General features: G+C 33.7%; 1 protein-coding gene across 1 annotated transcript; it reads left to right on the top strand.

Annotated features, from left to right (window-relative positions):
- The first annotated feature begins 26,730 nt into the window (after window positions 1-26,730).
- LOC126879650 (E3 ubiquitin-protein ligase MARCHF6) lies at window positions 26,731-101,692 on the top strand. Its single transcript, XM_050642838.1, has 4 exons — window positions 26,731-27,041; window positions 74,840-75,781; window positions 86,031-86,222; window positions 98,651-101,692. Exons 1-4 carry the CDS (start codon window positions 26,807-26,809, stop codon window positions 99,547-99,549), a joined length of 2,268 nt encoding a protein of 755 aa, XP_050498795.1. The 5' UTR covers window positions 26,731-26,806; the 3' UTR covers window positions 99,550-101,692.
- The last annotated feature ends 42,487 nt before the right edge of the window (window positions 101,693-144,179 follow it).

Here is a 144,179-nt window from a genome sequence, read left to right as displayed (position 1 = left end):
AAAGGATCCATCATGACTAGTCAATACGAAACTTATACCTGTTATATATGAATGTATGTATCAAATCCTTTTCTGTACCTTCCTGAAGACATATTACAATCTTTATCGATAACAAAAAAATCATATTTATTTTTCCAACAGGATGATGCCATTTCCTTAAACGAATGAAAATCCATGTCAATGTTTGCATGGTCATCATAAATGTGTTTTAAATTAGTAGTGTCTTGGGGAAAAATAATTAACAAATTCGCATTGTCGCGAATAAGTTGTTTTGGCACAGCAGAATATGTCTGACAAATATAAAATGTCTATGTCGACCAAAAGAAAAGTACTCTTTTATTATATTTTGATCACATGATGCAACATCATCAAATATGATCACATAATTAGTGTCAATATTTTCAGGATGGGGTACATCTTCACTATTACTATATTCATGGTATGCAATTTCTGTGAGTGGTTTAAGCAAAACTCTAAGGATTTGGGTTGATTTAATGATTTCGCATATAAGTGAATATTTTCAAATCGTAACCCATTTGGATGTTCTAACAATGATAACATGACATTGGTTTTACCACTTCCGCTGGAACCTACAATCAAACCCCTTTTAGAATTACCACCAAACAATACTCCATGCTTTCTAACCAACTGTACATTATCAAAATCATAATTGTTTACCGGCAATGAAACCTTTTGTTTTTGCATCTTCATGTTGACTAACGTAGGTATATAAACGCAGGTGTGTTTATATTACCAACTAGAATGGTTAAAACCAGAAAAGTTAAAGCACGTCAAAACAAAGAAGGAAGAGGTCTGGTCAATACATTAATAAATAAGTTACCTTTTGAGCTACATATTCCAAAGTATAGCTTTTGTGGTCGTAAGTTTAAGTAATTTACTATTATAGTAACTTTCTCTAACAACTGGTGTTCTTTCAGCGGGAACCAAGTTACAGGAACGTTTGGCACGTGGAGACAAGGTAATTAACCCGTTGGATAGTGCTTGTAAAGAGCACGATATTGCATACTCTCAGAGTAAAGATCTTGCCGACAGACATCGAGCTGACGAAATATTAGAAAACAGAGCTTGGCAAAGAGTAAAGGCAAAAGACGCTAAATTAGGAGAGAAAGTAGCCGCTTGGTTTGTAACTACTACCATGAAAGGAAAACGTAAACTACGAATGGGTCTAAAAAGTAATAAAAAAGGTGGAACATTGAAGAAAAAACGAAAATCGCGAATTATTCCGTCTCCTAAAAAGGGAGGATTTTTACCCTTCTTATTACCCTTGTTGGGAGCACTTGGGGCAGTGGCAGGTAGGGGAGCGGGCATTGCAAAAGCGGTCAATGACGCAAAGAACAATAGAGAGCAATTCGAAGAACAACATCGGCATAATATGGCTATGGAACAAAAAACTGGCAAAGGATATTATTTAAGGCCATACAAAGGATATGGGTTTAAAAAGAAGAAGAAAACAAGTTCCAAAAAAGGAAAATGTCACAAGGGAAAGGGTTTTTTTTAAAACCATATTCAAAAAACTCCCGATAAAATTACCACGACGTATCATGACTGATGATGATCTGAACAAATATGCAAAAATATTAAAAATTCCACATTTTCGTGGCGTGTTTATGCGTGATTCTTTACCACAATTTATAAGGAAAACTAATGAATCTGGTATTATCAATCTAGACACACAAAAGGGGTATGGCACTCATTGGACAGCATATTGTAAACATAATGAAAATATTACCTATTGCGATAGTTTTGGAAACTTATCCCCTCCAGTTGAAGTAATAAAGTATTTTAAAAGTAACGGAAAAGTTAAAATCAAATATAATTACGATGCAATGCAAAAATTTAATTCATATCAGTGTGGACAGTTTTGTTTAAAATTTTTATATAACCTCTGCAATTAATCTATAAAGCACCATTTCTATATGAACTTTTAATCATGTCATTCACGTTTATACTTAGTGGAGAATCTTCAGTTTTAAGTGACACTTTTAACCCACCCATTTATTTGGAAGGCGAAGAACAGTATGAAATTGGTTTAGCCAACTTTGACACATTCAATAGTATTCCAAATGTTGACGAAACAAACAATGTGTTGGTATGGGGTAATCATGATAACTTTAGATTTGAGGTGCCAGTGGGTGCGTATGAAATTAATGAAATAATAGAAATTCTAGAAAGGAAAATGTTGGAATCAGGAGTTATTACTCGCATTATATCAGATGTAAAAACAACTACTGTCACAATTAAATGTAGTGAATGGATTAATTTCAGTGTTGATAATTCTATTGGTGGTTTATTAGGATTTAGTAATAAGGTGAAACTTGAGCCAAACCAACACCACACTTCTACACACAAAATTAATATCTTAAAAATTAATACCATATGTATTGATTGCAATATAGCTGCAGGATCATTTCTAAATGGAAAACCCGTTCATCTCATTCATCAATTTTTTCCTTAAGTTCCAAACGGGTATAAAATAGTCGAGCAACCACTAACTATATTGTATTTTCCTGTCAGCGTTAAAACCATCAACAATATAACTGTAAGGGTTCTCGATCAGGCAGGAAATTTGGTGAATTTCCGCAACGAAACTATTACAATTCGATTGCATCTTAGGAAAGTTGAATAGAAATGGTGTTACAATTTCATCGGTTTGGACATCCTTATAAGAATACAAACAACATCAACAGTCGGTATAAAAAGCAACATCACAAACCAAGACCAACCAGTTCTTCAACAACAACGGATAACTGTATAACAAGAGAAAATCGTGAATTTTTAAAACAACTCGGTTTTCGTGTATGTACTAGTATAATGGAATTATTAAATGTACAGGGTGAACCTTTTGCTGACGTAACGATTGAAGATTATCAGTACCACACCTACCAACCCTACAATTCAACATCTTTTAATTACAACGATGAATTAAGAATTTCTGTGCAAGAATTGGATTCCTTCACATTACCTTGTAACTCTGTACTGTATATTGAAGGAGTTTTTCAAACTGAAGCAGAAAACTTACCAACAAAATTACATTTAATTAATAATGGAATTGCATATTTGTTCAGAGAGCTCAGGTATGAACTCAATGGAGTGGTGATAGATGCTGTGCGAAATGTAGGTTTAGTTTCCACGTTGAAAGACTATTTGTCTTTAAATGAAAATGAAAGTAAGTTGATGCAAAACGGAGGATGGTTTCCAAAAGCTGGTAACGATAAATTGTTAATAGACGACAAAGGGAATTTTAATGTATCTATACCTTAAAAAGCTTGTCGGGTTTCTTTGAGGATTTTAATAGAATTGTAATGCATATGAGGCAAGAATTGCTATTAATTAGAGAAAAGGATGACAATGATGTTGTAATTGCAACCGACAATATAGAAAAACCGAAAATTAAAATAACCAAATTATATTGGAATGTACCTCACGTAACGCCAAGTATTAAGGAACAGTTACGGTTAAATAAAATAATTCGCACTAACACCGAACTACCTATTAAATTTAGAAGTTGGGAACTAATAGAATATCCTACTTTGAATCATACCTGGCAAGACTTAAATTTAGACTTTGAAAGTAACCGCTTTGCGACCCTATACGAAATGTATGCTAATTTTCAAGAAAGTTACTACCACATAAAAACAAATCAACCAGTATTTAAACCCAAGGAGTTCAAAGAATCAGCTGAATCAGCTCCACTCATTCATATTGATTGTTCACATCAAAAAGAAATTATTCAAAGTGGATCTGTTGTTTTGAGAATAGAATTTGAAACCTCTAAAAGTACAGGTAATGATGTGTCAGCCTATTGTCTTATTTTAAATGAAAAAGAATTCTATTATAACCCCTTAACCAAAATTGTCAGACAATAAACAGTTCTTCGTTAATGTTGGAAGAGTACAGACGTAAATTACATCTGTTTATCTGGAAATTATTAAAACTCAAAGCAGAGATTGAATATTTTGAAAAGAAAAAATTGGTTTTGAAATAGAAAATCTCACAATATGAAGTTAATTATAGACATTCAAGGTTTTAAAAAAGGAACATAACAAATTTATAGTCAAGGAATTAGCATGTTTTGATGGTCAACGTGTTAGTCATTATTTATTCAAACCTCCATTTCCTTTTCATTGCCTTCCTTCTGATTTACAACATCAAGCAAAATGGTTAATTAAAAATTATCATTGTATTGAATGGGATACTGGTTTTACACACCTATATCACCTTGGAAATATTATAAAATATCTAACCAAAAATGCAGACATGGTTTTCGTTAAAGGAAAAGAAAAAGTTGATGTCATCATGAAATACTGAACTTCTCAAATGTATGAACTTGACGAACAACCAAAATTGGAACTAGCACAACCAATGTGTTTTTATCATAATAATAATAATAATAACCTGTGGGACTTTTTTGTCAGTTCTTCTATCAGGCGCGGCCCCCTGCGAATGGGGGATACTTTCTGGGTATTCGTAGCGCCAGTACCCAGAGAGTAGCAGGGATACTTGCCGTGGAACAAAAACTGACACCTGGCAGTAGGTATAAAATGCACACCCATTGATATGGAGAATTATGGTTTATGTTTAGGATCGCTGCCTGGGGATCGCCAGGGCACGTCTGGAGCCGGCGCTGGACGTGACAGCATGCGGGACGTCGGTGGCAGGGTGTTGAGGAGGCGGGCCCCTGTCACACAAACAGCTACAGCCCAACAACAAGAACAACAACCACAAGCGAGCCAAACAACAGCAAGAGCTCCACTCGCTGAAGGTGCTGCGCTGGAACATCAGCCGGCGCTCACTCAAGCGGGACGACCGAGGCAGCGCATGAAATGGACTGTGTCCATCAACGAAAGCATTTTGCGCTTCTATTATAAGGTGACAAACCTCGGTCAAGAAACGATCGGCTACAGACAACAGCTGTATGCCGAATTTTGCAGGGAGTACCCATGTAATAAATAGTGTGATGTTACTGCCTTCTAGGTCGTAATTAATTAAAACTCTCTTAGTTCAAATACATTATATTATTTACTTTTAACTCCGTCTACAATTAACCATAACAATGGGTTTACATATCACAGTAACGACCTACCGTCACATTGCTCAATTACTAATTACTATAAATAATTATAACGATAACGATGATCCGTATCATCGGGCGTTCACTTATATACATGATGAACTCCCGCAACCTCACGCTCGGCCTTGGTCAAGGGCGAACGATGAATGATATATGTTTTTCTTTGAATAACACATCTTTTGTACAGGGTGATATTATAATACCACACCTCCCCGTTTTGTTAAAATTACATATTTTTAAAATGTGATGCTCCTCTTTCCCTTTTACAAAAATGTTTATGGTTACCTAATACTATTTTGAAAAATTAAATTTCCTAACTATGCTAACTAACTGTAACATGGTACATTTCAGATCAATCAATTTTTCCCTAAACATGTATATTTTTTTCCTATTTTACACAAAAGTTCATATTTTCCCTATACTAAAACTGGTATTTTATAACCTATTACTAGTTCACGTACTTTCACGTCGTATCTTTTCGTCCTTTTTTTTTCCGTTCACTAATTCACTTCATCAAAACAGTGTCCACAGTGAATGAAATTGATCCTAACTTTTAAATAGTCTTTTAGTGCCTATAAGCCGTAACTAATCTAATTGTAATAAAATCTCGACTTTAATACTTCCTAAGCTAAGCTAAATATTACCTAAACTTCTATTAAATGGTATATAAAAAAAGAATTTAACGTTACTTTACTATTTCATCTTATTATTTCAGTCTTATTTTGATTTATTTATATACGCCTTACTAACTTTAAAATATTGTACCTATAATAGAAATGTAATCTCTCTAAAACTTTTAATATGTGTCTCTAAAAAAAACTTCTAATAACTCTCTTGTACCTATAATAAAGATTTAATCTCTCTAAGAACTTCACTTTTTGTGTCCCTTTGCTTACTATCTACTAACACTATTGTAAGATATTGTCTATCCTTAATTCAAACACTTCCATTTTCCACGAAAATTTAACCTGAATTCATTATATACATTTAAAAATAAATTATTTATAGTTTACGTTACTTTAGAGAAAAAAATTTCAACTTTAATTCTTAGACAAAAATTCAATGATTAGCTACTTATTTGCTTAGTATCTTCTTAATTTTGCTTGTTTATTTTGGCATTTTTTATGTTTCTTCTTTCATTTTTCCCACATATTTTATTAAAAAATTCTCTTTTTTTCTCTTCTTCTTCTTGTCTGGTACTATAACTATATTTCTTCATTTTTCTCCACATAATAACACTTCTACAGTGTACATAATTCATCTTCATATACATCTTTCATATAACAATCATATATCATTTATCTCATATATCATTTCATATAACATCATAATCATCACTTCATATACTAGCTCCGATACCTTCGTTTTACCTTAATAAAAGAGGTTTCACTCGGATGTCTTAGTTCTCCGCCAATATTAACCCGAATTTTCGCCCTGATCTGTACGCACCATTAAGGTGGTATAGTTAACTCAAAACACGAAATAGGTATTTTATGCGGTTCAAATTCTTCTAAAAATATCAACCTCAATCCCTTGCTTTGAGGCCGTTGTTTATTCACGAATAATCATGAATAAAATAGGTACCCTTCAAAACACAGAGTGGGTCTCTAATAAGCTTTCAAGCTTCTATAAATCACTTAGTACCTTCCTAATTTGACAAGAGCAGTGGGTTTCTTATTGTCTCTAGTTGCCTCATAATATTTAGCTTATAATATTGTTAGTTCTTCTTCTTATCTATATAGTTCTCCAGATTCCTTATCTCGACTCTTCAGGTCGGTTTGTTAAAAATATATCTCTTGCTTATAGCAATGTTTGTCTTAAAGCTCTTATATCAACGTATGTCATCACTAATCATTATTCAAAAAAAATATCATTTATATATCATTTATCACACAAAAATTATTATTAATTCAGGTTCATATCATACAAAATTTAACACAAAATCAATGAAAATGTACTAAATATACTTAATAAATATCAATAACAAAACAACTGGCTAATAAAAATTCAATAATAGTATACATATTCGACAAAAATTCAATAAAAATTCAAAAACAGCATATGCAAAAGTTAGATAAAAATATTCAAGTAAGTTTATATCTCAAAATTCGATAGAAATTTTTGAAAAAATTCGATATTCCATAAAATATTCAAAAATAACCGTACTAAAAAAATCGAAATCGGATAGAGATTTTCAAATAGATTCAATAAAAATTCAAATTCAATAAAAATTCAATAATAGCAGATATAATAAACTTCTATAAAAATATTCAATTCAAAAATCACTTCATGTTTCAAAATTCATAGATATTCTTAAAAAAAAATCGATACTTCATAAATTGTTCTAAAATCAGCAAAGATAAATGTTCAATGTTCAATAATAATATAAAACGAGGGAAGCATTTTTAATAAAGATAGACATTCTTACTTACATTTTATCACTTTGTCTTTGTTCCCTGGGTTCTCTGCATCTTCGTCCTGGTCCATCTTCGCCGTCTCCGTTTCCAATTTTTGTCGCCCCTTGTCAGAAGATTCTCCCAATTAATTTACAGGAGCGCCATGTAAGGAATGTTGAAGGGTTGGTATACAATTAACCCTTATAGTCCTTATTTAAATAATTACTGCTTCATCTGCTACAACATACTTTATTTACAAGTCTTTGAAGTGTATTATAAACAATAACATTGTATCAGCCAAACCATGTCCAACTCTACGTACAGTAATATAATTCTAACGATAACGATGATCCGTATCATCGGGCGTTCACTTATATACATGATGAACTCCCGCAACCTCACGCTCGGCCTTGGTCAAGGGCGAACGATGAATGATATATGTTTTTCTTTGAATAACACATCTTTTGTACAGGGTGATATTATAATACCACACCCAGATATTCAAGTATCGGAGCAAAGAGTATCAGATCAATACCGGGTAATCATAAGAAACAACCTTATCCCAGAGACTAGACGCAATACGATCAAAAGCGAAGTCGAACGGGAGATTAATAACCAAGAGCTAGTTTTAGATCAAGTCCCTAATGAAATCCTTGATGAGCAGATTCCTGAGATTCCCATACCAGAAACTCAACCTGACAATACACAGCAGGAAAACAACGAGTTGCGCGATAGTCTAGAAAGCGAAATGGCTCGTGCCGTACAAGAGTTTAATGGAACAAATCCACTTAGCAGACCACCGCTACCACGAATAAACTCTTGTAAGAAACTAGGTGCGCTGTTACAAATTGTGAATACTGAAGTTCTACCCAATTGTCGTAGAAGCCCACACATTGGAATATCTGCATATGCTAATCTACTGTGCAGCAACAGCAATTGCCAATGTAATGGGCGTTAAGATCAGAACACGACAGGGTACTAATAACGGAAGGACTGGTAACAGAATTGCACCCTGGGAAAAAAGACTTCTCGGAAAAATTGAATTACTGCGTAGGGATATTGGTCAAGTCACAGAATATATAAGAGGTGTAACAAGTAGAAAAGTCGTTAAGAGAGCTGAAGAAATAATGCGGAGCACTGCAAGACACTCGAGATACGATCCAGAAAATAACACAGCTCAACAGTGTCTGGATACATTAAAACAAAAACTCTCCGTCTATTCAGGACGATTAAGAAGGTATAAAGTTAGTAACAACCGAAAATGTGACAATGCACTTTTTGAGAACTCTGAGAAGGCGTTTTACCGAAAACTCAATTCCACCGTCGAAAGTGTCGACAAGTCTTACCCAAGCCAAGAAGAAATTCATGAGTTTTGGGGAAATCAACTTTCCACACCAGCTGCTTTTAACAACAATGCTGGATGGATAGAAGATACGGCACAGAACTGCCAACACTACACTATTACTCTCTACGAACCCTTTACCACTGAAGAAGGCTCAAATATCATCAAAGAGCTTCATAACTGGAAATCTCCTGGACCAGACGGAGTTCAAAACTTTTGGCTCAAGAAGTTTTGGAGTACTCATGAATGCTTATCAACACTAATTAATCATGTTATTTCTAATCCGCAGGATATACCATCATTCCTAACACAGGGAACCACTTATTTAATACCGAAGGATCAGAATAACACCCAAGATCCAGCAAAATATCGCCCAATTACTTGTCTTCCAACTTTGTATAAATTGGTCACATCCTGTGTAGCCCGGCGTATCTACCAACACTGTGCTCTGAACAATATCATAGAGCCTCAACAGAAAGGATGCGCTAAGGGTTCCATGGGATGCAAAGAACAACTTATCATCGACTCAGTCATTTCTAATCAAGCATATTCCAAAAAGAGGAACCTATTTACTGCTTTTATTGATTACAAGAAGGCCTTTGATTCAGTGCCGTTTGAATGGCTTATAGATATATTGAGAATATATAAAGTCGATGATAATATAGTGACCTTTTTACAACATATAATGACAGAGTGGAAAACTAGAATTCACCTTCACATACCTGGTGAAAGTAACATCGAAACTGAAAATATCGCAATCAGCCGGGGCCTGTTTCAAGGAGATTCGTTGAGTCCTCTGTGGTTCTGTCTAGCTATGAACCCACTATCTCAGCTATTGAACTCAACAGATGCAGGTGTTAGCATCAAAAATAACAACAATGTGGTGGCGAAGCTTAATCATTTATTGTACATGAATGATTTGAAATTAATGGCTTCCACTCGAAACCAACTCGACGAGATGCTAAAAACTGTAGAAACTTTTTCTAATGATATTAGTATGCACTTTGGACTAGACAAGTGCCGTATTTTAAATATAGTCAGAGGAAAAGTACAGCCCGGAGGATTCGATATGCAAAATGGCCAGAACATCGAGCCCATGGGTGAAAACGATATGTATAAATATCTTGGAGTAAAGCAGGCGCGGAAAATTGACCATAAACAAATGAAAACAGAGATAACTACTGAGTTTATACGAAGGGTAAAACAGCTGCTTCGCTCACACCTTAACAGTAGAAATTTGTTTAAGGCACTAAACCCCTACGCATGTTCCGCGCTTAGCTACTCATTTGGTATTGTTAAGTGGACAAAAACAGATATAGATGCTCTTCAGCGAAAAGTGCGAACACACCTCACAAAGGCACAAAAACACCATCCTAAAAGTGCAGTAGAAAGAACAACATTACCACGGAATCTAAGAGGAAGAGGACTTATGGATATAGGTGAGCAATTAGATAAACAAATTGCTAATTTAAGAACTTATTTTCAGATGCAGGCTGAGACATCTACTCTTCATCGCGCTATCTGCGCAGTAGGTGACACAACACCGATCAAACTGAGGGAACCAGAAATGCGCATAAACCACCTTACTAAGGACGAAAAAGTGCGCGCCTGGATGGGTAAACCTCTGCACGGGCGACATCCCAATGAGGTCAGCCAAGATTACGTCGACAATATAGCGTCGAACTACTGGTTGACATCAGGAAAGATGTTCCCTGAAACGGAAGGTTTATTACTGGCCATTCAGGATCAGGTTATACCAACGAGAAATTACCTGAAATATATCATCAAAGACCCTCAGGTTCAAAACGACAGATGCCGATATGGATGTCAAGCCCAAGAAACCATCCAACATCTTACAGGGGGCTGCCAGGCATTTGCTGCAACTGAATACAAGGAACGGCATGACGCAGTGGGAAAAATCCTTCATCAAGAGATAGCTATCAAGCTGGGACTTCTCCAAACGGACCATCTCCCGTATTATCAATACGTTCCTGAGAGTATGCTTGAGGATGGCAACTACAAGCTATACTGGGACCGCACTGTGCTCACAGACCAAACAGTGGCACATAATAGACCAGATCTCGTACTAGTTAATAAATTAACAAGACAAACAACACTAATTGATGTGGCGATACCTAACAACAATAATCTACGTAGTAAATTCACTGAAAAGATCGCCAGGTACAGAGATCTAGAAATTCAAATACGAAGGCAATGGAGAATGCAAAGTGCCCAGACGATACCGATTATCATGTCTACTACTGGAGTCATTCCGAAGACCCTCCTCGAAAGCATAAAAAAGCTGGGTCTGAATGAACATCTTTATAAGACCATACAGAAAGCAGTACTACTCGCAACAGCCAGATGTGTACGAAAATTTTTGGGAGATACACCTGCATACCAAGTCACCTAGGGCTCGATAACACGGAAAGGGTCCCACCAGAGCTCCATCCTTTTGATACCGTAGGTATCTGGGATGAGTCAATTTTCCCCTTAGAGGGAGTGTGAGCCGTATGGCTAAATCTGGATAGTAATAAATGTATGTGTGCTTTATCAAATGTTTTTTTTTATATAAAAATTGTATAATGGATGAGCAATAAATATATAATGTATATTACAATGTTTTTTTTAACCACACCTTAAAACACGACAAGTCATAACTTGTTGTAAATAATATAAACAAAGAACCTAATCTTTGCTTTACCCCTCCACAGTATGTTATAAAAAGAAAAGACAAAGATAAATTCCATTCAGTGTACACATTTTATTCGTGTAGCATTGTTTTCATTGTTAGTGCTATATTTTGAAGATTTGTAATGTCACAAGAAAATTGTTTTTGTGTTTATCCACTACGAGAGCATTGGCACTACAAACGAAGATTATATCAATTTTCAGAAGAGGATCTAGCCAAAATTTCCTTTGGACTATTTAATTCACGCAGCTTCACCTATTGAACTTTTGCATGTGTGGACCAAGCTTCCACAAGATTACCAAACCAATTTTGCACTGCAAGTTCAGTTACCTTGCTTTGTTCATTATAATCGTCCTGAATGGGAGTCTCACATAGATAGTCCCCCAACATCACAGTCAAGATGTCATTTGTGTAAAATAGGCTTGGGACAATTGTAATTAGAATTTAATAAAATAATAAACATTTTAAATTTATAAAAAATAACAATAAAAAAAATAATAAAAAAACAAATTAACAATATAAAAAAATGCAACAAAAATACAAAAAAAAATAAAAATTTACAAAAAAAAATGAACAACCAAAACAGAGTATTATTTAGATAATAATTGTAGATAATAATGTTAGTTTGTTATGTGTTTAGAGTTAGAAATACAGAAAAAATTCCTCTGATTGAAAAATCAAATTTGTTTGTTTTTAAAATAACAAAATGTCTGGCTAATTGTCTCGGCTAAGGCCATCAAATTCACTCAAAAAAAAAATAAACATTTTACCAATTGTGTTTTTTTTTATTTGACCCAAAACCATTTACAATAATGTTATATAACAATAGTAATAATATCAAAGCTAATAATTATACAGTTAATTATGATTAAGTTACATTTTTAATTACAGTAAAAATTTAAAAAATAACATTTTGTAATTTATCAAAGTGAATAAAAATGAGAAGGCAGAGTCAGCTGAGAATATACTGATGTAAAGCAACAAAGACCACAATTACATAAGTATTCGCAATTAAAAGTAAACAAAAAATGATTAAATTCATTTTGACAGATTAATTTCTCGTTACACATATTAACTTTTAATTCATTTATATACAAGGTTTCTTTTGAAATAATTTGTGTGTATTTACAATCTTTATTCTTAGATTTTAGTCCTTGATAAAATATTTTGAAACAATTGAAACATAAATTTAGATTATAATCTAAAACTTGAAAATAATTGGATGAAACACACCACAACTGACATTCATGATTTCTATTTTTATGTCTTAATGAACTACAAAATAGTGAATAAGATAGTTTACGATCTTTACTTAATTTTTCAATTCTATATTTAGCATACTTTTTAAAAATTTCAAAAGTTAGTTTCCACGGCAGTAGCGACACATTTGCAAATTCACTAATGCTTTTAATGTTCTGACAAATGTTTTTAAGACAAAGTTCTTGTAACAGTATATTTTTTCAATACAGCTACAATTGAAAAGTGTAGAAACGGTAAATATGTCATGTTTAAAAGAATCTTGACATAGAGAATTAATACTATAGTAAAAATCAGATAAATTGGATTCAGTATATCTTTTAGTTGATTTAATCTTTTCAAATGTACAAAATATATCACTGTTTCTTAGGGCTTTTTCAAAATCACGTGCACAGCCATAACAAAAATTTAGACTATATTCATTAAAATTAACAAACGTTGAAGTTACTAAATATTCACAACTTTTAGTTAAACAATCTTTACATGACTCCGCACGATGTAAAGCAAGCTGAAAACGAGCTTCAGATGGTATTACATCATCTCTTACTAATTTTTGAAATTTGTACATAGCATACTTTTGACAAATTTCTTTAACCAAATGTGGTTCAAAACCATAAATGTAGAAAAATTCACTTAAACTGTTGACACTCTCACAAATAGTTTTAATGCAAAGCTCTTGTAAAGACATTGGTTCTGAAACCAAAATATAATTGTTATTCACTATAGTGCCCCCACGGCATTGTGTCAAATGAACCAGGAATTAACTGACGTTTATCATCAAAAGGACTTAATGCAATGTTTGTTTGTTCTATACTAAAAACCTTATGTGCATAAGAACATATACTGTGTTGGGTAACAATTTTTTCTTTAAAATCTTTAAGACAATTAACGTAATCTTCAAATGTAATTTTATTTTTCACAACATTCTTTTTAATACCTTTCGATTTTTTTCCAATGCCTATATTTTTTATTTCAATATCAATACGTTTTTTGTTAAAGCCTTTCTTTTCTAACTTTTTTCTTAATAGTTCTATCTCTTCCTTAGTTACCTGTATTTTGTAGGTATAGTTCTTTGAGCGAAGCCCGGCAAAATGTGTTATTATTTTATTATTAGCTTCATCCTTCATTAAACCAGGTATTTTTTTATTGACAAATGGAATTTTGAAGACATTATTTCCATCATAGTCTGATGTGTCAAATTTACTTAAGTTTTTGTAAATGATGTCCTTGTATACATCATCACAAACCAATTCGTAAATAAAACTGTCGGTATCAGTGTACATTAGTTTACAATTTTCAGCTCCTACCGTAGGTAACATAAAATTATAATGAAATTCATACATACAAGTTTTTGAAATATCTAAAATAGACATTCCTATGTACAAAGGTTTAATAAAAATTAGCTCAGTTTTCTTTAATTCAATCGCCATGAAATTTTCATCAAAAATTCTCCTGTTAAGGAATCTTGGGCTAGCAATCAAGTTTTTCGCTCCAAAACGACCATGCCAACTCCAATTAATTTAACCACTCTGTGTAGTCTAATGTTCTCCATTGTCTTCCCAAACACGCAATTATTTGCATTTTTGAACTGATTCTTTTGAAAGTTTGTAGTAGCTTTGGCTCTTAAATCAGTATTAAGCTGAATGTAAGGTTTCAACCAGGCTGATTGATTAAATTGTAAAACCTTATGTATTTTTGTTAAAACCAAACCGTGTGCTATAGCTTGTTTTAAATTTCTATAGTGTAATATGTACCCTTTTTTATTATGTAAAGTACACATTAATTTTGGTAATTTTGATAATAATGGAATACAATGTTTAGCACAAAATGGAAAATCTTTATGAAGATCATGTAACTCTTTAGGATATTCTAAATCAATTTCCAGAATATATCCCACGGGAGATTCGTCCGATAATGTAATTACATCAATGTTGGTTGATGCCCATTTAAACCCACCATAGGGTAAAGGTTGTGCCATGGCCCATCCATACAAATTATTAACATCTAAATATAATAAAGACTTTTTGGGTTTTGTTGGGTCATATTCAACCATATGTTTATTGTTCGCTTCCGACAATCTGTTACAACAAACAGAAATTCCACCTCGAATTGCTTTTTCTACAAACATTATCATGTCAACATCTTTTAAGATTTGTAATTTGCACTTTGTATACTTAAGCATAGCATCCCATGTGTATCCAGGCATAGTAAAATACCATGCAGGATCTAAACCATAGGTATTTAGGGCTGTTTTCCTAAAATTTTCCATAACATCTGCAAGTAGCAGTATATCAGTTTTCATGTATAAATTGCTGTATTCACCTATCGTCTGTATATCAAATGAGTGCCATATATTTTGTGCATGAGTATAATCTTCGGTACAAAGATCTATATCATTCAATTTGTTATAAAAATTTTCAATGGTAGGCAGTTGCTTTTCATTTAATTTGTCTATATTATCCATATAGTCGTAGGGAAAGACACCTTTTTTAGTTAAAAGTTTAAATTTATTTGTGTCCAAATCTTTAAATTCATGCTTTAAATTTTCAAAATTATCCACAGATAATGTAGTAACAAGTTCATCAAGACTAGCACTCATAAATTTAAAAGAATCTATAAATCTAAATTTAATATTAGTTTCATTATCGAAAAGTGTAAATGATATATATTTTTCTTTGTTCAAGGGAAGTACACTTATACGACCAAGTTTTGCAATATCTTTTATTATAAAGTGACTGTCGTAATGTGTTAAATTATGAAAAATTATTGGAATTATGAATAATTTTTTGAAAAAAAGATTACAGTCTTGGTGTATAAAGTTCCTAAACTGTCCCGTAAAATGATCATGATCACGTACAATAATGTCATTTGTCTTAAATGTTTTTTCACAAATATGACATTCAGATACATTAATAGTATTTGGTTGTTCCACAATTGGAATTATATTTAACATTTTACTCTCTACAAATTTTGCAATTTTTGAAATTTCATTTGCAAACCACTTCATACAATCTAGACTTTGATAGCTATTGAAATAAGAAATAGAATTATTGTAAGAACATTTTAGATAATAACCAGCTGAAAAAGCTTTATGTTCTTGATACTTTCTTGTCGTTTTAGATAATTTTGTGTTACATGGTTCTAAAATTGATTCAAAATCAGCATAAATTATAAAGGGTGCCTTTTGCTTATATACAAAATTTTTAAATTCCACAAAATCGTAGCTTGGAAATGATATTTTACAATCGTTAACATTTTCACAGACAACGGTATGCTCCTTTAACGTATCTTCGCTTGAAAAATAATTTAAACAACGATCACAAAAATATTTTTTTCCATGGTGTTTACTAAGTTGCTGACTGAAAAGTCTAGAAAGATCCTTAATCCAACAGTAATTAAACCTGATTTCAGTATTGTCATTATCTATTACAGCTGCCTCATAATCATTTAATTTAGGAAAATATTGATTTTGAATTAATAACAAATTGACATGACGATTTAGTTTCTTTTTTGTTAATTTAGCAGGCACTACAACGTAAAATGATTTGTTTGCTGTTTCGTTTAGTTCTAAGGCATACACATTTACAGAAATATTATTTAATTTTTCAAATTTATTAATTTGATTTAATTTAACGGGTATTTCAAGACCTACTGTATTTAAAACATGACCATAAAATGGATATGAACTTGTGAGCCTATAATTTCCTCTGTGAGGATACAGAGCACTTACTATAGCCCAGAAAAAGCAAGCTTCATCATTATTTTGTATGTTTACACATGCCTTTTTATTGGCTATCTGCACTAGTACTTTAATAAAACTAGAACCATTACCAATTTCATATTTATTTATGGCTACTTCTAACATTAAAATTTTCTGTAAAGCCCAACCGCTCCCTTCATCTGAAAACTCTGTAACTTTATTTAATATATAATCTGATATATTTTCCTGAAACCACACTTTTAAATCAGTAAATTCGTCTAGAATTTCATTAGGGGTAACAAAATGTTTTTGGTCAATTATTTCCTGGTTATCTGACTGTCTAACAAATTCTCCCCAAAAAGTAGTATTAACCTTTATAAGAGACATTTGTTTAAAAATATTTTTAATCTTTTTTTGGAACAAATTAAATGCATCAGATAAAAGTTCATTGATATCTTTATGTCTCAAATTAATAATCACTCCTGTTTGGATTCTGCAGTTAAAACATGCATTAATATTTTCCCAACAAATCTTCCTAGGAGACTTTAGACCTTCTTTCCTATTTTCAAATTTTAATAAAGTTCTCATTCTTTTTAGTTGACCTATTTTGGTTAAAAATTTTTTTTCTGTGCCAAAGAAAATTTAAATTTTTTAAAAGCTTCATTACATTTTTTTATATGTCGATTTATTAATTTTATCGATAATTTTTCAGTTTTATTAGCTTTAATTAATTTAATAGTTTCATCCACTTTAGATAAAGTACATTGATCACTTTGTATATTTTCTATTTTTTTACTACTCATATTAAAAAATGTAACTTACCAAATTTATAACTGAACAATTTCAAAAGATATTGCAGGGTGGGGTTTTTTACGATCTACCAGTCCACGGAACACCACCCCGTATTTGGATGCTTAAAAAAATTCAACAAATTTCTTATATTCTGTTGTTACTCTTTGTGGTAAAAACGTTACATGTGTATCTAATTCCAGGAGTATCACCTCTCCATATACACTAGATGTAGTTTTGGCAGATAAAATGGCGTTTGTTTTTCCAAGTTCCAGATCTTGCAGTTTTATAACCGGCTTCTTGTATTTGTCTACAATAGACACAGAATTTAATAGGGTTAGATCCATCTAAAATAAAAATAATCATGTATAAAAGACACATCTGTCAAAAACAGCAACATAAAAATAGATAACACAACAATTAGACTTCTAATAATTTATGCAACAGAAACAATGTGCTTAACTGACCAAAAAGGAAAAGAAGATTAAAATAATAGAGAAAAAATCCTTAAAAGAATTCTTAGACACTTAGAAAAGTAGAGAAAATGTAGTGAGATATATTAAGCTTCAAAAGGCTAAAATGGCTCAGGCATGTACTATGACTAGAATAAGATGTGCTAATAAAAATTTTACAGTGGAAACTTTAATATAACAAGAACTAGAAGGAGACCAGAGTAAAGATAAAAAGATCAGGTTAGAAATAATATTAAAAGAATGAGGCTTACTTAACAATCAAGCGAAATCACACAACATATGAAAAGAGTAAAAGAGAGGACAAGAAAACAGACAAACTGAGTGGTCCTTGCGAAAACGTGGCGAGGAGAGCTCCTATAAATAATCAGCTTAAACTCTCCTACCCAGGAGTGACAAGCCTGCACTTAAAACAAAGTATTAACAAAGAAATAACAGCATAATATAATCATAATAAGTAAAATTGTTTAGGTACGTACTAAGATGAAAATTAGATCCACTAATAAAGAAAAAACAAAGTGGAAACCTACAAATAAACAACAAGGGGAGACCACAGTGTAGATGGAAAGAATTAGGAGAGATATTTAACAAGTGATAATAGAAATTCTCATTTAAGGTATAATCTGAGAAGGAAAATGATAGGTGAGAAAACAATAAGAGCCAAGTGTCTATATAAAAAGAAATATGCGTTGAAAATTAGTAAATTAATATTTAACATGTGATAATGGACCTTATTTAAGGTATAATGTAATTATAATATACAACAAAATATTTAACAAAATATATAAATAATAATAACAGTTTAACTTACTTTTGTTTATTCAGATATTTTCACTCACTAGATAACTACTTCGTTTGATGCTTGGCTTGTATCTATTTTCGTTCTGAGATTAAACGGCTTAAATACCCTGAGATTCCTACCTATCTACCTACATTCACATTTTAATTTAAAAAAATGAACAACCTCGTTCAAATTGCAGTATACGTATTTATGTAACTAAGTGCATTTCTAGAAAAAATGTAGTCAACCTCGATTTCATACTTGTAATTATATAATTGCTACGCAGGTACTACATTCGAAATGTGTTGTTTGCTAGAAATTGTAGGAATAAAACATTTTCCGTGTTAGAAATATATTGATAAAATTTTAAAATTATAACCAGTTTTTACTGGACTTTGGTCTGATATTATAGCTAAACATTACGTGTATCCTGAATGCAGGTCACGAAATATGTAAATAAGGAATAAGAAATGTTAAATAATTATTGTCCTATTGTAAAAATTATTAAATGTACAATGAATAATTTACTACATACGTAATTGGGGTAGTTTTTTAATTAATAATATATTAAACTTTAGATGTTTAATTAGTAGACTAATGAAAATTAAAAGTGAGTACAAAGTTGTGAAATATGATTGTGTAAGTGCATGCGGTTTGGAATCTAGTATAATTGCATATACGGGTGAGGTTAAAAATGTTGAATAATATTAGAATGTTGTATATGAGAATAAAGATGCAGAAAAATGTTACGGGTGGATATGATAATTCAAATATTGAGATAGAAAAAATAACTTACAAATCTCTTAATTTAACTACTCAACTCCACAGAGTTGCAGTTTGTATCATTACATCAATTTTGTTTAGCCAGGATATATGTCAGCATCCTAAGCTTCTTCTGTCCAGTATCTTTTCCTATATAACGATCTACATAAACACATCTCATTTCTCATAACATGTTTCCAAATAATGTAAATTTCTTATTTTAATTGTATTTGATATCTCATTTTTCTTTATTTCATTCGGTTACAAAACGTGGTTGTCTCTTAATCTTTTCAACCAATGTTATTTTTAAAAATCTTCTATATGCCCACATCTCAAATACTCTGTTCTATTATAATGTTCTATCATTAAAGAATATCCTTGTTTTAGCGTTCAAGCCTCTGTTCCATATAAAATACAAAAAACTACGCACCTCAGTATTCATATTTCGAGTTACATACTCAGATCATAACTGCAAAATATCTTGCTCCCATTATTGAAAGTTAAACATTAGTCAGATTTATTTCTTTCGTATATTATGTAACTTGATCTCCTGTATATTATCGTTTTGGTTTTACGACCACCATCCAAAACCGTTGTGAAGTGCTTTTACCATATGCCCAATGCCCATGCCTGGCATTCTCTCATAACATCTTAGAGAAACACGATGTGCATTTTTTTAAATTTTCAAAATATTACGTGTATTGTATATAAAATATGTTTGTTAACAGTGTAATGTTTAATAATTAAAGGTGCTTATTGAAAATGGCAAACAGCCGAAACGTCTAAGCAAAATCAAGTGTTTTATTTATAACAGACCGCAAACCCAGGAATTAAAAACCAACTATTTAAAAATTCACGGTCAGGAAATAAGCAATATATATATATATATATATATATATATATATATATATATATATATATTTGTACAAATATTTTCGACCGTACTGTGTTATAGTGGTTTGAAGTTTCAGCAATTCGGTCATGTGAAATAAAAGTCTATTTGTTATTTTAGTTATTATTTATTTCTAATCTTAATAAATTTACAGTTTTCTCCTGAAGAAGTCACAAAAGTGTGACGAAATATTGAGAAATAACAAATAGACTTTTATTTCACATGACCGAATTGCTGAAACTTCAAACCACTATATATATATATATATATATATATATATATATATATATATATATATATATATATATATATATATTCTTAACAAAAAGGTCGGTCAGACTTAGATAGCCTTTACTTAGATTACCATTTAGATAATTTGGATAAGATATACAGTACAACCTGCCATATCCGGACCTGTCATATCCGGACCTCCCCATATCCGGACGGTTCTGCGCCGTCCGGATCTACCGAAATCTACCGAGAAAGGCAGTCCAGTCCTGCTGTTGGACAACGCACTAAAAGAAGAACTAAAAGATGGCGAAATAATGTAGAATCTATAAAACGTGTCTAAGTTATTGACGGCCTTGATTACTGGAATGTATGAAGCAGCTTTACTTTACGGAGCAGAAACTTGGAGAATAACCGAGAACAACAGGAAAAAATTAGAAGCTGTAGAAATGGATGTGTTTAGAAGATCGTTAGGTATATCCCGTAGGGAAAGAGTTCGAAATGAGGAAGTAAGACGACGAATTGGAATAGATGGTTACTTAACAACAGACATTGAGAGGAAACAGTTGATTTGGTATGGTCATGTTCAAAGAATGGAAGACACAAGATTGACACATTGATCCGGATATGGCAGGTTTGACTGTAGTGGTCTTGATATCCGGATTTTTTCACATCCGGATCGGTATGTCGCCACATTGATCCGGATTTGGCAGGTTTGACTGTATTATGTTTATTTATAGACCGGACAGTATCGTCGCCCCCGCTAGCGAAATTATTCCGATTCGATTTTTTTGCAGAAACTTACTCAAAAAGAGGTCCTTATAACATATCCATAGGGTGCTGGGCGGTGCCGTGGTCGAAAAATTGTTTAAACAATTTTTTTTAGATAAATTGGCTTATTCTGAGCAAAAAAGGTCTCTTGTCATTTTTTTCTAAAATTGATTGTTGTCGAGTTATATGCGATTAAACATTTGAAAAATGCGAAAATAGCCATTTTCAAGGCTTAATAACTCGAATAAACATTATTATTATGAAATTCAAAAAGTGACCAAATCAAGTTTCAAACCCCTTCTTCAAGGTCCTGAAAAGATCTTCGTCATTATTTTATTACAAAGCTGTTATTTTTAATTATTAACAATTAGCGCTATAGTCCAGGATGTATCCGTCGCCCCCGTTAGTGAAATTATTCCGATTCCATTTTTTTGCAGAAACTTACTCAAAACGAGGTCCTTATAACATATCCACAGGGTGCCGGGCGGTGCCGTGGTCGAAAAATTGTTTAAACAATTTTTTTAAACAAATTCACAAAAATATTTTTTTTTAGTGCGAACGATTTTTTTTTAGATAATTTGGGTTATTCTGAGCAAAAAGATCTATTGTGATTTTTCTCTAAAATTGATTGTTGTCGAGTTATATGGCTATTTTCGCATTTTTCAAATTATAAATCGCGTATAATTCGACAACAATCAATTTTAGGAAAAAATCACAAGAGACATTTTTTGCTCAGAATGTCCCAAATTATCTAAACAAAATTTGTTCGAAGTGAAAAAATTATTTTTGTGAATTTGTTTAAAAAAAATTGTTTAAACAATTTTTCGACCACGTCACCGCCTGGCACCCTGTGGATATGTTATAAGGACCTGGTTTTGAGTAAGTTTCTGCATAAAAATCGAATCGGAATAATTTAACTAACGGGGGCGATGATACATCCTGGACTGTAGCGCTAATTGTTAATAATTAAAAATAACAGCTTTCTAATAAATAGTGACAAAAATCTCTTCAGGACCTTGAAGACGGGATTTGAAACTTGATTTGGTGACTTTTTGAATTTCATAATAATAATGTTTAATCGAGTTATTAAGCCTTGAAAATAGCCATTTTCGCATTTTTTAAATATTTAATCGCATATAACTCGACAACAATCAATTTTAGAAAAAATTACAAGATACCTTTTTTGCTCAGAATAAGCCAATTTATCTAAAAAAAAATTGTTCGAAATGAAAAAATTATTTTTGTGAATTTGTTTAAAAAAATTGTTTAAATAATTTTTCGACCACGGCACCGCCCGGCACCCTGTGGATATGTTATAAGGACCTCTTTTTGAGTAAGTTTGTGCAAAAAAATCGAATCGGAATCATTTCGCTAGCGGGGGCGACGATACTGCCCGGTCTATTATGTTTTGTTTATATTTATGTATAATTTTTTATTTGTATTATGTTTATATTATGTACTACTTACTTTGTTTCTGGCCGAATGGTCTTATCCTAAAGCCAAAAAAAAAAAAAGCAAATTATCAGTCATCAAAACAATTATCCTTTAATTAATCTTCTTCTTCTACGGCACTACAGCCCAAATTGAGCCTTGGCCTCCTTTATTTTTTGCCTCCGCCCTTGCTTGTCTGTGGCTGCTCTCCTGCATACACGGACTCCTAAAAGGGCTTGTGCGTCGCTGTTTACTGTGTCTTCCCAGTGCTTTCTTGGCTTTCCAACCGGTCTCTTTCCCTGCATTCTAGTATTCAGTACTCTTTTTGGTAGCCTATCCTCTCCCATTCTTATCACATGTTCGGCCCACTGCAATCTTTGTATTCTAACGAAGTCTGACAGGGGTGTTTCCTTATAGAGTTGATAAAGCTCGTTGTTGTATCGACTTCTGAAGATTCTGTTTTCCCTCACAGGTCCTAGTATTCTCCTCAGTTCTTTCCTTTCGAATGTGTCGAGTTTGTTTTTGGATGTTTCTTTCAGGACCCAGGCTTCACTGCCATAGCATGTTATTGGTCGAATTAAGGTTTTATAGATTCTCATCTTTGTATTTAGGTGGACACTTTTAGACCGAAATATATGGGAGAGGGCAAAATAAGCTCTGTTTGCCTGCGTTATTCTATTTCGTATTTCTCCGTCTTCCGATCCGTCAGCATATATTTCTACTCCCAGGTATGTAAACTTTCCAACCGTTTCAATGTCATCTTCATGTATAATGTTTTGTGGGACTGTATTTCTTCTCGTCTGGGTCATTATTTTTGTTTTTCTGTATTAATTTCCAGACCTAGCATTTTTGTTTATTTTTTTAACTCTGCGTATGTTTCCTGTGCTCCTGTTGATGTTCTACTCATAATATTAATATCATCGGCATAAGCGGCCAGTTGAACCGTTCGGTTGGTCAGTAGGATTCCTCGTCCAGTTTGCATTTGCTCAACCGCATACTCCAGTGCCAGGTTAAACAATGTTGGGGCCAGCTCATCTCCCTGCTTTAGCCCCTGCGAAATTTTAAAAAAGTCTGTCGGGTGGTTTTGTATTCGTACACATGCCTGAGTGTCATCCATTGTGGCTTTAATGAGTCTTGTTAGCTTGTGTGGTATTGCCAATTCAGCCAACATATATAGTATAGTTTGTTCCTTTTGACTGATCAAATGCCTGTTTAAAGTCTACAAACACGTTGTGAACATCAATATCGTGTTCCCATGATTTGCTCAAGATCTGTCTGACTGTAATGTAAATATTTGATCCAGTGTCGATCTTCCCCGTCGGAAGCCCGTCTGATACTCTCCAATAATATTTTTTGCTAGTGGTTGGAGCCGCTGGTTTATAATATGCGTGAGGACTTTATATGCTGTACATTGTATAGAGATTCCACGGTAGTTTTTGCACTGGAGTTTGTCTCCTTTTTTATAGATCAGGCATACTATACTTTTCCTCCAGTCGTCGGGTATTTTCTCTTCTTGCCATATGTCTTTGATGAGCGTGTGGATGTGACTTGCTAGGTGGTCGCCACCTACCTTATATAGTTCTGCTGGTATTTCGTCAACTCCCGGGGCTTTATTGTTTTTCTGTTCCTTAATAGCTTCGAGAACTTCCTCTATGGTTGGAGCTTCTACTCCATTCTCTACTTCATTCTCTTCTAAGTAGTTCATACCCATTTCATCTTCCATGTCTACTTGTGTTCCAAGTAGGGTCTGAAAATATTGCTTCCAGGTTTATTTTCTGTGACCTTCTGTTGGTCACTGATTATTTTCCCACTTTCATCTTTACATAGACTTGTTTGAGGTTTATACCCACTTTTTATTTTTTTTTTTTAGGTATTCGTAAGCTCCTCTAATTTCGCTGTTTTTGAAATTTTCTTCCATTTTTTCTATTTGTCGATTTTCATAGGCTCTCTTTTTATTTCTACATATCTTGTCTGCTTTCCGTCTTGTGACTTCAAATAATGTTCGTCTTTCTCGTGTTTTTCTTGTTATGTTCATTTTGTGTGCTTCATTTCTTTCCTCTATTGCTTGTCTGCACTCGTCATCACACCATGCTCCTCTTCTTTCCTTTTTCTTGTTTCCCAGGGTGGACGCTGCTGCTGCCAGTACTGCTGTTTTGATATTACTTTAGTTGCCTTCTATGGAGTGCAGTTCTAGAGTCCTTAGCTCATTTGCGACTTCTTGTTCAAACTTCTCTATACATTCCTGAATCTTCAGTTTCTCCAGGTCCAGTTTGTTCTTTGTTGTCATTCGTTTCTTTCCCTGCTAACTCTGCATCTAAATTTGGTTTGTAGTAAAAGATGGTCTGATCCACAGCATGCTCCTCGTCGTGTTCTTACATCGGAGATACTACTGGCTGCCCTTTTGTCTATCAGCACATGGTCGATTTGATTGGTTGTGGTTCTATCTGGTGAAATCCATGTAATTTTGTGTATGTCTTTATGTGGGAAGCATGTGGAACTTATAACCATGTTTTTACTGGTGGCAAAATTTATCAAAAACTCCCCATTCTCGTTTATTTCATTGTGCAGTGAGTGTGTACCTATTGTGCCATAGAACTGCGGCTCCTTGCCTATTTTAGCATTCATATCACCCATTACTTTAATTAATACTCTTAGAATTGTACAACTATATACACATTACATACAATTGTGTTTTCCTAGGCGTCTATACGTATAAGGCCTTAATAATTATTTGTTTAAGGTCCGGTTTCACCAACGACAAATAAATCAATAAATAGTTATTCGTCGAATAAAATTTATTAGACGTTTATATTTATATTTTGTTTCAATATAATTTTGATAATTTAAAGTCAAACTGGCGAATTTACTTTCTTATAAATATTTACAACGAGATTAACTTGCCAATTTATTCGAAGAGTAAGTATTGCAAGACATCAACCCAATGTTAAGTATCCTGATAGGTCGTTAGTTAACACGACATATGATGCATTTAACCGAAATCAGCAAAATCTTAACGTACAGATAGTCGAAGATGACTTAAACTCGATTTTTCCATCAACAATTATTGTAATTAATATTTAGCGTTTACTGACTGCAAGGTACTTAGTTTTTTTCTTATTGAGATCAAGTCCATGCTCTCTACTTGTCTTATATCTGATATGCGGGACAAGTTTCATGTCAGCTATCAGTATTTTTTATGTTTCGACAACTTATTCTTTAGTTCTGGCCTGTGTTACGGGGGAATTCTCCCATTCCCCCTAGATCCGCCACTGTTCAGTAGTATTCTAAAGATAAGGCGGAACTGCAGCTTTGCTGGTATTGCATAACCATAAGGCATCCATGAAAACATGATAATTCTTATATCGCTCTAGTAGCACATTTTATATCGCACTTCTTTAGTTTTCTGAGGACTTTACGGAGGTTTCCTGAAGACTAAAATACGATGCATCTATTTTTGACCACGAATTCATACACAAGACGCAAGTATGCATGAAGCAAATGAGTGTCTCTTCTTCCAATAATAAATATTTTCGTTCACTTGATCGTGAATTAGTACCCTTAACGTAAACCGAGTACTCGAATCCAATAACTTCAGAAGGCTGTAGCTCGAGAATAGTAGTTATTCAGACTGTTGTAGGAATTTTGTTCAATTCATAAGTTGAACATGTTACTGCTTCACCCCACAAATGCTTATGCAAGTTAGCTTTAGCTAGTTTCTCTAACTCTATCCTATTAATGTACAGTTCATTCTTCCAGATGTACCTACCATCGTGTTTTTTGGAGTTTATGGTTGAGTGTACTGCAACTCAACTTAAAAAAGTCCCATGGACTTTTTTAATCTACACATCGAGAAGTATCATTGACAAAATTTTCGTTAAATTTCACTGGGACCACTTTTCCATAAGGAGTGTTGCGGGGTCCTTTATCCATTTCCGGACTTAACTTGAACGTCTGTTTTTTCAGCCCCCAAATAAAAGCAACCCTGGACGTAAGTCCAATAACGATGTAGAGGGTAAGAGGAACCTAAATCCAATTTTTCGTGCAATTCGGTGATGAAACGGAAAATTACACGGTATCGCCGTATTTTACGTTCATTTACTGGCCTATTTATTTTATATTTAAAATGAGTTAAAAGCAAATAATTTCATTTATAGGGCATTGTTTGCTGGTACTGTCGATGCTATTCTGTCTCTGCCATTTGAAATGTTATCAACAGAAAACATTACCTCCGATATATTCCAAGGATGTTTTGTTGTGACATGCACTCTGTTTGCTTTCGCTGGATTAGTTTGGTTAAGGGAGCAGATATTACATGGTGGTGGACCAGATTGGCTGCAAAGAGAAAATGTGATACAAGAAGAGCTTCCACGTCTGTTGGAGAATATTCCAGAGGAATTGGCTGATGATGTAGAAGAGAATGGACAAGCCCCAGAAATAGGTAATTATAGTAATTTTATCATCATTTATTGTGGGGATGGGAAAAACCTACCGGTTATAACCTACAACCGGTTTTTTACTTCGCAATAACAGATTTTACCGGTTGTTTTTTGAAGTTATTCTTTTTTAGGCGCGATTGTCAGTAAAATTTCATAAATCTGCGCGCATGCGCACACAGACAGTATGTAGTTCGTTGCTAATCTTTCAAGATAGGTATGTATGTATCTGTATCAGCGCAAATAAGTCATAAAAAGAATATATTAGTGTTTTTAGCAAATGTATTATTTATTATAATTTTTGGATTTGTCGTCCTCTGTAGTAAGATAATAAAATATTATGTAGGTATAACATTTTTATACTCGATATATTTGTCACCGTGTTGTGTAATCATATCCGAAACTTACGTGTCACTTAGAAGAAGCTCGGTGGCGTAGTTGGTAGAACGTTGGATCAGAGATAGGAAGGTCGCGGGTTCCAATCCTGGACGATTCATATTTTTTTTATTTTTGGTTGTTTTAATAAAAAATTTTTGAAAGTGGTAGATAAGAAAGTTAGTTTAATATTTAAATAAAATACAAATAACCTGTTAAGTATATTTACTTCGTTGAAATTATATAATAGAAGAATAACTTCTTACGTGTGTACAAAGTACACACACATTCTTTTTTGTCCCGGTTATAACCGGTTTTTTCGTTTTAAAGTAATAACCGGTGAAAAACCGGATAAGTTATTATACTTCTGAAAAAATTATGAATTTAGACAAAAAAATGTTGTTTGTTTTAAATTCCTCAATATTCTTGATATGTTTAGTGTTTATATTCGTTAATGACTCTCACACTCCCTAAAATAGTTGTGTTTAAGAAAATTTTAATGATATGTAAATGTAACGTTGTAACCTATTGAGTATTGGATGTTTGAAACATGCTGAAAAACCACAGCCTAAATATCGCAAAGTCCGACTCTGTCGTTATCGATAGAAAATTCGACGTAAAATAACACCCAAGGCGTTTCTCATAGATCACCCGTGAAAGCGGAAAGATTAATATTCTAAGAAATGCTAGACGCCTAAGTGGGTAATTTAGCTATTGCAGTCAGTAAAAATACAAAGAGATTTTAGGGCTAGGAGACAGGTTTCCTAGGAGTTATTTACTTTGCAACAGGATATGTCTCATAAAAATAAGAATAGGAGATATTGCTAAGTGTTTGAATCATAGAAATCTAGGAACTCCACAGAAATTGCAACGCAGTAACTTTCGTGGAAATCCTTAAATGGTTACAAATGGTGATTGGCCGAAAAAGAAACGTATGACCATAATAGGATGGCCTAAGTATTATTTTCCAACTATGCGATTGGTAGGGAAATGTTCGGAATGATGACTATTGGTCAAAGTAGGTGATAGCTGTGAGAAAGGGAGGTGAATTTAGAGGAGAAAGAAATCTTGTCCGAGATTAGGACAAGAAGAATTTAATAAAGTTCTAGCGGTCATGCAGTGAAGACGTGCATTTTTTTGTCTGTGCCTAAATAGGCAGAATGGGATCTTAAAGATTCTGTCGTGAAAATCGCAAGTGCGATATGTTGTCTTAAATACCATACCGGTATATTCTTTGTGTTGTGTCCGGTACAATAAAGGAATAGTTTTTCCTAGTACGGCGTGTAATATGTTTCGTGCAAACAGAACTTAATTCAACTTTCGCGGACAAGGTTTCCGTTTAATATGTCTCGTGCAAAAAGAACTTAATTCAATCTTCGTGGAACGTGGTTCCGTTTTTTTTAAAGACAATGGTCTAAATAAAGTATGTTTTATTATCAAGTCAGTGAGATGTATCACTAATAATCATGAACGCAGTTACTTTCTTTTCATAAAACAAAAAACTGTGGAATTGTTATTTTTCGTATAATATATAACAATTATGTAACAGTACTTTAAATCTAAAATTGTAAAGTGAAAGTGAGTTCGCCGCATCGACCACAGCTCTTGCGAGCTAACCAGATTCCAGTAGCTCAGCAACAACAGATCATCACCAGGTATTTTGCAATAAACTGTTTCGTTCCTTTTTTCTTTTTTCGAACTTTTAAAATGAAACGCGAAAGACTTATTTTTTTACTTTTCTAACCAACTCAGTTTTTTAACAATTTTCTATCTGAATAAATGATAACTATGTTTTAAACTTATGTCGTCTTTTTCTGTTCGCACAATCCATCTATGATCCTTATTGTATTAGGAAATGCAGACTACCGCAGACACCAAGGGTAAGTACCATTACTATTCAAAGGGATACCATTTTACGTAACATTTTTGTAATTTTTATATAGATATATAGCAATAGATTCTGATCTATGAATGGCGCCCAAAAAAAATTAATAATTTCTTTTCTTTAGCTTAAATATTGTTGTAAGAACCCACACCCTAAATTTTCTGAGACTAGAACTACCGGAGCGTTAATAAATTATGTAGCACGAATTTTGTCAAGTTTATGTATATTATTATGTTTAGCTAATTTGTCGTGCTTCATGTTGATACCAAAAACCGAAAACCGGTTTTTGGAATAACCGGTTTTTTTGACCGGTTAAAACCGCCAGGTTAAACCGTAAGTAAAAAAAAACGGTTTAACCGAAAACCGGTGTTTTGTCAACAACCGCCATCCCTAATTTATTGACATAAATAACTGTGCAGTTAGTTGAGTTTTAGTTATCGTGTGAGTCGGACGTGTCAATAGCCGGTGCTGACGAGTAATCTAAACGCTTTATTAATACGAATAATAAGTATCGATAATTATTCAACTAATATATAGACTAATAACTCGCGTTTTTGTTTCTATTTTTTAATTAAATGAGTGCGGTCACGGGCGGTAAACCGCCCCATGGACCTCCCAATACCACCCTTAGTAGTCCAGATATTGAAATGGAATCCCCTAGCAATTTTAAAGGTTTTAGTAAGGCTGAACTCAACCAAACTGTAAGTACTTCCGATCCTATTAAATCTAACGATAACAAACAAAAAGAAATTTTTAAGTATACCATAAATGACCGTGGCCCTTATCATATATGTTGAAAATAAGGATAGCGATTTTAAAGGTAAACTTAATGCATTAAAAATTGGTGACATTATTCTTACAAAATTCCCAGAATTGGATAATAACATAATTAGTATCGATACAATTGGCAGAAATAAATTAAGAATTAAATTTACCGATTCTAAAAACGCTAATTACCTTATCGACAAGAAAAACGATCCGGTTTTTGTTAAAAACAATTTGGATGTTTATATACCTAAATTTATTATTATTAGACAAGGTGTTATACGGGATGTCTCAACAGAATTCTCCGATGAATATCTTAAAAATAAAATAAAAAAATTCGAAATAAATTCTAATTTTGAGGTAGTAAACGTTTCTAGAATAAATAGAAAAACGGTTACCGATGATAAAATAAATTATGTTCCTACTAAATCGTGTGTAGTAAGCTTTAAAACACAAGTACTTCCAAAATACGTTACTATAAATAAGGTGTTGAAAGAAATTGAACCATATCAACAAAAAGTCCTGCTTTGTTTCAACTGTTTGCGATTTGGCCACCAGGGGAAGCATTGTAGGAGTAGCCCCCGTTGTAACAATTGCCAGAAAGACCATAATACAAAAGAGTGTCAGGAAACAACATTAACTCCAAAATGTTTTAGTTGTATGGGAGACCACTTCACAACAAATCTTAAGTCATGCCCAGAATTTAAAAGACAGAAATTAATTAAATAATGCATGAATAATAGTAATATCAATTATCATGATGCCAACAAAAAAATTCCCCGCAAATCTTATGCAGACGTAACATCAAATAACATTATTAAAGATTCTCATCAACAAAATTTGCCTTCTTCTAATTACCCTCTTGTTAACCAAAGTTTAAATAGCTCTTCTGTTACCCGTCCATTCACATTTTCAGCCAATAGTAATCATAATAAATATACAGTTGTTAAATCTTCTAAATGTAGCAAAAGGCAGAGACCAAATAGACCAAATGGAAAGAAAAATTTGCCTTCTTCTAATTACCCTCTTGTTAACCAAAGTTTAAATAGCTCTTCTGTTACCCGTCCATTCACATTTTCGGCCAATAGTAATCATAATAAATATACAGTTGTCAAATCTTCTAAATGTAGCAAAAGGCAGAGACCAAATAGTCCTGTCTTAACACAGTCAGATCCAGAATACACATTTAACTTTAGACAATCAGGAACTAATCTTAAAATTATAAATAGTTCTTCATATAAAAATAATTTAAATTCAAATTCTCACGCGCTACAAACAGAGTCAAACTCTGATATTTTAGATTTAATTTTTACTATTGTTACCGAACTTTTTAAAAATTTTAGGGAAACAAATAATCCCAATGTTACTAAACAAGACTTACAACAAATATTAATTAGTAAACAATTATTAAACATGCACAATATACCATCTACTTCCTCGTCTTCTCAGCTATAAACAAATTCAACATTTTACAGTGGAACTGCAAATCTGCAGTTGGAATATCTCTTAAATACAACAGAAACTACCATATCAGCTTTGTCAGAGACCTGATTCAAACAGGAAAGGTTTTATAACTTCCAAGGTTATAATATTGTTCGGTCAGATCGTATGGATGGTTACGGTGGGGTAGCCATACTAATAAAATCCAATAGATTATTTTCAGAAGTCGTAGTACAGAAACCAGCAAAAATGATGTGTACATGCATCGAAGTGAAACTTCTACCTAATAACAAAGCAGTGTACATATTGTCAATATACATTACACCAAAGACTCGTATAGAATTAAGAGAATGGATACAATTTTTCGAAAACTTACCACGACCTTTTATAATTGCTGGAGATTTCAACGCTCATCATCTTTCTTGGGGTTGTGAATTTAATGATGTCTATGGTGTTTCTTTGCTCAATGCTATTAATCACTGCAATCTTGTGTATCTCAATGATGGTGCGCCCACACTTGTTGCGTCAGGTAGGAAAAGTGCCATTGATCTGTCTATTTGTACACAAGACATAGTACATTAAATATCTTGGTCAGTCATACAGGATCCTCATGGCTCCAATCACCTTCCTATATATATATATATATGAAGTTTAATAACTCTGACTCAGGCTTACAAACCTCTGGTCCAGTTCACAACATATGGGTTCTTAAAAAAGCCAACTGGAATCTGTACACGACAACACTAGAGGAAATGAGCACCGTATGTAACTACAACAATTTCATAGACATGATAAACTCAGCTGCAAACATTTGTATCCCGAAAAGAACAATACCAAGAAATAAGTACTGTAAGCACAAACCAAAACAATGGTGGAATGAGACTTGCAACAACATTGCTCGTAGGAGAAAAGAAGCTTTCAGATAATGGAAAGAAAACCCAAACATACAAAATTTACTTGAATTCAAACGAGTTGATGCCATCGCAAAAAAAAAACATTCAAAGAAACAAAAAGAATGCAGTGGAGGAAATATGTTGAGAGCCTAAATCAGCAACTCCCATCACTGAAGTATGGAAAAAGGTAAATAGTTTTAAGAATCGTAAGCAACAGAATAAGTTACCTATTGTTCCGGAAGCGAATTGGATAGAAGAATTCCATGCCACAATCTCACCAGACTGGGCAAAAGAATGCATCGAATACATTCAGTTATCTTTAAAAACTGTTCCCAGAAACAACTTGCACTTACTTGAACGTTTTAAGATGTGGGAATCAGAAAGATTGTTGAAACTATCTAATAATACTTCACCAGGCGAGGACAATATAACTTACTCCATGCTGTTTCACCTCCCATATAAACATAAAAAGGCGCTGTTAGAAATCTATAATAGTATCTGGACTGGTGCAAGTCCTATTCCGGGTAGCTGGAAGAACTATATAATATTACCCATTAAAAAGAGAGACAACCCGTTAGACCTCTCAAGTTCGTACAGACCTATATCCCTGGCATCTTGTATTCTGAAAACTCTGGAAAGAATAATAAAGAATCGATTAGAACAATGGCTAGAATTTGAACACATCCTACCAAACTCACAATATGGTTTCCGGAAAGGTAGGTCCACTCTTGAAGCTATTACTGTTCTTATTACAGATATACTGACAGGATATACAATAAAGAAACATACAGCTGCAGTTTTTATTGACCTTTCCTCGGCTTTTGATAACGTAAATTTAAACATTTTGTACCATAAGCTGACATCAATAGAAATACCTCATCAAATATGTTCATTTTTAATTTCACTATACTCCGATAGACGACTTTCACTAAAATTAAACCAAAATCTTCAAGGATCCCGAAAATCGAATTTAGGACTCCCTCAAGGCAGCATACTCAGCCCGCTCTTTTTATACTACATACAATGGACTTCGAAGTAAATTTGAATAACGTGAATATGATACAGTTTGCTGATGATATTTTTATCTACACCAACGGTACTACTATTTCAAATTGTCAGAACATTTTAAACACAAACCTATGGTCAGTTAAGCACTGGTTAGATTCAAACAACTTAATTCTTTCTGAAAAAAAGTCTGAAGTGTGTATTTTTACTAAAAAAAGGGACATAACTCAAGTACAGTTACAACTGGGACCATATCTTCACCAATCAAAAATTATGATAAATACCGTGGACTCTATTTAGACAGAAAATTACTGTGGAAAGATACCATCCACCATGCAATAAAAAAAACCGAGAATGCTATGAATATTTTGAGAGCATTCTGCTATACCAAATGGGGAGCAGATCCAAATACCGCTTTACTGTTCTATAAAACAATGGTTAGAAGTATATTAGACTATGGCAGTCACCTATATGGAACAGCAGCACATACTCACCGAAACAAAATAGAGACCCAGAAAAACACAATTTGAGAATATGTGTTGGTTATCTTAAATCTACCCCAATAAATATTATAGAAGTCGAATCTGTAGAACCTCCACTATCTTTCAGAAGGCAGCTAATTAGTCATAAATTTATGGCTAAAGCCATATCCAAAGAAGCCAGCTATCTTCGTAACATTCACGACCTCACTGTCCTAGTACTCATCCATCCATATTGGCACTCAAAAGCTACTCCACTCCTAGTAAACAGCTATACCACAATGGCACAAATCTCTAACTCCCTGGCAATCAATAAAACCATACCTATCTACACCGAACTTCCCTATGTTTTCTTTTCAAAACATATAAAAACATACTACCTGGACCCAAAAAAGAACTTTCTAGAAACCATTACTGGAAGATGGCCTGAACACCAATACATATATACTGACGGATCCAAGTTGAATGTAAAAGTAGGCTGTGCTTTTTATGACGCAAACTCTTCCCAATATTACAAGTTCAAGCTACCAGATGAGTGTTCCATATATACCGCTGAAACAATTTCCATAGCAAAAGCATTTAGATACGTCCAGTCCAGAAACACACAGAATCATGTTATATTCACTGACAGTAAAAGTGCAGTTGACCGAATAACAAACCTGAAATCATCGAAAAACCTTACTAACATAGAGGCAGAAATGTTAAAACTGCACTTTGAAGCAACAAAACAAAGGAAAACAATAACTGTAGTGTGGATTAAAGGACACTCAGGAATAAAAGGTAATGATGTAGTCGATACACTAGCCAAATCAGCCACTGACACAGGATACGATCTAACCACCAATGTTGTTCCATCTACAGATCTTACCTCCAAGTTTACTTCACATTTAAAACAATTGTGGCAGCAATAATATAATTCATCACGTCACAGGGCTTAACTATGTCGGCCACCAAAATAACATACCATCGAAAAGCTGGTTTCATGGATTAACAAAACGAAACTTCATTGTTACAATAAACAGAATAAGATCTAATCATGCTATGACTCCTTTGTACAAATATAAAATAGGACTGGATGAAAACCCATATTGTCTATGCGGAGAAGTTGGTGATATGAACCATGTAATCTTAGAATGTTCAAGAAATAAGAAGAGCATTGAATCATTTTTCGAAGATATGGTAAATCTCAAATTCTGTTTGCCAACCAGTCTAAATTGTATAATTTTTAGTAATAATATTAACTTATATCAATGTTTGTATAATCATTTAATTCGTTGCAAAATGAAATTGTAAAAAACTAACACCATTGTAAGCAATTCTGCGATACAAAATATTATTGTAAGTGTGTTCACGAAAAAATTAACATAAAAAAAATATAAAAAAAGCAAAAAAAAATGATAAACAAATAAAAAACAAAAAAAAATGATAAACAAATAAAAAAACAAAAAAAAATGAAAAAAAAAAGAATTAAAACTAAACAAAAGACTACATAAATAAAGCATTAAAAAAACAAAAATATAATTACAAAAAAAAATATACATATAAACAAAATGCACTAAACAGAAACACACACATTTTACTAACATAAAAACATTTATCCTATGGCGTGAGAATTTGAACAATCAATTTATTTAAATTGGATAAAATAAAAAAAAATGTTCCTTTTATATTTCATAAATAACAAATAAGTCTGGCTAATTGGTTTATGCCAAAGCCAATTATAAATAATAAAAGAAACTGTGCAGTTGTAAAGATACATTGTTTTCGGAGTTTATATGGCGTGTTCTGGAATTATGTGTTCCCGACGTTTCGTCTACAACCGCGGCAGATGTTCGATGCGGTCATGTGCGATGTCGGAGAGGACGTAAACGTTACCTCGAATCGTTCACCTCGACCACTGATGATCTTCCCCGAGTATCTGCGCTGGCTAAAATTATGGAATAAATCCATTTTCACTAAAATGGGCGATTTTTGAGAAAAATCCCGAAACAGGTCGATTTTTATTTTCAAAATACAATTTTTTGGCATATTTATATTTCATACCAGTGACGTCATCCATCTGAGCGTGATGACCTAATCGATGATTTTTATAAATGGGAATGGGGAACGTGTGGTAGCTCATTTGAACGGTTGTTTAATTCTTTATTTAGTAATATAAACATTAACATCTCTAACAGCTCTAAACTTACTTAATAAAAAAATATATAGCAAATCCATAAGCAGAAAGAAGCAGACTCCAGTTGCCAATATTAAAAGAAAAAATCAAGAATATACCAAAGTTAATGAATTAACAGAAGCTCAGAGACACATCATCTATACACATAATAGACAATACATAAAAACACAAGAGACAAATACATGACACATAAACACACAACAAATTAGAGTCAATTTTTTGGATAAAGGTCAACCAATATAACAACAGGGATAATAACCTCCAATTTATTTAATTTTAATTTAAAAACCTGTTACCAGGAAAAATTTTCCTGGTAAATTTTTCAAAAATCAAATACAAACGCGGCCCACTTGCAAGCATAAAATCCGTGCGACCCAAAATTGAAATATCAACTTAAAAATATTACAGTTTTTTGTATCTTGGGAACCAACCAAATGATTTTAATGTTTTTTTTTTAATTGGGAGTAATTTTTTAATATGGAGTCAGTTGATTCAAATTATTTAATAAACAATTTAAGTTGTTTAAACAAAAATAATTCAAAAAAATCTGTTTGTTTACCGTGTTTTAGGTGCACATCTACCAAGTAATGTTATGTATACAAAAAGAATGTGTGTACTTTGTACGCACGTAAGAAGTTATACTTCTATTATATGATTTCTTAAAAATAAATATACTTCAAACAGTTTGTTTTAATTTTTTTTAAACACCAAACTAATTTTGTGCTTACCGCTTTCAAAAAAATAAAAAAAAGTATAGGATTGCTCCGGATTCAAACTCAAGACCTCTCGATCCCTGGCCGAATGCTATACCAAATACGCTACGAGGACTGTGTCTGTATCGGTTCGGACGTAGTAACGAAGTAGACAAGGTGAAGTATAATAAATATACAATAAAAAATTATAAATAGGCACAAAAATTATAATAAATATATTTACTAAAAACAATAATATATTCTTTTCACACCTTTTCTTGCACTGATATATTTATAAACTTCGTCTAATTTACTAACCGTTGCACGTCATTCGCTTCATAGCCTGTGACGTCGCATGATACCAACACGAAATATTTGGCGGTAGGTGTGTTCTTTTTTAGAATCATTTTACCGAGTACACTGGAATTACAGCCACTAGAAATATTTTATTATATACGCGTAGAAATAATATTTGAAGATTTCTATTAATGTTAACTTAAAGAAATACACAATAATATGCTTCATTTAATTTGTATAAATGGATTATAAAGCGTTTTTATGAAGCACATTTGTTCGGAACACACTGTAACTATATTCGAACGAAGGGGATATTTTGGCATAAATTGGTAACATTTATTTGACAGTTGCGGTGATGACACTTCATATTTGTTTATATTCTTTACTATAAGTATCTGTTCTATTATATTTACTGTTTTTATTATTTACTTTACTATAAAAAGATCCTCTACTATAAAAATATAAATTTCACCTAATTTTATCACGAATTGGAATAATCGAGGTATCTGACAACTTTTTTAGTTGTTATTGATGACATATACAAAGAAACCTTCCGGCTTCTCCTAAGAGTTCGGAGCCGTTTTTTAATACATAATTATTAACAATGCAGTGCAAAAACGCTTCCACTGCAAATCTTAAAAGATTATAACTTAATTCTTGTTCTCTAAGTTTTTATTTATTTACATTGAATATTAATTTTTTTGTTATATAATCCACGTTTACAATAATTATGTGATCTATTTGATTTAAAATGGATTCAGGATTTTTTTATACTTTGGCAAATATGTCGACTTAGATCTCTGGCGTAGATAATGACGTGCAACGGTAAGTAAATTAGACGGACTTGTACATAACTTGAACGATTTAGCAACTAAACGCCATACTGTCTGTGTGCGCATGCGCGCAGTATTATGAAATTTTACTCTCAATCGCGCCTAAAGAGGTATAACTTCAAAAAGTCATAAAAAATTGTAATAAATATATATAATTTATTATATAATAAAAAAATATGAAAACATTTTTTTTAAGAAACGCTTTTCTTTAGTTACGAGTGACTAAAATTAAAAATATTATAAAAAAATCACCTAAAAAGCAAAAAATAAAAAAAATTGAAAAAAAATCTAACACATTCGTCAAAGAAAAGCGTGGCGCGTCTTCATCGAATAAACGGTTTTCGCCCCACGCTTTTCTTTAACGAATGTGTTAGATTTTTCAATTTTTTTTTATTTTTTGCTTTTTAGGTGATTTTTTTATAATATTTTTAATTTTAGTCACTAGTAACTAAAGAAAACCGTTTCTTAAAATTTTTTTCTCATATTTTTTTATTTTTTACTTTTTAGTCTTACACTTTTCAAACATTAAAATATATCGTCATGTTTCTTAAAATATGTATAAAACATGATGTACTAACATGAAAAGTAGTCGGAATGGGCAAAAAATTTGAAACTTTATTGTTTATTTATGAAGCATAACGTAAACAATTAACGTAAAAAGTGAAATTATATATAGTTTATATCATTAGCTACAATCCGTAAAAGTTTCAAGTTTTTACATTGTAAAAAACAAGAGAATTTAAGCATTTTACATTAAAATCGTTTTTTTTTATTTAAACAATTAATAAACATAAAAAAAACTTTTTTATTGATTGTATTGTTCCCGCGAATGCATATGTCTGCAAATTTTTATTCATTTGAATTGGAGAAAAAGCACTCAAATTAACGTCTAAAGATTTGACGCAAACTATTGAACTAAATAAAAGCGTTTAAAAAAAGAAATATTTCAATAAAAGTGTAACTTTTATTCTATAAATTTGCTTAGAGTTGCAGTAATTTGAATATTGTAATTGATTGTTTAACAAATCATTTTTATGCCTTCAATTAAAAATATATGTGAAAACGTTATGAAATTAGGAAACAAATAACGCGATAGACTACCCCAGCTAATCGAAATACCATTGGAAAATAATACTTCAACCAACCAAGATAGCCATCGTCCACCCTAGCTTAGCTCAGTCTCTCCCAAGGTGTGTGTGTTCGTCTTGTCCTAATCTTAGATATGAACTCTTAAAATTTAGAATGGAAGCAAACAAAACAATATTTTTAACCAATCATGTTTATTGTTCAATAAAGATATAATAAAAATATGATTTATTAAATGCATTGACAAATATATTCAAATTCTTGTCAAAAACTAACAATTTGTAGATTATACTTATGCATGGCTTGTGAGTGGTATTTGATGGTAGATCTTCTTGATGTCGGATGGTACAGCTGTAGACTTGTAGACCTGGGCAGGTGTTGTGGCCCTAGGTCGCTGCAACTGGAGATGTCGGGTGCTGCTGTCTGTTCGATGCATCTTGTTGTCTTGGCCTTTAAGTGTGCATCACCGGTGATAAAGGCAGGTGGCTCCCGAAGGGAGAAAAGTGATTTCTATCCAAAAACTAGAATATAAAAACACATATCAAACATCAAGAAGGAAACCAAAGTATGCCAAGTCTGCCATTCTTTTAAGAAATAATCGTCAGAAAGAGTAGCAGATGACAAGAATAAATTAAATGGAATTAATATTGATACTAGTTAAAATTTGATTTACACGTGCATATTAGTATGGTGTAACTAGATCCAAACCCAGACATCCAAAGTGAAAGTTATCCTCCCAACACCGAATTGTTCTATATGGTCCACATAACGTTCAATCATAAGTTTTTTGTCAATATTTCTAAAACTATGCGGTTTAGCATGGACAACATTTTATACAAAAATGTTCTACATTAAATTTGAAACAAAAAAGGCCCTATGCATAATCCTTCTAAAATGAACGGTTCCAAAGTTACGGAGGTAGTATAGTATAATTGGTCCAAAAAATGCCTAACCCAGACATTAAAAGTAAAAGTTTTCCTCCAACACAAAATTGTTCTATATGGTCCAGATATTGTTCAGTAAAAAGTTACACCATTTTGAGCGTCCGGTTTGGGGGGGAGATGGGGGAGAAATCGGAAAATTAGTAGTTTTTTATGTTTTTCGTCAATATTTCTAAAAATATGCTTTAGCGTAAACAATGTTCTATACAAAAATGTTCTACATCAAATTTAAAACAAAAAAGGTCCTATCCATAATTGTTATAAAATCAACGATTCCAGAGTTACGGAAGGTGAAAAGTGGAGGTTTTCGATCTTTTTATATTTTTTGGGCAATTTATAATATTTTTAAGTATTTTCTATGGGAAATAAGCCACAATTTTACTAAAAAATGAATTTATTAACGTTTCGAAGCCCAAATCGGGTTACGTTGTCAAAATACAAAATACTATTAAAATAAACAAAAATGTTGTTGCTAAGTAAAAAAATTCTTCTAATAATTATTTAATCTGACTCATTTATATTGGCAATTCAGACGTATATTATACATTTTAAAGTAGAAGACTTTAAAATGATTTCGCCAATATTTATGAGTTGCGTTCCTTGGACGACTTTACTAAAAGATAGTTCATTCGATTACATGAAATCAATCCCAACTCAAGAATATCCGTCGCAAAAAAATCATAGCATGTAATCTGTCTTTAAAAAGACAACCAAATGCAACGATGACAGTAAAATTCTCGCGTTAGAGATTCCATAGTAAATCACGAGGGAAAACCAGGAAAAAACCTCGTGATACTATCCCGACATCGTAAGTATTTGGTCTTACATTTAATTTACCTTCAAAAAACTAATACCAAAGTCTGACTTTAATATGCTTGAATTATAAATAATATTAATAATACATAGATATACAATAAGTAATACTAAAATATAAAATTTGTACTAACTCGATATGTTATTGATTTATTAATCGTGGTATTTTCTTTCTATTGACTTCCTCTTTCAGTATGGGTAACCACATCCTACTGCATTCTACCGAGGAATTTGCGATACAATTGGTTTCATTTAGCATAATTAGAGCCGCTTCTTTGATTTTTCTCTTTTTACTGTCTGTTTCTTTCAGGACTATACTTGAATCTCTCCACTGAACTCTATGTTCATTATCCCATGCGTGTTGACATATTTGAGATCTATCAAATTCTCTATTTTTAATATAAGACTGCTGTTCACGTTCACAAGGTATTTTATAAATGCAATTATTTGTTCTTTCTTGTTCATTGTTAGGTTTAGTTTTAGATAGAATAGATCTCAATGTGTTTGTTGTTTTGAATGTTGTTGAAATGTTGAATTTATTTCCTATTGTTTTAAGTTTCTCGGATAGTCCTTTTATATATGGTATTGTTATTTTCCTCGGTATTATTTCTTGTGAATGTTGTAGGATCCCGTTCTAAGTTGTTCTGTTCCATTCGATCCAATCTTGTCAATTCCTTATTGATAAACAGAACTAGATATTTATAAACAAAAATAGCTTCAGAACAACATTATAATATTTTTACTGATTGAAAGACATTTTCTTTAACAGGATTTGCTATTTCAGTGGCCGATGGTATGTTAGTGATAAGCCCTTGAAGAAACGTCAACCTCACCACCCAAAATCATCATCAATTGCCCAAGAAATATAAAAAGTATCGAAAACATCCACATTTCACCCTCCGTAATTCTGGAACCGTTGATTTTATAACAATTATAGATGGGACCATTTTTGTTTTAAATTTTATGTAGAACGTTTTTGTATAGAACATTGTTTACGCTTAAACATAGTTTTAGAAATATTGACGAAAAACGTAAAGAAACTACTAATTTACCGACTTCTCCCCCACCCCCCCCCCAAACCGGACGCTCAAAATGGTGTAACTTTTTACTGAACAATATGTGGACCATATAGAACAATTTGGTGTTGGAGGAAAACTTTTACTTTGGATGTCTGGGTTAGGCCGATGCCACATTATGCGTTTTCACCGGATGCGGTGAAAACGCATCCGTTTCCAACGCAACCGGACCGACCTGTCACACGCGTTTAGTCTGGTGCAGTTTGTAAGCGCGTACCGATGATTCAAAACGCATCCGTTTCCAACGCAACCGGACCGATCTGTCACACTATGCGCTTTCACCGGATGCGGCGGAAACGCATCCGGTCAAAACGCATAATGTGGCATCGGCCTTAGGCCTTTTTTTGGACCAATTATACTATACTACCTTCGTAACTTTGAAACCGTTCATTTTAGAAGGATTATGCATACGGCTTTTTTAATTCATGTAGAACATTTTTGTATAGAAGGTTGTTCATGCTAAACCTCATAGTTTTAGAAATATTGACGAAAAACGTAAAAAACTACGAATTTACCGACTTCTCCCCCCTCTCCCACCCAAACCCGACGCTCAAAAAGGTGTGACTTTTTTCTGAACATTATATGAACTATATAGAACAATTTGGTGTTGGAGGATAACTTTCTCTTTGGGTGTCTGGGTTATGTCATTTTTTGAATAAATTCTATCATACTATGTATTCTCATCATTCTATATGTAAATTAGAAAGATATACGGGCGGAAAAATGAAAGACCACATGTTTTTATAAGATGGGAGGTTAGGTACCTATAAGATAAAAAATACTAGAAAAACTGTTATAAAAGCTATGGTAGGGGAGCAAAGTATGCTAAATGTGCAGTCACTCGAGCGTTATGGGGACCTATTGGGTTGTGAAGAGTAGGTCCTAAAACCAAAAAAAGTTAAGTAAAGTTTTCCATTTTAGTGGGCGCTTGCCACTTTTTAATCTAATTTTCCATTTCCAACAATCGTTTTTTCCGATTATAACGCCATCTATCCATAATTCGAAAAAATGTTTCGAATAAAAGTTACTTATTTTTACGTAAGGAATCCAAATCTGCAATAAAAAAATGGGGGCTCCTATTTAAGATTTTAAAGTAACCCCCACCCCACCTCCGTGGGGGGGGGGTGTTCCTTTTGATAGATTTTTAAAAAGTATTGAATAAGTGTATTTTACAGTTTTTCGATCTGATGTTCATTGCGCGAAATATCGCGGGATTCGTATTTCAAATATTAAATTTACCCCCCCCCCCCCCACCCCTCTCCGTGGGAAGTCGTGTTTGGTATCATTCGATAGATTTTTAAAAAATATTGAGCCCATATTTTTTAGTTTTTCGATCTGTCATTCATTTCGCGAAATATTCGCTTTTTTCTTGTGAAACTTTGGGACTCACCCATTTCCTTTCGCCCGGCTCAAATCGTTAGATCTTTGAAATATACACTTTTGCATGTACTTAACTTACCTTATCTTAATCTGACAATTTCGAGTTTTTTAAGGATCGATTTTTTTCGGGCCCCCCTTAACGAACTCCCTGTGTTAAGAGCCAACATATTGTAGAGGTACATCTGCAGGGTACCAGGTTTCTCCCCATATGATAATCTGACGCGCTCGAGTAACTGCAAAAATCCCCGCTTGGGCTCCCCTACCACTAGGTATGCATGTAGGAATATAATGATTGTAATAATTAGAATTCTTAGTATTCTTTGGCTCTCCTTTGGCTTTTATAATTTTACCACCTTCATTTTGAGAATTGTGACACTCATTGATATGACAGCGTGAACTGTAGAAAGGTAGGATAAGCGATAAGCATATTCCGTAATGAAAGACAGATATCTAGAGAGTAAGGATATACGGAGTACGTTCAGTATGATGACTTAGATGAAAAGAGAGTTGCCTATAGAACGGGCGCCAAACAAGTTTTTAACGGGAAAGAAGTTAAAACGAATACAGAAGATAATGATTAATTAAATATTAAAGAAAATAAAGTAAAATAATTATTTAAAAATAATAATAATAATAAAAAACTCATTTTAATAATATTTTTTTATTTTCAAATAAGTACAGTGTATTATAATTATAAAAATTTAGTCACAAATATCCATTTTTGCCAAATGCATTTTACATTTTAATATAAACGTATATTAATTTTATAAATAATTCAATTCAGTTACGGTTTATAATTTTTTTAAGTCTTAGAATTATTTTACAATATTACATGTTAATGTAATTAGTTATGATCGCCTTCTTTTTGAAGGCACGTTATCAAAATCAAAGGTAATACATACTATTTTTCTATAGACAGGTCATTTTCAGCATCATCAACAATATACATAATTCAAATGACTTCAACTGTAAGCAAATTTATAGAGTAAAAGTCGCACTTTTATTGAAATTTTTCTTTTTTTATGTAATAAATTATGTACAGGGTAGCGAGAAAGTATGGAAACACGGTGATTTCTCGGAAACCGCTAGAACGATTTTTATAAAATTTGGTAAGTGAGGATCTTCTAATGCGGCCGATATTATAATGGTAATTACATTGTTGCCAAATCTTTCGTTTTTCTGAAAATATAATGAACTTGCTTATTTCAAATGGAACATCCTGTATATTTTTTGCGTTTTGACGTCCTTAAGAAATACTGATAATTTTACATCTTATATTCCCTATTCCTAATGCCATAATTTCGCAGGTATGCCTACATTTAATTAAAAAAAAAATTAATAGTAGATTATACCACGAGTCAATAATGATGGCTATTATTCCCGAGGAATATTTACGAACCGAGCCGCGTTAGCGGCGAGGGAGTAACATTCCGAGGGAATGAGAGCCATTATTGCGAGTAGTATACTCTACTTTATCTACGACAAATTAATTAATTTAAGATTTTTAATGAACAACTTTATTTGTTAAAAACATTAAAATTAGTAATAGTACAATTAATAAACTGAATTGGTTGAGAATCATCATTAACTTTAGTAGAGTTTTTAATACAAATATTTGGGATCTCGATTGCTGTAGAACAAGAAGATGGTACATTACTGTTTATCTCTTTAGCGATAGTATCTGCTGTAGTTGCCTTGTTTCTCATAGACTGATCAATGTATCCTTCAGCTACCTGTGTTGACTTCCAGCCCCCATGACGCTTTAATCCAGTTAAATCGCCTCCTCCATCAATATACAGAGTGGCAGATGATCTGCGATAACAATGGCCGGTATAACTTTGAGGATTTGGCAAGTTTAAATATTTGGCAATCTGCCTACCAATATCTGCAAATTTGTTCTTTCCTATACGTTGTATTGTACATTTAGATTTTTGATAATTTAGAAAGAATGAATTTATTTTCACATGTGACGGACGGAGATCGATGTATTTCTTCACAATATTGTAAAACGTACTGTTTATGGTAAATTTTCGTACAATTTTGGTTTTAGACTTGGGGATTGTTATTAATAAATCTGTTTGGAGATCCTTCACGTCTTGTATATTCATTTGATAAAGTTCGTTTGAGCGGCATGCACCCATAATTCCAATGATCAATATTACCTGAAGCAAATAAGCATATGAGTTTTTGAATAAATCAAATTAAATATGTATATTTACCTTATGTAAAAGATAAATTTCATCAGGAGCTTTGTCAATAAATTTCCTAATTTGCTCTGGGGTTAGAGTGGAAGACTTTTTTGCTTGAAATCCTTCCGATTTTCTCTTTAGAAACGCTCTTAGTTTGCCGTATTTTTCCAGATCAACGTCATGGTTTATTCTCAACATAGATTTAATCATTGAATAGAATGACCATAATGAAGACGGTTTATATTTTGCACTTAATTCAGCGAAATAGGCCAGCAGAACATTTTCGGAAAATGATTTCGCGTTGTTTCGAACACGCCATTCGTTGAAGGTTGCGTACGTTTTATTATAAATGGATTTCGATGTTTCAGGTATTAAGGTAGATGCTGTTGCTGTAGCTAGTTCTACAATTTCTGGTGGTGTACTATTAAAAGATTCTTCATTTTCGTCCATCTCAACACAAACTGTCAAATATACTATTCGTTTGACAGTGACACTTTTTGAGGTTGATTATTTTGTTTCCGTGGTGAATTTTGTGATTGTTGTGCCAGAGGGATTAATAGCTATTAATCCCGCATTATTAATCCCTAAGGGATTATTATATGGCATTATATTGCAAACACCACAAGTATAATACATATATTATGTAGGTATCAGACGTAGATAAACAAATTATAAAAATCAATTTTTTCGGCCAGGATAGACATTATTTTAGGTTCTTTGGATCATTGGGAACAAAAAAGATCTCCGGTAATTTTTCTCTAAAGTTAATCGTTTCCGAGTTATAAACAACGTAAAACTGAAAAAAATCAAAAAATGACGATTTTCAGGGTTTAAACACAAGTAAAAAAAAGTAAATTTTGAAATTACGAAGTACCTAAATTGCAGCTTAAACCTTTTTCTATCAGCTACCTATAAGAATTTTTGGCACGTTTTATTCTAAAGCATTGTTTTTTTAATTGTTATTGAAGCGTATATGAGAGGGCGTGCGATCGGGCTGCTACTAAAAAACAGTGTTTTAAACTGAAACAAGCCCAAATTACTTATCGGTATCTGATAAAGTAAGGCTTGAATTTGAATTTAGGTACTTAGTGATTTCAAAAATGATATTTTTACTTGTATTTTTGAACCTAGAAAATTGTCATTTTTCAATTTTTTCAGTTCTAAATTGTTTATAACTCGGAAACGATTAACTTTAGAGAACAATTACACAAAACTTTTTTTGTTCCCAATGATCCAAAAAACCTAAAATAATGTCTAATGGACCGAAAAAAATTGATTTTTATAATTTGTTTAAAATATGCTTTTTTGATAAATGTAGCCATAACTCAGAAATTTTGGCATTTAGGTATACGCTCTGAGCTTCGCTGGTGTCGCTCGTAGCGGATTACTAATCCAACTTTCACCGGTAATTTTTAAATTTATTATTTAATTGTTATCGCTTAATATTTACAACGCTAAAAAGTAATTAAATTGTAATAGATTTTTTTACAATTTTGCTAATCATTTTGACGTTCTATTGATGAAATATTAATTTTTTACTTCGGATACTTTCACAATAATCGTGTAGATGGCGCTAAGATTAATAGATTAATTTATAATTACATATTAAGGAACATTAAAAAAACGTAAATTCCGTATTTAAAACGGAAGTATATTTAAAGTATAAATATATACCACAGCTTTGACCAACTAATATTTTTTATAATTAATGTTAGTAGAGTGTGGGCCGGTTGGGCGTGGGAAAATTTTGACAGCGTGGGAAAATTTTTATCTGCCACGCCCCACGCCACGCCCACCACAAAGCCACGCCCACCACAAAGCCACGCCCACCACAAAGCCACGCCCACCACAAAGCCACGCCCGCCGGGCCAATGAGCAATTAGCCCCGCCCACCGACCAATGAGAAGGAAGCCTCGCCCACCCACAGCATCGCCCATAGACCAATGAGATCAAAGTCCAGCGACCAATGAGAACTTAGCCCCAATCACCGACCAATGATCAGGCACCGACCAATGGGAACACAGCCAGGCCCACCTACGTCACAAACCCTCGCCTTCCAAGATGGCCTCCTCTTTATTTCGTTTATCGCAAAATATACAGGGTGTAGTCAGAAAGCCAAATAAGACACTTATCCATGAAGCACCTATCTGCCATCTGCGCTGTTATTGGTTCGTTTATTACATGTAAGACATTAAACGAAAGAGGAGCAATCACAAAGACATTAGCAAAAGAGCATTAGAGCATGTCTCCGACCTGACTGATCATATATTGTTGGAAAGAGGAAGGCATGTTACCATATAAACAAAGATGTCAGCAATGACAAAACGGCACTATATCATATCTTCGTGTCTATTGATCCAATTCGTGTGAATATGGTCTCGTTGGGAAAAAGAGGGGATATTGAATATGTTAACATAAAAACAAAGATGTCAGCAATGCCAAAACGACACTAGATCTTCGTTGCTATTGATTTTAGCGTAACAGCCGTTGAAGGAAAGGAGAAACATGGCAACACTGCCAAAACTGTAATATATTTGTTGCTATTGGAGATATTTTGACCTGTCAACTTAATGGGGATTCCACGTCTATCACAGTTCTCTAATCATGCCACCTGTCGGCTGCAACATGTAACTATGCCCAAGCCATCTAGAAGAACGTATACCATTCTTACAGTATGACCATCAAACATCCTATCACAGTTCTTCATCTTATCATGCCACCTGTCGGCTGCAACACGTAACTAATTGACATTGCCAAAACGGCATTACAACATATCTTCTTTGCTAATGATCCGATTTTGACGTATGGGATATCAAATGAAAGCGGTGGCGACACAGATGGCAACTGTCAATTCTTCTTCTGTCAACGTTCAACATTAATTGCCAATTCTTCTTCTTCTTTTCCGTATAGTGCCTAACAGAACGTGACAGTGCCTAACAGAACGTGACGTGCATAACGTCACGTGAATCACGCGACGTAAATAACGTGACCTGATGGTTTCTAATGGCCTCTAATGGTCTCTGCTACACTCTATTCCCTAATGGTATAGACTATTTATCTTTAAACCATCCTAACAGTGTACCTCTTTAACGTGATATTTTACCGTGAATGACGTAACGTGAATGACGTGACGTGAATAAGACATTGCCAAAACGGCACTATATCGTATCTTCGTTTCAATCATACATTCCTACAATGAACATATACCATTCTTACAGTATGACCAACAAACATCCTCGATCTCCCTCCAAGCATACATTCCTACAATGAACATATACCATTCTTACGCTGTGACCAAACCAGCAAACATCTCATGTACAAGTCTTTTCAGAAAAATGTGTATTATTTTTATGTAATTTACTGAATAGTTGCATACAATATTTTATCTACGGCAAGTGGGTAGTATTAATTTTACAGTTTGATATTAAAGATCTGTGATAAGAATATATGAGGGCCATAGACGGTTCTTTAATAGCCATCAGGCAACAATTTCCCCTGATCATGTTTATAAAACATACGGAATGCACTGTATATACTAACCCAAGCTGACAACATACTTTGCAGATATGGATTACGATCAGCTTATAGGTTTATGTACAATTCCCTTCGTAAAGGTACATAGGCGTGCATCCGTGCGGGTTAAAAGTCGACCGTCCTTTTTATACTCCAAAAGGAGGACCATATTTAAAGGTATTATGTATCAGATATATTGAGAAAAAAATTATATACACTTAGAGTATACCTAGGTAGAAAAAAAAACTTTTGTTAATGTATAAAGACATATCTAACAGTATTGTCGTAAAGAAAAAGCATGTCGTAAAGGTCGTCACGTTAAAGCTAACATAGCTCGTGCTGATTTTTTTTCAAGGATAATCTGAAACAAAGGTTACTCGTGTTGATTTCCAAGGCACCCATGAGGTACAACACATACCTCGTTGGTGTTTTATCGTGGACACCATCCCCTAGAGGCCTACAACCACCAAATTTCCTCAGAGGAATCAAATGTGATTCAATATATATATATATTTGTGATAGCATAGAACAAGCGATTGTTGCCCCACCTTCTAGTAAGTAACGAGCAAAGCTGTAATGATGTTACAAAATCACAAAGTGGTTCATAGCCGAAAACTGTTTATTGTATTTTAAAATACCGGAAATGGTTCAGCAGGTATCTTTTTATTAACATTATTTATAGTACATTTTTATAACGAATATCTTTTAGTGACCTTAACTGAACATCTTTTTTAAACATACAGGAAATGGTTCAGCAGACATCTTTTTATGATCTGATTGCCATCTTTTATAATGAGCGGCTACACGAGCAACGGTTCTAGAGTTAACCAGAACGGCTCATTAATTTGCCAGTGGGCTATATATCAGATATCTTTTAATGGTCTTAACTGAACATCTTTTAAAGATGTTTAATCATGTAGGACAAACGACAACTCACTACAACTTTTTAGTAACCCACTTTTCAGTGTGACAGACGATCGGTTGTATCGCAGAGGAAAAAGCATCCACTGTTGACAAAACAAAAAGTAATCTATTAATATATAACTTACTAATTAAAAATGTTGATTGTGAGTGTTAAACAGGTATAGTGTTAAAAAAAATAAAAAAGCTGAGTCTGGGCTATAGTTTAAATTTTAAGTTTTTTATAACCATAAGGTACGGATGTAAAATCTTCAAAAAATTTTCTTTTTGCTGAGTTTGGTCTATATTTTTTTTCAAGGGTTTTTGTGATAACACAATGATCCTGTGTCCTTTGTATTTGTTTAGTCACCACAGAAACAGGGTCAGACTTCATAAGTACCATCTTCTTAATGGTATCGAAATTAACTAATTTAGATGCCTCATAATTTAGACAAATACCTTTAACCTTACAACAAATTTTTTCTTCACCGTTAGGCAAAGTGTATTTATATGCGTAATTTTTAGGCCCTCCAGAAACGAACTCTGAAATATACCCCCCACCCAACTCATCAGTTAAGTCACCTATACACTCACCTATTGGGAGATCAGGTAAGCCAGCCTTGGAAAGGTAAATAGACGAATCTGTGTCGTAATATTTTGCCCGAGACCCAATAATCTCCAGATAAGAGTACAATTTGAGACGAGCCAGAGCCGTAACGTATGATGCCAGAACAACATTAACTGCTGACGACATTGAGTACGCCTCCTTCACATACTCCCACGTAACAACCAGTGTGTCCTCATTTACAGGGATCACCGTATTAACCTGAATGGATGGATTAATCAACATAGCAAAAAATTCTCCAGGCTTGTTTATTATGGATGTTTTAGGGAGGTTCTCTCGCTGAGCGAACTTACCCCAGAAAGAATTGAGCATAAGCTTAGCCAACGACCTCAGACCAGGGTTCTCCGTTATGTCGGAAAACTCCAGCCTGACATCCTCCCTCTGAAGAAACTCCTCGATGTACCGGCTCTTTTCCTCATCCGATACACATCCTCGCGGCCACCCTGAAGCTTGTTGTTTCACTTTGATAAATTTGTTCATCATATCGGAAAAAAGACCTTTCTGAGATTTCGATAACTGTAAAGTATCATAGGACCATATCTCATAGGTCTCAAGTATTTTATAACCCTTTGATAAAGCTTTCACTACCTCCTCAATCACCCAAGTACCTGTTAGAGCCCGTTCATCATTCGAATGCTCACACTCTTCTTCCGCAAAGTCCTCTCCACACTTTCGGCATAAAACGAACATACATTTACTGTTCATCTTGGTAGGAAGAACAGGATGATAGAGGTTTGTAGGAGGAAGCACTTTACACTTTATTAATCCAGATAACTCAGTAATGTCTACAGCAGTGCATTCCTGTCCAATATATATTTTCTTTGGATGTCCGATTGGGAACTTTCCGTACTTGCATACCCACGGATAAAGCGAACAAACATCAACGTATTTAATTTTTTCACCATCTTTACACTTGTAATACTCTACAGTATTGCCTGTACGACCACCATATAAAGCATCTCTAGGATTCAAAGGTAAACTAGCCATAAGAGGATGCCCCTCGGTATATGCCTTTATCTCGGCCGTCAGCATTTTACGGAATTGACATTCCCACATTTCAACCACCTCATATCCTATTGATCTGAGATGCTTAACTTTAGCAATTGTTTTATCATGACGATTTTCCATACAATCTGAAGGATCGTCATGAAGGGGTGCAGTTCTATCTGTAGGGTAACAAGTAGGACAACCGTGATAATAACAACCTTGAAATTCAAAGACGGTCTTTTCGTAAAGACCGTCCACCCTACAATTTCCAATAAGAGCTTCAGGTCCCCTGGCGGCATGCTGAATTTTAATACAGCGTTGCTTCTCTTCCCACAATAACCACTGCAAAGCTATTTTCGACTGATTATCTTTGAATCGATAGCCACCTTTTGGAATAAGGCCTATTGTGTTTGGTTGTAAGAAATTACGCCTGAATACCTTGTTGCAAGTCGATGCAACAGTTGTTGCCTCGAAAAACGGACAGACATTTGAAGTATCCATCAACTGTTTTCTGAAAGTGAGACAAGCCTTAGTCAAAATCTCAACATCACTAATACAATATTCAACAATTTCCTTTTGAAAATCAAAAACGTATCCCTCATCTACTCTTTCAGCGTGCCACGCGATCAGCTTGTCACGTGCATCATCTTTTAAATTATCGGGATCGTAAAATTTAAGATCAGGCATAGGTCCAACATAAGATTGATTTTCCTCTCTGTTAAACAAATGTGGAAAATATCCCTTTTTCAGCTCTGTCAACCCAAAAGCTTTAGGTAGAGCAGACAACGCCATTGGAAAGTAATTAAGACTATCGAGAAAACGAACGTTACCAACAGCCATTGACACTAGTTTCGTACCACGCATAATGAGATCAGGGGTTAAATCAGTCTTTGTTAAAATATAATTTAAAATAAATTGATGGTCGAAGCCTCCTCCATTGTGAGCTAACACGACAACATTCTTGAATTTTTTTCTAATTTGCAAAATATGATTCATAAAAAGACTTATTACGTCAAGACCCCTCAAAATCTTTTGGCGAAATCCACAAGATTGACAGAAAACTAATTTCATCTCAGGGAGACATTTGTAACAACGTTGATTAAATACACAGAGATTTGGTTCTTGAAGAAGCGAACCATCAGCCAATATCTTTTCCTGACTAGTTTCCAAATCATAAAATATAAATAGAAAATCGCTTGATGGAGGAAGACCAGAATCGGGCTGTATGTAACAAAGATGATCTGACGGACAATTTTTCTTACAAGTTTTACAGAAGACCTCACCACAGACATGACTTTTGGTGTAGATCTTGTAACAGGTCTTACACCTTTTGATTTTATCGCATACCGAACCAACATGAGCATTGAAACATGCCTTACCGTAGAAGTTTCGACCACATTGATCGCAGGGTATTTTCACGCAATCTTTGGAACAAGCTGGTGAACGACGACAAGCAAAACATGTACCACCACATCTGTGGTCGTTTTTGTTGTTAAACGGCTGGTGGCACTCCTCACAATAATATCGACAGCAAAAAGCAGCTGTCAAAGAAGTGATCACGTTAAAGTGTCCTTCATGATACAAAAGATTTAACGCTGGACCATTAGTGTTACCACAGAACATAACGTCACGACCCTTGCTACCATAACTATACACCACAATTTTGTAATCTGTGAGGTGTCCCTGAAACTGTTGTAGTTCGGGTATTCCTGCCCCTCCGACAGGAATTGTTACATTAGCGGCTTCAATCAGTTGATGGGCTCTTTGTCCTTGTATTTTTCCAATATCTTGACGTACCTTCTTCCATTCTTGGTCCTTATCTACGTGAGCTTTTGCAACCACAAGAGCACGAGGTAAACAAAGATTATCCTTGTTTTTAATAACAACAGTTCCTCGCCTTTTCAAACACTCCTCGTTAAAGGAGTTATAAGCTCTTCCTCTCGGACCACCTTTTCCCGCGGGCAGTTTTACCGTCGTAATACCCAAACAAAATGTTTCGGTATTGAGGCCGGTGCTATTACTCTGATATATGGAACTAATCTTATCCCATATATCATCAACGGTCACTTCACAGGCAGGCTTGAACCTCATCCAACCCTGACCTCTGGCAAAGTCTTTCGAGCAAAAAGTGAAACCGACCTGATCGGTTGGTTCCAAACCTTCTGTTCCCTTAAGTACAATCTCCTCGATGGCCTTTTTTACCCATCCCACAGGTTCCTCACTCTGCGGCACATCCCTGATTTTAAATTCCAGAGTTCGTCCCTGGAGGCCAAATTTACGAATTTTCTTAAATGTATCTTTAGTGACTAAGAATTTGTTCATGTTTTCGTTATTAAAGGATGAGAAATACGAATTTTCTTAAATGTATCTTTAGTGACTAAGAATTTGTTCATGTTTTCGTTATTAAAAAAAAACTGACCAAATCAAACAACACTAAGTAATAACATAATAATAAATATTCAAAACTTAGAATTCAAAAAAATTAGAACCCAAACACTAAATATGTTTTAAAAATTTCAAAAAAAAAAAATTGTTTTCGACAAAATCAAAAAATATTCAAAGTTTGCCACTCAACAGAGCACACTTCTGAACGATATAAAACTCACCAGAGCACACGTCTGAACGCTAGGAATATCTGAAACAGAATGAAGAAAATGCCGTAATGTAAGGTATTAAATATACTTCTAGTCGGACGGAAAACTAAATGTTATTATGTTATGCTCAAAAGGCCCCTGCAAAGTGTAGATTTGTGCTTGTTCTTCCATAAGAATCAATGTAAAAGTGCTGCATTTAAGACATTTATTAAACTTGGTTAATTTTTCAAGGAAGTATCAGTACTACCAACATAAAAAGAAGCAGTACGGCCAACTTAGAACAAATATTACCAGAAAGTAAAAGATACTTTGTGATGATTAGATTGGAGCAGGCACATAAAATTATAAGTCGACTCATTCATAGTTAATTCTTCATCATTCTATCACAAGAAGGATTCATGGTTAGGAATTGAAAGTGGGTTTCATATAATTCTTCTTCCTGGTCTAGTTACGAAAATATTTGAAAAATGGGCAACATAATTATGATAGATGTCAGCTACTTAGCGAAAGATGTGGAAAATGTATGAAGAGAACCGATATACATATATCGAGATATGATGAATAAACACGACATTGAAAACTGTTCAGTTAGATTTGCATAACATTTCGGCGAGAAAACTCCCGCCACTTTCATCACTAACACACTCGATAACACAATAAGTTTTCATTCTTCGAATAACCGTCAAAGCAGGCACAGCAGTTGCTCCAGTATGAAACAGCACATTCAGTTAAACTTGATTAAGACATGTAACGAGCAAGAATTTATTCGAGCCAGCTACGCAGGCGTGTGTTTACCGGCTAGTTTAATATTTCATGAAGTTGCCAGCCAGTATGGGATAAGACAGAGGTGGTAGTAGGTGCAAAGTTCTACTCAAATGGAATTGTAATTACGCCTCATTTCTGGAATGAACATACGAACTAGTATACGACCCAACAGATGCAATTACAAAACATCATCTACCTCATCAAATAGAATTTACGATGAAAAAAGGAATGTTATGTGTAAAAGCGGCGAAGACATAAAAATGTAGAATATTTATTATGATTTTCAGAAAAGCAAATCGACGACTGCCTATTTTAAAGAGGCTCCTGCAGGTCTGCTGGAAATACGAAAAAATATTTTTATTACTGTAGCAAAGATACTTAGGAAAAAATAAATAAATTTTTGAAGTAATTGTTTTTTATATACAACTCAGTTATTGACAATGACCTACTTAGCTATAAAACAAATAATTAAAGAATTAGGTTATATTGTTACAAACAATATATCACTTGTTAATAGGAAGTACGTCATTGATGCTTGTAGCAAAAAGGTTGTTGAGCGCAAAGAAAGTGTGATAGCAGAGAAAGAGAGAGAGAGATAGAGAGAGTTAGGTGCTGACACGTTCTGTCACGTTCTGTTAGGTGCTGACACGTTCTGTCACGTTATTTTACGTCACGTTCTGTCACGTTCTGTCACGTTCTGTTGAGTACTGTCACGTGATTTACGTCATTCACGTAACGCTCTGTTAGTTACTGTCACGTTCTGTTAGTTACTGTGACGTTCTGTGTCACGTGATTACTGCATGAAGTAAACTATGATTCAGCGTTATGTCTGAGGTTATACAGCGATAATTTAACGGTTAGCGCCAAGTCAGATGCAAGTCAGATGCTAGTCAGATGCAAGTCAGATGTATGCCAGATGCATGTTAGCTATATGTCAGATGCGAGTTAGCGGATATAGATAAAGGTGTTAACTAGAGAAACGGCATTCAGATACAAGAAAATTAACGGTGAACATCGTGTCAAGCAGCTTGCTAAGTTATTAAAAAAAAGTATAATTCACTCAAAATAATAATGCAACGTGAACAACAACTCAAAACAGTTTTAACACCTAGTACTGAACCTCTTGGAGAACTAAACAATTATCTGAAAACTTCACATCAGACAGAGAAGCATGAAGAGACCAGCGGACACCAAAACAATCGTTTGAGAAATATGCGCCAGAAGGATGAAGAAAGCACAGATGAAGAAGAAGATGAACACCTTCAAAAATATTGGCATCATTCACCAGACCTTGATAGAGCTTATGGTCCACACTATGTTTGGAAAACTGATAAATGGCTAATGGGTGATATGGAAATCAAATTTGCTCCTAAGAATATACTGATTAACGATAGCAAGTACAAGGCTACTTGTGGGCTATATACTGTTATAATTTTATATGTATCCTCAAGACTTTACACCAAATGATAGCCTAAACTATAAAAAAAAAAAATATTAGAAGTCACAGGTGTTCATAGAGATTCCCTAGGATATTTGAGGCATCAAGCATTCCCGGATAAATTTAATAAGATCATAAAACCTTTGTTTAAAAATAACTCAAACATGCGTCGAAGCCCCTGTGAAAATGTTCGGAAAACTGAGAAAAAACATCGTAAGAGTGTTGAACGCTCTGACCGACAATTTAAACAGCGCACAAGCATAGATTACGAGACATCATCGTTTAACCATTATGTCGTTGGACCTCTGGATAAAAATGTTAAAATAAATCGACTAGGGCATTTAGTTTTTAATTAAAAACTGTAATAATGTACTAGCATAAAAAAAAATTTAAATAAAATAATAAAATGACTCATATTGTCTCTTATTTACTAACCCAATGCATTACAAAGAGTGTCAATATATTTTTAAAAATAAAAATAAGTTGGGTCGTACATAAAATAGAAAATGCAACACGATTATTATCACACTGTTAAAAATAAATACCAGCTACGCTTGGTCGTATATAAAATATAAATGACAGCTACGCTTCATTGTATATTGTTGAAAAACAAAAGTACGGTAGAATGCGGCATAAAAAGATACTGAAATAAATCATAAAATTGTTCAGAAATATACGGACAGGTGTTGCATCATACATGCCTGAAAAACATGAAATAAAACAAATTTATAAATCAAATTAGAAAATAAGAACTAAACGGTAAAATACTATTATCCTAATGCAGATAACAAGAAAAATGTGCTAAAAGAAGACGGAGTACCGCGCTAAATGTATCATAAAAAGTTACTATTCTTGAGTGTCCGGGAGTCGGCATACCACCGATTCGGGACCACATGGCGATTTTGGTGCATGAAAGTGGCCACGTATCGGCATACCGATTCTGGGCCATATGCGGATTCTAGACCATGAAAGTATTAGAACTAAATAGTAAAATATGATTATCTTAATGTAAAAACCTACCTCATTTATTTATGTAACAAGGAAATATTAAAAGATGAAAAAGTACAGTAGAAATGAGTCATAAACAGCTATTATTATTTTAGGGATAAAACGTAAAATCAGTTAAAAATATTAGCGACAGATACATCCTACGATATGATAAAAACAAGTAATAAAATTACTTATAATAAATCACATTGAATATAAGAATAAAATCACCTATAGTACACACATTTTATTTTAAGAGAAGTATATATAGATACCTAGAAGACCTGCAAACAAGTTGGGAAGAGAGAATTAAAACCAGTATTACCCATAGATGAAAGGAAACACATGTACATCCAAATTATTTAACAAAAATAGCAAACCAATAAATTCATAAAAACCATATGTAAAATAAACAGCAAAATCTCTTACCTTAATTGAATATTTTCCACTGAACACTGTAACTATACTGTAGAAACTGTCAGATGTCGACTGTGGTATATGCTCGTTTATTTCAGTATTTATAGGCGAAATTCACACAGCATGAACGTGATCAAATGAAATTGAATGTGTTTTGCAAAAACAAGACCTTATAGTTTTAAAAATATGTGATAACATTTACACAAATAACAACTGCGGTTACATGTTATCATCCGACTACATCCGGACTTTTAGCATTGTGGCTTGTCATATCTTTGGAGGTTAATATTAACAAAAATAACGTCTGCACTCTTTTCTTATCAACCATACACACCCGGCATGTTAACAAACAACTTAAAATATTTTTGTAAATATTTCAAATTATTCGATTTTTCATAATTTTGTACAAATATTTGTATCTTTGGAACGGATAATCAGAAATCAATGTATGACCCATCAAATTAAAGGATTTTGAATGACGAATTACGTTGTGATGTCTGTTTTAACACAATGTTCTGTATAAGGCCTTTTTTTGTACCATATAAGTACATTTTGTGTCAATATAGTACATTGAGAATTTGTAGTTTTTTGTCGTTTTCAGCCATAAATAATGACCGTAACACACTTGGTCAGTGATTTTCTTAATATACATGAAAAGACCTTTCTAATGATATATTGCACGGGGCACTTGGTGCAAAATTGAGCGAATTAGGATTTGCTAGAGATCAAACTGCGATAAGAGATTTTTCTATGCTAATGGCTTTGTTTTAACGTCAATAACAATAAATAAGCATTTACAGCTCAACCAAGTTATCCCTTAGGCCGTTATGGCAATGTACCATGTATCTTCGGAACGGATAATCAGAAATCAATGTGTGACCCATCAAATTAAAGGATTTTGAATGATGAATTACGTTGCGGTGTCTGTTTTAACGCCATGTCATGTATAACGCCTCTGGACACATTATCGTTTATTATTTGCCTGATATGTCGAATCTTATCATGTAGCACCTCAAATTACAGGGTTTTGAATGACAAATTACGTTGTGATGTCGGTTTTAACAACATGTCATGTATAACGCCTTTTTGACACATTATCGTTTATTATTTGCCTGATATGTCGAATCTTATCATGTAGCACCTCAAATTACAGGGTTTTGAATGACAAATTACGTTGTGATGTCGGTTTTAACAACATGTCACATATAACGCCTTTTTGACCCTCTATCTTATATTATTTGCCTGATATGTCGAATCTTATCATGTAGCACCTCAAATTACAGGGTTTTGAATGACAAATTACGTTGTGATGTCGGTTTTAACAACATGTCACATATAACGCCTTTTTGACCCTCTATCTTATATTATTTGCCTGATATGTTGAATCTTATCATGTAGCACCTCAAATTACAGGATTTTGAATGACAAATTACGTTAAGATGTTTGTTTTAACAACATGTTATGTATAAGGCCTCTTTGGCACTCTATCATATGCTTTATGTGATTATTTATAAATTGATTCTTATATTATGGATCAGTGTATTGTTGTATGCAAACAAGGATGGATGTGTTTTTTAATGTGTGTGCTACTGCTGCGTTGCATGGCAACAGCAGATACCTTTTCCTTTTTAAGGTTTTTTTAACCGCATAAGTGAGTGGATAAATGAAAAAAGTTTTATTTTTATCATTTCTTTATCTCTTCATTCATTTTATTATACCCCATATTTCTATTGGGGGATATCAAATAGGATTAATAACCATGGCAGTTTCATGCATCTTTATGTATTGTCATTGTAAGCTACACCATCTATTATTTACAAGTATATTAAACGTGTAAGAAATAAGACAAGATATATTTTATATAAATTTATTATGGATATCTAAACATTACATTATAATTCATTAAGCCGTGATTAATACATTTGCTTTTTAAAAAAAGCCGTTCAGATTCTTCGTTGGAGCAGAACGCAGTGAATTCATTATTTTTCTTTATGTGATGTATAAGTTTGCATGCATATCCTCTTCTCCGATGATTAGGTAAAGTGTATACGTATTCTAATACTCTTGGTACATCATGTTGTCCAAGTGGATCAAAGTCACGTTTCGATAAGAGTACAAATGATGCTGGTACTCCGCTGACATAAAGGATGTAGCAGGTAACTTTTGTGTTTGTCATCCATTGATCAATAAGTATATCATCTACATTTAACTGCTTAATTTTTCTGACTGCGTTCGGACCTCTGAACAACTCAATTTTTTCCATCTTGCTTCATCGATTGATTGAATGATACTGATTTTTGCTTTATTCATTCTATCATGTATCTGTGAATTTTGAAGGAGTGGGGGAACGTCATAGTATTCTATCGCGTATCTGTGAATTTTCCATGAGTGGGGGAACGTCATAGTATTCTACACCGAAGGTTTATATATCATATAAACGTTGTATACATTATTATGTTCCGTTTACGGAAGGATTAGAGTTAATAATAAACATAAAAACTAGATGGCAAATGTAGTCTCCTATATATTGAATAGACGATTATTTAACTATAAAAGTAAAATACCAACCTACATAATATTACCCTCCTTGCCGTAGATAAAATACAGTATGCGAATCGCAATACCATTTTTTTTTTGTTTGGTGATTTTCATGATACTACCCAACTTTCCGTAGAAAAGACTTGTACATGAGATGTTTGCTGGTTTGGTCACAGCGTAAGAATGGTATATGTTCATTGTAGGAATGTATGCTTGGAGGGAGATCGAGGATGTTTGTTGGTCATACTGTAAGAATGGTATATGTTCATTGTAGGAATGTATGATTGAAACGAAGATACGATATAGTGCCGTTTTGGCAATGTCTTATTCACGTCACGTCATTCACGTTACGTCATTCACGGTAAAATATCACGTTAAAGAGGTACACTGTTAGGATGGTTTAAAGATAAATAGTCTATACCATTAGGGAATAGAGTGTAGCAGAGACCATTAGAGGCCATTAGAAACCATCAGGTCACGTTATTTACGTCGCGTGATTCACGTGACGTTATGCACGTCACGTTCTGTTAGGCACTGTCACGTTCTGTTAGGCACTATACGGAAAAGAAGAAGAAGAATTGGCAATTAATGTTGAACGTTGACAGAAGAAGAATTGACAGTTGCCATCTGTGTCGCCACCGCTTTCATTTGATATCCCATACGTCAAAATCGGATCATTAGCAAAGAAGATATGTTGTAATGCCGTTTTGGCAATGTCAATTAGTTACGTGTTGCAGCCGACAGGTGGCATGATAAGATGAAGAACTGTGATAGGATGTTTGATGGTCATACTGTAAGAATGGTATACGTTCTTCTAGATGGCTTGGGCATAGTTACATGTTGCAGCCGACAGGTGGCATGATTAGAGAACTGTGATAGACGTGGAATCCCCATTAAGTTGACAGGTCAAAATATCTCCAATAGCAACAAATATATTACAGTTTTGGCAGTGTTGCCATGTTTCTCCTTTCCTTCAACGGTTGTTACGCTAAAATCAATAGCAACGAAGATCTAGTGTCGTTTTGGCATTGCTGACATCTTTGTTTTTATGTTAACATATTCAATATCCCCTCTTTTTCCCAACGAGACCATATTCACACGAATTGGATCAATAGACACGAAGATATGATATAGTGCCGTTTTGTCATTGCTGACATCTTTGTTTATATGGTAACATGCCTTCCTCTTTCCAACAATATATGATCAGTCAGGTCGGAGACATGCTCTAATGCTCTTTTGCTAATGTCTTTGTGATTGCTCCTCTTTCGTTTAATGTCTTACATGTAATAAACGAACCAATAACAGCGCAGATGGCAGATAGGTGCTTCATGGATAAGTGTCTTATTTGGCTTTCTGACTACACCCTGTATATTTTGCGATAAACGAAATAAAGAGGAGGCCATCTTGGAAGGCGAGGGTTTGTGACGTAGGTGGGCCTGGCTGTGTTCCCATTGGTCGGTGCCTGATCATTGGTCGGTGATTGGGGCTAAGTTCTCATTGGTCGCTGGACTTTGATCTCATTGGTCTATGGGCGATGCTGTGGGTGGGCGAGGCTTCCTTCTCATTGGTCGGTGGGCGGGGCTAATTGCTCATTGGCCCGGCGGGCGTGGCTTTGTGGTGGGCGTGGCTTTGTGGTGGGCGTGGCTTTGTGGTGGGCGTGGCTTGCGGTGGGCGTGGCTTTGTGGTGGGCGTGGCGTGGGCGTGGCAGATAAAAATTTTCCCACGCTGTCAAAATTTTCCCACGCCCAACCGGCCCACACTCTACTAATGTTTTTAATTTTAATTTTAAATTAATCACTGACATTTATGTAAAATTTCCAGTAAACGTTTACAGACTTGTCACTACTGGCGCTCGCGAATTTATAAATATCCCCTCTGCGTATAAGCTCACAGCGTATAGGGAATATAATCAGTATTTCTTAAGGTCGTCAAAACACAAAAAAATATACAGGGTGTTACATTTGAAATAAGAAAGTTCATTATGTTTCCAGAAAAACGGAAGATTTGACAACAATGTAATTACCACTATAATATCGGCTGTATTAGAAGATCCTTACCCATAGATAAATAATATAGTATTACCGGATACATAGGCAACTCACTGTAAAAATTTGGTTCCTTACGCCATTTGCGTCCGATGTGTTAACTAATCACCATTTGGCGGGATATTCAAATGGACAAGCATTCATTTTATCTAATTAAAATATCTTCTTATTTTACAAGAAATAATCTCACCTATATTATTAAAATAAAATACCAGAACTTACTAAGCTTGTTAAAGTATTTTATTTAAGTAATATGTACTCATAAATGATTCGGAAAGTTACAAAATATGTTATTTTTGCTGTCAAATTTAGTAAGGAAAAGGGATATAAAAAAGTTAGACAATGTTTTTCTAAATATAGGTACGTGTATTTATTTGTTGTTTCAGATAAAACAGTTATAAACTAATTACTATTTACCTATGCATTTTTCTAACTTTTCTATGATTTGTACACAACGATAATAAACCATGTTTTTTTTAATGGCATGGACTTTATGTCGTTCAGCCAGTCACAACATGAGATACTTAGTGTCATGTGTAGTGTGTGTGTGTGTGTTGAGTAAGTGCCTTGTTACTTTGAAAAGTCGACGTCATTGTCTTTGCAAAGAGGCGCTAATTGTATCCGAACGTCTGCGGTCCCTCCGGTGAGTACCGATCCCACAAGGACAAATAAACCATGTTTAGTTTTTTTATTAACACAACACCAACGTTCTTTCGTAACTAAAACAAAACTACACTTTATAAACGAAGGATAAGGAACCAACTTAAATTGAAATTACTAAGAATAAATCGTTAAAGATAATACAATAAAAACTGTAAACTAATAGAAAATTATTTGCACTAACTCTGTCATTACTTTTGACAGAATTGACATTGCCGAGTTAAGCCTCGTTTGATTATTTTATTTGTGACATTCAGGTATGGTGCTAACATAAATGATTGGTTAAAGTCTTCGTGAGCTGTCATTTCTCTTTATTTAGCTGATCGGTGTGGAAGTGGTGGGGCAAATTCCCCAATTTTTCCATATAAGATTCCGGGGCATGATCCTTACTCACCAAAATCTATAAAAATCGTTCTAGCGATTTCAGAGAAATTATCATGTTTCCTTACTTTCTCGCTACCCTGTAGGTATATTTATTACCATTTTTTATCAATTATTATACACATAACATTACTTGGTAGTTGTGCGCCTAAAACACCGTAAACAAATAGATTTTTTTGATTTTTTTTTGTTTAAACAAATTAAATTGTTTATTAAATAATTTATGAATCAATTCATATTTGTAAAGACGCTAAAAGTACATAGATACAAATTAAAAAAAAACATTAAAATAATGTGGTTGGTTCCCAAGATACAAAAAACTGTAGGATTTTTGAAGTTGATTTTATGCTTGCAAACGGGCCGCGTTTGCACTTCATTTTTGAAGCTTTACTGACGACTCCCTTGAAGTGCAAATCTAACCAAATTTTGGAAGTTATACTTCTATAGGCACGAGGGCGAATTTTTATTTTCCTGGGCGCATGCGCACACCAACAGTATGGTATTAGTCACTACATCTTTTAAGTTTTATTATTAGTGTTTTTAGTAAATATATTTATTATAATTTTTGTGTCTTTGGATTTGTCTTCTTCGGGAATAAGATATTTTATAATAACACTATATTTAAAGTATTTTTGTATACTTCACTTGGTCTATTAAATTTGTCGGTATGTATGAGAAATCTTATGAGAGGAGTATGAGATCGAGAGGTCCCCGGTTCGAATCCGTGTGTTTTCTATTTTTTTTTTATTTTTGGTATGGTTATAATAAAAAATTTTGGAAAGTAGTAAGTAAAAATTAGTTTAATCTTTAAATAAAATACAAATAACCTGTTGAAAGTATATCTATTTATTTCGTTGAAATCATATAATAGAAGTATAACTTCTTACGTGCGTACAAACTACACACACATTCTTTTTTTTTTAAGAATACTTCATGTCTTTGAAAGCAAAAAGACGCTATTTTCGATCCTTAATTATTATAAACAAATTAGCTGTGAATTTACAAAAAAAAATGGCATCTATCGATGGTAGTACAACCAATGTAAGTAATGTAGTGATTTGATTCCATATCGAATTATTTGACTAACGACAACCTTTCATAATTTACTTTTTTATTAATAAAAATATAAATGTTTGATTCTTAAAATATTGTGTAACTGCAATATAAAACAAGATGCAACCTCGTGCCTTCAGCTGAAGTTTCGTGATAGTCCTATTCTAACACGCAATTGAATTCATGTTTGAGCACTATAGACTCAAGTCCGTGACTACGATAAATAGTCTGGGCAGATTATCGAAGAATAGGCCATTTTTGGGAAAAGTTATTTACCAACAATGCCATTGCTGGAATCGAATCTTATGATTGTATATAATAATAATATAGGTATGCAAAGTCCGTGTACAAGAATTCATCTGTACTCATTAGATATCTTTTAAAAACACCCTTTAATTATCTACGCTAATTTCTTTCGGTTATTTAAATGTCATCATAAACAATTCCAACCTTCTTTCGTTACATAAACATTGTTGACCTAGATCGTGAGGTGTAATTATACATACAGCCACTATAAACACTTTTCAGGGTCGACGCTGACTTTGCACTTTTAAATATATTTATACAACCAAAACATAATAAGGGAATCCTCATTACACATTCCACATTCGTCATTCTATTTTATTAGATGTAAGATTATTCACATTAAAAGATAGTGTCATCTACACTCCGCGAGACGACGTTACGTAGGTTGCTACCAGCTTGTACTCATGCGAGTATAATAAAACAACTTCCACAGTGAAACGACTATTAATCATTCCACCCCTCGGATAAGGGTTAACCACCCTTACCGGGAGAAGATAGCCCTAGTAATCCTGGACTATTATATGGCGATCCAAGACCAGGGAAGAAAGACTGGAAAGACGTCACAGGACTGGTAGACGAGTATAGAAATGGAGAAAAAACGTCAATGTTCTGGTACCTCGACCACCCTAGAATACAGTGTGGTATATAGAAAGGATGGAGACAGCAGGCCTGACATGGAGCTAAATGGACAGTGGTATGGAGATGGAACATCGTGGGACAATGGACAATGCCAGGGAACGTGCATCGAGAACTTTTGGTGATACGAACACAAACGTTTAAAAGTGGTGAGTCTATATTTTGTTCTTATGGTATTTCCACGATATTTCTTAACAAATGAATGATATAGCAGTAATGTAAGGTATATTTCTAGTATTTTTATCTATTTATTTTTAATTATCTTTATGGGTATTATTGGAATTTTTTATCACAAATATTAAAGTTATTCACATGGCATATTACCATTATTATTTGAGGTATATATTATTTATATTATTCATTACGAGGGTACATTTTTGCAATTTTTTGTGTATGCTTTTAATATTTGCTATCGTAAATATACACTATCAATATAAATATACGATATAAATATATAACAAATATACGCTATATGCATAATACATTTACATTATTATTCTAACTACTTATTTACAAGGGTTAATATAACGTTATTTATTTTTGAACTATTATTTATTATTATTGCAATTTTTTTTTTACATATTTTTACCATATATTGACGTATTATTTTATCTCGTTATTTTTTACTATATATCTATATACCACATATCTATATACACCGTAAGACTATCGAATTTATATTTTCGCTAAGAAGTGCAGGAACTGAGGATAGAAAATTATGTATAAATGAGTAGCAACAAAGTTACTTGGGAAGATTTTGTCAAAATAGTTGAGGAACTTGCACAAGAAGTAGGAAGACAGAGCAGAAGGGTCTTAAAGAAAAAAGTACCGAAATCTAAGGACATACAGGAAGAAGTAACGACACAGCTAATTAAATCCTATAACAAGTTCACGCACTTAACTAAGAAAAACTGGGAAGCACTTTCGGACAAACAGAGGGAAGCGTGCAACAAATATTTTGGAAAAATCAGAGACAAAGTTATACGCTCATTTCAAGCAGTAAATGTAAGAACAGTGGTTCCAAATTCAATACATCAACCAATCGACGAGGAAGTTGAAGAGGAACAAATCGACGAGGAAGTTGAAGAGGAACAAAGCGACGAGGAAGTAGAAGAAGGAAAAAGCGACGAGGAAGTAGAAGAAGAAATAATTAACGACGAAATAAAAGAGGAAAAAGGTGACATAAAACAAGATATAACAATAGTAAACATGGCTCTGACAATCAATGAATTTTTGAATATCGCAAGCAAGATATTGCCCAACGAGTTCGATGGAAGCGCAGGGAAATTACAACCATTTTTGGACGCATTAGAACTACTTGGAAAATTGGCAGAAGGTCATGAAGACACAGCTGTAACGCTAATAAAAACACGACTTACCAATAAGGCTAGGAACTTAATAACCACGGAAGATACGATTCCACGGATAGCTGAAGCACTGAAGAAAGAACTAAGAGGTGATAATCCAAAGAATTTAATAGCCAAATTAGCCAAGAAAAGGCAAGGACATAGAGATGCAGCAGTGTACGCATCTGAAGTGGAAGAGTTAGCAGAACAATTAAAAGTAGCATACATAGCGGAAGGAATGCCACTGGAGTTAGCGTAGAAATATACGACGGAAACAGTAGTAACAACAATGAAACGAAACGTTAATGCAGAGAAAGCTAAGCTAATACTGGAAGCAGGTAACTTTACATCACCGCAGGAAGTAGTATCTAAATTTTTATCGATCGATACGACTGAAGAAAATGCACAAGGAAGAGTCTTAAATTATAGGACAAACTACGAGAATAGGAGAGGACAGCAGCAATACAGAAGAGGATACCATAACAAATATGACAGAGGAAGAAGAAATAACTTCGGACATCGGAACGAAGGAGAAGCAACGGACAATCAACGAAATTATTCGAACAGAAGATACAGACAATTTAACAATCAAACATACAGAGGAAACCAGAGAGGAGGACGTAACAGGAACGTAAGGTTACTAGAGATAGAGGACAGTCAAGAAGATCAAGAAAACCAGCAGTTGGGGTTTTGAATGAACAAGAAGTTGGAAGCACACAGGCAGAAATAAAATATAACATTTACAACTTCGACCTGAACCTAACGAACTTTGTACGAATGAAAACAGGAATCCTTGAAAACACAAGCACCTTTATCATAGACACAGGAGCTGATATTTCAATACTAAAATGTTCACAAGATTTTATGAAGAAACAGGTGAAACCAAACACAAAGGCGAAAATAAAAGGAGTCACTAAAGGAGAGTTGCAAACAATGGGAGAAGTTGAGACAACACTAGAAGTAAAAGGAACTCGATTCGAACACATTTTTCAATTGGTAGAACCTAACTTTCCAATTCCAACAGACGGAATCATTGGGAGAGACTTTATTTCTAACTTTCAATGTATACTGGACTACGCAAACCTTAAAATGCACATTAAAGAGGACAAAGATTGTTACATTAGTACGAAAATTCTGGATAATATAGATAATGACACCATAATAATACCACCCCGATGTGAAATTTACAGAATAGTCAAAATTTTTCAAACGCTAAGGAACGACAGGGTAGTGGAGCAACAAGAAATACAACCAGGAATATTCATAGCAAGAGCAATTATTTCAAGTAATAATCCATACATCAAAATTTTGAACACAACATACGAAACAGTAAATGTAGAGGCAAGCACAATCAGGACGTTGGACATTAAACTATTCAATATATATAGACTAGTCAACGACAGCAAGGATAGCAAAAAAGAATTACGAGAATCACTGAAATTAGACATACCAGAATATATACGAGATAACTTAGTATCGTTATGCGAAGAATATGCAGACATATTCGCCCTAAGGCATGATATGTTAACCTGTAACAATTTCTACGAACAGAGACTAAGAGTTAAAGACCAAACTCCGGTATATATCAAGAATTATAGGACACCTCATGCGCAAACAGAGGAATTAAATCGACAAGTACAAAAACTAAGAGACCAAGGAATCATAGAACCATCTACATCCGAGTACAACAGCCCAGTAGTACTGGTACCGAAAAAAGCTATAGATGGAGGAAAAGCATGGAGATTATGCATAGATTTTAGACAATTGAACAAGAAGATAGTTACAGACAAATTCCCATTACCAAGAATAGATTCGATATTAGATCAACTAGGAAGAGCAAAATGGTTTTCAGTTATAGACTTAATGTCAGGTTTTCATCAAATACCATTAGAAAAGTCATCGAGAAAATACACATCGTTTAGCACGGAAAACGGAGCATTTCAATTTACCAGATTACCTTTTGGATTAAATGTAAGCCCGAATAGCTTTTCAAGAATGATGTCAATAGCATTTTCAGGATTAACACCAGACAAAGCATTTCTTTACATGGACGATATCGTAGTAATTGGAATATCCGAAAAACATCACCTAGACAACCTGAAAAAGACATTTGAGACATGTCGAAAATTCAATTTGAAACTTAACCCAGGAAAATGTCAATTTTTTAGAAGGGAAGTATCACCCGACAAAGCGAAGTATGCAGCAATTGAACAATATCCGACACCTAAGACAGCGGAAGAAACAAAGAGATTTGTAGCATTTTGCAACTATTATAGACGTTTTATTAAAAATTTTGCGGAAATATGCAGACCACTCAACAGATTATCGAGGAAAGGAGTAGAATTTTTTTGGTCTGAGGAGTGTGAAAAAGCATTCAAAAAGCTTAAAGCATCTCTGACGAAACCACCAATTTTAAAATATCCTGATTTCAACAAACAGTTTATCCTAACAACAGACGCATCCAATGAGAGTTGTTCAGCAATCCTAAGTCAAGATTACAACGGAATAGACCTACCTATAGCATATGCATCAAGAAGTTTTAGTAAAGGAGAATGTAATAAACCTATAATCGTTAAGGAATTACTAGCGATTCATTGGGGAATTAATTATTTTAAATGTTATCTATATGGAGCACCAACATTCAAAGTAAAAACAGACCATAAACCTTTGACACACCTATTTGCAATGAAAGAACCAACCTCAAAACTCACGAGGATCAGATTAGACCTAGAAGAATATGACTTCGAAATAGAGTATATAACAGGGAAAAGTAACTACGCAGACAGCCTTTCAAGAATAACATTGCATCAACTAAAGAACCTATACATAGACAACACCCATATACTAGCTATAACAAGAGCTCAAGTAAGAGAAAAGGAGAAGGAAGCAAGACAAACAAAGGCTGAAAGTGAACTCGCACTACAGCCAGAAGCCACCAAACAGACAGTAAGGAAGGTACTAAATAATTTAGAGGCGCATAGACTACCAATTTTGTCCTTTGGAGCAGAACTAATCTCACCAAGACTGAGCATTAGGGCCAAAAACAAAATAAAATGCAGCAAAAGCATAGCCACAGGATTGGATCATTTCGATTTAAACCAAGCGTTGGCACAGCTTGATAAGCTGGCGGTAGAGAATGCAGTACGTAAAGTAAAGATATACGTAAATGATATTATTTTTAAATTGTGCACAATTGATGAATTTATTAAAGAAGGAAATAAAAAATTGAAGAATATAGAAATATACATATGTGAAGTACCAGAAACAATCAAAGATGACAAAGAAAAACACAGATTAATAGAAGAATACCATAATCACCCGATGTTCGGAGGACACGTAGGGAATAATAGACTAATAAAGAAGCTAAAGGCAAGATTCCGATGGAAAAATTTGGAAAAAGACGTAAGAAAATACGTTAAACAATGCCACAAATGTCAAATTAACAAACCGAAAAGAACACATGTCGAAGAGTTCGTGATATCGGACACATCTTCCAAACCATGGGACATAGTATACATAGATACAATAGGTCCATTCACTAGAAGTAATGAAGGTAATAGATACTGTATCACAATGTTGTGTGAACTGACAAAATACGCGGTCAGCATACCAGTGTGCAATAAAGAAGCAGAGACAATAGCAAGAGGAATCTTTGATCATTTCATACCAACATACGGACTCATGAAGCAAATAAGAACAGACCAAGGCACAGAGTATAAGAACGAAGTAATGCAGGAATTAACAAAGCTATTAAAAATAGAGCACAACTTTTCAACGGCATACCACCCACAGTCCATTGGAAGTTGCGAAAAACTACACAGAACGTTGAACGAGTACGTAAGAGCATTCATAGACGAAGAGAGAGAAAATTGGGATGTGTGTTGCAGAATGTTCACATACTGCTACAATACAACCCCTAACGCGTATCATGGATACACACCGTTCGAACTGCTATATGGCAGGAAGGTTAACCTACCGGAAGACCTTACACAGGAGATTCAACCATGTTACAATATAGATGCCTACTACAATGAGTTACGATACAAACTACAAAGCGCACACGAGAGAGCCAGAACCTTCTTATTAAAACACAAAAAAGAGCGGCAAGAAAAGAATAAGCTCAAAGCAACACCTCAAAACTTTAAAATAGGAGACCTAGTCCTGGTAAAAAGGGAAGAGAATGGTAAGTTTGATAGTCTTTATGTAGGTCCTTTCACAATAACAGAAGTAAATAACGTTAATTGTAAAATCAGAATAGAAAACAATAAAATCAAGGAAATACATAAGAATAGATTATATGCTTACAATCCGAAAACACAGTGAGTGACAAGTGTGATGAAACAATGTTGTTAAACGAACATTTTTATTTTTATTTATGTATTTACGTAGTTTTAGGAAGTTTGTATATAAAATAAATTTTTTGTATTGATTACAACACAGTATGGGTTGGTAGCACTACTTGCAAAATTTTCTGCCCGTAGTCAGAAAATTCTTAGGAGGGAAAGGTGTACAAGAATTCATCTGTACTCATTAGATATCTTTTAAAAACACCCTTTAATTATCTACGCTAATTTCTTTCGGTTATTTAAATGTCATCATAAACAATTCCAACCTTCTTTCGTTACATAAACATTGTTGACCTAGATCGTGAGGTGTAATTATACATACAGCCACTATAAACACTTTTCAGGGTCGACGCTGACTTTGCACTTTTAAATATATTTATACAACCAAAACATAATAAGGGAATCCTCATTACACATTCCACATTCGTCATTCTATTTTATTAGATGTAAGATTATTCACATTAAAAGATAGTGTCATCTACACTCCGCGAGACGACGTTACGTAGGTTGCTACCAGCTTGTACTCATGCGAGTATAATAAAACAACTTCCACAGTGAAACGACTATTAATCATTCCACCCCTCGGATAAGGGTTAACCACCCTTACCGGGAGAAGATAGCCCTAGTAATCCTGGACTATCATATCCGCAGATAGTGTGCAATTTTTTTATAAACAAAATGGCGCTCGAAAATCGTGTTTTTTAAATTTTTGTTTCTCTATAACTCCAAAGATTTTAACTTTACACCAAAAACACCCAAATTAAAAATTCACCGTTATTAAATTCTGCATAGAGACGTGCTTTTCCCGATTTACTTCGACACAAACTTTCCCCGGAAAATGTGGGTTTTTCCAACAAAATCTTTAATTTTCAACTAAAATTTTAGATAAGTAATTTTTTATCAATAATTAAACAACTTGGTAATATAAAAGCTCTTTTAGTATAGATTATAATTCCAGAAGCCGATGGAAATTGAATAAACAGTTTAGCAGCAATTGAATTGTTAATTAAAAATTTACGGTCGCTATAATAACTACACTAATTATGATACATAAGAATAACTATGATTTTTGTATAAAAAGACACTGTGCCTATCTAATGTACTTTACAGAATTGGAATTGGACTATTTATGCGGCCTCAGGAATATTTTAAAATTATAAACAATTTTTTGGCTTATAAACAAATAGAATCTCTCGGAAAATATTAAATTATATTAAATCATGAAAACGGTATTGGAAAAAAACGGTAAGACTCTTCTTTTAAAAGAAAAAACGTTTAATTGTGGTTAGTGGTGCCTGAGATACAACCGGTCAAAGTTGGCCGGCCTTTACGGCAAAGATATAAACAATAGGATCATAATTTTCGAACCATCACCTTTTTATTTTTGTCCTCTATCTCCACACCAATTTTCATATCTTTAAAATACTCGATAACATATATTATTATAATAAAAACTATCGATATTACGAGTGAAAATTGCCAAAAATAGCAAAATTCCAATCAAAAATTAGGTTGGAGAAAATGTAATCTCAAATTTCAAAATCGTATACGTTAAAGAAATGCATTTTCTCGGCTTCCCATGGAGAAATTTTCTTCATTCTTTTTTGTTCCCAAGTAACTCGAGTAGAGCCATCTAACTAACGCATTATTAAATGCCAAAGTTGCTTTTGTTTTGTTATAATAAATTAAGTTATTGATTATAACAAATTTTTTTAATTTGTTTAAATAAAGATTGTTTAAATAATTATACAGCTTTCAAATGAGAATATTTGTGTTTTTACGTTAAAAGGTACACTTGTAGCAAGTTTATCTTTAAAGTCTACAACTGGAAAAAATATGTAGTGTTCTTTTCTTAAATATATTAATCTATTATAACAAAACAAAAGCAAGTTTGACATTTAATAATGTGTTAGTTAGATGGCTCTACTCGAGATACTTGGGAACAAAAAAATAATGAAGAAAATTGCTCCATGGGAAGCCAAGAAAATGCATTTTCTTAACGTATACCGATTTTGAACTTTGAGATTACATTTTCTCCAACCTAATTTTTGATTGGAATTCTGCTATTTTTGGCAATTTTCACTCGTAATATCGATAGTTTTTATTATAATAATATATGTTATGAGTATTTTAAAGATATGAAAATTGGTGTGGAGAAAGAGGAGAAAAATAAAAAGGTGATGGTTCGAAAATTATGATCTTATTGTTTATATCTTTGCCGTAAAGGCCCGTCAACTTTGACAGGTTGTATCTCAGGAACCACTAATCACAATTAAACGTTTTTTCATTTAAAATAAGCGTCCTGCCTCTTTTTTTCCAATACGGTTTTCATGATTTAATTTAATTGAATATTTTCCGAGATATTCTATTTGTTTATATGCCAAAAAATTGTATATCATTTTAAAATATTCCTGAGGCCGCATAAATAGTCCAATTCCAATTCTGTAAAGTACATTAGATAGGTACAGTGTTTTTTTATACAAAAATCATAGTTATTCTTATTACTTATTGTGGTTATTATAGCGACAGTAAATTTTTAATTAACAATTCAATTGTTGCTAAACTGTTCATTCAATTTTCATCGGCTTCTGGAATTATAATCTATGCGAAAAGTGCTTTTATATTCCCAAGTTATTTAATTATTGATTAAACAATTACTTATCTAAAATTTTAGTTGAAAATTAAAGATTTTGTTGGAAAACCCCGCATTTTCCGGGGAAAATTTTCGTCGAAGTAAATCGGGAAAAACACGTCTCTATGCAGAATTTAATTACGGTGAATTTGTATTTGAGTGTTTTTGGTGTAAAGTTAAAATCTTTGGAGTTATAGAGCAAAAATTGAAAAAAACACGATTTTCGGGCGCCATTTTGTTTATAAAATAAGTAGCACACTATCTGCGGACTTTGCATACCTATATTATTAATATGTATAATCATTAGATTCGATTTCAGCAATAAAATTGTTGGCAAATAACTTTTCCTTGTATTTTGCTAATTAGCCCAGAGTAAAAGTGAACAAACTCGGCGGAAGATCACTTCCTCCATACTTATTATTTTTAATTTCACCAGCGAGTTTCTGCTTATAGCATCATTTAATACTTGTTTATATAATAATAGCTATTTTATTGTGACATTTGAGGAGCGTTTATTCAAAACCGGACAAATCCATTTTTTTTCATAAAATTCTTGTATTATCGTTTTTGAATCTTCGTCGTGGTTTCTGTCGATTGCTTACCTCAAAATCGTTCTAAACCGGGTATACCCCGTACCAATCCGAACTTAAACTTCGCCCGTTCAGTTAAAACCGGACAAATCCTCTGTCGATTATGACTTTTAGAGGATCATTCAAAACCAGACATATTCCATTACATTTAATATGGTCAAATCTAAAAGTAGGACAAACATAGACATCCCATACGGGCAAATCTTTCGACTCGAAAACGTTGTACATTTTGCTTTCGGCTCGCTCGTCTCAATTCGATTGATGTCAATCAGCAGTTTGATATTTTTAAGTTTTTGTTTTAATGCAACAAATTTCTTGTGTTATTATTATTATTCAATAAAAATATCATTTATATGCTTCTGTTTTGTATAAATAATAATGTTTATTAGGATTCTTTAAAATATCCAGTACACAATCAAACAAAAACGGACAGATCCAACATGCGTTCAGACAAAACAAGACATATCCATTTGTTAATTTGAGTTTTTTGCTTTAATATAACTGTTTTTTAAAAAGTGGTATGTAAGTTCAAAGTGTCATTTCAACCCACGCAAAATGGCAGAACTTGCAAAAGAAAAATATAAATATTCAACGAATAATCAGTTTCTTGCGTTTTTCTCGAAATTGTGTTAGAGGGATCTGTCCGCTTTTGAATGAACGCTCCTCATTTATCAACTTTTATGAAAACTGTAATAACTTAGAATCTTAATATGTTACAGGTCCAATAGTGCCAAACAATCAAGAACAACAAGAAGAAGCAGACATCAATGTTGGAGAAGATAACTGGATACCAATGGAATGGGATAGGGCAGCAGAAGAAATAACTTGGGAACGTCTCTTGGGTCTAGACGGTTCTTTGATGTTTCTAGAGCATGTTTTCTGGGTTATATCCCTTAACACATTATTTATTTTGATATTTGCTTATTTGCCATATCACATGGGTGTTTTGACTCTTTCCCTCTTTAACATCAGTGATGCAGCTGCAAAAAGTCATTTCGAAGGATTACTTACAACTCTAATAGGTTATTGTACCGTCGGTATTTGGTTTATAGTATTGCATAGAATAGCAGCTTGTATGGGCTTTAATAAGGCAAAGAGGGTTCTTGGTTTATGCTATGTCGTTGTTAAAGTTTCAATGCTCAGTGTGGTGGAGATCGGTATAATACCATTAGTATGTGGATGGTGGTTGGATATTTGTTCTCTAGCAATGTTCGATGCATCTCTCAAAGACAGAGAAAACACCTTTAATTCCGCCCCGGGTACTTCCATATTTATTCACTGGCTAATAGGGATGGTTTATGTGTATTACTTCGCATCATTTGTTCTACTATTGAGAGAAATCTTGAGACCAGGCGTTTTGTGGTTTTTAAGGAATTTCAACGATCCTGATTTCAGTCCCATTCAAGAAATGATTCACTTACCTATTTTAGACCATATCCGTAAATTGCTTGTGTCCGCTGTCATTTTTGGAAGTGCCGTTTTGTTGATGTTGTGGTTACCAATAAGAATTCTTAAGGTGCTGCTACCGTCATTTTTACCATATACCGTTTCCTTAAATAATAACGACACACAAGTAAATGAATTATCCCTAGAATTGTTGTTATTACAAGTTATATTACCCGCTTTGTTGGAACAATCACACACTAGAATATGGTTGAAAGGTAAGTTATATTATATTATAGTATATATTATATTATACACGTAAATTTATACAGAGAGCACGTAAAGGTTGGAATAAATTTATTTTTTCGTGAATGGTCGATTTTAGAGAGAAATCTCGAAATAGGTAGATTTTTATTTTTAACTTATGGCTTTTTGACATATGTATATATCAAATTAGTGACGTTATCCATCTGAGCCTGATGAAGATTTTTTTAAATTAAAGTAGAGGTCGCGTGATAGTTCATTTGAAAGGTTATTTAATTCTCTATTTAGTAATGCAAACATTAACATACTTATTTATACAGGGTTTTTAAAAAATGTTTCTTTAATTAAATTAATTGACACAAAAAGAAGAATGTATGAAATTTATTTAATTCAAAATACCTTTTATTGCTGTCAGAAAACAGGCAGAAATGCTTATTTTGACAAATAAATATTATTTTTCCTTTAAATTCAATGTTAAAGCTGCCACCCAGCTGCCTCTTGACAGTTTGATTATTTAATTTAAACGAAAATCAATATTTATTTTTAAAATCATTTTTTCTATTTTCTGACAGCAGTAAAGTATATTTTGAGCTAAATAAATTACATACCTACATTCTCCTTTCTGTGTCAATTAATTTAATTAAAAAAACATTTCTTGGATACCCTGTATAAATAAATGTTTATATGACTGAATAGAGAATTAAATAACCTTTCAAAGGAGCTGTCACATGACCCCTATACTCATTTAAAAAAAAATCATTATTGCGTCATCACGCTCAGTTGGATGACGTCACTAGTATGATATATATATGCCAAAAAGTCATAATTTAAAAATAAAAATCGACCTGTTTCGGAATTTCTTTCCAAAATCACCCATTCACGAGAAAATGAATTTATTCCAACCTTTACGTGCTCACTGTATATATAATGAACTAGTTTTGATGGGAGATAAGCCACAATTTTACTAAAAAAAATGATTTTATTAACGTTTCGACGTCCAAATCGGATGCCGTGGTCAAAATAAAAAAAAACATTAATGAATTAAACAAAAATGTTGTTGCTTAGTAAAAAATTCTTCTAATAATTTATTTAATCTGACTCATTTATATCGTCAATTCAGACATATATATTTTACAGTAGAAGACTTAAAAATGATATTGCCAATATTTATGAGTTGCGTTCCTGGGACGACTTTACTGAAAGATAGTTCATTCGATTACATAAAATCAACCCCAACTCAAGAATATCCGCCACAAAAAAAATCATAGCATGTGATATGTCTTAACGACAAGAAAATGCAACGGTGACAGTAAAATTCTCGCGTTAGAGTTTCCATAGAGTTTCCATATTTCCATCACGAGGGAAAACCAGGAAAAAACCTGGTGATACTATCCCGACATCGTAAGTATTTGGTCTTACATTTAGTTTACTCTCAAAACTAATACCAAATTCTGACTTTAATATATATACAGTGCGCTGGAATAAGTGTTACCCCCCTTATTAACTCATTTATTTTTAACACATAAGCAAAACGCTTGGACAGGTCGATTTTTAAAATAATCATAGTATATTATAGCATCAACGTTTTTAACTGTACGCTAGCCTTCTTCAGGTGACTTTGAGCTAGCCCTCATTTAAAAGCTTTTGAAATACTGATTACAAGAATATATAATACTTGGACAGAATTTCGTTAAAATGCTTTTTAAATTTGATACTTTCTAAGTTATTTGCGATTAAATCTATGCATTTTTCATTGAAGAAACACCGTTTTATAACCGTTTTGCATGAATAACTTAAAAAAATTTAATTTTATAGAAAAAATCATTAAGAACAAAATTGTGGCTAATAAACAAATAAAGAGACCTATGTAAACTCAATAACGAGGAGGTATTGCTCTTTAAAGGATGGTCATTTTCCAAGAACATCGAAATGGAGAACCTTTAATCTCAAATAACTCGAGTGCGGTGCAATTTTTTGGGAAAACCTAAGAGATATATTTTAAAGTTTATTAAAATACCTTTCAAATAAGCTTTTATAAAAGTTTTTTGCATAAGAACTTACTGAATTATTACGAAAATAAAGTAGCTCTCTGCTTTTTTCTTTTTGAAATGTAAAAATTAAACCATCGTCGCTACAATCCTATTAGAAATTAATAGCTTCCCACTTGAAATTAACTTTATTTAGGTATAATTGATACGATCCATGTGATTTGATCGCTTTAAAATGCTTAGTTTAGAAAAATAGTTGATTAAATTGAGAATGACATTTTTTGAAATTAAAAAAAAAGTGCATTTTTCTTAAATAAATCTAAAAGTATTCATAATATGAAAAAATGTTTCAAATATTAATTGTAGAATTTCTTTTACTGAAAATTTTGAGTTTTTTTTAGTTAATCAACTATTTTTTCTAAACTAAGCATTCCAAACCGGTCGAATCACATGGATCGTATCAATTATACCTAAATAAAGTTAATTTCAAGTGGGAAGCTATTCATTTCTATTAAGATTGTAACGACGATGGTTTAATTTTTACATCTTTTAAAGAAAAAAAGCAGAGAGCGATTTTATTTTCGTCATAAGTCAGTCAGTTCTTATGCAAAAAACTTTTATAAAAGCTTATTTGAAAGGTATTTTAATGAACTTTAAAATAATATTTTTCCCAATTAAGTTTCCCAATTAATTGCAAATTAAGTTTTCCCAAAAAATTGCAGCACATTCGAGTTATTTGAGATTGAACATTCTCCATTTCGAGGCGCTTCGAAAATAACCATCCTTTAAAGAGCAATAACTCGGTGGTTGTTGGGTTTACCTAGGTCTTTCCGACGCGAATCTCTTTGTGTTTTTATTAACCACAATTTTGTTCTTAATGATTTTTTCTAATTAAAAAAATTAGATAATACTTAAAAAGGTAGGGCAAAAAATACAAATATAGAAGAAAAATGAGAATATCTAAAAACCAGCATAATCAAAGCAGCTGAGGAAACTTGCGGGAAAGCAAAAATAGCAAATACTAACATGAGGAGAACGGAATGGTGGACGGAAGAAATACGAGAGAAAATAAAGAACAAAAAAGACCACTGGAAGAGATACCTAACAAAACACCCGGAAGATTACGAGGCATATAAAGAAAAAAGTAAAGAGGTTAAAATAGCGGTGAAAGCAGGAAAGGAAAGGTCATGGGAGAGATTTGGACAAAAAATGACAAAAATTATAGGGAAAACCAAAAACTCTTCTACGGCGCATTAAAACAACTCAGACAAAAGAAAGAGCACATGATGCCGAATATAAAAGACAAGAATGGAAACGTACTAACAGAAGAAAAACAAATAATGGAAAGATGGAGAGAACATTTCAAAGAGCTGACTCATGCAGACATGGACAACATAGGGGAGATACAAGAGAGGAATGAAGAACAACAAGTGGAATCCGTAACAAGAGAGGAATTAGAGAGAGCAATAGAAAAAGTGAAATTGGGCAAAGCACCAGGCAAGGATCATATCACCGCGGAAATAATAAAATTCATGGGGACAGAGGGAATGGATAGCATGAAAGAACTAATGAATGATGAATGATATCATAAATAGAGCAGAATTACCAAAGGACTGGAAGAAAGACATATTACCAATACACAAAAAGGGAGACAAGAGAAACTGTAATAATTACCGAGGTATCACCATATCAAGTATCCCTGGGAAGGTATTCGCAAGAATAATAGAGACAAGAATAAAAACCCAAATAGAAAGAACTATGGAAGACACACAGTGTGGAATCAGGAAGGACAGAAGCACGCAAGACCTAATATTCACATTAAGACAAGTAAGTGAGAAGGTAATCAAGAAGAATAGAGAGATACATATGTGCTTCATTGACCTGGAAAAGGCGTTTGACAGAATCCGAAGAAAGGACGTATGGAAGACACTAAAAGAAAGGGGAGTCGACAGATACATAATAGAAGTAATAAAGGATATGTACAAAAATAATACAAATACAGTAAGAACCAATAACGAGGAATCCAGAGAATTTACTACAAGTCAAGGCGTCAAACAGGGATGCGTGCTGAGTCCACTGCTATTCTCAGTGGTACTGGATGAAGCGATAAAGAAAGCCAAGAGAAGAATGAGATAACTAACATTAGGAGACTGGCAAATGAAACAGACTCAACTATCGGAGCTACTATTTGCAGACGACATGGTATTGATAGCAGAAAACAGAGAAGACTTACAGAACAATCTTGAAATCCTAGAAGAAGAACTATCAAACATAAATATGAAAATTAATACAGAGAAAACAAGAACAATGATAATTTCAAATACGAGGCAGGAAGACACACGCAATAGAATTAGACTGGAAACAACTAGAGCAGTGGAATATTTTAAATACCTAGGAGTAATAATCGAATCAAATGGTAAACAAGACATGGAAATAAACGAGAGAATGGGACGAACAAGAAGCTTATTTAACACTATGAAAACAACATTTTTGGGGAAAAAAGAGATACCGGAGAAAGTAAAAACGGCAGTCGTTAAATCAGTAGTTAGACCAACAATCATGTATAGCAGCGAGACATGGACATTGAAGGGGAGACAAAAATCCAGAGTCAATGCTATGGAAATGAGGTTTCTGAGGAAAATAGCAAACAGAAAGAGGACAGACAAAATACGAAACGAAACAATCAGGCAAAACCTAAAACTAGAACCAATCAATGAAAAAATAGTAGTGGGACAACTTAGATGGTTCGGGCACGTGTGTAGAATGTCGAACGAGAGGCTAACAAAACGAGTGTTCGAAACGAGAGTGCAGGGGAAAAACAAAAGAGGAAGACCAAGAGTTATGTGGGTAGACGAAATCAGGAAAGAAATCGAGAAGAAGGGATTGACATTGGAAAGTGCAAGAAACCTAACGCAAGATCGGAAAGCATGGAGACTACAATGCCAAACTCAACTCCACCAGCCTTACACCTAAAGGTAGAAAGGCTTAGGACTAAGTAATAGGGTGGGTCGAAAAAAAATATTTTTTTTTTTTTTAGAAACGTTCTAGTGCGGGAAAGTTGTTTTTGGTAACAATAAAACATACTAAGCAAGAAAATATTTTTTTTATTTATTTTTCCGTTCGCGCATTGCACGTAAAACTACGGGAAAAAACAAAAAAACTCGATTTTTTCCATATATTTTTGAACCATTTAACATGATATAAAAAACTCGTTCTAGCTTCCTTTTACTCACAATTGGTCCAAAACATCTTAAAAAATTTAGTTTGCACCAAAATATATAGAATTCCGTTCGCGCATCCTACTTAAAGTTTACAATAAATAGCGAAAATTCAGGTTTTTGCGATAATTTGTTTGGCTAGCTGAACATGGTATAATTATCGTATTCCAGTACCTTTGCCTCAAATATGTTCAAAATAACCTAAACAAAAATGTTGATGTTAATATATATAGTTTTAGTAATTTATAATCTAAAAAAAATCAAGTCTTTTTATAGCATGTTAAAACTCGACGGCTGTACGACACAGGTTAAACTGTCTGCTTGTTTCACCAGAACACAACGCACAGTAGTTGAGTTCGCTTCTGCAAGTGGATTTAACTGGTTAGAACTAGATCTGTTGCCTCACGTAACCCTCCCCTCTCTCACTAGTCGGCCATATTCCTTTCTCCCACCAGAACTCGGCCGCCAGTCTACCGCTGTCTGTCATAGTGCCACTAGTGTCACGATTTGTCTCAGTGTCTGATAGTTGTGTCTTGACTTTAATGTGTTATAATTTGTGTTGTACTATTACTTCGTTATGATATTGATAGTTTTTTGATCGTTATAAGCTTACTACGTGATTTAACATCAAGCAATGGAGAGTGAGTCAGAAACTATTCTCACTAGAGCTGTAATTGCCAAGTCTAGACAGGAGTTTTGTTGTCCTATAGTTGGTGAGCCTCGAAGCTTCCTACAGAATAAACTGCCAACTGGTGAGTGTGTTCTTCGGTGCTGTTTAGAAGAGAGGTACAAATTTGTACTAGAGACCAACAACAAGAGGAATGTAAGTTTTTCTAAAGTAGCTTGCACAGTCGCGAAACTAATAATTGATTTGTATGAGAAAGCATCCATTCCCCCTTTGTCTTATAGCAGAATCATAACGCTTATTAATGCGTACTACAGTTCTTACACTACCCTAAGAAAGTCATACAACCGAGATAAGGATAAGGCTTTTTTTAAAACAAGGTTGGAGGAATTTAAACTTAAGGCTAAAAATCTGTTTGACGTTGCTGCTTGTAAATGCCCGATGAAGTGTATCTGTACTTGCAAAAAATCACCAGAAGCATGTCAGTGTGCGATTTCAATTGAATGTTTATGTGAAAAAAATAACAAAATCCCTGTTCTTGAAATGAGATTTTTTTATCTTCAAAGACACTTCAATCTAGGGAAAATTGGAGCTGTTGATAAAATAGTAACAAAAAAACTTACTGCAAAGGCCGAGCGGAAAGCTCGCGATCTTCAGAGACTTGCCAGTAGTAAAAAAGTCGATAAACAAGGAGAGTGTTCAAAACCCCGTTCTGAATGTAGTTCTGATGAAGAACTAGAGACAATGGAAGATGAAGACTACGAAGATGAATCCGCTAAAAAGCCTCCCTGGCAGATGAGGATAAAACTTAATGCGACCTCTCTAAACAGTTACAGGTTCGGTGTTTCAGATCGGGCTACAGCTCTTATAGCTTCCAGCGTTCTGCAAGATGTTGGCATGATAAAAGAGTCAGAATCTGCCTTTGTTGTAGATAAAAGTAAAGTCAGAAGGGAGAAGAGCCGTGTCAGTAGTGAGTTAAAAAATGAGTTCACTCCTCCCACAGAAAGCTGGGGTCTGTACTTCGACGGAAGAAAAGATGACACGTTGTTTATTGAGAAGTTAAATGCCAAGCAATTCAGAAGAACCTTAAAAGAAGAACATTATTCTCTCATAATGGAGCCTGGTTCAGATTTTATTGGGCACGTATCACCATCATCCAGTTCTTCCGCTGATATAACTCACAGTATAAGTTCTCAGTTGACAGAACTCTCAATGCCACTAGAAAACTTAGAAGTTGTTGGGTGCGATGGTACAGTAACCAACACTGGCTGGAAGAATGGTGTCATCCATCAGCTAGAAAAACATGTAGGGCGCCCTCTTCAATGGAGTGTTTGTTTACTTCATTTCAACGAACTTCCGTTTCGTCATATTTTCCAGCACATTGATGGCCAAACTACAGGGCCTAAGAGTTTTAATGGCCCAATCGGACAGCAGCTGATTTCATGTGAACGACTCCCTGTGGTTGATTATGAACCAATAGACTGTTTTATTCCAGAAATAGACAAAAGCACATTAAGCAAAGATCAACAATATTTGTTGGAAATATCAAGTGCAATAACTCTAGGGTATTGTCCGGAAGACTTAGCCGTTCGGGACCCTGGCCCTTTATCCCATTCCAGATGGTTAACTGCTGCAAATAGAGTACTTAGACTGTACATAGGATCATCAGATCCCTCTGAAAACCTTAAAGAGATCGTTCATTTCATACTAAAGTCCTACATGCCTGTGTGGTTCTCAGTAAAGAAAAGTAAGTACTTTACAGATGGGCCTAAACATGTATATCAAGCCATACAAACATCGCGATATTTGTCCGAAGAGTTGCGTGAAGTAGTAGACCCAGTCATAGAAAGAAACGCATTCTTTGCACACACTGAAAACTTACTTTTAGCAATGCTTGTTGACGGGCGAGACCACATTCGGGAACTTACCTACAGAAGAATTTTAAAATCCAGGCAGACCATCCCTAAGAAGAAGACCATACGAAACTTAGTCCCTCCGAAGATTAACTTTCTGGCAGGTGACTACACAGAAATAATACATTGGAGTGAATGTGTGCTGTACCCTCCTCCAATTCTGAGAAATCTTAAAGAAGAAGACATTAGGTCAGTTATTAGTTTAGATTCAAAACCAATGAGAGAAGTAGTAAAGTTTCCTTGTCACACACAGGCAGTTGAAAGGTGTGTGAAACTAGTAACTGAGGCTTCGTCTAAAGTTTGCGGAAAAGAAGCCAGAGACGGATACATCAGGGCCACTCTAAAGTCTCGCTCAGTTATTCCACAGTTTTCAAAAAAATCTGATTTTAAAATGTTATAAACAAGTAAAAAAACACTGAGAATGAGATACAAACTACTTTGTAAATAATTGTATAGTAATGTAGATATGACACACCTTACATTTGGAAGGTTGGTTGGGTAGGGTGTGGGTGGGGCTCACAAGTGCAACCACCTCCACGTGATGAGTCCTGGGTAGTTTTGTATTACAAAACTAGCGAAGTGTTGCACATAAGAATGTTGAAAAAAAATTAAAACAATATATTTAATTAGTTGTATACTTTATTTTCCATTGTTTTGAACCATAAAGAGGCAAACAAACTGGAAAACATTGATTATAAGATGTTCAAATACAACAAAAAAATGATCGCAAAAACCCATATTTTCGCTATTTATCACAAACTTTAAGTACGATGCGCGAACAGAAAACTATATATTTTGGTGTAAACTAAATTTTTTAAGACTTTTTGGACCAATTGTGAGTAAAAGAAAGCTAGAACGAGTTTTTTATATCATGTTAAACGGTTCAAAAAAAATATGGAAAAAATCGAGTTTTTTTGTTTTTTCCCGTAATTTTACGTGCAATGCGCGAACGGAAAAATAAATAAAAAAAATATTTTCTTGCTTAATATGTTTTATTGTTATCAAAGGCAACTTTTCCGCACTAGAACGTTTCTAAAAAAAAAAAAAAAGTTTTTTGTCGACCCACCCTACTAAGTAAGTAAGTTATGATTTTTTCTATAACATTAAATTTTTTTAAGTTATTCATGCAAAACGGTTATAAAACGTGAGTATTTTCAATAAAAATTTTCTTTTCATTTGTTCTTTTTTCAATAACGCTTATGCTTTCATTCTGAGTTACATGTGAGTCATTTTTACCTTGAAGAATTTTTGCCTGCTTCTTGGAAATCTCTGCTGTCCTCATGCATTTATCACCTTGTCTAGGTTCAAGTCATTTTCACCTAGCAATCTTTGCTGCAGTTGAGTGTCTCTGATCCCTATTACTTTTTCCTATTACTGATCATTTCATCATTAAATGTCGTAAACTCGCAGGTTTGTGTTAATTTTTTAACATCTGCTAAAAACTGATTTAAACTTTCTTCTTCTAACTGCTCCCTTTTATGAAATTTAAATCTTTCATATATTACATTTTTTTAGGATTACAATAAGACTCAAATGCCTCAATTAATTTAGCCTCGTTCTTTTTGTCTTCGTCTGTGAGGCCAAATGTGTTGAACAACTCTACTGCTTCTTCACCGGCTAAGCTTAACAGAATATTTGCTTTAATATTAGAAGATTTATTATTCTTCTCTGAGGCTATCATATAAATGTTATAATTCTGTTTGAATTTTCGCCAGTTGTCACTCAGGCTGCCTTCCAGATTTAATGTAGTGGGTTTTCTAGTGTATTCTGACATTTTATACTTATATATTTGATACTTTTGTTAAATTGTATTAATAAATTTTTTCTTTGTTCAGACCTTTCGCAGCGCCATGTTGTAATTATTAATGAAGGAAGACTTTTTAGTATAATTTTAATAATAAACTTTATTGAATACACATTACATGAAAACCACGTTGATTCCAATGAACTGTCAATACGGATGGAATGGCCCTGTCCCATTCAAATAGTGAAGCGAGATTGCCACCAACATACAAGAGAGAGGTCCTAGAGAGAGAGACAGAGAAGGTGCTGGAAAATTTGACAGGCCGTGTAATTTCAGTTGCCTATATCAACTTAAATCGGGGAAATGGACCTTATATTTTTTTAACTTGGTATCAGGGCTGATAGACAGTATTTAAAAATTAAGTTAAGTTAATAAAATTTAAAAAATATGAGGTCTATTTCCCCGATTTAAGTTGATATAGGCAACTGAAATTACACGGCCTGTCAAATTTTCCAGCACCTTCTCTGTCTCTCTCTAGGACCTCTCTCTTGTATCGTGGCCGCATTAATTTTCTTCGTGCCTGTTCCATCCGTATTGACAGTTCATTGGCTGATTCTGATTACCTAACCTGTATTCTTCTAACCTATAATGTCACTCTTGACAAGTTCATAATTGTGGCTAAATACATACATGTGGCTGAAGTGCCAATGCCTATACAACAATAGATATTTGAAATTTTTTTTTCAAAATGGTACTGGAATATTTTAATTTTTAGGTTTGGTTCGCAATTGGTGCCGTCTTGTAGCTTGGCTTTTGAATATACATTCATATTTATTAGGTGACAATGATAAAAAAGAGAATCAAGAGGAGGATCAGAATGATGCTGACCAGCAGCCAAATCAACCTGAAGTTGGTGCAGGGTTAGGGGCGGTCCATCAAGCTCTTCTTATGATGGAACCTCCCACGGGTAAGTAAATAATTCTTTTAATAAAAACATAGATGGTAAGGTAAAGTTTTCAATCCTAATAGCAATATTAATAATATTGGAAAATATTAAAATATTACTAAAAGATTTTTAAATTGAAAACTTATTGGTCCATTTCCCTGGTGACACCTCCAAGGCTTCTACAATTTGCAAGCCAGATGGATGCTGCAGTAAAGACTAAAGGAAGTAATTCTAAACGTTGCAATTCACAACCCCCGTCTGCAGCTTGGTAAAGTTCCAACGGAAAATAGACCTAGTTACTCTATAGGAGTAATACTAATATAAAATAAAATAAAAATGTATACCATTTTTATTCAGTTGCAATACGAAGGCAAAACAATCTTATTTTTCACTTAGAATAGGGAGCGCAGTCCAGCACTCTGAATCGACGATTTTCGACTCTTATTGGAGTCATCATCGGAGAGGCGTAGGCCTGCTGCTCTCTACTCGAAGTGCCTCCCGCCTCTCCGATGATGACTCCAACAAGAGTCGAAAATTGTCGATTCAGAGTGCTGGCACTGCGCTCCGTATTCTAAGTGAAAAATAAGATTGTTTTGCCTTCGCATTGCAACTGAATAAAAATGGTATACATTTTTATTTTATGTTATTTAAAAACATAAATGTCTAAAATGTCCCTGTTAATATTATTTGAATCTGACTCTTGAATTGTGGATGATAATAAATATGTTCTCACATTAGCATGATCTGTCTCAGTATCGATAATCATTAATATTATTTCCAGAGCTTCATGTCATCCCGTATTGACTAACTTACAATTTATTGGACATGTTGGACATCTAATATACCAGGAAGCTTCAGTCTTTCAAAGCGGGCTTTTTACTGTTGCCAATTGTCTTAGTGTATGTCGTCTTGCTCAGGTTTTATTGTTAATGATTACTTACGTACAGTCATTTGTATCTGAGGCTCATGTGGTCTTTCTATCGTAAGAGTGAGATGCTATATTGTTTTTAGTGCAGTCACCGAAGGTGGATATGAGCTTATTACCTCTGATTTCGTTCAACCTCCATCGATTTGTATGACAATTGGTGAGTGGTTAGAGGATATCTCAAGGAACAAAGGTGACATGGTGACAACTTGCGATTTTACCCTGGGGTTGGATGCCACAACTTCACGGGGGTGAAAATTATTTTATTAGAAATAACTACACAATTAGATAGGGGGACAAATTCTAAGCAACATTTGTTACATAAAGTTATTAAAATAAATCAAAAGTTTTTGAGTTATTAAAGATCAAAAATTTTAATTTTTCGTGAGAAATATGCATGTTTTTAAACGATTTTTCATAAATAACTCAAAAACTTAAGTTTTTACAAAAAAGTATTACTAAAATTGAAGCTAATAAAAAATGAAATAAACTCCCTACTAAAAAAAATCCTTTTAATGTTAACTAAAAATGAGTTATAGGTAATTGAATGTATATTTTTTTTTCGGCGAGTACCCAAATCTAAGTATTCAAGCTTAAATTACGAGAAAATGATGCATTTTATAACATAAACTTATTAAACATTTGTGAATGTACTTAGAAATAAGATCCCGAACAAGTTGATAGCATTAAAATTTAGGCACCAAAACTTTTTCAAACTTTCTTTTAAAAATTTTTCCAAAAAATGATATTGTGTTTTTTTTAATAACTCCGTTAATTTTTACGATATCAGATGCACCTAAAAATAATTTGAAAGACAATTAAAAAGGCTATTAAAACACGTTAAATTTAATCCTTTAAACCCCTTACTTTTTTAAAAATCAAATGTTCAATGGCCACGGTTACATGTTTCTCGCAGCAAAATTTAAGCTGTAAACGTTTCTATCTCGGTTATTTTTCACCCTACAGAAATAGTTAAACAGTTAAAATATTTGAAATAGAACAAACTATTGAAATAAAATTTGGTTATATATCATTTTTACGTATATTGAGTATTTTTGGAGTTCTTATCAAAAGAAAATGAAAATGACGATAATTTTAAAAATTCTGATTTTTTCAAAATTACATTTTTTTTTTTTCAAAAATATGCATTCTAAACCGGTGAAAATTGTTGAAATCATTACTTATGCTAATATAAAGAAATTTTTGTAAGGATTACTATAAATTCTAACTTTTGTGGAAATGGCATATGTTTTATTTTTCCATTTTTTCTAAAAAATTCGATTATTCGCTTATTTTCATCATATCTTGCTTAATTTTGATGGTATTGACTTCTTCTGGAGCTCATTTGATAGGCATTTCTAAGTACTTTGACAAGTGTTTAGCAGGAATATTTTATAAAATGCATCGTTTTCCCGTTATTTAGGCTTGAATACTTAGATTTGAGTAATCGTCGAAAAAAATATACATTCAGTTACCCTCAACTCACTTTGAATTAAAAATAGTTTAGTGAGAGTATAAGTATTCAGTTTTTTATTATCTTCAATTTTGGTAATAATAAACTTTTTGTAAAAGCTCAAAAGACTTACCTTGATCTTCAACAAAATATACCAAAGTGGAAAAATACCCCAACAGTGGCTAAGATCAACTTTTATAACAATCCCTAAAAAACCCAATGCCAAAAAATGTGAAGATTATCGAATAATAAGCTTATGAGCCATCTCCTGAAAACTTTTTTAAAAATTATACATAAAAGAATATATAAAAAAAAATGTGTGTGTACTTTGTACGCAGTTATACTTCTATTATATGATTTAAACGAAATTAATATGCTTTTTATTTATATTTTGTTTAAATATTAAACTAATTTATACTTACTACTTCTCAAACATTTTTATTAGAAGAGTGCCAAAAATTAAAATAATAAAAGAATAAAACACACACAAACACATTAAACAAGCCACAAATGATGTCTGAACATTAATTGTCGAACATTTTTTAACTAAATACGTATTTTCTGAAAATACAATTATATAATAAATATACTTACAATCATAAAATGTATTAAAAAAAAACAAAAAAGAAAGTTTCTATTGGGACTCGAACCAGCGCTGATAAGAGCGGTTGGTATTGGAATTCATTCGCCTTCTCCGCTTAGCCACGGACACTATGTGTCATTATTTACGAATATCGACTAACTAAACGGATTAAACTTGTGATATTTTGATATTTTGAAAATTGATCAAATTATTTTAATTTTGAATTGAAATGATTTAGAATTGAAAAAATACAACAAAACATAGAGTAAAAAAACAATATATTAGGTGAATATTGATAGAAATTTTGATGGTAATCAAATTATATAAAAAAAGTATTACATACTATGTATTTTGGCAGATCAAATAGGTAGGTTTATACCCATGATACATTAACAATTATTACGTACCTGTTGCTTTTAAAAACTATTTAAAAGTCACTACAATATTATAAACTTTTTTGTTTCTGTCCTCACAACAATAAAACTAATATATTATACATTTGTTTACCTTTACCTTTACCTCCAAACCACAGCTGCCATATCGGATAATTTTTGACATGTCATTTGAACATCCAATCAGAACAAAGTTATAATGCGCATGCGCCGGGCTGATAGGTTTTAACATATAAAAAAATCACCCTCTATCGCCGGTAAAGAAGTATAACTTCAAAAAGTGTAAGAACACATGACAAACACACAATTCGGCTTCAGGGATGCATTGGGTACTCGAGAGGCACTTTTTGCAATACAAGTTCTCTTTCAAAGATGTAGAGACGTGAATTGTGTTATATATGTGTGTTTTGTTGATTACCAGAAAGCGTTCGATAGAATAAAACATGACGAACTGATGAAAATATTAAATTCAATTGGTCTAGACAGCAGAGATCGCCGTATAATAAACAATATCTATTACGAACAAACTGCAGCTGTTAGAGTAGGGGATCAGTTAACAGACGACATAAAGATAAAAAGAGGTGTGCGACAGGGATGTATATTGTCCCCATTATTGTTCAATACATATTCAGAGCACATTATGAACCTAGCGCTAACGGACATAGACGAGGGAATACTTATAAACGGAGAACGATTTAACAACATAAGATACGCTGATGATACTGTCATTTTTGCAGACAGTCTTGAAGACTGTCTCTCAGACACTTGTCTCCAGGGTGGCAGAAGTAGCAGGTTTGGGCTTGATTTTAACATCAAAAAAACCAAATACATGGTTATAAGCAAAAATAGGATACCAGCTGGTCAATTACTAGTTAACCAACAACCTATAACACAAATCACCAACTTTTGTTATTTGGGTGCAAACTTAAATGAACAGTGGGACCAATCGACGGAAATTAAGATAAGGATCGAGAAGGCAAGATCAGCCTTCGTCAAAATGAAAAAAATCTTTAACAGCCACGATATAAAATTGGAAATAAAAATTCGTTTACTAAAGTGCTACGTATTCTCCGTTCTTTTATATGGCGTGGAGTCATGGACCTTAACTGAAGCATCACTGAAGAGACTCGAAGCATTTGAGATGTGGTGCTATAGACGCATTTTGAGGATTTCCTGGATAGACAGAGTTACCAACGAAGAAGTTCTACATAGAATGGGTAAAGAGCGCGAACTAGTCGTAACCATAAAACGTCGCAAACTGTAATACCTGGGCCATGTAATGCGCAATGAACAACGATATGACCTACTTCGGACCATACTTCAAGGTAAAGTGCATGGGAAAAGAGGTCCAGGACGAAGAAGAATATCCTGGCTGCATAACCTGCGAAAATGGTTTAACTTAACCACTACCGAACTTTTCAGGGCAGCAGTCAACAAAGTCAGAATAGCCATGTTAGTGTCCAACATCCGTAACGGATAGGCACCATAAGAAGAAGAAAAAGCTCAATAGTTTTTGAGTTATGTGTAAAAAAACTACTTTAAAACATGCATTTTTTTTACGAAAAAATAATATTTTTGATCTTTAATAACTCAAAAAATATTGATTTATGTTAATAACTTTATATAACAAATTTTGCTTAGAATTTGCCCCCTATCGATTTTTCGTATTATTTTTAATAAAATAATTTTCACCCCCCAAAAGGGGTGGCATCCACCCCCAGGGTAAAAGCGCAAGTTGGCATCATGTCACCTTTGTTCCTTGAGGTATTCTCTAACTGCTTGTAAAGGTTTATCAACATCCAAAATTAAGATCAAGACATATTCATTTAATTCTTAAATGTCCTAGAAACAAAACCAAAACATACACGTTTGTTTACAATTAAGTAGGTCACCTAGATTTGTTAGAAACACCAGTCGGCAATAATACATCGTCAACTAATCCATATTTTCGTAAGTCATGGCCAAAGCTGAGTCGACAATATAAACATACTACATGTTACAAGTTTGTTTATATATACAGCAAGGCATCGTGATTCATTCTAATTCATTCGTTTATCAAATATCATTCTTAATTCAGATGCACCCGCAGATGGTTCTACTTTAAGCACACCAACTCGTTACGGATAATTAGTAGTGTTCAATAAATAAAGTATGAACAAATAGTGTATTCCTGACAACCAACCCTCTTCTCAGAGTAACTACCCCATTATATATATATATATATATATATATATATATATATATATATATATATATATATATATATATATAAAATCAAATAGATGAAATAGAGAATGTGGAAAAATCCCCTTACGAACAATTCACACATCCACCATTTCGGGTGATATATATATATATATATATATATATATATATATATATATATATATATATATATATATATATATATATATATATATATATATATATATATATATGTACAAATATTTTCGACCGTACTGTGTTAAATAGTGATTTTTTGAATAACGGCAATTCGGTCAGATGAAATAAAACTCTATTTGTTCTAGGTCTCAATATTTCGTCACTATTTGGTGACTTCTTCAGGAGAAAACTGTAAATTTATTAAGATTAGATATGGACAAAAGACAAAACATTTCATTACTTACAACTATAAGAGTGATAATTTAAATTCGTTTAACATATTATATTGAACATTGACTTGAGAAATGACTGATGTTATTTTGACATATATTTCGGAGTTATGGTAACTGCAATATATTTTATGTTAATAGAATATTGTCTAATATTGAAAAAAAAAAATTTTTTAGTGAATACGTCAAAGTAAACAAGAGAAAGTATTTGCGAAATTTTAAGGTGGAAAGGTAATAGTAGACAAATGAAAAAGGACTTGAAGTATTTTAAATTGACTATAAAATGTAATCGATGGTACGTAATGAGTTAGTGTAAGACTGGTATTCAGAACTTGAATAAAAATAAGGTAGATTCATTGTTAGTAGATTAATTGAGTAATTTGTTTGTATTTTTTAAATTTTGGGAAATAATGTTATGAATTACTTAGAATATTACAGTAGATATTATTATACACTAACCATTTGAGTAATATCTACTGTAATATTCTAAGTAATTCATAACATTCTTTCCCAAAATTTAAAAAATACAAACAAATTACTCAATTAATCTACTAACAATGAATCTACCTTATTTTTATTCAAGTTCTGAATACCAGTCTTACACTAACTCATTACGTACCATCGATTACATTTTATAGTCAATTTAAAATACTTCAAGTCCTTTTTCATTTGTCTACTATTACCTTTCCACCTTAAAATTTCGCAAATACTTTCTCTTGTTTACTTTGACGTATTCACTAAAAAATTTTTTTTTTTTCAATATTAGACAATATTCTATTAACATAAAATATATTGCAGTTACCATAACTCCGAAATATATGTCAAAATAACATCAGTCATTTCTCAAGTCAATGTTCAATATAATATGTTAAACGAATTTAAATTATCACTCTTATAGTTGTAAGTAATGAAATGTTTTGTCTTTTGTCCATATCTAATCTTAATAAATTTACAGTTTTCTCCTGAAGAAGTCACCAAATAGTGACGAAATATTGAGACCTAGAACAAATAGAGTTTTATTTCATCTGACCGAATTGCCGTTATTCAAAAAATCACTATATATATATATATATATATATATATATATATATATATATATATATATATATATATATAAATGGGGTTGAGGTTTATTGGGTATACTTACTTTTTACTTTACTCCTCTTGATTCCATTTGGAACATAGGGCCTCTACAGTCCCCCTCCATTCATCTCTGTTTCTGGCCAGGGCTTTCACTTCTTTCCATGTTAACCCATTGTCTTCTAGCTCTCTGGTAATATTTCTTTTCCAGGATGTCATTGGTCTGCCTTGTTTTCTTTTTCCAGTTGGTTGGTAATCCAGGGCTTGTTTGGTTATATCATCTTTATTTTTCCTTAATGTGTGTCCAATAAACTTCCATTTGCGTCTGTTTATCGTTTTGGCTATCGGCTCTTGATTAGTTTTTCTCCAAAGTTCCTTGTTACTTATCCGATTTGGCCAATATATTTGCAATATTCGTCTAAGGCATCTATTTACAAATGTTTGAACCTTTTGTATAATCTTTTTCTCTATTTTCCAAGTTTCTGCTGCATATAGCAAAATACTCTTTACATTTGTATTAAATATCCTGATTTTGGTTTTGGTTGTTAATCTATTGGACTCCCATGTTTTCTTCAGCATATAGAACGCATTTTGGGCTTTAGTTATCCTTCCATTAATTTCCTCTTCTATTCCACCGCTAGCGTCAATTATGCTTCCCAGATAGCAAAACTTCTGTACATTTTCTACTTCTTCTCCTTCAATGAATATACCCATTTCTCTTTCCGTATTTATCTTCATAAGTTTGGTTTTTCTTGTGTTAATCTCTAGTCCTATTTTTCTTGCTTCTTTTGTCACCTTTTCTGTTTTTTTCTGCATATGTTGTCTTTTTTCGGACACCAGACATATATCATCTGCAAAGTCTAGATCTTCCAGCTGACCGAAAGCATTCCATCTAATTCCTGTTTTCTTTTTCGTTGCCTTCTTCATGACCCAGTCAATTAAGATCAGAAATATGGTTGGAGATAGAATACACCCCTGTCTGACTCCACTGTCTATGTTGATTGGTTCTGTGAGTTTCCCATTGTGCATGATTTGTGCGGTATAGTTTTCATAGAACATTTTGATAATTCTTATATATTTTAATGGAATTCCATATCTCTTTAATATTTCCCACATTTTTTCTCTGTTAATCCGGTCAAAGGCTTGTCTAAAGTCAATGAAATTTATATAGATTTTGCTCTGCCATTCTATTGTTTGTTCTACAATGTTTCTTAATGTGTTAATATGATCTGTGCATGCTTTATTACTTCTGAAGCCCGCTTGGTTTGGTCTTAACAACTGGTCTATAGTTTCTTTCATTCTTTCTAGTATCATCCTTGTCATGACTTTACTCACTGTAGAAAGTAGTGTTATTGCTCTCCAATTGTTGCAATTCGTTTGATCTCCCTTCTTGGGTATCTTTACAATTATACCTTTTTTCCAATCATCAGGTATTCTCTCCTCCTGCCATATTGTTTATTAGTACATACAGGATTTCTTCCGATGTTTCTCTATCTGCTTTCAGTAGTTCTGTGGTAATGTTATCTATTCCAGCTGCTTTCCCTCTTTTCAGCTGTTGTATTGCTTTACTTACTTCTTTTTTTGTGAATTCCGATTCGGTGAAGTTTAGTTCTTCCTTTATTTCTTCATTTTCCATTTCGTGTTCTATTGTTCTGTTGGCATATACTTCTCTAAAATGTTCGATCCATCTCTCAACTATTTCCTTTTCATTCTTCAATATTTTCCCGTTCTTGTCTTTTACATGCTCAACGTTCATTTTTCCGCGCGAGCTTAGTTTTTTCGTCGTTTTATATACCTCGTCCAATTTACTTACCGTTGCACGTCATTTGCGCCATAGCCTGTGACACGATACCAACACGAAATATTTAGGCGGTGGGTGTGTTCTTTTTTAGAATCAAAATGATTCTAAAGGGGAACACACCTACCGCCTAGATATTTCGTGTTGGTATCGTGTCATAGGCTATGGCGCGGATGACGTGCAACGGTAAGTAAATTGGACGAGGTATATAGAGTTCCCATGTCGTTGTTTTTTGCTGCTGTTTCTGCTTTTATTAACAGTTCTTCGTTATATTGTCTTTTGTCGTTTCTCGCACTTTTTTTAACTTCTTTATCTTTCTCTCTATATTCTCTCTTCATTTGTTCCCTATCTCTTAGATCATTTTTTAGCATTTTACATTTAAGTAGTTTCCTTTCGTTTATTTTTTCCCACGTGCTTCTCGATAGCCATGGTTTATTACTTCTTTTTTGTATTCCTTTCGTTTCTTTTGCTGCTTGTGTATATACATACTTGCATTTATCCCACAGCTCTTCTATCGTGGCATTTTCTGTGTTGTAAGTTTTATTATATAATTCTCTTAACTTGGTCTTATATTCTTCAGTACTTTCATTTCCGTCTTTGAGCCAGTGAACGTTATATCTTTCTCGTTGTTCCATTGGCGTTTTCTTACTTCTGGCTAGTTTGAGTTTGATTTTGGCTCTAATCAACATGTGGTCGGACCCTATGTCTGCCCCTCTCATTGCTCTAACATCTAAGAGTGAGTGCCTCCATGTCTTATCTATGGTTATGTGGTCAATCTGATTGTGTGTTTGTCCATCAGGGGATGTCCATGTTACTTTATGTATGCGTTTGTGTTGAAATATACTTCCACCTATGACTAAACTGTTTTGGGTGCAGAAATCTATAAACATGTTACCATTCTCATTAATTTGTCCCAATTCTTCTTTCCCCATTACAGTTTCTCTTCCACTATTATTCGTTCCTATTTTGGCATTCATATCTCCGATTATCATCACAATATCTTTTTTATATTTATTTTGTATTTTATCGTATGCCATCTGTAGCTGTTGGTAAAACTCATCTTTTATGTCCTGTTCCTTTTCATTTGTTGGTGCATATACATTAACAATTATTAGATTTTTATATCTCGCTTTGAATCTAGCCATTATTATTCTATCCGAGATGGCTTCCCATTCTATTAGGGCATTTGTTGCTTCTTTTGAAATCATGAATGCAACACCACTCTCGTGTCGGTCTTTTTCGCCACATTTTCCCGAGTATATAACCGTTTTGGCGTGTTCAATTCTTGTTTTTCCACATCCCTTCCATCTAATTTCAGATAATCCTAATATACTAATGTTATTTTTATCCATTTCTTTTGCCACTTGATGTGTTTTACTTGTTTCAAACATTGTTCGGACATTCCAACATCCTATGTACGTTGTTTTTCTCAAATCCATTTCCGTGGCCATTTTCGTCATCGCGTTATCCGTCCTATTTCCGAGGCTTGTAGAGGTTTCTTTAGCAATAATATTTTTTATGTGGTGAGGTTGCTAACCTCACGCACAACCCTCCTCCTTTCTCATCCTGGGCTTGGGACCAGGCAATGGTGGAGTTCTTATTTGGGTATACAGCTGAATAAAACCAAGTGGTACTCTGTTTAACAAATCGTTATATTTCGCTGATTTTCATCAGCATCATCAGACGAAAGCTACAATATTTAAAAAATGGTACAATGTTATAATATGATCTTTTTTTAACAATTTTTATCTTACCTAATTGAGGTTAACGGTATTAAGATATTAAGATGACATCGAGATACTGCAATTTTGATATAAAATGGATGAAATTTTGTTAATAGTGATGTATTAGGATTGATTTGAATTATTTTTATATTGACAAGAAGGAAAATTTTTTTGATTTGAAGTTGATTGAATGTTAATAAGGTGAAGTACTAGATATACTAAATATTGAATGTTATTGAGTGTTTTATGTGAGAAATAAGTTAGGTATAAATCGTTAATATCACAAAAGCTTATTTGAATAAAATCTATTATATCGGTTTTCTTTTAGTTGGAAAATTTAATATTATTTTTTGTATGTTAATTATTTATTTAAAATATGTATTTATTGATGTTGTTTTTCTAATTGTAATAAATAAGCATAAATTTCACTTAGATGTTCGACGTCTGATTTTTTATTTATTAAGTTATCTGTTTGACTGATAAATGCCATCTCGAGGAATAGTCTCTTATTAAGATTATTTTCCATTGCAAGGATTTTTGTTTCGTTGTAGTTCATTACATGTTGTTCATCATGTACGTGTTTTGCAAGGGAACATCTATCAGGATATAATCTACTGTCACTCTTGTGTGAAGTGATACGGCTTTTCAGGTGTCTATTCGTTTGGCCTATGTATTGTTTGTTACAACTTCCACAAGGAATACAGTAGATTATGTTAGATAACTGGTCTTTAGGTGTTTTATCTTTAACCTTAGTGAAAATGGAACCGATTGTTAAAACTGTGTAATTAGCGATTTTAATATTCTCATCAACTGATTTAAAAATTCGTGTAAGTTTAGGTGTTAAGTCTTGTATAAATGGTAATTTAAAGTATTTAATTGTAGGTAATGGCGTGTTAGTTGTGGTGTGTAATATTGGGTTAACGTTTTGTGGTGTGATTAGGGTTATTTTGTGTTATAGATAATGTATCATTTGTTGTATTGAATAGTAGTTTATTAAGTAATTTGTTTGGGTATGAATTCTCTAGAAAAAGCTGATGAAGGATTTTTAGGTTTTTATTATGGAGTGATTGATCTGCAATTTGTAAGATTCTATTTTTCATTTGTGTTATAAGATTAATTTTTGTATTATGTTTATGATATGACCAATAGTTGATATACCTTCCGGAGTTAATAGGTTTTCTATACCAATTTGTTATTATTACGTTGTTATTATTACGTATTAGTTTGGTGTCAAGGAATGGAACTGATTGATGTTTGTCTTCTGTTTCCACTGTAAATTGGATATGTGGGTCGAAATCATTGAAGATGTATAAGAGTTCATTTATCATATCTTTTGGTACGGCTAAGATATAATACCTGTATACCCAATAAACCTCAACCCCATTTTTATCTACCAGGTCAGCTGTTATCTTAAAGAAATATATATATATATATATATATATATATATATATATATATATATATATATATATATATATATAGTATTTGTAAACTCGATAATTTCGGCTTCGAAACGTTAATAAATTCAATGTTTTAGTAAAATTGTGGCTTATTTCCCATAGAAAATACTTAATATTTTTAAATACCCAAAGTAAATAAATCGTAAGTTACTCAAATAAATAATCGATTACTGCCATCGACCACTTACATTCAATCTCGATTAATCGCGGCAGGTAAAGTAAAATTCTTCTTTCAGTACAATAAAGTGTTACTTTACTGCCTCAAATGAGTACAATAATTAATGACTTTAGTGACGGTTGGCGATAAATAACTATTAAACATAGTAAATAACATTTGATAGTGTACCGTTTTTTATCATTTTCGTACGTTTTCATTAAACCAGTTTGGCAAGTAGTGATTTAATCAAAACTTTTTTTTTCAGGATTTCAACCCTACGTACGTCCGTCTTTTTTCATAACAAGACTAGTAGGCCTACTGATTAGCATCTGCGTGTCATTAGTACTATCTAGTCTGGTAGCACTGACAGTTCCAGTCTGGCTAGGCAGAAGTGTAATGTCTCTTTGGCTCGTCGGAGCTCCTCCTCCAGCTCCCCAGATCTCCACCACTGATGCACAAACAGAAGTTAAAGTACATGAACTGTACACAGCTGCTTGCGGGTTGTACATGTGTTGGTTAACTGCAAGAGCCTTAAGTTTAGTTCTTGGTTGGTTACCACAAGGTAGAGCAGCCATGGTAGAAAGACTTAAGCAATGGTGTATTCTAGGATTAAAGACTATTTTAGCTAGTACTATTTTACTAGGGGTTATACCACTTCTATTTGGATTGCTCTTAGAACTAGTTGTTATTATACCTCTCAGGGTACCCATTTATCAGACTCCCATTTTATTTATTTGGCAAGATTGGGCATTGGGCGTGTTATATACAAAAATAGCTTGTGCGATTACTATGATGGGGCCAGACTGGTTCTTGAGAGCGGCCATCGAAAGGGTTTATCGTGACGGTATTCGCGAAATGAACTTAACTTTCGTTTTCAAAGAACTTGCGGCCCCGGTTATAGTTAGTTTCGGTCTTGCTCTGGCAGTGCCGTATGCCATTGCTTATTCTCTTGTTCCCATATTTATAACGAACTTACAGCTGAGAAATTTTATAGCCAGGCGGCTCTATCCGTTTTTGCTATTGCTTTCTATCATAGCCGTTGTGATCAATCTACAAGTAAGACAGTTCAGGAAGTTGTATGAGCACATCAAAAACGATAAGTATCTGGTTGGACAGAGATTGGTGAATTACGATCATAAGAAAAAGGCTCAAAATACTGGTTGAAATTCTATCTCAAGAAATACATAATCAAGTTATCAAATTATAATAGACGGAGAGCTAGAGCAGAAAAAATCATCGTCATAAGTAATATGGAGTTTTTCCTGTGAAATGTGTCCATTGTATATTGACAATTATGACCCCTTTCAGGCTGACACCTGAGTGGATACAGGAAGTAGCAATAAGGGATGAAAGGGGAAAGTTAGTGCAGTCATTAAAGGTTTTCACCTCCTATTTTGTTAAACCTCCATCGATTTGCATGAAAATTGGTGACTAGTTAGAGCTTATATCAAGAAACAAAACTGATTTGGTGCCAACTTGCACTTTTATCCTGGTGGTGGATACCCCTTCCCGCGGGTGAAAACTATTTTATTAAAAATAACCCCACAAATCGATAGAGGGACAAATTTTAAGTAAAATTTGTTATATCATGTTATTAAAATAAATCAATACTTTTTGAGTTATCAAAGATCAAAGATTTGTCTATTTAGGAGCACATGCGTGAAGTTATGGATGATAAAAAGAACATATTAATGAATTGTATGTTAGTAAAATATTATTTTTATATTATTTCGATATTTATTCGAATTTTTTCTATCAATATAAACTGAATATGTCCAGACATTGGGGGTGTCCAATAATGGGTACATTTGACAGTCGAATACACTTTTGCTAAATTTATAATATCAGAATAATATAAAAATAATATTTTACTATATATATATAAATCCCGTTCACAGCGTAATACGCCTTTGGGTTCCCGTTCGCCAAGCCTGTCTATTCTGCCAGTCTTCTTCAGATAGATTTCTTGCTGACATTGCTTTTGAGATTCCTTGGATCCATGTTGTTGGTGGTCGTCCTCGTTTTCTTTTCTCTGGTGGTACCCATTCTAATATCTTTTTGGGTAGTCTTTCTTCCCCCATACGTCTAACATGTCCGTACCATATTAGTTGTTGTTTTTCGATGTCTTCTATAATTGATCTTTGTACTTTCATTTGTCTCCTGATGTCCTCATTTTTCACATGTTCTAATCTAGACTTTCCCTCTGCTCTCCTCCAAAAATCCATTTCAACTGCCAATAGGTTACCTTTAAGTTTTTGTGATAACTGCCACACTTCTGAGCCATAGACGATTACTGGTTTTAATATGGTATTATATATTCGTTTTTTCGTTTCCGGTCTTATATTTTTTTGCCATAATACTGAATTCAACGCACCTATAACTTGTTTTCCTTTGGTTATTCTGTCTTTTATGGCTTCATCACTTCGTCCTGTCTTTGTCAGTTTTACCCCCAAATATGTACATTGGTCACATTTCTTAATAGTTTCATCTTCTAAGTCGAGGTCATCTGGATTATTTATCTGGATATTTTACTAACATACAATTAATTACTATGTTCTTTTTGTCATCCGTAACTTCACGCATGTGCTCTTTGATCGAAAGAGCTTTGAACGAAAAATTCAAATCTTTGATCTTTAATAACTCAAAAAGTATCGATTTATTTTAATAACATGATATAACAAATTTTACTTATAATTTGTCCCTCTATCGATTTGTGGGGTTATTTTTAATAAAATAGTTTTCATCCCCGAGAATGGGTGGTATCCACCCCCAGGGTAAAAGTGCAAGTTGGCACCAAATCATTTTTATTTCCTGAGGTATGTTCTAACTAGTCACCAATTTTCCTAATTGGCTACAGAAAGTTCAAAGACTACACTAACTTTCCCCTTTCATCCCTTATTGCTACTTCTTGTATCCACTGAGGTGTCAGCCTGAAAGGGATCATAATAATCAATAAACAATAGACATATTTCACAGGCCAAACTCCATATTACTTATGACGATGATTTTTCGGCTCTAGCTCTTAGACTATAAACTCTTAAGCGATTGTAATGTTTTTATTTGCTGTTTGGCTAAATTGTATGTGATATAAGTAAATATTTTTTACGGTTAACAGTGTTAAATCTAATTGAAACGGATTTGTTTATATTATATATTTGTTTATATTATCTATTGATTTCCTGTTGTACCTTATTTATGCTACTGGACATATCTGAACTGGTAGAGACGATTTTAGTTTTGTTTTTATGTGGTATTACATATTTATTAATAAAAATCAATAAATATTTATGTATATACTTTTATTGTAGATTGCAGACTTTTATTTAATAATAACACTGGAACCCTCTTCATAACTGCATGAATGGGCGAAATTAAGCATTAACAAAGCGAATTCATAAAAAGACTATGAAAGTTTTATAGAAAATTCCCAAGAAAACTAAGTAGAATTTTATACTACTATTATAAGTTCTATTATTTTTCTTTGAATTCAATTATAACAAGTAAAATTTAATAAAAAATTTTGTCTTGGTAAAAGGTATATTAGTTTAAAAAGCCCCTATAGGGCTACAGACATAGAAACAAAACGTTTTCGCTCTGTAACAAGAGCATCATCAGTGTTACAAGAACATGGTGAGCCAACCAAAAATACAAAGGTCAAAACCTTTCAAAAACAGACTTTACTCATATAAATGCAAACATGGCAAAATCCAAAGGATGGATATAATTCCTATGGCTACGGCCCTAGGGCAGCATATGACTCCCACACGTGGTAAGTGGGTTAATTAATTAGGTCATTATGTTATAAGAGGTGACAGGCAACTAAGAGACAGTGACAGGCAACTCTTAGTTGCCTGTCACCTCTTGTAACATAATGACCTAATTGTTACCTATTGACCCACTTACCACGTGTGGGAGTCATATGTTGCCCTAGGGCCGTAGCCATAGGAATTATATCCATCCTTTGGATTTTGCCATGTTTGTATCTATACAGGGTGTTAGTAAATAAGTATGAAACATTTGAAGGGCTAATTCTACATGGAAAATTATTGCCGGTTTCCTTTATAAACATTTGTCCGCAAATGCTTCGTTTCCGAGATACGGGGTGTTGAAATTTTTATTTCAAACTGCCAATTTATTTATTGCTCTAAGACCAGTTGAGCTATGAAAATGAAATTTGGTGAGTTTTAGGAGGTAGTTGTTACACATTTTTTGACATACAATTAAGAATTTTGTATTCATCATTGGCGCGCCTACGGGTAATGGTCTGAATTTTTTTAAAGAAAAAAGTAGTACGCCACTGCGATATTTCGAATTAAAAATTATTTTTAAATTCCACGTCTAATTTATGATAAAAAAACCTTTCTTGCATTTTTTTTCATATGGTGCACCGTTTTTATGCAGAGAAATAAAACATCTTGACGCGTATTTTTCATTTTTTTAATACATTATCAAGAAATATTCAACATAATAATACTAAACTGGAACAATAACAGAAAATATTACTAATCAGATTTTAACTAGGTGCAGAGCTACAACACATGTTAAAAATGACCTCCTTTAGAGGTTATAGAAGCATTTTATATTCATCATTGGCGCGCGTATGGGTAATGGTCCAAATTTTTTTAAGAGAAAAATAGTACGCCACTGAGATATGTCAAATTAAAAATCATTTTTGAATTGCTGGTTCAATTTACGACAAAAAATATTTCTTACCTTTTTTTCATATGCGGCGCCGTTTCTATGCAAAAAAATAAAACATCTCAACGTTTACAAAGTATTTGAACTAAGTTTCTATGCATATGGAAACTACCTCAAATACTTTGTAAGCGTTAAGATGTTTTTTTTTTTGTATAAAAAGGGCGCCTCGTATGAAAAAAGGCAAGAAAGATTTTTTGTCGTAAATTGAACGAGGAACGAGGAATGATGAATATAAAATTCTTCTGTTACTTGTAAAGGAGATCATTTTAAACATTTCTTGCAGCTTTGCACCTAGTTGAAATCTTATTAGTAATATTTTCTGTTATTGTTCTAGTTTAGTATTATTATATTGGATAGTTCTTGATGATGTATTAAGAAATGAAAAATACGCGCCAAAATCTTTTATTTTTCCGCATAAAAATGGTGCATCATATGAAAAAAAGACAAGAAAGGTTTTTTATCAAAAATTAAACGTGGAATTTAAAAATAATTTTTAGTTTGAAATATCTCAGTGGCGTACTATTTTTTTTTAATTCAGACTATTACCCGTATGCGCGCCAATGATGAATACAAAATTCTTAATTGTATGTCAAAAAAAATTGAAGGCAGTCGTGGGAGTGCCGACAGAACTGAAAACTTCTTAGAATAAATAAATTACGAGCTCAACGCTTTTTCCCCATCCAAAAAGAAGTGCTATGTCGCTAATTTAATACTTTTTCCCCATCCAAAAAGTGCACAACGTCCCTCAAGAAGGTTTTACGTCAAATATTTATTTCGTCGAAGCGATGACGGTCGCTAATTTAATACTTTTTCCCATCCAAAAAGTGCCCAACGTCCCTAAAGAAATTTTCACTTGAAAAATTTATTTCGTCGAAGCGATGACGGTCGCTAATTTAATCATTTTTCCCATCCAAAAAGTGCACAACGTCCCTCAAGAAGTTGTCATTTCAAAAATGTATTTCATCAAAGCGATGACGGTCAATAATTTAATACTTTTTTCTATCCAAAAAGTACACAACGTCCCTAAATAACGTTTTAGTTCAAAAATTTATTTTGTCTAGCGATGACGATCGTTAATTTAATCATTTTCCCCATTTAAAAAGTGCTCAACGTCCCTCAAGAAGTTTTCATTTCAAAAACCAATTTCATCGAAGCGATGACGGTAGCTAATTTAATACTTTTTTCGATCCAAAAAGTGCACAACGTCACTAAAGAACTTTTCACTTCAAATATTTATTTCGTCGAAGAGATGACGGTCGCTAATTTATTATTTTTTTCCCATCCAAAAAGTGCACAACGTCCCTAAAGAAGTTTTCACTGCAAGAATTTATTTCGTCGAAGTGATGACGGTCGCTAATTTATTGCTTTTTTCCATCAAAAAAGTGCACAACGTACCTAATGATGTTTTCACTTCAAAAATGTATTTGGTCGAAGCGATGACGGTCGCCAATTTAATACATTTTCCCATCCAAAAAGTGCACAACTTCCGTAAAGAAGTTTTCACTTCAATAAATATACGTACAAAATTTATTTCGGCGAAGAGATGACGGTTGCGATGACGGTCGCGAAATAAATCCTTTTTCCCCATCCAAAAATAGGTTTTACATTTATTTTAAATTTAAATAATTCTATACAATTTATGTATACATACACATAATATAGATACGTACAAAATTTATTTCGCCGAAGAGATGACGGTCGCGAAATAAATCTTTTTTTTTCCCATCCTAAAATAGGTTTTACATTTATTTTAAATTTAAATATTTCTATACAATGTATATATACATACAAATAATATATAGCATAAGCGATGACGGTCGCGAATTCAATGCTTTTCCCCTATCCAAAAATCGCACAACGTCCCTAAAGAAGTTTCACTTCAAAAATGCGCAATAACTACCTCCTAAAACTCACCAAATTTTATTTTCGTAGCTCAACTGGTCTTAGAGCAATAAATAAATTGGCAGTTTGAAATAAAAAGTTCAACACCCCGTATCTCGCAAACGAAGCATTTGCGGACATATGTTTATAGAGCAAATCGGCATTATTTTTTCATGTAGAATTAGCCCTTAAAATTTTTCATACTTATTTACTAACACCCTGTATAATACTTTTAGTCTGTTTTTGAAAGGCTTTGACCTTTGTATTTTTTGGTTGGCTCACAATGTTCTTGTAACACTGATGATGCTCTTGTTACAGAGCGAAAACGTTTTGTTTCTGTTTGTAGCCCCATAGGGGCTTTTTAAACTAATATACCTTTTACCAAGACAAAATTTTTTATTAAATTTTACTTGTGATTATTGGTATACATCCAGCTACAGGAAATTTTTCCTTGTGGATTCTCAATTATAACCCTCCAGCGAACGAGTGAGGCGTGTCAGGCCTATCCTACATGAAATTACAACATAAACTTTGTAATTTTTTATTGGTAAAATTGAAAATTTTCTACTAATAAAAATATAATTTATCTCCAAATTTTGAAAAAAAAAAGTACACGCAACTTGAAATATATGGCTAATGGTTCTTATCCGACCGAACGTGTATTTTTTACTTTATGCTCCAAATGTATAAGCTCAATAGAAAATTACCTCTGTGGTTCCCCTAAATTTAGTACAGTATTGCCGGATTTATACTCAGCCTTTGCTACTGCTAATGCCGCTGTCGGAAATATTGCCCGAAATATGATATCGACGCGAGTCAGGTGTCCACATCAGTTCCTCGCCAATGTCCCCACAACTCATTACCGAACGACTCTCAAGAATGGAATGTGACGACAGCATCGTCTTGCTCCCTTACTCGCCGTTTTACCGGCGGCAAATGAGAGAGTAGTTGAATGTGAATGCTTACTCGCGCTGCCAGTTCTTTGACTTCCATCTCGAAAACCGACTTTTGAGGGAGCGCCGTGCAATGGCAGTAGCATGAGCAGCAGCAGCGCGAGTGAGCTATTTACACATTCACGCTGCTCATTCCCTGCACAATTCCCTGTCCAATAGGACTGAGTATAAATGCGGTATGTAATAATAATATCGTATAGCTTTTTTGCCGAGGAGATCCTTTCGGACAGGTTCCGCCGCCATTTACATCTTTAACCCTGTTTTAAGTAACTAGTGTCGATGTTAACACTAGCCCAGGAAGACCGACGGCTTAACGTACTCTCCGAGGCACGTTGAACAGCTCGTATTATTTTTAGAAATGAAACATGGATTGTCTTAGCCCGATCAGAAAATTTTACGAAAACCTCAAAAAAAATAAAGGAAGGATGAAAATTTGGGAATAGGTAGTTGAAATTGTCCATTATTATATAGGAAAAAGTTTACAATTCTACATCCCCTCCATTTTACAAAAATTGAGAAATACGGGGTGAAAAATATTTTCTCGGGAGTGAAAAAATATACGTTCAAAATAGGCCCGGAATTGGATAAAATGACTAATTCTAAGCAACTTTTATTCCATAGAGTTTTTTCACTGAGTCAATACTTTCCGAGTTATTTACGAGTGAATATGTATGTTCATTTTTAACAAAAAAAAACACGTTTTTGGATGGTTTTTCGCAGATAACTCAAAAAGTAAATATTTGGTCAAAAAAAATATTCTTAGTAAAACTATAGATTATAAAAAATTGAAAAAAATGGTGTACGCGTGACGGCGTGGGGTCTGCAGACTAGTGATGTTGATTATAGTTACTTTCGAGTAATCGTTACAAATCGTTACTTTTGCATAAAGTAATCATTTACAGTATTCGTTACTTTGATTACTTTTGTATTGGAGTACCGGAGAATCATATTATGGAGAATCGCATTTCTCAGTACATATTTTGTATTAATAGGATATTTTGATTACTATGATTACTTTTGTATTTGAGTACCGGTAATCATATCGAGAATATCATTTCTCAGTATTTCAAATAGGATCCGATATAACAACGACTTTCACCGATCGAACCGATAATGGATAGAAATTAAATGATATTCTTTTTCTCATGATCATCTTTCAGTGCGTCACAGTTTTTCGATTTCTCTCTAACGCATTAAATTGTATGTGACAGAAAAAAAGGCACGTCTGGGAATACTTCGGTAATTATTCTAGTTCGGTGATTATTTTAGTTGTCGATAGATGGCGCCATAATCAAAAAAGAATTATTTATTAAATAAAATAATAATATTATCAATATAATCTGTACAATTTATAAGACTATACAAATGAAAGAAAATACCATTTTATAAATGCAATAGACACAATTGATTTGGTTTTATTCCAAATTGAAAATAAAATTTGACAACTGTCAGATTTAACTAAAATGTCACGTTAGAATAAATGTCATAAATGTGTATTATCACGGACTTACCTTTTTTTCTATAATTTGTGACGCACTGAAAAATGTTCATGAAAAGGAGAATATGTCATCTATTATGTTAAGAATTATTAAAAATAAGGGGTGCCCGACATAATTTTGTCCAGACTAATTAATAATTAAAAATTAATTTTTTTATAAATCCTACCAATTTTTTGTCCCGGTCAGATATTATTTTAGATTTTTGGATCATAACAATAAAATACACATAGACCAAGCCATTTAGAAAAAATAAATGATTTTTAGGGAAATAGTGAAACAGGAAAAAGTTTTCAATAGAAAAATGGGTGGAAATGTATCCACCCAGTATAAAATGCATCCAAAAGTACATAAATATTCATCCATGATTAAATTGAAGAGCATAGGACTCAATGAGTCTCCCTGGCTTATTCCGCTGCCTATATCTATAGATTCTGTAAGTTGTCTATCCATTCTGACTTCCATTTTGTTGTTATGGTAGATTTTTTCAACAGTTTTTATGCTATCTAAGGGAAATTCTATATTATACAGAAGATTGATTACATCTGTAAGTATTAACTCTACTCTGTCAAATGCTTTCTTCAAGTCAATCAGACATAGAAATGCTGCTCTATTATACTCTAGTGATTTCTAAGTAATTTGCTTTATGACGAATATTGCATCATTACACGATCTTCCAGTACGAAAACTCTGTTGTTCATCTGCTAAAACTCTGATTCATTAGGTCTTGTAAAAATTTAGTTTAAGTTTTAACATTAGGGTAGTATTTAACAAGTTGATACCTCTGTAGTTTTCTGGCTGCTTTTTATCTCCTTTTTGAATAGTAGAATTAGCTCGCTTGTTCTCCATTCTTCCGGTATTTTATTGTGTTTTATAATTTTGTTAATTAATGTTGTTAATTGTTCTGTCATTGCTGCTCCACAATATCAATAATCTCGAGTAATCTGTTTGCATCAATTAAGTGCCAAAAACAAACCCTCGAATCTCTAGATGACGTACCTTAGCAGTAACCCTGGGCACCCAGGTGCCTCGGAGGTCGGTTCTGATTGCATATTCGTGTTCAGTGACCCCAAATGCCCTGAAATAAGAAAATCTGGCCCTTAAGATACTGATTTTAACATGTTTATGCATTTTCGATGCGGTTTATACTCTTTAAAATGCAATAATGCATTTCCACCCATTTTTCTATTTTAGACTTTTATCCTGACGTCATCCTAATCCTAAATACAATGCAAAAAGTTTCAAGTCTCTAGATACCTACTATATTTAAAAATATATTTATTCCTGTGTTTTTAGTGTTAAATGCCGTGGTTTAATAAAAACAATGCCATACCTACATTTAAAATTAAGCATTGAAGCGGTCTGGAGCATTGAAGCGGGGTGGAGTGATTCCTGCTTACGGGAGTTAATCCTCCTCGCCCCAATGAATTGTATCACCCGAATGTCATTCTCTAGGGGTGAGCAAGTCTCTCAGGCTGGGTTAAATCACTATGCTTGCTTGCTTGATTTAAAATTAAAGTTGATGATCATAGTCTACAAATATTATCATTTCTACATTTTTTCCGGTCAATCTAAGCTAGGTATTTTTTTTTCTAGGCCTGATAAAAATATTGTTCTGAAGCTATTTCCTTGTGGCATTTTTTATGATTAATTATTTATATGGGAAATAAGCCACAATTAAAATGAAAAAAATAATTTTTATTAACGTTTCGACGCCCAAATCGGGTGCCGTTGTCAAAATACAAAATATTACTAAAATAAACAAAAGTGTTGTTGCTTAGCAAAAAAATTCTTCTAATAATTTATTTAATCTCACTCATTTATATTGGCAATTCAGACGTATATTATACATTTTAAAGTAGAAGACTTTAAAATGATATTGCCAATATATATCAGTTGCGTTCCTGGGACGACTTACTGAAAGATAGTTCATTGAATTTTTTTCAAATAATTCATTTCATGAACTATCTTTCAGTAAGTCGTCCCAGGAACGCAACTCATAAATATTGGCAATATCATTTTAAAGTCTTCTACTTTAAAATGTATAATATATGTCTGAATTGCCAATATAAATGAGTGAGATTAAATAAATTATTAGAAGAATTTTTTTGCTTAGCAACAACACTTTTGTTTATTTTAGTAATATTTTGTATTTTGACAACGGCACCCGATTTGGGCGTCGAAACGTTAATAAAAATTATTTTTTTCATTTTAATTGTGGCTTATTTCCCATATAAATAATTAATCATCTGATAAAAATAGTATGTATTTATTATTAAAATCTAATGTGTGGCATTTTTATTTTCAAAGGAACAAACATCTGTGAATTATCTACCTCGACAAATCGTATTTTATCGTATAGACATCTGTTTCTGGGTGCATGCTTTGTTAAATGATTTACCTCTCTCTGTTTCAGCTACTTCTCAGCGCCCTGTAAAACTCTGCATAGCCTTCGCCCTTCATAGATAAAATTTTAGTTAACTGTACTGATACCGAACACTCGTGGAATACCGGTCCGATTCCGATATCAACCGATTGTAGATACAATACTCAAATAGGAACTCGCTCTGATACAATCGGTACGAAGTAATCAGAGCAATCAAAGTAATCAAAGTAACGATTTGCCTCTCTGTATAGTAATCGTTACTTTCGGTATTCGTAAGTAACGAGTACTTTGTAACGAATAGTTACTTTTTCAACGTCACTACTGCAGACACAGTAGAAGCAGAGTTGTAGCTAATGAAAAGTAGGTTCTTCTTCGTCAAATTCCAAATCGAATATTTCAATGTGAAATAACCAAAAAACAGAGGACTTTTCGGGGAAAATTCATTACAACTTTTTTTTTTTATAATAATAATAGTCTCCCGTTTTATACCGCTGTGGCTTTGGGAGTATAGCGGGGTAGTCTGCTATATATAGGGCCTACGGTATACAAGGAAGGTAACAGGGCCAGTGTTACGCTTCAACCGCCTATTATTACCCCTGGTTTTACCCAAGATACCATCATTGATTAAAAAAACCCATAGATAGCTCACCTCTTGGCAACCGAAAGACGTATCAACAACTAGATGGCGCTACTCGAAAACCGTATCGAGATTTCTCATTCTCTCTCTGACTTGCGAGGAGGTAGGAGTAGTGTCAGGGCCGAACTTACCCTATAGGTGTATTATCTGTGACAGGCAGGTGTTGTGACAAATTAGAGCGGAATTTTATAAAAAAAAGGACCCATATTTTAGACAAAATGGCCTCTGTAACTCATAAGTGTGTTTACGCGGGATGTTTTGAAAGAAACGATGGAACAAATAATAATATATCTTTCTTTAAATTTCCACTGAAAGACGTAGAGCGTACAAAAATTTGGCAAAAAAACTGCGGGAACATTGATATTTTATTGATGGATATCACTGACCTTATACAGAGGGTAATTTGCCAGCATCATTTTGCAGTGGAACATATTTACCAAAGTGGCCAAAGAAAGTTATTAAGGAAAAATGCTGTTCCTCTAAAATTTACACAGTTAACAACTGATTTAGGTGAGTACTCAATTTTATAAATATTTTTATGTTTGCCTAATGCGCTTTGTCAATGAGAATACTACAATTAAATTATATTTTATATAAAATCAGTGGATATTGAATGATTTAAATATTTTTATACAATTAAATCAAAAGAGATTTTTTTTAAATATGAATGCGTTGTTACTATCACTCCAGAAATAATGATGATGCTTGTTTTGCTTTAATTAAAATTACACATACATTTCAATGATTACACCTATTTTAGGTGATATCCTACCAGTATGCTCTACATACGTTTATTGCGGTACGAAACGTAAAAGATCTACAAGTGACGATTGTATGGTTAGGTCAACTCCATCGCCTAAGAGATCAAGTAGTAGTCTCAGTGATATTTCCAGTTTTGAAATTAATTTGCCCACAAAACTTGAAACTGAATTGACGGAGAAGGTAAAAAAATTGGAGTATCAAGTAAATGCTTTAAAGAAGAAGTGCCGTCAGAAGAACAGTCAGTGTTGTAGAAGAACAACAAAAAACAAAAAATCGGCAACCAAATTCATGTTACAGGTACTGTTAGAAAATAAAAGCAAATACGTGCACACATTTGTTAATATGCAGTTTTCACACAAAACTCGTTCACAATGGAGTCACAATGAAAAGGATTTAGCTCTGGCCATTTATTATAAGTCTCCTAGTTGTTACAAATTTTTAATTAGATCTCTTAACTTTATATTACCTTCAGTAAAAACAATTCAAACTTGGTTGCGTGTCATAAAATTAAGAACTGGTTTAAACACTTCCTTAATTGACAAGTTGAAGAAAAAAGCAGAGACAATGGATGAGTTGGAAAAAATTTGTGTGTTAATGTTTGATGAAATTTCTTTGAAAAAAAAATTGGAGTACAATAAATTAGATGACATTATAGAAGGGTTTCAAGATTTAGGTGCTTTAGGAAGAACAAACAAACTTACCAACACAGGTCTGGTTTTCATGATGCGCGGCTTGCTACATAACTGGAAGATTCCGATTTGCTATTTTGTTACAGCAATACATAGCGACAACTTAAAAAACATTGTAGTTGAAGTTGTTTCAAAATTACAAAATATTGGGTATATACCAAAAGTGTTAGTGTGTGATCAAGCATCGAATAATAGAGCTTTATTTAAGCTGTTAGGCGCATGTAAGGATCAGCCTGCAATAGAAATAGGAAATCAGAGGATTTTCACTGTTTTTGATACACCCCACTTATTAAAAAGTCTAAGAAATAATTTTCTTAACAAAAAGTTGACGTTTTTTGCCGATTCTAACCAGATATCGTGGCAAGATATTGAATACACATACAACATCGATAGAACCAATGTGAGAGCACGATGCATGGTGAAAATAACAGACGTTCACATAAACCCTAATAATTTCCAAAAAATGCGTGTAAAATTATCAGCCCAAATTTTTTCCAACTCAGTTGCCTCAGCAATATCAACAGCAAAATCTGTAGGCCAGTTACACACCAAAACGGCTCCTCATACTGCCGAATTTTTAAAAATTATAAATAATATTTTTGATGGTCTTAACAGCAAATATTGTAGTGATAGTAACCCAAACAGAAAGCCAATGTCAACTTTAAGCAAGTCAACTGAAAACTTAAAAGCAGGTTTAGAATATTTTAAAAAAATTAAAGTTTTTGAAAATCAGAAAGAGAGAAATAATATTCACTGTCTACACGGCTTTCAGTGGACAATTTTGTCAGTTTTATGTTTGTGGGAGGAACTTCAAAAATATAATGTGTCATATCTTTTAACATCTTTTCTGAACCAAGATGCTCTAGAAAATTTTTTCTCTATTGTGCGCAATCGGGGTGGTTACAATCCAACACCTAGTGTTAGTCAGTTAAGAATTGCCATTAAGCATAACACAAATATTAAACTAAAAATTGCTTTAGACAATGGAAATTGTGAAATAGCACAAACTGATCATTTAGATTTAACCCACGAAGTAACCAGCGTCGAAATATCTGCCGAGTCCATTGAAACCCAAACAGTTCATGTAGAACAATCTTTAGACATGCAAAAGGAAAATAATGACAACCAAATTTTAAGCACGGCACATTCCAGCAAATGTAGCATAACAAATTTAGAAACGTGTGCTGTTACATATGTCGCTGGTTATATTTACTATAAGATTATAAAGAACTTGAATTGTGGTAAATGCCAGGAAGACTTGCTAAAAGACAACAAAATTCTATTACAGAAACACGAATTAATGTTACTTTTCAGAGATTATGGCGCAAATGAAGAAATAAAGTTTCTTCAGAGACCATCAGATTTGTTTGTTACTATTACTACAATATTGTTAGAAAAGTTTCACGAGGCTTTTAATTTATTTAAAGTAGATAATGCAGTTTTCGAAAAAATTGAAACCCATGTGACTAACCATATTTTATTAACTACTAATTGGCTTAAAAGCTGCGAAGACCATAAAAGGAAAATTATAAAATTTTTGGTAAAAATCAAACTTTTTAAAACTTGTCAGTGGTATAACGTTAATGAAAGCAAACAGAAAACTAAAAGGGAAAAGATTCACAGAAAATTACTTATTTTCGATAAAAGTAAAGGTAAACAAACATCAAAATGCAAAAATTCGACAAATAAACAGCAAAAAATTCAACAGACTGACAGCCACAAAAGTAAACAAACCAGAAACGTCACAAATTGTATTTAAAATATGAAAACGTCTTTTTTTCTACCTAGATCTTTTCAATGTACTGAGTTTAGTGCGTTCATAAAAATAACATGTGTTTTTACTTAATAACAGGCGGTAGCTGGTTTGTCTTTAGTTTCATGCGTGGAAGAGAATGATGCTAGATAAAAAGTATATGTTTTATCTCGCCGGGTATGAATGACGCACGGGTAAATAACCGTGGACTTAACTGTATGTTAAACTACACTATTAGCTTTAGTCTCTATATACAGTAGATATTAACAAGTATTTTATAATATCAGGAAAACAATATCAGTATGTCTTAAAACCTTGGAATCATATAGAAAACTTTTTTATTAAGTTTAGGGAAAAATGTATTATTGATAAAAACTTGCATGTCTCAAAACTAAAAATAAAAGAATCAGATGTCAGATATTATGAGTCGTATACCAAGTTTGTTAAAAAATATTAATTCTTCTCAAGAGTCATATACCTTCATTTTTAAAGCACTTTCATATAAATATTAACGTGGTTTTTAATTGTTCTCGACTTTTAATAATAATAAAATGTTTCAATATTGTCAACAATGAAAGTACTTCTTCAGAAAAAGAAATAATAAATATATATCTTTTTTTCCCAATATTTTAATTTTACAATCTTATCACAGTATATAGAGGTTCCCTCTTTATACTGTGATCTTAGTTTGAAAAGAATTAACATTCAAATATACTTATTTACTTTGTTTTTAAATATGATCTCATTAGTGATGTTTTAAACTTTCTAATCCTGTCTGTTTAATCCAGCTTTTACCTATTGTTCCTAGGCAAATGGCCTTCAACTATTTATATGTTGGAAATTCCCTGTCACTTTATCAAGATATGTATGTACTTACATTATTCATTTTGAACGTTGGGAATTTGTGGTATTTTTTCAAAGAAAGATAATAATCTATTGTATTTGGTACTCACCACTACTTTTTTTTAAAACATCCATGTCTTAATTCTAGAAAGTCCTTAGATAATTTTTAAATGTAAAAAGTATGCGATCGAACAGTAAATCATATTGATTTTAGTTCACCTCTGTACAATTTCTTATTTTGCACAGACTTCTATATTGCCTTTTCTAGATAAATTGTCAATTTTTTGTAGTACAATGTTACTATCAGAACAACATTTATATCCTCTTCTTCTTGTCGAAGTTCCTTCTCATATCGAAGGTTGGCCATCACTACAGCTATCCGTACCTTATTGGCGCCTGCTTTGAAAATATCTATTGAGCTGCAACTATACCATTCTCTTAAGTCTCTCAGTCAGGAAATTCTTCTTCTACCTATGGATCTTTTACCCTTAATTTTACCTTGCATTATGAGCCTAATATCTCATATTTCGCTCCTCTGGTAATTTGGCCTAAATCCAGCTTTCTTGTATTGATGTTCTTTATCACCTCGCAATCCTTTTGTAACATTGTAACCTTCTTAATACTTTTGCATTTGTAACTCGTTAGATCTAGGTATTTTCAAAATCCCTATATAGCACTACATCTCAAATGCTTCCAACTTATTTATATTGTCTACTTTTAGTGTCTAGCTTTCCATTCCATGTAACAAAGTCGAGAACACGTAGCATCCTAAGGCTCTTATCCTCAGCTACAGAGGAAGATCTCGATTAACAAACATTTTTTTCATTTTTATAAATGCTTGTCTTGCAATTTCAATGCGTGTCCTGATTTCTCTAATAGATACATTTTGGTCATCGTTTTTATTTACCCAGGTTCCTAGATATTTGCAGTTATTTTGTAAAAATTTATAGCTATATATTAGGTTTTATTTTCGGTAAATTAATAATGTAGATATTTGAATACTTCAACTATTGCGATTAATTTAGCTGTAGTTATAGTAGTATTATTGTCTAGTTTTATAACATTTTTATTTATTTATTTAATTGGAATTGGTAAATGTCATACAGCCAGTCACAACATGATACAATTTTCTAAATATAATCTTAACTATTATAAAACTATAGCTAAAACTACAGTAGAAAACTATAATAGAAACCAATAATACCATTGAATCACGGTTTTTACTCCAAATTTTAAATAACCGCTTGGGTTGACACGAAGTTTTGGAATACATATAGGAAAGAAGAAAAGTAATTCTAAGCAAGTTAATACTTTTCGAGGTATTTGCGAGTAAATATGTTCATTTTTCAACAAAAAAAAAAACACTTTTTAGGTGGGTTTTTGCAAATAACTGAAAAAGTAAATATGTATTTTACCGAAAAAAAGGTTTCCAGTAAAAATATAGTTTCTAAAAAGAGAAAAAAATGGTGTATGTATGAACTCTCTAGACCCAGTAGAAGCAAAGTTGTAACTAATGAAAAATAGTTTCATATCTGTCAAATTTCAAAGCAAATATTTCAACGTGAAATAACCAAAAAAGTTTACACTTTTTGGGGAAAACTCAGTACGACTTTTTTAAAGTGTTCAAAAAAATATTCATTTTTGTTTTTTAATAAGTTTCTAGCATAAAAAGTAAGTTACGCTCAAAATAAAGTTGGTCAAAAAAACTCGGGAAAATCAGCCCCCAATTAGCATTTTAAATCAAATTAATCGTTACCGCTTCCCAAGTTACTTTACTTATGTATTATTTATACTGATCTGTAAGTTTCATTTGTTCAAAGGGCTTATTTTTTAACAATTTTTTTTTTATTTTGAAAAAAATGTTTTTTTCAAAATAACTTAAAATTTATTAGTGACACCAAAAATCACAAAAAGTAAAAAAAATGTAGGTTTTGCTTTTCTGAATATTTTGGATTTTTTGTTTTTCTGTAAGGCAAAAATTGGTTAAGATGTGGCTGTTCAAAATTTGCATACACTCGTGATTTTTGACTAGTTCAAGCCCTTTCAACTAGAGCTCCTTCAAAAATTTCCACTTTGAACCGATGAAACAATACATACACGAGTAAAGCAAGTTGTGATCTTGTGAAGTTGTAACGATTAATTTCATTTAGGATGCTAATTAGGGGGTGATTTTCACGATTATTTAACAAAAAAATAGGAACCAAATATATTTTGATCATAACTTGCTTACTTTTGACGCTAGAAACTTAACAAAAATAATATAAATAAACCTTTTTTAAACACTTTAAAAAAAGTTGTAATGAGTTTTCGTCGAAAAGTGCTTCATTTATTTTATTATTTCACGTTGAAATATTCAACATGGAATTTAACGAAAAAGAACTTATTTTTCAATGACTCGAAATAAGTATTGACGTAGTGAAAAAACTCTATAGAACAAAAGTTGCTTAGAATTAGTGATTTTAGGCACTTCTGAACTTATCTTGAACATATATTTTTTCACTCCCGAGAAGGGGTGATACTGAACCATAGGGCCAAAGCACACATCGGTACATCATTTGTTTTTCTTTGACATCTTAGCTAGGCGTAAGCCAAATTTCATGTCAATCCAAGCGATTCTTTAAAATTAGGAGGTTTTTTGCAATATTTTACCGTGAGTGAATGGACTAAATCTGGAAATAAATTATGTATCTTAGCTTGAAATATTTTAGTTTGCATCAATTCTGGAAATTAATTTGTTTGAAAAGTTACAAAAAAGTAATTTACATGACATGTAATTTATCACTGCTAATTTTATTATGTATTTTATATTTTGTTATTCCTTTGTAGTGTATTGATAAATAAATAATTTTTAAAAATCCTCTACTGTTTTCATTAATCAATTTTTAGCGTTTTTTCTGAAGTAAAATCGGAATTCCATAATATAGATTACAAGCACGTTAAAATTATTTGTGAAAATGCTGAATGCCACCCTTATATTGTCGTCTATTGCACTGGACAATGGCTGGAGCAGGTAACTCAAATTTATTTTTCAATCTTGGCAAAGATTTCAATTAATGTCGCCACCATACAGTCAGGTAGTACTTAGGCTTGAGGGGTAAAGAGGTGTAAGTAGGCGGAGTTTAACACTGAATTCGTTTTTACCTTTGAGTGAGGTATCTATGTGTGTGTTTATAATCAATGATACCATGATACCCAAGATACTCATTTTATTCAGGCTGAGTCGACCTGGGGCCTATAAACATTTTAAAAATGTCTAGTAGTCGGAGAGATAGAAGCGGATTTTGTGCGTGATTAGTAATATGGAAAAACTATACGGGGATATGTTGAATTAGTTGTGTACCTGATTTTCACCAACGGCCGGAAACCAGAGTGGGGGTAGTTATAAGGGGTCAAAGTTGCGGTTTTTATTATTTTTTTTTGTGACGCTCATGATCGAGATAGTGCACCAAAATTTGGGAATAAGTAGGTCATGACGTAACTAAGTAAAATCTCTAGGGGCAGAACGCTGCGTGGCCGACAAAGGGGTGGGGGTAGGGGTGAATATAAAAAATATAAAGGGTTTTTTGTGACGTTCGTGATTGAGATAGTGGAGCAAAATTTGGGAATAAGTAGACCATGACATTACTAAGTAAAATCCCCAGAGCCGGAAACCAGAGTGGGCGACGAGGGTAGTTATAAGGGGTCAAAGTCGCCGTTTTTATTATTTTTTTTTGTGACGCTCATGATCGAGATAGTGCATTAAAATTTGGTAATAAGTAGGTCATGACGTAACTAAGTAAAATCTCCAGGGGTGGCACGCTGCCTGGCCGACAAAGGGGTGGGTCAGGGGTGAATACAAAAAATATAAGGGTTTTTTTTTGCCACGTTCGTGATTGAGAGAGTACACCAAAATTTGGGAATAAGTAGACCATGACATAACTAAGTAAAATCCTCAGAGCCGGAAACCCGAGGTGGGGGACGAGGGTAGTTATAAGGGGTCAAAGTCGCCGTTTTTATTATTTTTGTTGTGACGCTCATGATCGAATAAGTAGGTCATGAGGTAACTAAGTATAATCTCCAGGGGTGGAACGCTGCGTGGCCGATAAAGGGGTGGGGGTAGGTGTGAATATAAAAAATATAAGGGGTTTTTTGCGACGTTCTATTTCTGCGAAGTTTTCACTTCAAAAATGCGCAATAACTACCTCCTTTTTTTTGGGAGGTGAGAATCTTCAAAAGACCGTCTGAGAAGGTGTACCAGGTGTGTCGGATTCAGTCCGGCACGCTTCACCGCGGGCCGAGGCCGCCTACCGACTAAACTTACCCCCTCTTTCTGCAGCCGACGGGTCTGGAACCGCACTTAGCGTGCATATCTGACCCGCCGACCTTACTCTTAACTACCCTCCGGCACTCTTCGCGTGCATTTTATGAGTTTGGCGGCCCCCTAGCCTCCCCCCCCCCCCCGCAAGAGCCTCACGCCAGACCGGCCGGTGAAGCGACCGTCCAGCGCAACCCTCCCGCGGGTGGGGCGACCGGGATGCCCCCCCTCACGATGGAACTAGCAAAACAGAACCAGTTGGTAATTACGAGTAACGCCAAACATTCTTACTTTCATCAATTCATTCATTAAATACACACATCCATTAAAAATCTCAGACTTAAAACAAGGAGGCAGTTGGCGTAAGTTGGATGTAAAAGGTCCTCTCCAGCCAGCTGCCCCAGGACGGACACGGGTAGAACAATGAAAACAGAAATCAAAACAGAAACAAAACGAGAAACACAAGAGGCACTCAGCCTGAGTAAAAGGTAAAAGTCCCCTACTGAATGCCTCTTGAGACATGCACCACAGTTAAATAAAATTAGAATAAAAACGGTAAAATGTTATATAAATAAAATTGATAAATAAATAAATAGTTCGATAAAACATAATAAATAAAATAAAGTAAGGTCAGTCAGCGCAGATTGGATGTAAAGGGTCCTCCCCCGCTGACTGCCTTGCATGACACAAACACGTTAAAAAAATGAATAAAAAATGAATAATGACGATTGGTCATCCCGCTTGCAGACGCCTCTCTTTTTCCTCTTTGTGCTTGATTGTTTTGGTGACAAAAGCAATGATCAGGTCGAAGTCTCTCTTGCTATCGATAGCTTTATCGATTAGCTCGTGAGGCTCGCCTAGAGGGGATCCCAGACCCAGTTGCAACTCGGTACGCCCCGCGTGATATGCAGGGCACTCAAACACAACATGCTGCGCGTCATCCACCACTCCACAGTCGGGACATAGATCGTCCCCGGTCTTCCCTATACGATAGGTACATTTCCTAAACGATCCATGTCCCGTCAAGAATTGTGTGAAGTAATAGTTGACGCGCCGATGACGGCAATAGTACCATCTCACCACATCCGGAATCAGGGATCTCGTCCAGGCTGCCTTCTCGACTTCGGCTGTCCATTCCCTCTGCCACATCTGTAGACTTCTCGTCCTTTCCTGTGGTCCTGAACCTATTGCCTCCTTTTGGTACATTCGGACTCTTTCTCCGGCCAGGATGTGCACCGGCACAGCACCAGCCACCACCTGTAAGGCAATGGTTGATACGGTTCTGTACGCGCTGCACACTCTGATCAGAGGTTTTCTCTGGGCCCTAAGAAGCATGTCTTTGTACTTCCTCATTCGAAGGACCTCGAAGGATTCGAAGGATTGATTGTAGCATCACCGTTCTTTTCTGGGATCCTGGACCCCCTATATTTGGCATCCGCTTATTTAGTGTGAAGGTCCTTTTTTCTGCCTTCCGACATGCTTCCTGTACGTGTTGTCCGAATGAAATCCTGTCGTCGAATATTATACCTAAGTATTTCACCGTCTTCTGGGGTCTTATTGCAGAGCCTTTGTATTCAAATATAATATCATTTCTTTTTCTCGGTCCCCTCAAGATTATGGCTTCCGTCTTCTCTACTGCTAACTTTAGGTCGTTTCTTTCTATCCAAGCCGCGGTCTTTCGTATTGCTCTATTAACTTTTCCTATTATCCCCCCATTTGTGTCGTCTTCGACTAGTAAAGCTAGATCGTCCGCGTATGCAATCGCTCTCACTCCTCTCTCCTTGTTTACTTCTAGTACCCCATTATATAATATATTCCATAGTAAGGGTCCCAAGACTGACCCCTGGGGTCACCGCGGTCATCTGTTTCTTCTTTTTTTTTTCGATATGCATACGGTTCTGTCATAAGTAGTCTTATCCAGGTCGCGGCGTCGACTGTCGATCTACCTTTACGAAACCCATACTGTTGATTTGATAACACTCTCTCATCTCCCAACATACCTTCCAGCCTCTTCTTGATAAGTCCCTCATAGAACTTACCAAGGCAGTCCAGGAGGCATATTGGCCGATAAGAAGATGCTGAATCGGGGGGTTTCCCAGGCTTCAGGAGAAGAACTAGGTTCGCCTCCTTTAAGTCCCTGGGAAACTCTTGTTTCTGCAGTAGGTCGTTATATATTCTTCTGATCAAACCTGGTTTCTCAGTTGCTACTATCTTAATTGCCTCTGGTGGCAGCCCGTCGGGGCCGGGAGCTTTCCCCGTCTTCATTTCCTGACCAGCGGTTCGTATTTCCTCTTCTGTAAACTCCTCTACCATTGTTGGAAAGATTTTCATAAAATTCTGGGTTTGCTTGGTGGGAAAGAGGAGTTCAGCTGATTCCATCCGCTGGTCCTCGTCAAGTTTATATGGGGCCATTATCTTCAACGTCTTCATGGTAATTTTATATGCGTCGCCCCATATATCGTCTTCCAATGCTTTTATCAGGGTCTGCCACTTCTCTTTTTTTTTCCTGTCTTATTTTTTTATAGAGTTTAGAGTCCGGTCCTGGTAAAGAGACAGTGAGGTCGATTTAAATCTGCTCCGCAATTTAGCTTCAAAATTACTGAGGTATTGCGAACAGATAAATCACCAAAGTCTTACAAAGTGTAAATAAGTGAATTAAGTAATTTAGAGTGTAAACTAAACAAGAATTTTAAAAGATCCAACCATTATTAACCTAACCTAGTTTTAATAAAAATATATTTTAAATTACTAACAGTAAAACAATAATTATCATTAAGTTTTTTGGCACTGATAAGAAGTCACGGTCCGCTGGGGCGACTAGCCGTTGCTTCTTTTCGCAGTGTTAATGACTAATAGATAAATATGGAAGGAATTTATCTATGGAAGTTTTTTTGCACCTATCGAAAAATACAGAGTCGAAATATTATTGTTGATATAAATAAATAACCGATAATTAAACAATTTTAAAAGTAAAATAAAAATTTAAAAATTAAATAATTAATAAATAAAATAACAATAATATTAATACATAGTAATAAGTAAATACAGAATTAGGTCTCTAAATAAAAACACAATGAGTGAGCATAGAAGCGAAACTGGAAGCGAGGTAGAAACAGACGAAGAAACTAAACGGAAGAGAACGGAAGGAAACGATGACAGTTTTGAAAGAAGTAAAAAAGCAAAGAGAACACAACAGAAAAATGAAGCAGACAAAGATACAAATGCAGTCATGATTAGAATGATGAAAGAACTTATAGAGAAAAATGAAGAAATGATGAATGAAATAAAACAGGTCAGGAAGGAACAAGCCGAAAACAATAAGCAATTAATGGAAATGAGGCAAGAGAATCAGAACTTGAAAAGAGAAGTAAAGCAACTACAGGAAAGAATCGAATACATAGAAAATTACAGTAAGAAGAAAAACCTGATAATATCAGGATTAAAAATGGACACAAACGACGATAGAAACATTAAAGAAGAAATGGAAAATTTCCTAGTCAGAGAACTGCAAGTTAAAGTGAAATTAAGGAACGCCACAAAAATTGGAGAGAATCTCTGTGTTATAGAAACGGAAACAATGACTGAAAAAATGGAGATATTGAAAAACAAGAGAAAGTTAAAAAACCACAACGAACGCATTTACATAAACAGTGACCTAACGATGAAAGAAAAAGAAATACAGAAGCAATTAAGCAAGGTGGCGAAAGAAGAAAGAGAAAAAGGAAAAATGGCAAGAATTGGATACAAAAAGTTAATAGTAGACGGTAGAGAATGGAGATGGGATGAAGAGAAGGAGCAGCTATACGAAATAAAAAAAGGAGAATCTGCACCAGGGGGGTCAAAAAAGTAAAAAATAATAATCAACATGAGAAAAATGGTAACGACATGGCTACAATAAGGAAGATGAATTCGGAGAAAGGAAAAGAAGATAAGAAAGGAAATAAACAAATTGAAAATGTACTGAAAGTGGGCACATGGAATGTAAGAGGGACCTACGATGAAGGAGCATTAAGAAATTTAGATAAAATACGAGAGAAATATAGAATCGAAATAATGGCCTTGCAAGAGACCAAGCAACTAGGAAGTGAGATAGTAAAAGTTGGGAAAAGTACCCTTTTTAAAAGCGGCGGGCCAAATAGATACCTGGGGACTGGTTTTATAGTATCAGACAGAATAAGACGAGTAGTAACTGACTTCCAAGCAATATCAGAAAGACTGTGCTATTTAAGATTTCGCGGGAAGTATAGAAAAATTAGCATAATTAATGCACATGCTCCTACAGAAGAGAAAGACATGGAAACAAAAAATGAGTTCTATGAACAACTCGGTGAGCTAATTGGGAAAATACCAAAATATGATATAAAAATAATTGTGGGAGATATGAATGCGAAAGTAGGAAGAGAGGAAATTTATATGAATATAACAGGAGGTAAAAGCCTACATAAAGAAAGTAATGACAATGGCAAAAAACTAATAGAACTTTCAATGGAACATAACCTTAAGATAGTAAGTACACAATTTGATCATAAAGATATACACAAAATAACCTGGATCTCTCCTGATGGAAAAACGAGAAACCAAATAGACCATGTCCTCATTGAAAGAAAACACAACAAATCTGTGACTGCTTGTAGAAGTTACAGAGGAGCAGACGCGGATAGCGATCATATATTGACAATAGTCAAACTTAAGCAATAAATTCCCAAGCTAACAAGAAAAGAAACACAAAGGAAAAAATACCAATTAGAGCGACTCCAAGATAAAGAGGTAGCAAAAAGAACAGAGGAAGAGATAAACAAGAGATTGGAAAGAATCACGACCGGGAACCTAGAAGAGGAATGGGAACAAATACAAGCAGCTGTGATAGAAGCGGCAGACCTTAGCATTGGGAAAGCAGAAAAAGAAAATAGAGAACAATGGTTTGATGAGGACTGCAAAAGAATTCTAGAGCAGAGAAACAACGCAAAAATGGAAAATATTAGAAACAACACAGAAAAAAGTAACGAGTATTATAAAGAAAAGAGAAGAGAAGCTAAGCGATTATGTAGGCAAAAGAAGAGAAAATCACTGGAAAAGCAACTAGAAATAATAGAAGAAAACTATGTCCAAAAAGAAGTTAAAAATTTTTATCAAGGAGTAAAAAAAACACGAGGAACTCAAAATAAATGCACAATGTTTTGCAGAAATAAAGATGGTATGTTGCTGGGAGACAAGACAGAAAAATTGAATAGATGGGCAGAATACTTCGGAGAATTATTAAACGATAAAGCCCAAACAGAAACAGAAATGCAACAGCGAGGGCAAGAAATCGAACAACAACAAATACAAGAAGAGGAACCACAATAAACACAAGTACCGACAGAAAGGGAGATAATAACAGTAATAAAGGACCTAAAAAATAATAAAAGTGCCGGAGAAAGCGGAGTTCCAGCAGAGATATTAAAGGTAGGAGGAAATATACTGCAGCAAAAAATAGCTGGACTTATAAAGAAAATATGGGACAACGAAAAAATGCCGGAGCAATGGAACACAGCACTCATCTGCCCAATTCACAAGAAAGGTGATAAGACCATATGTGAAAATTACAGAGGAATCGCACTGTTAGAAGTGGTGTATAAGGTATTAGCAAAAATTATAAGAACTAGATTGAAAGCTTATGAATCAGAGATAATAGGAGAATACCAGGCTGGTTTCAGACAGGGAAGAGGAACAACCGATCAAATTTTTTTGCTAAAGTTATTGCAAAACAATAGTTATGAACAAAATCTAGGCTTACATATGCTCTTTATCGATTTTAAACAGGCTTACGACTCAATCTCACGAAACGGGCTATACGAAGCAATGAGAGCACTAGGAATATCAGAGAAACTGATACGATTAGTTAAAATGACGTTAACCAACACAGTCAATAAAGTCATGATAGAAGGCAGTTTTTCAAATCAGTTTAACGTCAACAGAGGATTAAAACAAGGGGACCCCCTGTCAACAGACTTATTCAATCTAGTACTAGAAAATATAATTAGAGGAGCCAATATCCAGACAAGCGGCACGATTCTTAACAGAAGACAACAGTGTATAGGTTTTGCAGATGACTTGGTGTTTCTGACGCGTTCAAGAATAGAACTTCAAAAAATGTTCAAGCAATTTGAAGAAGAAGCAAAAAAATATAGCCTGACTATAAACCAAGGAAAAACCAAGTATATGGAAATGAGAGGAGAAAATGCTGAAGAAAATAAGTGGATTACTCTAAGGACAAATGACAAAGATTATAAATTTGAGAAGGTAACTGAATTTGAGTACCTTGGAGTCACAGTTACAAATAGAGAAGACGAAGAGAGAGAGATAGATAAACGGTTGTTAAAAGGTAGCAAAGCAGTAGGTTCATTAAACGCACTGTTGAAGGCAAAAAACGTGTCCAGGGCAGCCAAGATCCGAGCGTATGAAGCAATAGTGAGACCAACGGTGCTGTATGCATGTGAAACTTGGACAATGAACCAGAAAGTAGAAAAGAAGCTAGAGATTTGGGAGAGAAAAATATTGAGAAAAGTTTTTGGTGGTATAAAGGAGGATAACGGGGATTGGCGCAGAAGAACAAACCAGGAGCTAATGGAGATGTATAAGAAACCTAAAATAACTCAGAAAATCAAGACACAGAGAGTTAGATGGTTGGGCCATGTTTTACGAATGCCACAAGAAAGAAACGTCCTAAGAGTTTTATCAGCAGGAGAACAAGGGAAGAAAAGAAGAGGGAGACCACGAAGGAAGTGGTTTGATGCCGTCCGGACTGACCTAGAAGAAATGGGTACAAGAGACTGGAGAGGACAAGTACAGGACCGCAAAAAGTGGAAGAAATTAGTCAAGACTATCGAAGCCAAGGGCCTCTAAGGCCTGTAGGGCTGTTATATATATTATTTTTTTATTTTTAGGGTTTTCTTTAGATCTTTGTATATTTCGTTCAGCTCGAGGCTGCCCTGGCTTCTCGTGTAATTCCTACGAGCTCTGATGTATCTCTCCCGTAGACCTTCTATCTCATCCGTCCACCAGTAGGGGGATTTTTTATTTTCCTTTCTCTTCACGGTGGCCAACTTTGCAGCGTTTTCTAGTGCTCTTCTCAATTGGCCAAGGTGAGAAATCTCTTCCTCTTTGATCTTCTGACCTCCGATAGGTACGTGGTTTTATTGAAATAGACCTATCGACCGCCTTACTCCCCCTTTTACCTTTATTTCATATTTTATGTAACGGTGGTAGGTGAATAATTGATCGTCGAGGACGTCCCACTCGTGTACTCTTCTGGATAACCCCTCACTCGCGAACGTGACATCAATGTGTATTTGGCTGGCCCCCCTCACGAAGGTGGGTTTATCATTGTTTAATACTTGAAGACCAGCCTGGGCTATCCATTCATTCCACAGTTCCCCCTTTTTGTCGTTTATGGTGTCGTTTATGGGGGAACCCCATAACCTGGATTTCGCATTTATGTCCCCGGCGATCAGAATTTCTTTTTCATTCGTGGCGGCGTTCATTATTTCATCTACAATGGCTTTGTATCTCAACATAGGGATGTTGGGAGATATGTAACATGCCAGGAGGCAGAAATCCCTTAACCTAATGAGGATATGGTTTCCCCCCTGACGATGCTCCGCACCCCCACATCCCTGTTTTTAATGAGCACCGCCACGTTTTTCCCATCATCCTGGACCAAATCACCGTCTGAGGTAATCTTCTTGTTTGGTTCTGGGACGATGAGGTCTGTTTCTAGCTTGCAGTTCACCTGCAATATCCGTATACCAGGTTGATCCTTGAGGTCCGTTTTGGTTCAGTTCCCTGAGGTCGTTACAGCGTCGGATTCGCGTCTCGTCAATAAATTAAAATACCTAAGAACTAAAATAAATAAATAAATAAGTGTAGATATAATAGATAAATAGAGTAAATAAGTAAAATTTGTATAAATATAAATAAAATAGATAGGGTTTGTATAAATAAAATTTTTCGTTAAATAAAAATAAATAAATATAAATATATTATTAATATAAATAAATGACAATGCATTAAGTATATTTTTTCTCGTAGATGTTCCAAACGAAACCTTGCGAGAGATGGTCTCCTGTGCCACAGGTGAACTGTATATGGGCCCACCCCCGTTCTCCAGGAGACCATCTCTCACCTTTTCGCTTTTTTTTCTTTTTTCTACGAGTTTCTTAGAGGGCTCCCTTTCTCCCCTCTGCCATATACACACGCCCTATAGGCTGGGCATGTCATGCAATCCATGCGGTGTCCTTCTTCTTTACACGTCAGGCAGTAAGCAGTGCCGCTACACTGCACCGCCGTGTGACCGCTGTTAAAGCAGTTGTACCAGCACGCTACCCTGCTTTCACCCTTACATTCATATGTATTGTGCCCATATAAGAGGCATTTGTAGCATCTTACGGGCGTAAGATGCTACATCCGATCACCAGATCGGGCATACCACCCAGCCTATACAAATTGTGCTATACCCACATAACAATTTCATGTTCTTAGTAGATTCATAGAACATACTTTTCAGAAAAAGTATATACTAAGAATATGCGTAATTACCATTGCGAATGTGCATAGCACATACTGAGTATATACTACATTACAGTACTTAAACGTTCTATGTATATACTTAGAATGTACTACCGCACTTCTTTTCAGTATATACTAAGAATATACTTTTTAGAACATTCCAAGGACGTGCTATAAACCTTCTATTTATATACTTAGAACGTAATACCGCACATCTTTTTAGTTTACACTAAGAACGTACTTTTTAGAATATTCCAAGGAAGTACTATAAACCTTCTATTTATATACTTAGAACGTACTATTGCACATCTTTGTATTAGAAGAATATATTTTTAAGGATATTCTAAGAAAGTGCTATTAAGTATTTATATATTATATTAATAATATATATTATATATTATTCTATATTGCTCAGAAGTATGTTTTCAGCATCACCTAATCTCATCTTAGGTTCCACTGGTTCTACCAAATACCTATTATATTTACATATTTTAATGGCAAATGAGAATGTAGTTAGTACCTACATTCTGCAATATTACTTAAAAAGTAAGTACATATTTATAAATTTTAGTTATCTATACATATAAACTATTATATTATAATATTTAGCTAAACTAAACTACATATGTATGAGTAACTAAAATTTATATACTTATATGTACTTACTTATATGTATTTATTAAATAATATTGAGTTACCAAAATAGATTATTACTAGTACTTTATTATCATTCGTCTTCATCCTTAACACTGCCACACTGCATAGATACATATTTTACCGTTGTTTCCTACCCTGATCCATTCAGGTAAGAAATGGTCAGGACAAGACGGGGTGGAAGTGGAATAAAAACATCGATGCACCGGTGAGTGTTGCTAAACGGAGGGAAATTTCACTTTTTGCGGGAATTTTTAACATAAAAGGTGATAAAGGGAAAAGTTAACTCAAAAGGGAATTTTTGTTCCAGTACAAATTATTGAATATTAAAAAAAATCCAAATATTTGAAAATAATTAAACATATCTTCTCAGATTTTGTAAACAGGAGGGAATTTTTTTATAAAAGTGGGAATTTTTAAGGTTGACGGAAAAAGCTTACTCGATGGTTGGCAACACCAAAGTCTTTGGTTGTGGGTTTTGGCATGCTTTGGTTCTGGAATGGCCCGTATCACAGCCTCCCGTATTGAATTGAATGTACCTAAATTCAAATTCCAACGATGTAAAAATACTCGTGATAAACTCGAAATGGTAAAGTTATTTCAATTATGAAAACGAATTTTTAATAATAAACGTTAATACAATTAATATTTATAGTATAAGAGCTGTGAGACATTTTTGAGTAGGTATTTTAGGCAACCTGAAAATTTTTCAGGTGACTCTTCTATGATAGCCTAATACAAAAATGCCGGTCTGGCTGGAGGGTAGCGGTTATTTTCCCCAAAAATCCCCCCCAAAAGTTAAAAAAGGGTAAAAATTGTTATTACAAAAAATATCATTGATATGACTTGAAAGTAAATTTAAATATTCGAATATAAAGAAAATAAACAGGCCAGGCGATTTGAGGACGATTTTAACTCTGCAAGATACATGCATGGGCGCCCCAGGATTATTTTCAGGAGGTGCATCTGAACTTCAGAAGATTTCATCTGAATCTGTACATACTATTAACGAGTATAAAATATACAACTATACACTATACATGCATAGCTATGTACATTCGTTCCGGACAGGGAGGTGCAATTGTTATTTTGACAGGGTATTTTTTAATTTTAAAAATAAATATTCTACAAAAGACAGGTTTTTTTTGGTGAAATTTTCCAATTGCCATGTGATCAAACAAATTACGCGTGCATATAAATGAAAACCGCTATAAGTAAGCAGCAGTGTGAGAAAGAGCGTATACCGATAGCTATTTGCGTCCTCTGTTGTAGTTGAGTGAGACCGTTCGCTCGAGAAAATCACGTGACCTGGCGATATCCATGTTGTTGTGCCTCGAAACGTTAGTGTAATTATTATATATATTATAGTTTTTTAAGTAATTTTTCTTAATTAAAGGAAAATAATACGTACTATACAATAGATTTTGTAAATATGATAGAAAAAGACAAATTTGTTATTATAAATATATAGGTAGAAAATATAAAACTATAAACTAAATTAATTCGGTGTCCGAATCTTGTACTTCTTCTTTAAACTCCTCATCTGAGGTTAAATGTTCATTCTGTTCTTCTTCATCAGACTCCCCTCGAGACTCAGATTCCTCTTCTACATGATCTGTAAATAGTTGTAATATGTATTTAGAATTAATTAAAAATTAATCAGTGATTAATTAATTGAGAAGGACAATCACGGGCGCATCTGAAGAAAGACTTACCATTGTTGAGATGCGGTGTTATCGAATAATGTAAAAAATATCATGGACACAACACTTAAAAAACAAGAAAACATTAAGAAAGATGAAAAAGGCAAAAGAAATACTCAACACTATGAAGGAAAGAAAAATGAGCTAAAATAAATATTCATAAAAATTACCAATGCTTAATACTTTTCCTTATATAACCAATCACATCACGTTTTTTATTTCTTAGTGTAGGTATGACCAAAGTAGCTCATGTTTCTTTCCTTCATAGTGTAGAGTATTTTTCAACATCGATACATTATTCGATAACTCCACATCTCAACAACGGCAAGTCTTTCTTCAGATGCGCCCGTGATTGTCCAGGCTTTGACTCCGTATAAAAGGACGGAGAATATGTAGCAACTCTACTAGTTAATTACTAATTAATTTTTAATTAATTCTAAATAGGTACATATTACAACTATTTACAGATCATGTAGAAGAGGAATCTGAGTCTCGAGGGGTGTCTGACGAGGAAGAAGAGAATGAATATTTAAGCTCAGCTGAGGAGTTTGAAGAAGAAGTACAAGATTCGGACACAGAATTAATTTAGTTTATAGTTTTATACTTTTCTACCTGTATATTTATAATAATAAATTTGTCTTTTTCTATCATACTTGCAAAATCTATTGTATAGTACGTATTATTTTTCTTTAATTAAGAAAAAGTTACTTAAAAAACTATAATATATTATAATAAATACTCTAACGTTTTGAGGAACAACAACATGGATATCGCCAGGTCACGTGATTTTTCTCGATCGAACGGACTCGCTCAGCTACAACAGAGGACGCAAACAGCTATCGGTATACGCTCTTTCTCACACTGCTGCTTACCTATAGCGCTTTTTATTTATATGCACGCGTAATTTGTTTGATCACCTGGCAGTTGAAAAATTTCACCAAAAAAACTGTCTTTTTTAGAATGTTTATGTTTAATATGAAAAAATACCCCGTTAAAATAACAATTGCACCTCCCTGTCCGGAAGGAATGTACATAGTTATGCATGTATAGTTGTGTATTTTATACTCGTTATTAGTATGTACAGATTCAGATGAAATCTTCTGAAGTTCAGATGCATCCCCTGAAAATAATCCTGGGGCGCCCATGCAAGTATCTTGCAGAGTTAAAATAGCCCTCAAATCGCCTGGCCTGTTTATTTTCTTTATATTTGAATATTTAAATTTACTTTAAGTCACGTCAACGATATTTTTTGTAATAACAATTTTTACCCTTTTGTTTAACTTTGGGGGGGATTTTTGGGGAAAATAACCGCTGCCCTCCAGCCAGACCGGCATTTTTGTATTAGGCTATCATGGAAGAGTCACCTGAAAAATTTTCAGGTTGCCTAAAATACCTACTCAAAAATGTCTCACAGCTCTTGGACCATTAAACTTTTTTACCATACAACAATTTTGAAATGAAATTCGTCCAATAGTACCTACATACATAAATTTTATTAATTATTCTAAAATATAACGAAGTTGATAATCTATAAGGCTAATATTATACTTCCTATACATACATATTATTTTTAAGATATTGTGACGCGAATTGACTTTTAATTATTATTAAATAAATAAAAGACTTACTTGAAATTGTTTAATTTATAACACTTACAATTTAACACTTAAGTTTACAACAATATCTAATTTATGTTACACTTTCTAACTTATTTAATTCATTTACAAATATTATTTATCTACTTTAAAAAATATATACATTTCAATAACCCGATCGCCACGTTACAATAATTCACGCGATGGTAAAATATTAACTGACTGGCCTGCGAATGAGTTTCGGTTCTTTATATATACTTCGGCAGCGCTCGCTCCGAACGCCGTGGATAGGAATGGTATTGTCTCGTAACCCCGGGAAGCATCGAGAATAATTAGGCCGGGTTGTGAGGCGTCACAATATTTTAAAAGTATCTACTTATAAGTATGTGATAAGAATATTCGATAAAGTTATATTCTAAGAATAAACTTTTACGAACATTCCGAGCTACTACGTACACGAATGTACTCAGTATATTCGGTACGAGAATATACTTTAAAGTATATGCAAAGAACATGAAATTTAGAATGTTTTTTAAGGTACATGCTATGCTTGTACTAAAAAGAATATACTCCGACGAATGTTGGTAGTATATGCTTAGAGCATGATACGAACATCATTGTTATATGGGTACTTCCTCAGTTCCTCGGCTTTTGTTGGGCGTACGGCTATAGTAGCCACCTGTTCCCCGTGCCTATTAGTTCTTAACGTTTTTATATCAACTTATTCTGTAGGGATACCCGTGTAGGCTTTTAAGGCGTTATGTAATATCTTCTCTGTTACTCCAGGGTCCAACTTCGTTATCGTAAAATAATTTTCTTTTTTTCGTATGGCCATGTTCATACCAGACATCCTTGTATCCATTTCTTTTTTTAATTTTTCCGCGGCTCCCCTCCCTTTTAATTTTACGAGGATATCTCCCCCTTCGGTTTTTTTTAGTCTGTCGACGTTTACTCCTATTTTCCCGATATCTATCTTTTTATTCATTTCTTTAAGCACGTCGGTGTATGCTTTTCCTCCCTTTTTAATTAGGAGGGCTTCCTCTTGTACGTTTCTCACCTCTCTATCAATTTCTTTTCCTCTTACTATAATTTCCCAGGTAATATTCTCCCCCCGACCCACGAATTCTAGTGACTTCCGCACGTCGTCTTTATTAATCTCATTATTGACGATTACTCTAACCGTTTCCGGTTGCTTCTCCCTTTCTTTTTTCTGCTTGATGGCCTTCTCGGCCATCTCTTACATCCCGTGTCTCTTTATTTTTGTGACGTATGTATACCACTGGTTTTTTTGGCTAGCCATAGAGCTTCTCTTAGCATTCTCGATGTATTCGATGTCCCTCTCTTTGCATCCCTCCATGAGAGCAAAGACTTCCTCCCTATATGTTCTTATTACACTTTCTATCCCCCCTCTGTTATTTCGTTTTTCGTTATTATTAGGCATTCTTTCTTTTCTACCGTTTCTTGTAGTCCCCTTGTTCCCACTTCGTTTTTCAAAGACCTTTTCTTTCCATTTCTTTTTGTAGATTTGGCTAAAGGCGTTTGAGTCTCCCCCTTTGTTTAGGATCCCCATTATTTTTTCTGTCTCCTTCCTCTGCCTGTCTTGTTCTATCTTTAATTGACATTGGTCGCATTTTATCTCTTCTTCCTCCCCTTTTGACACTTGGATTTGGCTGGTTTTATTTTGAATCGTGTTTATTTCCCCCAGTAGCTTCTTCATTCTAATCCTTTCTTGTTCTATGGATCCATCCGTGTTTAGGATATCGAGCATCTCCCTTATCTTCCTCTGGACCCTCTCTTTATCCGTTTCTTCAGAGTATTTCTTACTCTCCTCTAATTTCTCCTTAAATTTCTCATTAATCTCCAGACTATCCCCCTTTCTATTTTTACTTGTTGCATTTCGATTCTTTCCCCCTCATCGAATAGGAAAGTTGCCAGGATGCTTTCTTCTATATCCTGCCATCCTGCTTCCCCTTGGCTTTCTTTTTTCCTTCGGCTTCTGCTTCTGCATTCTCTACAATTTCTGCCGAGGAACCTTCCTCTCTTTTGTCTCCATCTTCTTTTTCTTCTTCTTCTTCCCTATGTATTTCTCCTAGTATCTCCTCCCCTACCAGTGTCGAGTGGTTTTGGGCACCCGACCTGTTAATTTTTGGCTGCTGGCTATGCCAATTCAATAGTTCCAATTCAAATTTTCTCTGCTCTTCTTCATCTACTTTGCCGCCTAGCAGCTGTTCTTGCCTATTCACGTTTTTATCTGTAGCGTTATCCTTGTTAGTTTGCGTTTGGTCGTCTTCGTCTTTCCTCTTTGCTTTGTTTGTTTGATTTGGATTCATATGAATTCCCACGAGTCGGGACGTGCTATTCGTCCGACGCAGCAGTGCGCCCTTACCGCGTTAGGGCTGTATTACTTCGGGAGGTCGCCAGGTATCCCGAAGGGATCGTTTATGATGCTCTAACCCTCGCATCTCTCATATCTTTGGCACGATGCCTTCCACCGTGATAATGGGGATTTTATATTGAGGTTTACTCCTCTAAATATAATAACTACCTCCTAAAACTCACCAAATTTTATTTTCGTAGCTCAACTGGTCTTAGAGCAATAAATAAATTGGCAGTTTGAAATAAAAATTTCAACACCCCGTATCTCGCAAACGAAGCATTTGCGGACATATGTTTATAGAGCAAACCGGCATTATTTTTGCATGTAGAATTAGCCCTTAAAATTTTTCATACTTATTTACTAACACCCTGTATAATACTTTTAGTCTGTTTTTGAAAGGCTTTGACCTTTGTATTTTTTGGTTGGCTCACAATGTTCTTGTAACACTGATGATGCTCTTGTTACAGAGCGAAAACGTTTTGTTTCTATGTTTGTAGCCCTATGGAACTTTTTAAACTAATATACCTTTTACCAAGACAAAATTTTTTATTAAATTTTACTGGTGATTAATGGTATACAGCCAGCTACAGGAAATTGTACCTTGTGGATTCTCAATTATAACCCTCCAGCGAACGAGTGAGGCGTGTCAGGCCTATCCTACATGAAATTACAACATAAACTTTGTAATGTTTTATTGATAAAATTGAAAATTTTCTACTAATAAAAATATAATTTATGTATCTCCAAATTTTGAAAAAAAAAAAGGTACACGCAACTTGAAATATATGGCTAATGGTCCTCATCCGACCGAACGTGTATTTTTTACTTTATGCTCCAAATGTATAAGCTCAATAGAAAATTACCTCTGTGGTTCCCCTAAATTTAGTACAGTATTGCCGGATTTATACTCAGCCTTTGCTACTGCTAATGCCGCTGTCGGAAATATTGCCCGAAATATGATATCGACGCGAGTCAGGTGTCCACATCAGTTCCTCGCCAATGTCCCCACAACTCATTACCGAACGACTCTCAAGAATGGAATGTGACGACAGCATCGTCTTGCTCCCTTACTCGCCGTTTTACCGGCGGCAAATGAGAGAGTAGTTGAATGTGAATGCTTACTCGCGCTGCCAGTTCTTTGACTTCCATCTCGAAAACCGACTTTTGAGGGAGCGCCGTGCAATGGCAGTAGCATGAGCAGCAGCAGCGCGAGTGAGCTATTTACACATTCACGCTGCTCACTTCCCTGCCCAATTCCCTGTCCAATAGGACTGAGTATAAATGCGGTATGTAATAATAATATCGTATAGCTTTTTTGCCGGGGAGATCCTTTCGGACAGGCTCCGCCGCCATTTACATCTTTAACCCTGTTTTAAGTAACTAGTGTCGATGTTAACACTAACCCAGGAAGACCGACGGCTTAACGTACTCTCCGAGGCACATTGAACAGCTCGTATTATTTTTAGAAATAAAACATGGATTGTCTTAGCCCGATCAGAAAATTTTACGAAAACCTCCAAAAAAAAAATAAAGGAAGGATGAAAATTTGGGAATAGGTAGTTGAAATTGTCCATTATTATATAGGAAAAAGTTTACAATTCTACATCCCCTCCATTTTACAAAAATTGAGAAATACGGGGTGAAAAATATTTTCTCGGGAGTGAAAAAATATACGTTCAAAATAGGCCCGGAATTGGATAAAATGACTAATTCTAAGCAACTTTTGTTCCATAGAGTTTTTTCACTGAGTCAATACTTTCCGAGTTATTTGCGAGTGAATATGTATGTTCATTTTTAACAAAAAAAAAACACGTTTTTGGATGATTTTTCGCAGATAACTCAAAAAGTAAATATTTGGTCAAAAAAAATATTCTTAGTAAAACTATAGATTATAAAAAATTGAAAAAAATGGTGTACGCGTGACGGCGTGAGGTCTGCAGACTAGTAATGTTGATTATAGTTACTTTCGGTAATCGTTACAAATCGTTACTTTTGTATAAAGTAATCATTTACAGTATTCGTTACTTTGATTACTTTTGTATTGGAGTACCGGAGAATCATATTATGGAGAATCGCATTTCTCAGTACATATTTTGTATTAATAGGATATTTTGATTACTATGATTACTTTTGTATTTGAGTAGGTACCGGTAATCATATCGAGAATATCATTTCTCAGTATTTCAAATAGGATCCAATATAACAACGACTTTCACCGATCGAACCGATAATGGATAGAAATTAAATGATATGTCATCTATTATGTTACGAATTATTAAAAATAAGGGGTGCCCGACATAATTTTGTCCAGACTAATTAATAATTAAAAATGAATTTTTTTATACATCCTACCAATTTTTTGTCCCGGTCAGATATTATTTTAGATTTTTGGATCATAACAATAAAATACACCTAGACCAAGCCATTTAGAAAAAATAAATGATTTTTAGGGAAATAGTGAAACAGGAAAAAGTTTTCAATAGAAAAATGGGTGGAAATGTATCCACGCAGTATAAAATGCATCCAAAAGTACATAAATATTCATCTATGATTAAATTGAAGAGCATAGGACTCAATGAGTCACCCTGGCTTATTCCGCTGCCTATATCTATAGATTCTGTAAGTTGTCCATCCATTCTGACTTCCATTTTGTTGTTATGGTAGATTTTTTCAATAGTTTTTATGCTATCTAAGGGAAATTCTATATTATACAGAAGATTGATTACATCTGTAAGTATTAACTCTACTCTGTCAAATGCTTTCTTCAACTCAATCAGACATAGAAAGGCTGCTCTATTATACTCTAGTGATTTCTAAGTAATTTGCTTTATGACGAATATTGCATCATTACACAATCTTCCAGTACGAAAACTCTGTTGTTCATCTGCTAAAACTCTGATTCATTAGGTCTTATAAAAATTTAGTTTAAGTTTTAACATTAGGGTAGTATTTAACAAGTTGATACCTCTGTAGTTTTCTGGCTGCTTTTTATCTCCTTTTTGAATAGTAGAATTAGTTCGCTTGTTCTCCATTCTTCCGGTATTTTATTGTGTTTTATAATTTTGTTAATTAATGTTGTTAATTGTTCTGTCATTGCTGCTCCACAATATCAGTAATCTCGAGTAATCTGTTTGCATCAATTAAGTGCCAAAAACAAACCCTCGAATCTCTAGATGACGTACCTTAGCAGTAACCCTGGGCACCCAGGTGCCTCGGAGGTCAGTTCTGATTGCATATTCGTGTTCAGTGACCCAAAATACCCCGAAATAAGAAAATCTGGCACTTAATATACTGATTTTAACATGTTTATGCATTTTCGATGCGGTTTATACTCTTTAAAATGCAATAATGCATTTCCACCCATTTTTCTATTTTAGACTTTTATCCTGACGTCATCCTAATCCTAAATACAATGCAAAAAGTTTCAAGTCTCTAGGTACCTACTATATTTAAAAATATATTTATTCCTGTGTTTTTAGTGTTAACTGCCGTGGTTTAATAAAAACAATTCCATACCTACATTTAAAACTAAAGTTGATGATCATGGTCTACAAATATTATCATTTCTACATTTTTTCCGGTCAATCTAAGCTAGGTATTTTTTTCTAGGCCTGATAAAAACAGTATGTATTTATTATTAAAATCTAATGTGTTGCATTTTTATTTTCAAAGGAACAAACATCTGTGAATTATCTACCTCGACAAATCGTATTTTATCGTATAGACATCTGTTTCTGGGTGCATGCTTTGTTAAATGATTTACCTCTCTCTGTTTCAGCTACTTCTCCGCGCCTTGTAAAACTCTGCATAGCCTTCGCCCTTCATAGATAAAATTTTAGTTAACTGTACTGATACCGAACACTCGTGGAATACCGGTCCGATTCCGATATCAACCGATTGTAGATACAATACTCAAATAGGAACTCACTCTGATACAATCGGTACGAAGTAATCAGAGCAATCAAAGTAATCAAAGTAACGATTTGCCTCTCTGTATAGTAATCGTTACTTTCGGTATTCGTAAGTAACGAGTACTTTGTAACGAATAGTTACTTTTTCAACGTCACTATAGGCCAGGGTAATAAGACAAAAATATACCCTGTTCGTGACACTTCAGCAGTTAGGGTACTGAAGCGTTTTTTCGACAAGTAATACCTATAGGAACAAATTGAAACTATTTCCTGCGTAGGATCTGGCGGCCATTTTTATTTATAAACAATTAACTGTCAAAAATGGCATTTTTCCCTGTTTTTCAAATTAATGGAAAACAGTGTCTCTTACGATTTTTTTAGTACAAATATCTTTGAGATTATGGAAAAAGCTGTAAAATGACATATTACAAAGTTTGATATACTCATTTATTGTTGATATAATTGCGAAAAAAGGTCGGAATTGCCAAAAAAAAATTTTTCGCAATAACTGTTGTAAAAATTAGTGTACAGGTTTGAAATTTTTGTCAAATGATGGTTCTTTGGTGCTTAATATGTGATAAAAATTTAAAAGCGATCCATTCAATTGTTTAAATTTTATTCGAATTGTTTATCTCAGAGAGCATTTTTTTTGCAATAACATAAGTCAGAAAAAAATGACGTTAGAACCATTCCACAGGTGTCAAACGGAAGAGCATGAGTTATATTTTCAACTTGGTTTAAAGAAAGCGAATAAAAAATGCATTTATTAATAATAAATAATTATGCAAAAGTATCGTAAATCTTTCCTTATAAACTTTTTGAATAACTTTTTCCAAAAAAATTAACTTTTTTACCCTGTTTTAAGTGCACAACTACCAAGTAATGTTATTTATATCATAATTGATAAAAAAATTGTAATAAATATATATAATTTCTTATATAACAAAATAAAAAGTTTATAAGGAAAGATTTACGATACTTTTGCATAATTATTTATTACTAATAAATGCATTTTTTATTCGCTTTTTTTAAACCAAGTTGAAAATATAGCCCATGCTCTTCCATTTGACACCTGTGGAATGGTTCTAACGTCATTTTTTTCTGATCTATGTTATTGCAAAAAAATGCTATCTGGGATAAACAATTTGAATAAAATTTAAACAATTGAATGAATCGCTTTGAAATTTTTATCACATAATAAGCACCAAAGAACCCTTATGACAAAAATTTCAAAGCTGTACACTAATTTTTACAATAGATATTGCGAAATTAATTTTTTTTGCAATTCTGACCTTTTTTCGCAATTATATTAAAAATAAATGAGTATATCAAACTTTGTAATACGTCATTTTAGCTTTTTCCATAATCTCAAAGATATTTGTACTAAAAAAATCATAAGAGACACTGTTTTCCATTAATTTGAAAAACAGGGAAAAATGCCTTTTTTGACATTTAATTGTTTATAAATAAAAATGGCCGCCAGATCCTACGCAGGAAATACTTACAATTAGCTCTTATAGGTATAACCTGTCGAAAAAACGCTTCAGTACCCTGGCTGCTCGAGTGTCATGGAAAAAACCTTATTATCCTGGACTACTACTGCAGACGCAGTAGAAGCAGAGTTGTAGCTAATGAAAAGTAGGTTCTTCTTCGTCAAATTCCAAATCGAATATTTCAATGTGAAATAACCAAAAAACAGCACTTTTCGGGGAAAATTCATTACAACTTTTTTATATAATAATCATAATAATAGTCTCCCGTTTTATACCGCTGTGGCTTTGGGAGTATAGCAGGGTAGTCTGCTATATCTAGGGCCTACGGTATACAAGGAAGGTAACAGGGTCAGTGTTACGCCTCAACCGCCTATTATTACCCCTGGTTTTACCCAAGGTACTCATTTTATTCAGGCTGAGTCGACCTGGGGCCTATAAACATTTTAAAAATGTCTAGTAGTCGGAGAGATAGAAGCGGATTTTGTGCGTGATAAGTAATATGGAAAAACTATACGGGGATATGTTGAATTAGTACATGATTTTCACCAACGGCCGGAAACCAGAGTGGGGGCCGAGGGTAGTTATAAGGGGTCAAAGTTGCGGTTTTTATTATTTTTTTTTTGTGACGCTCATGATCGAGATAGTGCATTAAAATTTGGTAATAAGTAGGTCATGACGTAACTAAGTAAAATCTCCAGGAGTGGCACGCTGCGTGGCCGACAAAGGGGTGGGGCATGGGTGAATACAAAAAATATAAGGGTTTTTTTGCCACGTTCGTGATTGAGAGAGTACACCAAAATTTGGGAATAAGTAGACCTTGACATAACTAAGTAAAATCCTCAGAGCCAGAAACCCGAGGTCGGGGACGAGGGTAGTTATAAGGGGTCAAAGTCGCCGTTTTTATTATTTTTGTTGTGACGCTCACGATCGAGATAGTGCACCAAAATTTGGGAATAAGTAGGTCATGAGGTAACTAAGTATAATCTCCAGGGGTGGAACGCTGCGTGGCCGATAAAGGAGTGGGGGTAGGTGTGAATATAAAAAATATAAGGGGTTTTTGCGACGTTCTAGATTGACATAGTGCACCAACATTTGGGAATAAGTAGACCATGACTTAGCTAAGTAAAATCCCCAGAGTAGTGCGGCCGATATGTGAAACAATTGCACATTTAATGATACAAGCATATAATTTGCACCACATATACTACACATATAAAGGTTCAAATTTAGATATGAGGCCATCTCAGATTCTGTCTTTTACAAAAATGGCGGGCGTTCAAAATGGCGGCTATACTTATGTGTTTAATAGTACCATAACTTTTGAACGAAAAGATTTCAACCAAATTTGGTATATAGGTTTTCTTTTTGATTTACATGAGGGATATGGTGAACCGGAAGAATCGGTTTACCAGAAGTTGTGTTTTTACTGGTTGTTTATGTAAAAATATGTTTTTTTTTTCATTTTTTTCCCTCTTTATATATTAATTTTTCAAAAAGGTAATACCGCAATTGAAAAGAGCGTAAAAATATTTTGTAGAAAATATTTTGAACTTTTTAGTTATGTTAATTATCATTTAATAAATGCATAACGTATCATTCTTAAGTACCTATGTGTGGCAAATTCGTGCAAACATTATAAGAATTATTGTGCATTTAATGGTAGAAGCATATAATTTGGACCACATACTACACACATTAAGGTTCAAATTTAGATATAAGGCCATCTCAGATTTTACCTTTTACAAAAATGGCGGGCATGCAAAATGGCGACTATACATATGTGACTTATAGCACGATAACTTTTGAACGAAAAGTCCGATTTCAACCAAATTTGTTATATAGATTCTTATTTTGATGTGTTAGACCAAGGTCTTGAACCGGAGGAATCGATTTACCAGAAGTTGTGTCTTTCCTGATTTTTATGTAAAAACATGTTGTTTTTTTACCAATTCTTTCACCCTATATATATATATATATATATATTAATTTTTCAAAAAGTTAATGCCGACGTTAAAAAGAGCGTAAAAATATTTTCTAGGAAATATTTTGAACTCTTTAGTTATATTAATTACCAATTAATAAATGCATAACGTATCTTAACATGTACCTATGAACCTATGTGCGGCGCATTCGTGCAAATAATATAAGAATTATTGTACATTTAATGGTAAAAGCATATAATTTGGACCACACACACTACACATACAAATATTCAAATTTAGATATGAGGCCATCTCAGATTTCGTCTTTTACAAAAATGGCAGGCATTCAAAATGAATCTACCGCACATAGGTACATGTGAAGATACGTTATGCATTTATTAAATGGTAATTAACATAACTAAACAGTTCAAAATCTTTCCTAAAAAATATTTTTACACTATTTTCAATGGCGGTATTACCTTTTTGAAAAATTAATATATACAGGGTGAAAGAACTGAAAAAAAAAACAACATATTTTTACATAAAAAACAGTAAAAACACAACTTCTGGTAAACCGATTCTTCCGGTTCAAGACCTCGATCTTATTCATCAAAAAAAGAAACTTGATACCAAATTTGGCTAAAATCGGACTTTTCGTTCAAAAGTTATCGTGCTACTTATTAGTCACATATTTATAGCTGCCATTTTGAATGCTCGCCATTTTTGTAAAAGGCAAAATCTGAGATGGCCTCATATCTAAATTTGAACTTTTGTATGTGTAGTATATGTTGTCCAAATTATACAGTGTGTCAATTTTAAAACTTACAATTGGCTATATCTCATGAACAAAAGCTGATATCGAAAAATGCTGGAAACCGTTTCTAGGACAGTGAGGGGGAACTAAAATGACATTAAAGAGAACTCACCCCCATCAACCCTCTAGTCCCCACCCACCACAACCAAAAAGTTTAAATTGCAAGCACCTACTTGTGATACATCATTGAAAAGACTATAAAAAATGCTATCCAACGGTATAAATAATAATTATACAGGGTGAAGCAATAATTGTGAAACCTTGGCTTAAATCGAGAATTTAATGAGGTTTTTGTTGAACTACAAATTTGTTAAAAATGTCAATTAAGTAAATGTTCAAAGTGGGCTCCGTTGTTTTGTAAACAATAATACAGCCTATTTTCAAATTATGCACGAATTTTGGCAAATGTTGTTCTAAGTAATAGCGCGACATGCGTGCGTAATTCTTTCTCGGAATTCCCCAAGTGGTGCAGGTTGAGTTTTATAATCAACTGACTTGAGGTAACCCTATAGAAATAAATCAGGTGGCGGTAAGTCTGGTAACTTCGGTGGCCACTCAATAGGACCTCTCCTTCCAATCCATTTGTTCGGATAATTAGTATCCAACCAGTGCCTAACGGAAGCTGGATAGTGAGGAGGTGCTCCATCTTGTTGGAAGTGCAGCAAATCTTCGTATAGAGCTAGGTTGCCTTGGTCGTACCTTTGGTTCTCTAATTCATCCACAATTAAAGGTTCGATGGTGTTTTCCAGCATATCGAGATAAATGTCGGCCACTTAAATTACCTGGTATGAACAAGGGGCCAATTATAGCATCGCCTAATATTCCTGCCCAAACATTCAGTTTTTGAGGATATTGAGTGTGACCTCTGAATCGGTGAGGGTTCGCATCACTCTAGTACCGACAGTTTTGTTTATTTACATTACCATTCAGCATAAAAGTACATTCATCAGTGAAACAAATATTTTTAACATTGTCGGTTCAACGCAAATTCTTTCACTCATGCGTTCACAAAACTCATTTGTCGGTCTGGATCATCATCGCCTAGTTCTCGAAGAATTTGTGTTTTGTACGGGTGAAACTTATGTAATTTCAACACCTCTCTAACCGACTCAGGTGAAAGTCCTGTCATTGCAGACACTTGACGTGTTGATGCAGTAGGCTCTATTGCAAAATTTCCAAGGACCTCAATTTGGGATGCTTCATTCAGTAATCTTGGGCATCCCTTTTTTATTTTGCACTGATCCCGTTTCTCTTTTGTCTAAATCGCGGACTTACACGTGACTTACATTTTTGTCCGAATGCCTTTCATTAAATATTTGAGCTGTTCGTAAATAACACTGGTTCAGGTATACTGTAAACCATCGTGACAACTACAGTTGAATGACAGTAGTACCTACCGATCGTACAAATGATGAAAACTAATGACATTCAAAAGTCTCAAATAAACCAAAAATTATTGAATCTGACAGAACCCAAAAAACAGATGTTTTCAACTTGTTTTGCAAGAACCGCAAATTGTTTTTATTTAATAAAAAAAAGTACCGACGGACACTTATCATTCAAAATAATAGTCCGGAAGATAGCATTACAAATACAAAAGTCATAGTAAGACGGCTGATATTAACACCCTGTATAATTATTATTTATACCATTTGATAGCATTTTTTAGTCTTTTCAATGATGTATCACAAGTAGGGGTTTGCAATTTAAAATTTTTTGGTTGTGGTGGGTGGGGCCTAGGAGGTTGATGGGAGTGAGTTTTCTTTTGTGTCATTTTAGTTCCCCCTTACTATCCTAGAAACGGTTTCAAGCATTTTTCGATATCAGCTTTTGTTCGTCAGATATAGCCCATTGTAAGTTTTAAAATTGACACACTGTATGACTTTACCATTAAATGTACAATAATTCTTATAATATTTGCACGAATCTGCCACATATAGGTACATGTGAAGATACGTTATGCATTTATTAAATGGTAATTATAATTAACATAACTACAAAGTTCAAAATATTTCCTAAAACATATTCTTATGCTCTTTTCAATAGTGGTACTACCATTTTGAAAAATTAATATATACAGGGTGAAAAAATTGAAAATAAATTATTTACATAATATAAAATAGTTTTACATAAAAAACCAGGAAAAACAAAACTTCTGGTAAAACGATTCTTCCAGTTTATGGCATCGATCTTGTAAATCACAAAACGAACCTACGTACCAAATTTGGTTGAAATCGGACTTTTAATTCAAAAGATATCGTGCTATTAGTCATATATGTATAGTCGCCCATTTTGAATGACCGCCATTTTTGTAAAAGGCAAAATCTGAGATGGCCTCATATCTAAATTTGAACCTTTATTTGTGAAGTATATGTGGACCAAATTA

This window comes from Diabrotica virgifera, chromosome 2, assembly GCF_917563875.1.
Source record: "Diabrotica virgifera virgifera chromosome 2, PGI_DIABVI_V3a".
Lineage (NCBI taxonomy): Eukaryota > Metazoa > Arthropoda > Insecta > Coleoptera > Chrysomelidae > Diabrotica > Diabrotica virgifera.
The sequence above is the reverse complement of the archived record's forward strand: the minus strand, read 5'-3'. Positions and strand labels throughout refer to the sequence as shown.

Excerpts from the sequence above, each read along its gene's own strand:
- LOC126879650 (XM_050642838.1), top strand. The coding sequence starts at position 26,807 with ATGTTATCAACAGAAAACATTACCTCCGATATATTCCAAGGATGTTTT. Across the intron at positions 75,782-86,030 it reads CACTAGAATATGGTTGAAAG|GTTTGGTTCGCAATTGGTGC; the intron begins GTAAGTTATATT and ends TTTAATTTTTAG. Across the intron at positions 86,223-98,650 it reads TATGATGGAACCTCCCACGG|GATTTCAACCCTACGTACGT; the intron begins GTAAGTAAATAA and ends TTTTTTTTTCAG.